Source organism: Lepidothrix coronata, unplaced genomic scaffold (genome assembly GCF_001604755.1).
Source record: "Lepidothrix coronata isolate B3197 unplaced genomic scaffold, Lepidothrix_coronata-1.0 Scaffold34, whole genome shotgun sequence".
Classification (NCBI taxonomy): domain Eukaryota; kingdom Metazoa; phylum Chordata; class Aves; order Passeriformes; family Pipridae; genus Lepidothrix; species Lepidothrix coronata.
The window spans coordinates 377,833-505,998 of NW_016690214.1; the positions used below are offsets into that span (position 1 = coordinate 377,833).

Genomic DNA, 128,166 nt, shown 5'->3' on the forward strand with positions numbered 1-128,166 from the left:
AGGTGGTGGCAGTGGGACCTGATTCTGCCCCTCCTGTCACCCCCCCCCCGTGAGTCCAGCTGGTCCTTCCCAGGCAGGAGCTGGGCAGGGGGATGCAGCCCCCAAAGGTGCCCCCAGCCCCTGGGCAGCACCCCGGCAGCTCTGCCCCGACGCTTCCCCGAGCTCAGCAACGTGAGGCAAAATCCCATCATGCCAATTATGCAAATCACATAAACTATTCCTGTTATTCAGAAGGATCCCCAGAGAGCTCCTTAGCGCTGTAATTCAGCATTACTCACTCGTGAAACAGGCGCTGGGGCAGGTGAGGAGGGAGAGGGGCTCCAGGATGTGTCCCAGCCTGGGAGCGAGGGGGAACCGCTGATCCCAGCACATTTTGGGGCTCTCCCAGAACACACAGCGCTTCTCCCCCAGCTCCCAGCGTGGCATGGCAGAGGTTGGGTTTGCTGTGGAGCTGAGATTTCTCCCTTCCAAGCCTCCCCAGTCCCCAAGGATGGCAGCATGGATCTGTCCAGCTGTCCCACAGCCGGTGCCAGCCCTGCTGCCCCTTCCCCTCCTCCAGCAGCCGTGGCCTCCTGCCATAGCCCCAGTGCCTCCATCTTCCCAGTCCCCACCACAGCTCTCACATCCGCAGCGCTTTTGTTCTCCCACTCACTCCCTGTTTCCTCCGTCATTCCGGCTCCTCCCTGTGCCTGCTTTCCCCAGGAGCCTCCCGGGAGAGCCGAGGCTCCTCCAGGCCTCTGCAGACGTGCTCTGGGCAGCCCAGCCCGTGGAGCTGGGCAGGGCACGGGGTCTGCAGGGGTCACAAGGAAGGTCAAGAGGTGGGAGCCAGGGGCTGCCAGGGCCGAGCTCCAGGAACGCTGCTTGGACCCACCTGGGCAGCAAAAGACACCTTCCAACAAACCTCTGCCTTCTGCATCCCACTCCATAGAAATGGGAGAGGGAGTGGATGCAATCCTGGGGTCCTGGGGTCCCTCCCTGGGGTCAGTGCTTATTTTATTGCCATTGGTGATGCCAGGGATAGACCCAGGCCCGGGCTCTGTGTGGCAGGCGGGGGGTTGGTGCCGGCAGAGCCACATTCCAATGCTCAGCTCCGCTCATCCCGGTGTGTTCCCTCACCATGGGCAGGGCCACGTGCTCCGAGGCAGAGCACGATGCAGGTGCCACCTCAGGGAGCAGAACAGTTCCCAGTCCACAAATACCTGGAAACAGCAGCTTGCCCTGCTGGGAATCTTGCTCAGAGCCCTGCTGGGGAAGATGGAGAGCCAGGAGCTCGGCCATGCCTCAGTTTCCCCCTTGGTGAAATCATCCCATCCCACTTGAGTCCTGTGTGACAGAGCACGAGGTGGGAGCTGGGAATCCCTGGATCCAGCACTGTGGCTCCCATCCTGCAGAATAAGTGCCTGAATTGTTCATCCTCGGCTAATCCCCAATAAATGGCTTTGCTCAGTTTGCTGGTGGTGCTCGGAGGGATTTAACCACTGAGAGCTGCTGACACATGTGGGGCATCTCCAACAGGGAGACACCTTCTAAGTCCCGACCCTATGAAGGTGTAAACTCACGTGTGTCTCGAGCAGCACAGGAGCAGCACACTCGATGCTGCACTCCAGGTGTCACACTCAGGGATGTGGTGCCCATGGTGATGGAGGGACCAGCTCCCACCAGCACCAACAGTGACAGAATCATGGAATGATTTGGGCTGGAAGGGAGAGACCAGGTTGCTCCAAGCCTTGTCCAACGTGCCCTTGGACACTTCCAGGGATGGGGCAGCCATGGTTTCTCTGGGCAACCTGTGCCAGGGCCCCATCACCCTCACAGGGAGGAATTTCTTCCTAATATTTAATCTAAACCTACTCACTATCAGTTTGGAGCCATTGAAGGGGACCCTTGAGGCACCACAGATGCTCCTGCTGGAATCCTGGTGAGCGACTGCAAAGGGGAGACTGGAGCTGAGTTGGGGTGGGTGCTCCAGGACCCGGGTGCTGGTGTGGGGTTTGCTGTCCCAGCTCCTTAATGAGGTGCTCAAAAAGAAGTGGGGGCACAGCCCGGCATTGAGGAGGGGCCCCCCCGAACCAGGGAGGGGCCCCCCCAGGCTGAGCCAGATGGGATGGTTTGGCTCAAACCCACCAGGCTGATTCCCCAGTGACCCCCAGATGTCAGGAAAATCACGTTTAGATTATTTTAGAAATAAAAACTTCCTGACCCAGCACAGGGAGGGTTCACAGTGATGTCAGGGCTCCGATGGAGAAGCCATCTGCCCCAGCCCCACAGGGCAGACAGTTCCTGGGAATCTCATTAACACCGTGACACTCAGGTGCACACCTGCCCCATGCCAGGCTGTGCCGGTCACCAAGGGGTGGGTGGGCTCAGCTTCCCCTTCAGCACGGACCAAAAAGGAGGAAAAGAGAGAGAAGGTCACTGGGGGGGTGCAAGGGAGCCCCTGTCCCTCCCTGTGGGGCCATGTGGACAAACAGGTGAAATGAAGATGGAGGCGGCTTCTTCAGTCTGTTCCGGTTCCCTGCCCGGTCCCTCCTGCTCGGACAGAGTCCATCTTCTTTGGCAGCACCAGGAGCACACAGCAACCCCCCTGAGCAGCTGGTGTTGGACCTTTCTTAGGAAACTCTGAGCATGTCCTCAGGGACTGTGGCAAAAACCAACTCTGGTACCTCTCTGAGCTGGTCGGTGACACATCACACTCAAACGCACAAGGGATTATAACCCACATTTATTTTTCCTCTCTCCATGTCACCAAAGGCTTCCCGAGGCACTGAGGATGTGGCAGCTCCCAGTGACCCCGTGCAGTGCCGTGTTCCCCTCCCTGGGCAGCTATGCTGCCCTGCAGCTCCTCCCTCCTGGTCCTTTCCCGCAGCCACCACACCCACCGTGGGTATTTTGGGGAGCAGGGAGTGTGTCCCCTGCGCTGGGGACACAGAGGGGCTGGGGCTGAAACTGTTCCTTGGTGCAGCTGCTGCCCTTGCCCATCACTGCCCTTGGCCACCACTGCCCTTGGCCACCACTGCCCTTGGCCACCACTGCCCCAGCCATCGCTGCCCTTGGCCACCACTGCCCTTGGCCACCACTGCCCCAGCCATCGCTGCCCCAGCCATCGCTGCCCCAGCCACCACTGCCCCAGCCATCGCTGCCCCAGCCATCGCTGCCCCAGCCATCGCTGCCCCAAGCCCTCCCTGGCCCGGCCGTCGCTGCCCCATCCCCACACTCTCTCCCTGTCCCAGCCCGGCCGGGAGCACTGGCGTGATGCCACGCTGGTAATTAAGAAGGAACCTAATGAAACTTCGAAAATAGCACAATTTCCTCCCCACACCTGCAGCCGAGCGGGGTGGATTACATAAGTTATTGTTGCCACAGCAACTTCACTCCACCCGGGGCTGGAGGTGGCCGGTGCCGCGTGTGCCGATGCATCGTCACCCCGGGGAGGGATTGCTCCCGGGATGGGGAGGGATCGCTCCCGGGATGGGGAGGGATCGCTCCCGGGATGGGGAGGGATCGCCCCCGGGATGGGGAGGGATCGCTCCCGGGGAGGGGAGGGATCGCTCCCGGGATGGGGACGGTGCCAGCCCCGGGGCTGCCGCCAGTTCGTCCCACTGCTGTTCGCAGTCTGGCGTGGTGGTTTCCCACGTTGCACCCACGGGGTTTTGCCCCCGCGGCGGACGGTCCCACCTTCCCAAAGGGCACGTGGAGAAGGCCGGGAGGAGCCGCAGGGATTTGGGTAACCCGCGAGGGACTCTGGCACCATGGTTACCCTGGGCACGCTCCAGCTGCCGCCGAGCCCCGGGGAGTGAATCACCCTGACAAAGAGGCAGCGAGCAACAACCAGGAAAAAAAAATAAAAGGCAATCAAAGCAAATGTTACGGCACGAGGCAACGGCAGGTTTTTCCTGCTGAGAATTCCCAGGGTGCTCTGGGCAGCTGCGGGGCGGCAGCGCTGCCTTGGGGCCGGGCACAGCTCCTGGGTCATGGCACACGGGCAGCCCCGGGGGGCCAGTGCCAGTCAAGAGGTGGCAAGGTGGTAAGGTGGCAAGGTGGCAAGGTGGCAAGGATAATTTGCTCAGTGTGGCTCTGAGTGTGGGGATACAAACTCCCTGGCTGCTTCCAGCTGCGGAGCCACTCTGGAAGCAGTGGGGTATGAGGGAGAAAGGTTTTCAGCCCTCAAATCTCCTGGGGATAAGGAGAAGCAGAGGATGGGAAGAAAGTGGAGCGGCTGTCTGTGAGCAGGCCTAGATGCGAGAGACTCTCTGAGGGTCGTCCCAAAAGGCCTCTTTTATTATCAGAAATTACAAATCCTTTTATCTTCCTCACCAGAGGAACAGCTTGTTTGAATTGCTGGGCTGTCACATTGGAATTAGATGCAAGAACCCCCCACATCCATGACGTAGCGAAGGACTTACATAACATAACTAAAAATAAGGTGATGGAGAAGCAGGGAGAGGCTCTCTCCTCCTGGACTCTTGATCCAGAATCCTTGGCCAACACTGGGAATTCAGCGGGGTGCTGGTGGCTGAGGCAGTGGCATCCCAACAGAGCCAACCGCAGTCCAGCTGCTCGGGGTGGGGCAGGTGGAAGGGACAGGGGCACCACGAGGTCCTGGCAGCGATGCAGGTAGCCAGGCATCCCCCTGGGAATGTGTCCCTGGGCAGCCTTGTTCTCAGTCCCCCCAGTCCCATGGCTGCTCCCACTCCTCAGCCCCAGGGGGAAAGGGTTAACCAGGCGCTCCAGAAACATGAGAAAAACCCTTCTCAGGGATTGTAAATTCCTTCCTGTGCTTTGGAGTGTGGAACCTCTGAGAGGGAAGAAGCCAAAATGGGACCCAAATGTGACCAGAGTGAGCAGCTGCTGTCGGTGCCTCCCCTGCTCCTCAGCAGGGCTGGGAGGGGGAGCGGGAAGGGGAATTGCAGTGGGAGGTTTGGGGCCAAGGTATCGACCTGGGCTCCTTGTTCTCGGAATTGATGGAGACAATGGAAAATAACATGCTCAGCTGCTTAACTGTTTCACCACTTTTCACAGCAGACAGGAGGGGGAGGAGGGAGAAGAAGGCTTGGCCCAAGGGCCAGGGCAAGGCAGCCGGGGGTGGTTTGTGCCCAGTGCCCCCAGATGTGCCCCCTCTGAACAGCCACAGGCCCGTGGGGGACAGCCCGGCCATGAGGCTCCGTTTCCCCATGGATCACCCTGCGGACAGCAGCAGTCCCGGCGGGAAGGGCTCTCAGGCAGGGGAACAGGGATTGGGACGCTGGCTCCAGGCCATGGTCCAACTCCTCATGTCCCTCGGGATCTGGGCAAAAGTCACTGCTGCTGGTCTGAGGGATGAGAAAGACAATGAGCCATGGCTTCACTGTCCCACAGGGACTTAACAGCCCGGAGTGCTGGCAGGAGCCTCCCAAGGGAATCCCAGTTCTCCTGGCTGGCTGGGTGGTGGGACAGCCTGGGGACAGCAAAGTGACAGGCAGGGGCTGCCTCTTCTCCTGCCTGGGGTGGTCAGCCTTGGGTGTCCCAAACCACACCATGGTGATTGCACATCCCATCTCTGCTCTCCTGGCCCAACTGGACCCTGTTCCAAACACCCCACAAACCACCAGCTCCTCTTCCCTTTCCAGTTGCTCCTCACCCATCCACACCCCACTGAGCAGTTCAGGATGGAGCACGACCCCAGGCACGTGGGGTACAGCGAGGGGGGATCGCAGCTGGGGCTGGAGTGTGGGACAACTTAGGGATGTGGGGTGCAGCAAGAGCTATGGGATAGGGTAAATTAGGGGGATAGTGTGGGGTATCGTGGGCTATGGGGTGGGGTGTGGCTGAGGTATAGGGTGGGTTGTGGGGTGTAGCAGGGCATGTGGGCTGGGGAATGGGTTAGGGCATGGGGAATGGAGCATGGGATGGGATACGGGACGGGGAACGGGATGGAGAATGGAGTATGGGATGGGGCCTGGGGGACACAGGGGTTGAGGGCACAGCGTGGTGCAACCCTCCTGTCCCCCAGCCCCGCACCGCTGGGACGCGGAGCGGGGGCCGGCCCGGCCCGGTGCGGCTCCTCCCCGCGGGGCGGTGCGGGGCGGTGCGGGGCGGTGCGGGGCGGTGCGGGGCGGGCTGGGGAGGGCGCGGCCGCCGGCAGCTCATAAAAAGCGCCGCGGCCGCCGCTCGGCGCTTTCCCCTCGCCCGCGCCCGGCCCCGAGCGCCGCCCGTCCCGCAGCGCCCCGCACCCCGCCCGCCGCCCATGGTGCTGCCCGGCCCGCCCGGCATGGCCCGCTCCGAGGAGGTGCATCGCCTCACCGAGAATGTCTACAAGGTGAGTCCGCAACAGGTGCCCGGCGCCGCGTCTCGGGGTTCTGCTGCAGTCGGAGTTATTTCAGTTGTTTAATCTCCCCCTCCATCGCTCCCTCCCCGGGCGCGGGGCGCGGGCGGGGCCGCCCCCGGGATGTGCCCGGAGCCGGCGGGGCGGCAGCGGGTGCCGGGGCTGGGCCGGGACAGGGGGCGAGGGGCACTCCCGGAATCCCACCCGGTTACCCCCGACCCTTCCCCGGGCACCCCCCGGGAGGATCCGCGGGGACCGGGAATGTCCGATCCCACGGTGGGCAGCGCTGTCCCCGCATCACCCCGTGCGGGGACAGCCCCGCGTCCCCGTCGCCCGCTGCTTTGCCACAACCATGAGCCGCAAGAGCTTTCCCCGTCTCTCCGAGTTCGGTAATATCTCTGTTTTCCCCTTCTGCTTTGCTCCCCGTGTTCTGAGAAAAATCCAATAATTTATGTGGCTTAATTTCCCCCCGAAGGAAGCAGTTTCTGCTCCGCTGGGTCTTGAGACCGAGACTAATAAAACTGCTGTAGCCTAACGTGTAACGCAGGATGTCGTTTGTTAAACTGGGAAGCTTGCACGATTTCCTGCGATTTAAGGGGTTGGATTGAGTTACCTGGGAGCCCAAAGCAGGAAAAAAAGAAAAGAGATAGAAGAATGTAGTACAAAAAACACCGAGGGGATGAAGTTCTGAAGTCTTGGTTTTGGAGATCCTGGTGTGTAACAGCTGTTCAGACAGGGCTGTGGCACCCAAAATCTTGGCCACACTGAGTCTTGGTGACTGTTGTCTGAGGTCTCTGGGGCTCCCTCCCACCCTCTGTGTGCAGTTGATGTACCCCAGCTTGGCCCCGTGCAGGCTGCCCTTGGTTTGGGCAGAGCTGGCACTGCGGGGTGTTCCCAGGTCAGGCCCCTGCACGATCCGTCCCCTCCCGGGTGTTTGTGCTCGGCCCCGGGGCCGCCTGGGCAAACAGGGCCAGAGCTGCCGGGGCTCAGGCTGGGGACGGCGGCTGGGAGCAGCTTCAGCGCGTGACTCAGTTGTTGTTGGAGCTGTGTTGTCCTCGAAGAACGGGGCTAATGACAGGCTTGGGGAGCAGGTCACCATCTCCCCGGGCACAGCCCTGTCAGGGGCGCATGGCGCGGTTTGTGCCATCCCAACAACTGTGCTTGAGAGAAGCTTGTGCTCCTGTGAGGGGTGAAGGGCAAGTGCTGCCAAGGCTCTTCTCTTGCCTCATCTCTCCTGTGCTGTGTGAGCTGTGGGTCAGAGCCGGAGCAGAGCCCTGGGCCCGGAGCGAGCGACACCCGGCTGAGCCGAGGGCAGAGGGTGCACAGGGGGCCTTGGCTCTGAGGGCCAGAGGTGCACTCAGGAGGAGGCTGAAGATCTCCATCAGTTCACGAACACCTCAGTTTCTCAGGGTTTCAGTGGGAGCAGCCAGGTGTAGGGCATGAGAACATGGAGCTGGTGGAGATCTCATGCTTTTACCCAAAATCAGTGTCTCAGCGCTGGGAGGTGTAGGAGGGTGGTCCTGACACCGTTTGTGTTCCCTGCAGTGAACAAGGAGTCACCTCCGAAGCCAACAATGCTTTTCTTGGCCTCTGGAGATGTGTGGCATGTGGTGCATGCAGGAACCTGTTGTCTTCCTGTTTCATGGAGGACTTTGGCCACCCCAGAGCCCAGCATGAGGGCTGGTGGCTCAGGGACTGTGGGGTCTCTCTGTATCTCCTCAACCTTTGGAGTCTTCGAGTCCAAAACCAGCCCTGGTGCTTCACATCCCCATTAGCCCAGTGGTTTTTTTGCCCTGTGCTTTCCTGGCCTGTGCAGGAGCCTGAACACCACAGTGGGCAGGCGGAGAGGACCCTGAGAAGGGGGGTGATGCCCCCAAACCCGGGTCTGGGGGGGCCTCCATCCGTAGCCGCCGTCTTGCCGGGGTTTTGGCGGCAGCAGGACCAGGGGTTGAGTGTGTTCCCCACGAGGTCTGGAGCAGGAGCCAGGAGCAGGCAGCTCCCTGCCACGCTCCCCATGCCAGGCACCCTCTCCCGCGCAGGCTTTCCCGAGGTATTCTGCTCGGGAAGCCCATTGTCATCCCTCTCCAGAACCAGCTCTCACCCTCGGAGTGACTGTGCTAATGAGATGGTGGAGGAGCTGTCAGCCGCCCCCGAGCCGATGCTGCCACTACAGGCAGCTGCCTACACACGGGGAGTAATTACAGAGGGAGACGGAGGCTGCTGGCACCTTCCGCCAACGTAATCCCACCTTCCCTGGCGCTGATTCACTCCCAGGACCCCGGCGTAGCGGCACAGCTGCCGGGCTGGGCTCTGCTGTGAGCCCCAGGGCTGGGGGTGCAGCGTTGGGTGGTGGTGAAGGGCAGCTCCCCATCCCTGCTCTCCATTCCCCCCTCGTCCCTTGCTCCAGATTGTCCGTTTGCAGAAAGCAGGGACTGGCAATTCTTCCTTCCCCCCAAAGACAGATCTGTCTCCTCCTGCCAGATGAGATTACTGCCGTTTACAGCCCAACCTCCATTTCATTTTAAAGCCATTTTTGCGTGTGGAAGATCGTTCTGCAATGGTGTACGAGTAGCTCTGTGTTTGAAGAGGTGTTTGCTTAACAACACCCCAAAGTCGAAGCCGAATTGTCTGGCACGGACATGGACAGAATCCCTGATGGTCTGTTGCTCCCCATCAGCTGTAATTGATATTACTGTGGTATCACAGCCTCTGCCTCCTTATCTCCAGGCCCAGAGGGACGAGAGCGATTCTTCCTCAAGTGATTCAGGAGGGAAATTGTGGGTGGTTTGGTGTGTTTGGCAGCGGAGGGATGATGTGGTGTGGCAGAGGAGGAAGGAGCCAGCCCGTGCTACCCTGAATTCCGTGCCCTGTGCTCCCTGCTGTCTGCTCCCTGCCTTGGGGCTTCCTGCACCCCAGTTGTGGGAAATCTGTTGGCTGGACCTCGGGGCTCTGAGCTGCCTGGTGCATCCCATGGTCGGTGTCACCGCTCCGAGGGATGGGAGCACCCCATGGGCAGTGGGTGCCATGTGCTGGTGCCGCAGGGAGCGGGTCAAGCACTGGGAAATTCCTTCCCCAGCAGTAGCTGGAGGGTGGCAGGTGAGGGCTGGGCTCTCACTCTGTGGTGAGCAGGGCCCGGGGCTGTGGTGTTTTTACAGGGCAACACCTTTTTGCCAGAGTTACACCTTCACAGGGGCCTTGGCTCTGCAGCTGGGTCTGTTTGGAGTGAGGGTCCGCACTGGGCTCGGCTCCGGCGCTGCCAAGTGGCTCTTGAGGTGGGAATGCTGCTCCATCCCCTCTGCCTGCGGACTGGGAGAGCATTCCTGACCTCTGCTGACGTGGGACACCTCCACACTGTGAAGCTCGAGGATTACAAGGTGTTATAAAGCAGGTAGCTCCTGCCTTGCTGGAGGTACCCCAGACCTCTTCCCATGCTGCCTGCAGATCCCGCAGGAGATGGATGCTGCTCCCTGGGATGGAGGCAGCCCCTGGCTTTGCCTTCAGTGCTTTGTTGTGCAGAGTCTGCTCGTGGCTAAGGTTTCACTGGTGCTGCTCGTGTTGCAGGGCAGGGCAGAGCACAGGGCAAGCAGCTCCTGCACTGAGCAGCTCCTGCTGGAGCCTTTGGCCGAGTTGAGCCCCTCAGTGCTGGGGCTGTGGGACCCTCCTGGCTCTGCAGCAGAGATCCCAACCCCAAGGGCTTGTGGATGGCTCTGCCTTGCAGGGGTGACCACTGGTGAGCACTGACAAGGTGCTCTGAGTACTGTGCAGATCCCCATCCCAGTTCCCTTCAAGCCCAGACCCTGATTACAGAGACATTCAGAGCTCTTGCCCTGGAACTTGGGTCCCCTCATCCTCTGACACGACAGCTAAGAGAAACTAAATGCCTTTAGATGAGGAACACTGGGGTTTTTCCCTGATTTTCCCTGTCTACCTGGGCTCCTTCTTGACAGAAACTTGGCTCCTAAAATCCCTGGGGCTGCTCCTGATGGCACCAGGCAGGACAAGCTGTGATGGAGGAGGCAGCGCTGGGCTTTGCTGGTCATTAAATATTGATACTGAAATGATGGTGTTCCTGGAGCAGGGCTGACCCATTTAGAGGCAAAAGTTCCTTAGAGCTGAGTTGCTTCTGCAGTGTGACTGTGGTGTAGTGGAGTCCCACTGTACTGCCCCTCCAACCTGCTCGTCATGGTCACCCAATGACCTGCTGTCACCCAATGACCTGCTGTCACCATGAATCACCCGGGAAAGTCCTGGGTCCCAGGCTGAGCCCAGGCCCCTGTGCAGTGTCAGCCTTGACAGGAGCCATAAAATCATTAAAAAGGTTGGAAAGTCCCTCTGAGACCATCAGGTCCAACCATTCCTCCAGCACTGCCAAGGCCACCACTAACCCGTGTCCCCATGTGCTACATCCACATCTTTTGAGCACTTCCAGGGATGTGTTCAAAACATTGCACCCTACTGCTGCATAGGGGCCTCAAAAATGGCATTAGGAAACCAGAGAAGGTGGTTTTAGCTCAAAGTCCGTCCGTTGTGGTCACTGAGGTGTTGGGACATGCCCTGTGGAGGGTGGCTGGGAGCGGAGCCCAGGACATGGCACACGTGGGGATGCTCGTCCCTTCATCGAACCCAGGAGCCTCCTCGCCCTGATCCCGGTTGTTCAGCCCTTTGCAGTGTGGAGGGGGGCCGGGATGTGAGGTCTGGCTCTAGTGGCAGTGCTGTACTCGGGGCAGGGTGGGCACTGCTGGCACAGTCAGCTGGTCCTGCCCTGGCCAGGGCTGCTGACCTGGGTGCCCACAGACCGTGGCCACTGACCACCTCCTGCCCTGGCCAAGCCAAGCAGCCCCTGCTTTTCATTTCTCTCTCTGTTTGGTTTTAGGAGCTGCCTGAGAGGCTGCAGGGATGGACCTGGGAGAGCTGTGTAACCTTAAATTTTATTAAAAGTTGTTCAGGTATTGTGCAGGACTTTCCTGCGCAGGAGAAACCTGAGCTGGCTCCATTTCCAGCTTGGAGAGGACTTAAACTTAGGATTTAGGAGCTGGACTTTGATTCTCGTGGGTTCCTTCCAACTCAGGATACTTTATTCTGTTCCATGATTCTCAACTTTTCCTGATGGGCTGACCCTTACAGGATTGGGGCATCCTGGCTGCAGTGGGGAGGGTGCTCAGAGGGGAGAGTGGGGACCTTGTTTTCTGTTGCCTCTTCCCCCCCTGAACTGAGCAGGGTCGTGTCCTGGAGACCTTGTGCTTTGCATTAGTTTCATTTTTGGCAGCTGAATAAAGCTGTGCCAATCCCGGAGAGCTGAGTGGTATTACCCAGGGAATTCAGCGCAGTGGAACAAAGCAAAGCCCTTTCAACCCTTGGCTGCCAGGTTTTGTGTCTGTGTTTTTCTGAACTCTGCCCAGGCAGCCCGTGGAAGACAAACAACTTGTGGGTGCTGCTGAGGGGGCAAAATCTGGGGGAGAGTGAGATTTGCTTTCATTACCACACTGCTGCTGAATATTGGCTTTGCTGTGGTGTCCTGCAAACCTGGACCCACCTCTCCTGTGGGGGGACAGCCCTGTCACTTGTCCCCACAGGGGTGGGGGGATGCACCCCTGGTGTCACGGGAGCAGCTCCAGCACATCACCGTGCAGGGAGTGATGCTGTTGAGTCATTCCATGCCATAAATCTGTTTATTTTCCACTATTTCACCTTGGCAGATCTCAGCCTGTCACCTAGAGGGGGGTGCAAAGGTGTGTTGGCTCCGGAGTCACCTTCCCTTCCCACCCTGGGAGTGAGAGGAAGGCTTGGAAAAGGCTATTTTTATCTCTGGAGTGAGGAGCCCTTTTCACCGCCCTCATCCTGCCGGGCTGTTTTTGTTGGAGGCTCGAGACAATGTTTTAAAAACATTCACTTTCAGCAAACTTCCTCCTGAGGGTTGGTGGATTGTATTTGGCCAGCAGAGTCACCTCCCCCCGCTTTAGCTGGTTCTCAGACCTTTTGGGGGGCTTTTATCTCTTTATTTATAGGTTTAAAATGGCTGTTATGGGTCAGTGGGGAGCAGTGCCAGGACTGGGTTGTGCCTTGATTCCCTCTGGTTTTAGGGAAGATGTGCTGAATTTTGCTTTGTCTGTGGATCCCGTTCCATCATTTATTCCCTCAGTTTCATGCTCAGGACAACGTGTTTACACAGCACTGCTGAGAAAATCACATTATTTACATATCCCTGTGTACATACCCGTACACAAACACTCCGCCGAACCTGCAAACTGCCGAAAAATCGCCTCCCCACAGAAATTCTGCCAGGGTTTCTGCTGCTTAAATATTATTCAGTCTCAGAGTGCTCAGGCTGAGCTGAGTGTGGTTGAGGCTGTAGCTGTGCCTCTGCCGGAGGTGAGGATGTGTCTGTGTCCCCACCCCTGCCGTGGGAAGGGGGGAATTGTCCCTGAGCAGTGATCCCACACCTCCAACCGCTTTGTGGGGTAACAAAAGTAGATTTTTGACCAAAGCTAAAGGCGACATGGGCAGGATGGAGCAATCCTCGTCAGTGTTAATTAACTGGCATGCAATTGTCTCCTACACCTCGGAGTACACCTCGTTCTGTGGCTTGTTGCTACAGGTTAATTTTCTCCCTTCAAGCTGAGCACGCTCACCAGACTGCTCTGTGCTGCCCCAAAACAGTTTCCAGGGGACCCGGGTCATCGGCAGCCTTAATTAGCAGGGCAGCGCCTCGTTAGCCTCCTGCAATCATCGCCGGTGCTTGGCAGGTTGTGGATGGTGCTGGGGGATGGACCGGGAGCTGCGGGGGTGGGGGGAGGCTTTGGGGGCATCCTCCCCTTCTGCTCCCACTGCTGCTCCTGGGAGGATTGACTGGATTTGCCCTGGCATACCAGCACCGGTATTCCCTCCGAGCTGGTGCCCCACAGAGGCTCCTGCCCGTCGAAGCCCCAAAATGGTTGTTTTTGAGCCGAGGAGGCACCGGCCGAGCCCCGCACACGTGCCCGCGGGAGAAAATTAAACTGTCAGACGGCGAGGGCCGGGCAGCAGGAACTGGGGATAAAAATGCCTCAGGCAGAAAATGAGCTTTATAGTGTTGGCCAGCCTCGGATGAGGTGACAGATGCTTAATCAGCTTATTTGCTGTAAGTGTCTGCCTGTCGTCTTCCCTCCCCTTCCCGGGGTGGGGACGCTGCCAGCAGCGTGCTGGGGGTGCAGAGCCCCCTCCTCCCGGGGGATGCCCGTGGATCCCTGCTGGGGGATGTTTGGGCATTGAACTCTGTGTTCTGGTGGCACCCTTGGCAGGAGGGTGTCCCCGAGGTGGGGCAGGGGATGGGGGCTGGCTCTGGGGCTGCAGCCAGGCTGGATCCAGAACGGAGGCTGTGCCTCTGCCAGGGCTGGGCTGGGATCGGGTTTGGCGATGCCGTCGGTGCCGGGGTGAGCGGCCCTGAGGCTCCGGTGCCAAGTGCACAAAGAGCCCTTCTTCTCCCTGATCCGATTATTCCTTCCCCCATCTTAAATAAGGCCCTTGGAGCGAGGGAGGAAAAGCTCAGACAGTGCTGCTGGTGTTCACCCCCACCCAAAATCAGGCCCTTACGGGCAGGTGTCACCTGCCTGTAGTGACACCGAGTGCTCTGAGACCCGGGTGTAATTCCTGGCACGTGCCTTGGGCCGAGGCTGGCACGGCTCAGGGGGATGCTGGTGACTTCAGTCTGCTTCATTCCTGGGTGGATGTTTGGAATGCTGTTCTTCAGCCCTTCCTGCTTGTCCTGGATGGACAGAGCTGCTGCTGCTCCCTGGGGCCATCCTGGGAGTGGGACATCACCTGCCATCATCTCCCAGAGCTTGGGTCACCTCTGTGGTTGGTGTGAGGGTCACTGCTGCCTCAAACAGCCACTTAACAGTCATTACTATGGTCATTTTTGCCTTATCTGATAATTTTCTGGTTGGGGCATTCGCTTACCTCTCACAGTGATGCACCTGAACAAGGTGTCTTGTGCTGGGGCACTGCAGAGCCACCTTCTTATTGTTCCTTGTGGTCTTCAAACCCAGCTTGGTCTTCCTCAAGCTGTGAGATGAAGGGGAAGATCCTGGAACGTCTTCCAGGGAGGGGGAAGGACTTTTTTTCTCTCTCTTTTTGTGTTTATCAGCATTGAGTTGAGCATGGAGCTGTTCTGTCCAGCTCCAGTCATCCCTGCTAATCCCAGTGATGTTCTTTTCCCTTTAGACGATCATGGAGCAGTTCAATCCCAGCCTCAGGAATTTCATTTCTATGGGGAAGACCTATGAAAAAGCCTTAGCAAGTAAGTGACCCTGCACTGCTGGTGTGGATATTGCTGGAATGCTGGGGGCTGCCAGGCTGGAGAGGGTCTGGCTGGGCAGCCCAGCCTCAGGAGGGGGGAAAGCTGGAAAACCAGCTCGAGAAGCTCTTTGTTCCCATGATGGGGGAACTGGGAGGATGGTTCTTGGACCTTGATGCAAAGCTTATGTCGCTGGGATGTGCAAGGGGCCGTGGATGTGGGAAGGATTCAAGGGATGAAACGTTGGGAGGCAGCAGGATAACAAACACATCTCCAAACAGTTCATCTTTGAATGTTTAAAATACTGAGAATTAAGATTTTAAGTTCTGCTTAAAGAGGTGTTACTGAAATGTTTAAATTGCCCAGAAGAATAAAGAGAAGGAAAAAGCCTAAAAGTATTGATGGCAGCTCTTGATTGGGAATGCAGGATCCTATTGGGAGCCATTAGGGAGGCGTAGATTTAAATGATCAAAAGGAAGCTATGAATTGATTAAACCCCAAAATGGAGGGTGTGGACTCAAACTGGCTTTGTGCACTGCCTGGGCCCTCCTCAGCTGGGTTTTAAGGAGGTTTAAGGCTTTTCTCAACCCAGAGCTGTGTTTTTCCAGGGAGGGCTCTGCTCCCTTCAGAGCCACACGTGTCTCCTGGATTTTATTTTTCTAATATCCCGGTGAAAATGCCTGTGAGGGAAGAGGCTGTCATCATCTCCAGCCAGTGGGGGAGAAAATGCTTGGGCATCTCATGTTCTTAAGCGCCGGTGTTTGCGATCCCACCTTCGGGAAGGATCCCTGCCCCTGCTTCCTGCCCGGAGCACATTTTCTTTCCTGCAAGTCAGATGAGGCTCCTGGGTATTTCCATGGGGATCCTTTAAGATGCAGCCTTCCCCCTGTTCTCAGGTACCAGCACTGCCCCTACTCCAGTGCTCAGCACTGGTTTTAACTGGGTTTTAATGGATCAACCAGCCATGACGTGGGAAGAGCCCGTCCATCCCGGTCCACTGCACAGGGGCTGTGGACTCTGACCCCCAGGGGTGGGATACAGCACCCTTATGAGCAGCAGCATTTCCCAGCTATTCCTAGGGATGCTAACCGGGCAGGGGTTCACAATTTGGGGGTGCTTTTCCCTGCTGATTCCCTCCTGGCAGCAGGGAAGGGAGGAGAGGTAGGGGCTGTGTTTTTATTTATTCCTCTGAAATGTTGTCCTGATAACTCAGCTTTTAATTACCTGGGAGGTGGATCCGTTTATCCCGAGCTGTTCTATCCCAGCTGAAGCCACACACACACTAACCCTGGCATTTGGGGAAAACCAGCCTGGTCACTGGGTTTGTATTTTTCCCACATCCCTACTGTGAAAGCGCTTTGAAGCCAAAGATCTTCCTGTAATTTTAACTTGTCTTGGGTCATCCTTTCCTTGATCCCTGAGCTGGGGGAGCAGCTGAAGGAAGGGCCCAAACCTGGAGCCAGGCAGAGGCTGCAGCCCAGCGTTGGAAGGTGCTGAGCTGGGGCTGTACAACATGTTCTGTGATTAGAGGAAACCCCCTGCTTATCTGATTAAAGTCAAGTGTGTAGCTGGAATGTCAACAAACAAGGCTGAACTATAATGAAAGTCTGTGATATTCAATTATTCCGCAGTGATTTCTCAGAGCAGAATTAGCAGCCTGATGGTTACACTGGAATGAAAACCACCGAGGTCCTGCACGTACCTTTTCTCTCCTGAATTGCCCTATAATCTCGCTGCTCCAGCCTTCCTTGCTCACTTTTCTTCTGTTTGTTGTTTAGTCCCTCCCTGTGGCGTTTAAGCCCTTTGAAGTAATATCTATTTTAGTGTCTAGCATCTCCTCAGTGCCCCAGCAGTTCTAATAACCATTAAGGAGACTATAACTTGCATTTTTGATGCTTTTTAGGTATGACATACGCAGCAAAAGGGTACTTTGATGCTCTGGTGAAGATGGGAGAGTTGGCCAGTGAAAGCCAAGGGTCGAAAGAATTGGGTAAGTCACCAATTTGCTGCTAAATGGAGTTGCAGACTGAGCACAGGGATGAAACTAGATTTTGGTGTTGCTGGGGAGAACAAGCTCAGTGTAGAGCTGATCTGAATAGTAGAAGTGTCTCTATATTTACTGTTCATGTAGCTTGGGAAAGAAACCTGATGTCCTTAGTGTCAGGGTTTTGTGACCCCATCAGCTCATGGTGTTTTTGGAGAGCAGCTTCATGGTGGTTTTGTCTTGCTCTACAAAGGAGAGAAGCAGCAGGTTTTGGCCCAGCAGCTGGAGCAGTGCTGCCCATTTTGGGCCTCTGGAGAGGGAAAGTGTGGGGAGAGGGAGAAATCTGGGGAAGGGGCAGGGTGGCTGTGCTGGAGCAGTGGTGGATCTGGTGGAGGTCACCTGGCACTTGGGCTGTGTGTGACAGGGCTGGGTGTGTGCCCTGAGTGCAGCAGATCTGCCCAGGATCTGCCCTGCCTGCAGGTTCCCTGTGCCCCAACACCACAGACTTGTGTTTGCTCCATCACTGGCAGCTGTACAGACATCATGAGTGTGATGCTCGGTGCCTCCTTCCCCCTTCTTACGCTCACTTCTCTGATCAATCCTTTGGGAGCTGCTTTCCCACTCTCCCCATTGCTCAGACATGGCTCCTGAGTTCTCCCTCCTTGCAGCTGTGGTTTGAGGTGACCCTCCCAGCTCCCCTCGTGGTTCAAGGTGACTCTCCCAGCTCCCCCTGGGGTGCTGCAGCCTTGTCAAGGCTCTCATGGAGCTGCGATGGGTTCTGGTCTCATTGCCTGTGCAGTCCCAGGTGAACTCCTCCTCCTCCTCCTCCTCCTCCTCCCGGTCCCTCCCTCAGCTCTGGCTCACACTGTGCAGGGCGATGGCAAACTGCTCATTAAAGCATCTCTCCGGGGCAGTCAATTAACAGAGAGGTTGGGCTGAAACGACTCCAAAGGACTCTGAAGGACCCGGGGAGCAGCCCCTGGGCTGTGCTCGGTGTCAGACCCTGCCCCCCCAGCCCCGCTGCTCCAGCTCGCTGCTGCTCGCAATTGTGCTGGGGAAGCAGTTAAGTGTCTATGGAAACCGAGTCGTGGATTAAAGCTGCCTGGAGCAATCTGCTTCTGTTTAATAAATAAAACAAAGAGCCTTGTGTGCGACGCTGCGGCTGCGAGGGCCGAGCAGACCCTGCGAGGGGCTGCCCTGGGCTGACACACACCCCAGCTCTGTCCTCCCCAGGGGGAAGTTTGGGTGGGAGCTTGGGGACCCCACACCCTGCCTGACCCTCAGAGCAGCTCCGGGTTTGCTCACGCTTAAAACCTGGGTTTGGTGGCTTCTGGTGGCCCTGGTTCCTCCCCAGGGATGCCACTGTGATGTCCTTAGTGCCCTCCCACCGTCTCCGGGCGTGCATTTTGTGTGTGGCTCGAGTATTTTGGGGTTTAAAATGTTTCCAAATCACTGCTCCTTCCCCTCTTGGTGTGAACATGTCCAAGGGAGGCTCCTGGCAGCTCCGGCTGCCCCTCGGCCCCGTGCTCTGTTGAGCCTGCTGGTATTTACTGTGGCAGCTGCTCCGAGCAGGAGAAAGTCGAGATAAAATTTCTGGCTGCAGCTCAGTGGAGCTGATAAAAGCTGGGACACAACCCTCTCCCAGCAGATGTGTAAACAGGGGCTGAGAAATGTTCTGGGTTGGGGCTGTGCTCGCCGAAGGTAGGGCTCTTCCTGGGAACACCTTTTACCTTATCGCTCCCTGGGAATGCCGACAGTGCCGGAAAGGAGCGCTGGGCTCTGGGTTCTTTCATAGGGTCACAGACTGGTTTGGGCTGGAAGGGACCTTAAAGATCATCCAGTCCCAACCCCTGCCATGGGCAGGGACACCTTCCACTAGCCCAGGTTACTCCGAGTCTCATCCAGCCTGGCCTTGGACACTTCCAGGGATGGGGAACTCATTTCAGAGCAGCGAAAGGGGATGCTCTTAATTGCTGCTTCCATTAATGTCGTGCCCCCCAACTCCCTCCCTGACTGGGAATTTTCCTCCAAGAGTTATAGGGAAAACTGCTTCACGATGTCAGGCAGGATCCTATTGGGACCACAGCTCACGTTTCCACCCTCCATTGAAAAAAATCTGAGATTTTTTTTTTTCCCCTCCATAACCCTTTCTTTTCTGAACCTGGATGCTTTTCTGATGTCCTTCTTGGGACAGGAGGTGTCAAACCCTGCAGCAACGCAGCAGGTTCATCTCTGAAAACGCAGAGCCCTCCAGAGACTGCTCCAGTCTCGGGTCCCAGCTCCCCGTGGGGCTGCTTAGCACTGTGCATTGTTTCTAAATTCTCCATCAGATTTTAGGAACTGTGTGTAGACAGGATAATCCCATGTGGGAATGGAAAAACTGGCAATAATAACACCCTTGAGCTGTAATCGGCTCTGGGGGCTGAGTTTTCGGGTGCAAGTGTCTGGTGGGGCCGTACCTGTCTGAACCCTGCTGGGGTTTGGGGTGTGTAACTCAAGTGATGCTCTGAGCAGGTCCAGGGTGTAGCTGTCAGTTGTCCCTGAGCAGCAGAAGAGGCACTTTGCTCTGTGCAATTCCCTGGAGCCCAGTCCTTGGCATTTGGGGTTAGATTCGTGCCCACAGTTCCCCTGGGAAGGGGCTCCTTGGGCTGTTCCACACATCCTCAGTGGCTGCTGCGGGGGCTTTTGGGAAGCTGCAGAGCTGGTGTGAAGGGCACGTGTGTGTGATCAGTGGAGGTTTGCTCCAGGCTGGATCCTGGAATGGTTTGTAGCCCCTTCTGATGAGCTCCAGTCTCATGCACAAGTCCTCAGGTGACTTTGGCCCTTTTCCAGCTCCTAAGGTCCCTTGGATGCAACTCAAATTGTCATTTCTTTTGACCTTCTTGAAAACTAGGCCATGACAAAGTCATGGAAGGGAGTTTTCTTCTCCTGGTGAGTGGAGCTGGAGACATTTCCACTGGGATGCTGGGGCTGAGCAGCACCTGCAGGAAACACCTTTGGGGCTGGAGGTGGATTTTGCTCAGCAACTGGATTTCCCAAAGGTCCCTTGAATGAGTGAAGCTGCTCTGGGTGGCACAGGGCTGTGAAAGGGCAGCACATGCAATAATTAGTCAAACATTGTTGAGCTGAAATGAGCCCCTGGTAAATAAGGGCTTTTCATTTGCACAATAAAATCAGGACTGGTGGCACCTTTATGGCTTGGGCTGGAAGGGACCTTAAAACTCATCCAGTTCCACCCCCTGCCGTGGGCAGGGACACATTCCACTAGACAAGGTTTCTCTAAGCCTCATCCAACCTGGCCTTGAACACTTCCAGGGACAGGGCATCCCAGAGTTCAGCCTCTCCAGCAGCTCTGGGGTCTGGCCCAGCTCTTGGAGGCTTTGTGCTGCACCAGATCCGCTGGGAACATTAATCTGTTAATTGGATTTGTGGTTGTTTTGGGTAGGTGCTTCCTGCAGCAGCAGAGATGCAGATATAGATCCTGAGGGTGTCAAAGGTCACGGTGGTGCTCTGTGTGGGATCAGGGACTGCTGGAGCTGGCAGTGGCTGTGGTGCCTGGTGTCCACTGGGGGTGACAGCTCAGTGCTGGTGGAAGAAAGGATGCTCTGGACCTGCATTTCCACCTGTGATTCTGTTAAAAGACCTGAGAAACTGTTCCAGAAATCCAAGGCTCTGCCTCCAAGGTGTGTGGGGAGGGAAGGAAGCTGCAGTAATGGGCTTGCTAAAGGTGCAGAAAGGCAAGAAAGACCTCTCAAATCCTTCTGCTGCCTCAGGACGGGGCTCCTCCACTGCCTGAGTCACCTTTCCGCTGCCTTCCTCCCTCTGATGAGGAGCAGACAGCCAAGGCAGTAGCTTGTTCCCACCACCCTGTGTTTGGTACGTGGTGGTGGAGGGTTGTAAATGAGCATCTGTGATGGCCACGTGGCCTGGCTGGAGTTGCCAAGGTGTAGCAGCTGGGTAAGGTTTGGGTTTCACCTTCTGTGGTGACAGTGACACCTTCCAGGGCTGCCCAGCTGCTGTGTGCCCCTGCTCCGTGCCTGGGATGGGCTCCTGCAGGGATGCTCCGACCTTCTGGGGGGATGAGGGACCCTGTGTGTGTCCATGGGCTGGTTCCTGCCATCCGTCAGTGATGGGCTGAGCAGGTTTCAGAGGGGTTTGGGTTGGTGTGTGGCCAGCTCCAGGACCTGGAGGTGTTTGCTTCCCTGTGGGACTGCCAGTGTGCAGGATGGATTGGATTGTGTGGGCCAGGCTGGTGAATGTGAGGTGGTGTTCTCATGTGCTGATTAATCCAGTACCACCAGTATAGCAGCTGCCAGAGCAGTTGGGCATCAGGGACTCGCTGGTCTGTACATCTTGGTACAGATACAGGATTGGTGCCCATCCAGGGGGCTGTGGGGGGCACAGAACGTCCCAGGTCACCCCAGTCTCTAATCTGTGCCTGCTAACAGTGTCAATGGCAACTGCTCAGCCTGAGGGAGCCAGTTACTGGGACTGTGTTGTCGAGTCAGGATGCCTTGGGAAGCTTTTGCTTTTCCCTTCACCTTGTCTCTCAATAAACAAACAGCAAATGCCTGGAGCTGTGCCAGGCGGGGCTGGAGCAGGGGCTGGAGCAGCGCTGAGCGTTGTAACACTGACAGTCACTGATGTATTATCAACACATCGCCCAGTCCTCTGGGGCTGGGAGAAGTGAAACCCTTCTGAAGAGGAAAGGGGTGAGTCAGCGTGGAGAAGCTGATTGTTTCCCCACACTCATCTCCTTCCCCCTCCCCGCACACGCACGGACCTTCCCCGGCTGTGGCGAGGGAACGCTGGTGCTGATGGAGCCAGAGCCTCTCCCCGGGGAGCTGTTGGGCTGGAAGTGCTGCTCCCCAGGCCTTGGGAGGTGGTCTGTGCCGTGTGCTGGGTCTGTGAGCCTGGATCACGATACACTGATAGGAGGGAAGTGATTCTCTTGGTTGCGGAAGTTTTCGGAAGAATCGTTTTGGTTGGAAAAGCCCAAATGTTAACCCAGCACTGCCAAGGCCACCACTAAAACATGTCCCCAAGTGCTGCACCTAAATGGTTCTGCCTTAAATCTGGCTGGATCAGATCTTCAGCACCGAGGTGCTGTGTGAGCAGAGTTATTGCTGGTCTGTGTTTATGGGATGTGCCTGAGCCCTGACCAGGAGAGCTGGTCAATGATGGTCCCCTGGCCACCATCTGCCACTGCCCTTGCAGGATAGGCTGGGCTGCTCCAGCCCTGCACAAGCATCAACATGTTCTGTCTTGGGGTAATTTGGCTCCCTCATTAGTGAATTGTTGGTATTTTTATTAAAAATTACTTGTATCTTGCTTGACAGGGGGGAAAAAACCATAATCTTTAGTTTCTGACAAGTCCAAAGCAAACCCCGGAGAGCTGGGATCCCACTGCTTCACCTTCTGGAGGGGCAGCTGGCTCCTGCCGTGCCAGTAGCAATGGGAGGGATGTGGAACAACCTGTTTGCCTGTTGTGGGCTGGGTGTGGAAGGGAAGGGCCCACAATAGCTCCTATAGTTCTTCTCCCAGAGCGATACTGTGAGTCAGCCATAAACAGCAGCTCCTCCTTCCCTGTGCTCTGAGCCTGTGGGGAGGTGTGTGAGCGGGTGAAACCCTCTGCGTTTTCACGGCTGGGTGTTGGTGAGATGCTTCACCCGGAGGTTCCTCAGCTGCAGGATGTGTGTTTTGGCAGCAAGGCGATGGTGCTTGAGCTTGGCACAACTCACCTGTGACCTGAGCTCTTGTCCTGCTGCGCAGTGGGAGTTCAGCTGTTTAACTTACAAATACCTGTGGCAGGTGATGCATAACGCCCGTGGCGTGGGTGGCTGTGCTGGTGCCAGGGCGTGTGCCCTGTGCCGTGGTCCCAGCCCTGCCACTGAGGTCTGGGAATGCTGTGGGGTGGTCTCCTCATCACCCAGGTGGTCCCCCCGTCATTTCACGGTGTCACCCCCGACACAGTGCCACAGATCCTCTTCTGAGCCAGATTTTGAAATACTGAGGCTTTCCAGCTACTGTGGTATCTCTTAGTCACAGTTTCACTTCATCCCTGTTCTGATTTGTTTTTGGGGTGACATGTCTGTTAATGTCTCACACAGTCTGTAGGTTTTTGTGGTGGTGAAGCAGCTCACGGTGTGGAGGTATCGGGGTGTCAGAGGTGCCATGTGGGAATTCACACCACGCTGCTGCTATTTTTAGGGGATTTAGTTCAAATCCTGCTGCCCGGTGTGGGCTCCCAGCGATGGCAGAGGCCACGGGAAGCCTGGAGCTGGTTCCTTCGGAGCTGGCTGGGGAGAGGCTCCGGAGGAAGCTCGTGTGGTTCTGGGCAGGCATCCAGCCCTTCCTGCGCTGCGCCAGCCACAGCACAGGGCTCACCTCGAGCTGTGGGAGCTGGGCTGAGCGTGGGGGGCACAGGGGGCACGGCAAGTGTCCCCTCCCAGGCTGGGACACAGGGATGGAGAGCTGCTGGGAAAGGCTCTGTGCCACTGCTCACTTTGATGTGGGGCTGGAACGCCCCGATAAGAGCTGAGGGGGTGGTGGTGGAGGAGAAAGTCAACCCAAAAGATGTGTATCTGTGCTGAGAGAAGCACCACGCGCCGCCCTGGCTGCTGGGAACAGACAATTCCCTGGGTGAGGAACGTGGGGAGCGGGGCAGAGCCCTCTTGCCCCAGTGCAGGGGTACCCAGAGCTGGGTTTGGGGATGTGGATGTTATTTCTGAGTGCCCTGGACCCCGCTCTCGGGTGGCTTGGGAGCTCAGCGTTGGTGGCCAGAGCCCTCAGCCAGCCCTGCTCTCAGGGTTTCCACTCTGGCCAAAGGGGAAGCAAGAGGGAGAGGGGGTGGTGCAAGCTTTGGGAATAATGAGCATTGATACTCTCCTGACAAAGCCACCTCAGCGTGACGTCAGTGCCTCCTTGCAGTGGGAATTCGTGCACTTCCCATCATTGAGCTGTCACAGCCCGAGCAGGAGTGATTTCCTGATGGTCCCGTGGTGGTGACCCCTTGCCCAGACCTCCCTGCTCGTGTGTGAGGCTCCTCACTGCAGACATGTGTGGTGGCCGGGTGTGAGTGCTCCGCTTGGCTCGGCACCTGGAGAACCAGCTGGAAAAGTCACAGCCGGCTCAGTGGCCGGGGAGATCTTGGCACACAGTTTCCTCCTGGTGAAGGAGTGGAGCTGCAGCCCTGCCATCTGGTCACCTCTTGCTCTGTGGGGTGCTCTGGGCATCGCTGCTCTCTCAGGGGGCACAGGGGGAGGGTGACTCTGGCAGCAGCCGGTTCTGTCACTGCACTGACCCGCAGCGGAGGGGCCAGTGCCTGCCAAGGGATCGGATTTTAATGTTTGCAGAACAGCGTGAGACACGGTGTATGGTGCAAAGTACGAATTGCTCCAGCCAGGAGAGCAAAGAAATGTTGGGGCAGGTTGTTCCTGGTCGGCTGGGGGTGTTGACACTCGGCTGGAGCGGGGCCCACGTGCCCAGGGATGTGGAGGGACGGGGAAGGGCTGGGCTGGGCTGGCGTGCACCATCTGTGCTGGATGAGGGTCCCAGTCGTTCCCTTGCACGGTGAGGAGCTGGTTTGGCTCATCCCAGCCTCCCTGAGGTTTGTCCCAGGGCTCTGGGGCTGGTGTCCCCTTCCCATTGCATTTCCCATCCCTGGGGTTGGGTTCTGTTTTTTGAAACTCCGTGTATGTATTTATGGGCTGTATCTTTGTCACAGGTTGTCACTTTGTCTTTGAGTTGTCACAGGTGCTGCTCTGCTTTTCTGGGATGGAATGTGGGATGCTACTCCCCTTTGGAGAGCTCCAGTGGGTGTCAGGGATCCCCCAGCCCTGCTTGGGACCTGCCAGGGCCAAGTCCTGAGGCAGGAGCAGCTCAGAGACATGGCTCATGGCTTTCCATTTTCAGACAGCTCCATGGAGGTTGGGAGCCTTGTGGGAAGCTGCAACCCACTGTGCTGGAAGGCAAAGCTTCCAAACTCAGCCCTGAATGGAGCTGACAGAGCTGGGCTCTCCCCAAGGCTCGCTCTGATCCAGAGACAGGATCGGGGCTTTCAGTCGAGCGGTAGCGCTGGCTCTGCTCCTGAAGGATCCTCCGTGTGTGTGTCTGGCTCCAACCACTCTGGGGCTTCTGCTGAGACAGGACACTGCCCTTCCTCCAGGAACAGCACTGGGTGTGGGGCTGGAATCCTGCATTGGAAAAGAAAAATGAAAGGAAGTGACAGAGCAGAGCTGGGACTGCTTGGCCACATTGCGGATGCCCTGGGCAGCAGCTGCAGCCCTGGCTCTGCCCTTGAGGCTGAACAAATCAGTGGTTTTGAGGCAAATACCAGCCCAGGGCTTAGCCCCATGTCCTGTGACCTGCACTGAGTGCCAGGGCCGTGTTTGCCCGCTGTGGGTGCCCTGTGCTTGGCCTGGGGGAGAAGGGCTGCCCCGGGTGCTGGGATCCCACTGCTGCTTGTCCTTGTTTCCCTTCCTGCTACACAAGGTTTGCCTGTTTGCCCCTCCCTGCAGCTCCCCAAAGATGGGCACAGGGGCATTCCAGTAGCACCCCTGGGTCTGGATGCAGATCCCTCTTTGCTAGCAGAGCACTGCCTGCCCCAACCTTAGGGTGTCCCCCTGAGCTTGGTGCCTCAAACACCCTCCCTTCATCTTCTCTTTGCAGGGGACGTGCTCTTCCAGATGGCAGAAGTCCACAGGCAGATCCAGAACCAGCTGGAGGAGATGGTGAGTGCCCAGCCCGGCGTGCCGGGGTCTCTGCCTGGCCAGGGGCTCTGCTGGTGCAAAGTGCCTTGTCTGAGTGACAGCAGCCCCTCTGACATGGATTTGTTGAGCTCCAAAGGGTTTGCTCTGCTTGGGCATCTGTTTCTGCCCTGCTGGGCCCCCTCTGAGTGTCCCTGTCCCTCGCTGCCATCAGCCTGTGCTCTGTCTGTACAGCCCTGCTCACCTGCCATCCCCGGTGCCACCTGATGCCCCCAGGCCCCCACATTTTGCCAGCCCTCCCCAAGAACCATGTGTTTTCTTTCTCCCTGCAGCTCAAGTCCTTCCACAACGAGCTCCTGACGCAGCTGGAGCAGAAGGTGGAGCTGGACTCCCGGTACCTGAGTGTGAGTTACGGGCGCGTGTCCAGCAGCACAACCCTTGGCTCGGGTGTCCCCACATCCCCCCCGTCACCCACTCCCGGCTCAGGGATGTTGTCCCCTGCCACAGCTCCTGCCCCTGTTTACAGAAGGGTCCCCAGTGTCACACGTGCACAGAACAGTGCTGTCCCCAGTGTCAGGCTGTTGCAGTCCCTGTTTGCTCTCCGGGCCATGGGGATCCCACTTTTCGGGGGGGGGGAGGTGTCTCTGCTTATTGCTGTCACCCCTTGGCAGCAGGAGCTGTGGCTGAGGCTGAGCTTTCTCTTGTGATATCCAGGCTGCACTGAAAAAATACCAGACAGAGCAGAGGAGCAAGGGGGACTCACTTGACAAGTGCCAGGCAGAGCTGAAGAAACTTCGGAAGAAGAGCCAAGGCAGCAAGAACCCCCAGAAGTACTCGGACAAGGAACTGCAGGTAGGGCCCTGGGCGGGGGGACACGAGAATCTCGGGTGGGGGGACACAGGCATTGTCCCTGGGCTGGCGGCAGGTGCTTGGTGCTGCACGGTGGAGGTGGCCAAGGTCTTGCGAGTGCTTAGATAAGGACTTGCTGCTCTCTTTAGAGGAAGGGCCCAGCAGAATTCGGGGTTCTGGTGGGGTGTGGGAGGTGTGGATAGGGAGGGGGTGGCAGCCAGCAGTGGAACAGGCTGTTCTCATGGCCACGGTGCAGAGTGGGGGCTGCGAGCTCCCCTCGGCAGATGTGCCGGGCGTGTGCCAAGGCCTAACCCAGCCCGCTGCTCCCGGTGCTTCTCGCCTTTTTGCTTCGTGAGTGACGCCCGAAAGACCATTGATTTCTGTTGTGCCCAAGCCATCGTCCTCTGGGTGTTTTCCTGCCGGGTGCCCCTTCCCCCCGCGGCGGGGGCGGCCGTGCTGAGTCACCGCGGTGTGACGGCGCGTGGGCTCCGTGGGCTCCGTGGGCTCCGTGGGCTCCGCGCCCACCGCACGCTCCTCGGGGGGCCGGGGTCCCTCACAGCATCTCGGGGGGCTGTGCTGCGGGGTGAGGCATTGGGGTTCCCTGCAGAGGGGGAGTGGGGTTCGGGGTCTCGCTGAGGAGCATCCAAAGCACATCGTGGCAGTGCCAGGACGTGCCAAGGGACGGAGGCACTCGGGTCTCTGGTGGGTTCACAGCAGGAGTTCGTGTCTCCTGCACTCTGCAGCCTTCAGGTTGAGCTTTGCCCAGAGCATGGCTGGTCCTGGCAAACTTTAAGGGATAATTGATGTACCTCCGTGCCCTGGCTGCCAGCCGGGTGCTGCTGGGAGTTGAGGCTGTAAGTGATGGCAGCACGAGTAGTGCTTGGAAAGGGGAAGATGAAGCCAGAATCCAGGAATTACCCAGTCCTGTCTCGAGGCGTGGGAGTGTGTGTTGTGTTGGGACCAGAGCCTGTTTCTTCAGGTGCCACGGGCAGTGACATGTCAGTGATCCCTGTTTGCTGAAGGGGATCTGAATATCAGTGGCACTTTGCTCGTGGGGCTGAATTTAATGTCATTTGGTGGCATTTAGCCACCAGCAGAGAGTTACGGGGAGGGCTGTGCTGGGAAAGTGACGTTCCTAATTGCACTGAAATTTGGGAAACGGTGGTGTGAATCAGAACAAGCACTGGAGGAGGAAAACGTACCCGCCATCGTCACTTGGGGTGTGGGTCCTGTGTGGAGCCACAGAACTGGAAGGTGCTGAGGCAGCACAGTGGGCTGGAATGGGGCTGGAAGGTGCTGGAATGGGGCTGGAAGGTGCTGGAATGGGGCTGGAAGGTGCTGGAATGGGGCTGGAAAGTGCTGAGGTGGCACAGCCAGCTGGAAGGTGCTGGAGTGGGGCTGGAAGGTGCTGGCACAGCATAGGTCTGTACCAGCCCGCTGAGGGGGGGTCTGGTGTGTTCTCCAGAGCTGAGCAGCTCAAACCACTTCTGAGCGTGGTGACTCCACAAGCCCTGGCTCCGAAATTCCTGCTGAGCGAGAAAAGCACTGTCAGGCACCAAGCTCAGCGTGGGGGACACAAGGATCAAACCTCTGTTACCCTCCACTTGCTGGTGGGACCAACAGAGCAAAAGTGCTGCCAGAGCCAGCCCTCTCCTGCCAAACCCACAGGGATCCCCATCCCACACCCGGAGGAGGAGGAGGAGGGAATCCATCCAGGGCTGGGCTGTGTGCAGCTGGAGAGGAGGGGTGGGCTGAGCCTCCCGCTGTGATGTGGCAGGGATGGGATAGTCCTGTTAGCACAGCTCTTTGGGCAGGGAAACAGGATCAGGCACTCATTCCCTTTAATCTTCCAGCAGTAAGTATTTAGGAAGCGCTTATCTCTGAAAAAGCCTTATGATGGCTTTTGAGCTTAGAGAGCTATGAGACCCTTCCAACTCAGAATATTCTGTGATTTTTGTGACTGCCCAGCTGCGCACGGCGGGGGTTTGCTTTGCTTTAGATCAAAATACAAAGTTAAAATTGCTGGATTCAGACAAGAGGGCAGTCCCCCTCTGCTCTCCACTGCCTGCAGAGCTGGTGTTTCCTTAACAGAAAAAGAGACTGTTTTGGGCCACCCTTGATGCTGCTCTTACCTTTGCCTGGGCATCAGAGAGCAGAGGGATTGCAGCAAGAGGGGTCCAGTGGGCACTGGCCCGAGGAGGGAGCCTTGTGTGGGGCTTTGTGGAGTTAGAACTGGGCTTTGTGGAGTTGGAACTGGGCTCTGAGTGGATCAGGAGCATCTGCAAAACTTTGTTGGGCTTTGCTCCACAAAAGTCTTTCTCAGGCTGGTTAAAGCAGAGCCCCAGGCAGCTCCCCCTCTGCGTGGTGCTCAGTCTGTTGGGCTGGCCTGAAGCCACCCCTGTGGCCACTTGCCAAACCCCTGGTGTCGTCCTCAAAGCTGCTGGAGGCACCTTGTGACGCTTTTGGGATGCTGATGGCTGCACCACAGGCGGATCAGCCACGGCTGGATGGAGCTCTCCTGGTGGGCTGGGGCTGGTTACTTGTCTCGTCGTGGGAGAAGCTGCTGTTGATGGAAACGTCCTGGTAGCTGCATCAGTCACCTCCTTCAGTACAGCAATAACATCTTGCTCTTCTGAGGGCTCATGCACATAAGCTGCTCCAGCAGCCGGGAGTCTGATGCTCTGTCATCATCTTTCTTCATATTTAATGCTCCGGGAAGCAGAATTGCTCCTTTCTGCCTCTTCACCACTTGTTGAGTGACCACATCCTGTCATCGCCTGGCAGCGAGACGGGTGGGTGAGACACGTGTGGGGGAGCAGCAGTGGCAGTGCTGTCCTGCAGGGAGCTCCAGGGCCTGGTTTATGTAACATCCCTCAAGGTGAGAGGAGATTTGGGGCCATCCAGGCTCTGCTTTGCTGAGTGGCAGAGGACACCCCTTGTCTGGGCTGGGACACCAGTGTGGCTCTGGTTCCACATTCTGCTGGATCAATCACAGAACCAAGTGAAACGGCCCAAATGTCTCCCCTCTTACTCTTTAATTCAGATTTCCCCCTTTATAAAGAAATGAGTGCTGAAGTTCAGCAGGAACTGCACATAACGAATTATCTCATGGCTGGTGAGCAGTAGCTTTGGAGCAGGGGGGGTGAGGAGGTGTGATACTCAGGGACACTTGCAGGAGGCTTCTCCTGAGCTGCCCCAGCCCCTCGTTGCGTGGGGAGAGCTGATCCAGGCTTGCCTGCATGTCCCACACCATCCAGCCCCTCCCTTGCGCTGATTTTTGGAGTTTCATAGATGAGGACGAGTGTTGCAGCATTAAATGGTTGAGGAGTTAAAACACCTCGTGGTTTGCAGTGCAGACAGCTCACGTAGCTCTAAAGCAGCTCCAAGTGCCATTAGGCTGCAGGAGTGATTTTCCAGCTCCACAGCCCTGTCTGCCGTGGTGGGGAGCGATGCTGTGGTTGTGGGTTGCTGCTGCTGAGCGTTGTGTTAAGCCAGGCTTTTGTTCCTCATGAATCAGTGCCGAGCTGCTGCTCCACGCGAGGGCTGAGGGCTGAGGCAGCGCCTGCCTCGCATGGCTCATCTTCCTCCAGGAGTGACTGAGATGGGGCTTTGACCTGTGCTGGAAACCGGGAGAACAAACCAATTCCATTCACTTCACGTGTTTGGTGAAGAAGAATGAAAACAATATTAAGATTAAACAGTCACCGAGGAAGCTCAAGTGCTGTAATTTCATTAAAGGCTGGTTTGTGATCAAGCCATGAAATCAAGGTCATGATGGGTTTGGGACCTGGATTGAATCAGCAGCTCAGCAATGAAGTTATGTTGGTTCAAATTATTTATCAAATCTTATTAGTGCTGTGAGCAATTGGATTTCTGCACTGTCCTGAGACAAACTGGCTGTAATTCAGCCTAAACAGCAAAGCTGAGGCCGGGTGTTTGTGGTGAAAAGCTGTACCTGACCTGGGTGACAGGGGGTGACCCTGGGTGGGCTGTGGGGACTGAGCTCAGCCTCTGCCCGGATCTCTCTTTTGCCCACACCTGTCCTTGCTCCTGTGGGAATATTTTAAGCATTAAATACTACTGTACCAAATAACTGGGGGGTTTTATAAACTTCTGTCATTGAAACCTCATTTGGATATTCCCATCAGGAGAAGTAATTTTAGGTGTAGGTCAGGAAGCTCTAACTGACACAAAGTTTGCACAAACCAGGTTATGAGGTTTATGTGAAAGTCAAATGGAGAAGGACTCTGAAAGCTCTGCGGCTCCAGGTGATTCTCTGCAGGTTGGATTAGGATTTAGGCTGAGGGAGGATGTGCCCAAACCCAGCAAGAGAAGAGAAGGCTCTGAGGAAACCTCAGAGCCCCTTCAGTGCCTAAAGGGGCTCCAAGAGAGCTGGAGAGGGACTTGGGACAAGGGCCTGGAGTGACAGGACAAGGGGGAATGGCTTCCCACTGACACAGGGCAGGGTTAGATGGGATACTGGGGAGAAATTCTTCCCTGTGAGGTTGGTGAGAGGCCCTGGCACAGGTTGCCCAGAGAAGCTGTGGCTGCCCCATCCCTGGAAGTGTTCCCTGGAAGTGCCTGTGCAGCTCAGGGCTGTGTCTGATGAGCATTTTGGTACCAAACCTTGTGCCCGGAGCCGCTGCTCGGGGGTGTCCCTGTGTCGAGGGAAGGTTTTAAGCAGCTGCTGGTGAAGCCCCCGCAGAGCCGGCTGGAGCCAGCGCTTCCCTGCTGCTCTGCTCTCTGAATTTTATGTAATGTCACATGTGTGCGTGGCTGGTGCTGAGCAGGGAAGGGATGTGGCTGGTGCCCAGTGAGCAGATGTGTGAGACAGGGACCGTAACGAGGGGAGACAGGGAGTGTAACGAGGGGAGACAGCCCTTCTCGGGGGAGGGAGGCTGGCTGGTGTCCTTGGAGCACAGGGACTCCTGGGGTTGGCTCCCCAGGATCCGCTCTGCGTTCCACATCACCTTGGATAACCATCAGCAGCAGTGTCCGGGCGCAGGCTGTGGCTGGAGCTGGAGCTGGAGCAGGGAGGCAGCCGGGCAGCACGTCAGGGGCAGTGTGTGGAGATGTGCCTGGGCAGGGCAGGGGGAGGTTGTCCTCTCCCTGGCAAAGGTTCAGGGCTCCAGGGTGCCCATGTGGTTCTGGGGGGTCTGCCAGCTTCCATGCAAGGAGCAATTTCTGGGAATGAGGGAAAGCTGTCGGGGCTGAGCATCCCTGGCTGCTGGTTCTCCTCACCTCGGCTCTGTGCCATGGGAGGGTTTCGGCTCTTTTGCCTTGAGACTGTTCCTCAGCTTAGATGCTCTTGCCCTGCTAATCAGCCTAACTTCTTTTTTATTTTATCCCATTACTTTCTAGCTATTCTCCCTCGTGGTTCCCTAAATAAATCCTCCCTTCTCTTCGTGTTTACTCCTTCCAGGTATTTCAGCCTGCTGCATTGATCCAGCACAGCTGAGTCCTCTTGCTTCCCTGACCTTTTCTTTGTCTTTTTCCACTGCTTTGTGCCACTGGTCCTGAGCAATCCCTCCTTAGGGTCACCAGCTGGAGCTGGTGCTGTGGCACAGTCCCTTCCCTGCTCTGCATCCCTCTTGGTGCAGGATAGAAGCATGTCCACCATGTGTTCCCCTTGGATTTCAGGCCAGTGCTGTGGTGTCCTGGCAGCCCAAGCTGTGGTGTGCTGGTGACCCCAAGGCAGCTTCTTCCTGCTCGTTCCTGGGCCCAGTCCTTCTCTCAGCCTGATCAGTGCCAGATGCACCCGATCACCAAGAAGGGTCTGTAGTGATGATTGCTGTGGTGGGGCTCAGCGTTGCCCTTGGCTCACATTCCCAACCAGTTTGCACGTTCCTGGCTGGGATGGAACAGTTTGAACTAATTTCCCAGTGAGGACGTGGTTGTCAAAGGCTCGGCAGGAGCGCGGTGAGGATGGTGCTGCTCTACCTGCTCTGACAGCAGCGTGTGCTTGAAAGGAACTCGGGTCTTGACACTTCCCAGCTGCTCTTTGATCTTCACACCCCTGGATGTGTCGCTGTGGTGTTGGGAAGGTGTCAGCAGCACGCCAGGGCTGTGTGTGCCCTGCCTTTCCGTGCCGGGGCCGACAGCGGCCGCTCGAGCTGGGGCTTGGCAGCAGCTTGTTCCCTTCCCACCTTCTCACGTTCCCAATTCTCTGTCTAACCGTGGGGGTGACCTGGTTGGGCTGCAGGGTGGAGGTTGCCCAGCGTGGCCAAGCGTCGCTCTGGCATCGCTCGTGTGCCCGGGCACTGGGGGGGTCCCTGGCTGAGCCCCCACGGCTGGGGGTCCACCCCAGCACCAGGCAGGGGCCCTGGCTCTGCCAGACCTGTGTTGTGGCAGCTTCTTGTGCCAGAGCCTCTGCCCAGCCCCGCCACGTGCTGACATTGCTAATTAGGTCAGCGGCTCCCGTGAATTGGAAGTGGATGCAGGAGGCAGGGGGGGGACGGGGGAGTTATTTGAGGCCTCTCCAACCTAGAAACCCAGAAAAGATTTTCTGGGGCTGTTGGGTGGCTCCAGTGTTTGCTCTGGCCTTGGGCACAGCCATGACCACTGCTGTGGCTGGTTCTCTGCCTGCTCAGGTCATAAATTGGGAGGTTTTCCTCCTTTAAGCTGGATATTCTATTTAGACAATGCCTAAAATGTGAATTTGAAGCTGACAACCTAAATCAAGGTCTCAATTTGCAATGCAGCACTCAAGTGGTCGGGGGGTTCTTGGAGAGGCTGCTGCAGAGCCTGAGTGCACCAAGGCTGGGGTGAAGCACCTTCCCCCAGCCCTTACAGGGGGTATCACATCATGCCAAGCTGAGAAAGGTGTTTGGCTCCCAAGGACTGTACTCCTGAGGTTTTTACACTGTGCTTTGTGTGTTACTTTTTCCCTGTGCATCTGTGTGTTACTTTTTCCCTGTGCATCTGGCACATCTAGCAGGGTTTTTATTTAAATTTGCCTTTCTAGGCGTTATCTGAAAGCTCACTGTCGTTTCGAGCAAACCCAAACTGAAAAGCACCTCGTGAACAAGGAGCGTCGCTCGCCATTTTGTGATGGAACAACGTGTAAAATCAAGGCTCTGGGTAAATCAATGGCACACGGAGCATATTTACATAAAGTATATAAAGCTCTGAGTACTAAGTTTAGAGCGTGGGCTCTGTGCTCGCGAAGCGGCGTGTTCCGACTGGCTGAGCCGTTGAGACAAGCCTTTCCTCAGCTGAGGAATCAGCAGGATCCTTGCAAAACCAGCCTGCAAGCAGGGGTGTAAATAAAGCTTGTACCTGCATATTTAAATCATGGTTAGAACTGAAGCTCTCACGTTGCTGAGATAAGGGTTTCTCCCTGAGTTGTGGTGTGTTTGGGCTGGAGCTGTGCCCGCCCGCCGTGCTGGGGCATGGCAGTGGCTGACCTGGGGATGGTGATCCTACAGGGAACCGTGGCGGGATGGTCCTTGTGCTGCTGAACCAAATTAGCTGGAGCTGGACTCATTTCAGTCCTCACCTTCTCGTTCTCAATGGCCCAGTTAGTAAATTAGGCAGGATGAGTTTTGGGGGTCGGGGTCTGTGTGTGCTCCCACGCTCCTGCTATTTCAGGTGCTGTCAGGATTGTGCTGTGCTGCCTTCCAGAAATGGGGCTCTGCAGGAGTGGGAGCATTGTCCTGGTGCTTCCCCTGGGACAGAAACTTTCTGGGGAGTTGTGTGTGGGGATAGCAATGCTCGATCCATCCCAGGTGTAGCAGAGCTGCCATAGAGGAGCTGGGGCACCGTGGGGGAGCCAGGGGCTCTCCGGGTTGGCACTGAGGGCATCCATCCCCCTGGTTCCCATCACCACTGCCGTGCTGACGCCTCTGGGCTCTGTCCCTGTGCTGTTCCCGGCTAATAATACCCGGGAGGAGGCGGCGTGCTGCTGTCCCAAGCCCACAGCAGGAGCGATGCCTTCCCCGAGCACATCCTCCCACGGCCGCCTGCTCCCGCCCCCCGTGTCCGGGGCTGCTGCCGCCTCCTCCCCGTGCCCTGCCGGCCCCGGTGCCGCTGTGCCGGCACAGCCCGGCTGCCACCGGCCTTCCATACCTCTGCTTGGGGCTGACGCCAAAACCTCCACCACTTCCACTTCTGCGCCCGGTGGCATCAGCTCAGTTCTCTTCACTTATTTCTGTTCCTGACTGCGGGCATTTGCACTGGTTTTTCTAATTTTGGGGGGGGGAACCTCTCCTTGAAACAGGGTTGTTGGTTGCAGACTGGGTTTTTAACCCATTTCCCCCACCTGTGTTGGTGCTTGTGGGGAGACCTAAAACCTGCTTGGTCTGCCACGAGCCGTGCACAGGGTTTGCTCTTGGAGGGATGCTCAGAGCAGGGTGGGAACAGGACCAGGTCCAGCCCCGAAATAAGACCCCTTTGAAGTCTGGGATGTCACTGAATCTCATTGCTTTTGTTGGTTTGCTCCATTTTATGTCTGCTAATAAATATTGTAGCATGCTAAAAATAACTGACAACCGTGAAGAAAGCAGCAAAGCTGCTCCGGGCCCTGAATTTCCAGTTTGATTCCTGTCTTGGAGAAGTTCGGGCTGCCTGAAGTAGGTCCAGCCCTGCCTGGGCTGGGGGTGGTTGTGGCTTTCCAGCTTGGTGCTGCTATCCCAGGGAAGAGCCGGTGACAAGGAGGTGTCACAGGGCAGGACAGTGATGGGTGGGTGACAGATGCTGCTCTCCTGGTGCCACATCACAGGTGGGAGCTCTGCAGTGGAGCTGGGGGCATCCAAAGGGATGGAGGGAGGAGAAAGTGGGCAGGCTGGGGAGCTGGGGACACCTCGTGTGCTCCGTGCTCAGGGGTGCTGGTGGTGCTCTGCAGTCCCTGGAGTCCCCTGTGTTCCCCCAGCCCCGTGTGCCAGTGCTGGCACAGCTTGGTGTGGCATAGCCGTGCTGGCACCTGGCACGCAGGGAGAGCAGGAGCCAGTGGAGGAGCCTCTGGCTGCCACATTTGTGGAATCTCTGTCTGGCACTGGCAGGGCCACAGCGTCTGCCAGCCCTGGGGTGCAGCCCCCGGGAACAGCCACCCCGACAGTCCTCACCATGGGGTCCTGTGCCAGCGTGTGGCACTGCCTGGCACTGTCCTTGCGTCCCAGTGGCTGACTGGCTAACACAGATTGAAGACACTGGTGGTAGTTTTAGCATCGCTGCTGGTTGTGTGTGTTGGAGGGGCCCACGTGCCATCCCGCTGCCGCCCCCCCTCCCGGCGCACAGCCCTGCCCATCCGGCGATGGACACCAGCAGGGATTGGGTGCAGGCAGCGGCAGCAGGGGAGGTGCCGGGGGCGTTCAGCCCGGGCCGGAGCCGCGGCGGTTTGTGCGCTGGCAGGGACGAGCCGGGGGCTGCGGGGGCCGCTGCCAGGGCCGGGCCATCGGGGCAGCCCCCCCGGCCCCCGCAGGCGCCTCCGAGCCCGGGTGGTGAGCGGGCGGCCGCGGGTACAGCTCGTCCCGGCAGCCCACGAGCTGAGTCAGCGCCTCTGCGTGGGGGGCTCCGATGAGTAAGGGCGGGTTGGAGGGGCTGTGCAGGCACATGTGTGCTGGGGGGGCTCCCTGCCTGCTGCCCCCACCACTGGCCCCTCTCCGAGGATGCTGCAGCACCCCCTGCCCCGCGCTCAGTGCTGACGGCAGCTCCTCTCCCTGTTCTAGTACATCGAAGCCATCAGCAACAAGCAAGGGGAGCTGGAAAACTACGTGTCTGATGGCTACAAGACAGCTCTGACGGAAGAGAGGAGACGGTTCTGCTTCCTGGTGGAGAAGCAGTGCGCGGTGGCCAAGAGTGCCATCACCTACCACGCCAAGGTGAGTCGCACCCACCGGAGCCGGTCCCGGCTGCCCCGTCACCGGGGGGATGCTCCCGTCTCAAGCTACTGCCTGTGGAACAGCCTGATATTCCAAAAGGCAAAACTGGTGGGGCTCCTGCAGCTCAAGGGACAGAGGGGGATGCCCCAGCAGGAACAGCTGCTCCTAATCCCTCTTGCCTGTGGCAGCCCCACATCCCTCTTGCCCGTGTTGATATGACATCCCATATTGGCCCAGAGCAGAATCCATCCGGATGAGGGCTGGGAACGCCGGTGCTGCTCCTGCAGCCTCGTGCTCCCGTTCTGGTTGTTCCCCAGCACCACCCTCCGTGGCTCACAGCAGCCATCTGTCACTGCCACGCTTGGCTCCGGGAGCAGGAGAGGGAGTTGGGATTAGTCAGCGCTGTCCTCGCGCTGCGCCGCGGGATGGATCCACGCTTGGCATGGCAAGCGCAGTGCAGGAGGGAAAAACATCCCCCCAGGGCTGGGGGTCAGCAGGCATGAGCCAAAAACTTGTTGCTGCAGCAGCACACGGAGGGTGATTTTGCAGGAGGGACTTTGCAGGTGGCTTGTCCAGAGTGTGGTGGGTGTCCAGGTAAAAACTCCATCCCACTGTTGCCTGCAGCTCCTGGAGGGTCCCAAGGCTGGAGCTGCTGGGGAAATGTACTGGGACTTCGAAATTAGCTTAGTGGGGTTTTGATACACGGGGACCAAGTTGTCTCCAGGTGAAGTCAGGCAAAAGTGTAGGGTCACCCTCTGCTGTAGCGGGGGAGTGACCTCAGGGGGTTTTGGACATTTTCCCCCCTTGGCTTGGAGCGTGGCAGCAGGTGGCTGCTGGTCCTTCCACGGGCAGGGAGCAGCGGAGTCTGGATGCAGTGAGGGGAGCTGGAGGCTGTCAGGGCTGAGCACCCAAAAGATGCTGCTCATCCCTCGGGATGTGGGGCCAGCACGGAGCATGGGCTGTGCCCTGCCAAGCCTTTGGGCAGGCTTTATTCCTCTGTTCCACACAGAGCCCAGTGCCCTGCCCAGCTCCCTGCAGCCCGCAGATGCTGCACACAGGATGCCTCAGAATAAGTCAGGGAGATGGATTACCTTTTCCTTCCCTCCTTCCCATTTTTCATGACACTGCCCTGACTCAGCTGCCATCAGAGCCTGGAAGCAGGACATCCCTCTGTGTTATCTTGCCTGGAAGCAGGACATCCCTGTGTGTTACCATGCCCATGCCACGCACAGAGCTGTTGATCAATCCCGGATCAGCTCAGCCCTGGATCCATGTGGAGCTGCCCGGGGAGCAGGACAGAGCTGGGGCATTTTTCCATACCCTGTGCCCTCACACCTTGTTTTCCTCTTGCAGGGGAAGGAGATGCTGACACAGAAGCTGCCGCTGTGGCAGCAATCCTGCTCGGATCCCAACAAGATCCCGGACCGCGCCATACAGCTGATGCAGCAGATGGCTGCCAGCAGCAATGGCACCATTATGCCCAGCCCTCTGTCCACATCCAAGTCCAACCTCATCATCTCTGACCCCATCCCTGGTGCCAAACCTCTCCCTGTCCCCCCGGAGCTGGCACCTTTTGTAGGAGTAAGTATCTCCGTGGTGGAAGCTGTGCTGCCCTTCTGAGCAAAGCCGGAGGGACGAGCCCGGGCCGGTGTCACCGCTGTCCTCGGCAAGTGGCCTTTGGATGGGCTGTCACTGATCCACAGGGACGGGCAGTTCCATGCATGTGCCATCCTGGGATGTGGGAAGGAGCCTGGCATGGGAACAGGCAGTCTGTCCCATCCCATCCCACCGGGGTCACTGAACTGTGGAGGGACAGGGGCTCCTGGGGGTGGTTTGGGGAACCCACAAGCTGGACTTGTCTGGCCGGGCTGGTCCCCATTAGGCTGGTCCCAGAGCTGTGGAACTGAACCCAGGTACCCCAGTAACTGTGGGAGAAAGCCCCTGAAGTGACCCCTTTGGAAGAGGGTCTCCCCTGTGATGTGGGGTCACGAGCCGAGCAGCAGAGCTCAGGAGGTGCAAGGCAGCTCAGAGCAGTAAAATACCAGAGAGGTGACCCCACTGCTCCCCCCAGAGCAGTGTGTTCTGGCTGGGGAACTAAACCAAACAGGCTGAAGCTCTGATCTGCCCCCTCCCCCAAACTGAGCTGGGATGCCTAACGAGGACATTCCCCTGTTCCCCTCCCCTCCTCTCTCGTAGCGCATGTCGGCGCAGGAGGCCATGCCGGTGATGAACGGAGTCTCAGGCCCAGACAGCGACGGGTACAACCACTGGTCTGAGATGAAGCCAGCACAGCCCAAATCTTTATCTCCTCCCCAGCCTCAGAAGCAGCTGAGTGACTCTTACTCCAACACACTCCCAGTTCGCAAAAACGTGCCACCGAAAAACAGCTACGCCTCAGGTGAGGCCCCGTCCTCCCCTCGGGGGGCTGCTGGGGGGGCCTGGGTCTGCCTGTGCCAGCTGATGCTCAAGGAGAGGTCGGCAGGGACCACCTGCAGCCACGGTGGGGACGGTTATTGGGGATGCTGGTGGTGACGGGGCAGTGGCCAACAGCACCCCCTTGGTGTCAAGGGCTGCCCGTCCCTCTTGACCTGGGGCTTAGGAGGTGATGGAGCTGGGCTCTGCCATGGGGATTCACAGGGTTTCCAGGAGGAAAATCTTGTGGAATCTGGTGCAGGGAGGCTTCTCCCTTTGCTGCAGCTGGTGGGTGATGCCAAGAGTCTGAACCTGTTTGTTCAGGGGGAAGGTGTGAGTCACACTGAAGGCTTTGTTGGCACCTGGGACAAACTAAGGAAGGGTAGGGGCCTGTCCTGTGCCTGGGTATGGCCAGGGGGTCAAGGACTTGGGGCACTCACTAGTCTCTGTCCCCTGCAGCTGAAAACAAGACACTGCCACGCTCCAGCTCCATGGCTGCCGGGCTCGAGAGGAACGGCAGGACGAGGGTTCAGGCCATTTTCTCTCATGCTGCTGGGGACAACAGCACCCTCCTGAGCTTCAAGGAGGGCGACCTCATCACGCTGCTGGTCCCAGAGGCCCGGGACGGCTGGCACTACGGAGAGAGCGAGAAAACCAAAATGTGAGTGTGGGGGCTGTCCTTGAAAGCAGCCTCATCTGGATACTCCATGGATAAACCTTTGGATTCACCCCTGCCTTTGCTTTTCAGGAGGGGCTGGTTTCCTTTCTCCTACACACGGGTCCTCGACAACGATGGCAGCGAGCGGGTCCACACCAGGTAGGAGCATTGTGCCAGGGGCTCCCTGTGCCACTTCCAGGATGGCCTTGTGGACTTGGGATGAGGGTTAGGAATTATTTAAGAATTCTTGTTAGAAATAACTCCCAGCACAGGCAGGTGGTCACTGGGCTGGGTTGACTTTTGCCGTGGGGTCCTGCCATGGGTGGGCGAGTGGCCCGGGGGTCTCTGCACGGTGTGGGCTGGTGCTGATGCCTCTGCTCTGGATCCCCCTCAGCCTGCAGCAAGGGAAGAGCAGCAGCACCGGCAACCTCCTGGACAAGGACGACATCGCCATCCCGCCCCCCGACTACGGCATGGCCTCCCAGGCCTTCCCGGCGCAGGGCGGCAGCACCTTCAAGCAGCGGCCGTACAGCGTGGCCGTGCCCGCCTTCTCCCAGGTGAGCCCGCGCCGCCGGGGCTGCTCCCACGCCGGGGGACGTTTTAGGAATGGGGGATGCTGGAGCAAATCCTTGGGCATGGTCCCTGGCCATGGTGGCTGGGGGTCTGTGGCTTCCCCGTTCCGCCTGGGCGGGATGTGCGGGAGCGTGTTCCCGGTCCCGGCGTGGTCGGATGCGTGGGGGTGCCGGAGGGCGGCTCTCCAACCTCTGTTCGTTGTTTTAGGACTACCTAATGCCCTATGGGTGTGCAATTAAAGACTATTCCAGTGGCCTCTGCCAAGCACCCTCCGCTCACTACAAGCCTTACACTAGGTCGACAGCTGTAAGTCCAACGCACGCAATGTTTCCCTTGGGATTTACGGCAGTTTGGCTGGTTTTTGCCTGGTGACCCACGTGCTTTGCCTGAGGCCCTGCTCCTACCTCCCCCCCTCTCCTGGGGAGAAGGGACGAGGGCTGCAGGGAGGCAGCAGGAGAGGAGAGCTGTGGATGAGGGGGAACAGGCAAGGCACAGGGGGCAATGGCACAAAACAGCCCCGTAAACCCCCAAAGGACAACACTTGCTGACTCCATGGGAGTCTCCCACCAGAAACAGGCTGCTCACAGGCAGCTGGAAGCGTTTTCTCTGGCGCATGCCAATTCAAGCCGGTGACAGTCCCACGGTGGGGCTGGGGCAGACCCCAGCCAGGGCTCTGGAAGGGGTCTAAAGAGAGCTCAGGGCTTCTCAGATAGCTGGGGAGGATGCACGTGTAGATGGGATCAGCCTAACCCAGGAGCCACTGGTGTAGTGGAGCTGTCCCACCAAATGAGCATATGGGATGAGCCACATTGGCATCACATGCCAGCAGGTGGGGAGAGCATGAGGAGGGGGAGAGGTGGCCACTCAGCACCCAACCCTTCAGCAGGGTGCTCTAGCTGGGATCTGCTCCTCTCTGCAGGGAGTGGGGTGGAAGGACAGCCCCACTTCTTGCTGTTTGCTGCGTTTTCCCAGCAAGATTTGCTGCTGGAAGTGGGTTTTGTTACTGGGAGCATTCCTGGGACAGTGGGAAGGTGGGTCTCTGATCCCTGGTGTGTGGCCAGTTCAGAGGTCAGTGACTCTTTCCTGCAGTGGTCCTGTGTTTGTAATGGGGAGCAGAGCTGCTCCATGACCATATCCCACGGCAGGCCCTCACTCAGGAGGGATGTCCTTAAGGGATGTTCTCCAAGCTCAGTCCCCATCTGCCCCTCAGTCCCTCCCCACTGCAAAGCCCATCCAGTACCGGCTGAAGGAGAAAATGGTCCAAAACCCTGTGGGTTTCTGGTGGGAGTTAATACAGACAAACCCTCTTTCCACAGAACATTTCACTGGTCTCTCAAACTTGTTCAGTCCTCTTCCAAGTGTTTGGCATCTCAGAAGCAGATCGAGCTCAGTTTCATGGAAGGGCTGGGCAGAGCAGAGCAGGACTCTCCCAGCTCTCTTTTTCCTGTGTCTGGTCAGATAAATTCTGCAGAGAGTGGTGCAACTTCACTCCCTGCTGTCTGAATTTCACTCCAGCCATCTCCATCTCTCCCTTTCCTCTCCAAATGCATCGGCTCTCGGCCCTGCCATCCCTGGGTCCTGATGCACTTTGGTCTGTTTGTGACCCTCTGGTGGCACCTGAACAGGCACAGCCCACATCCCCCCTCACTGTGCTTCCTCCCTCCTCTCTGCAGGGTCTCGATGACTACGGGACGAGGTCCGTCAGCAGGTAAGATGTCACCTTCCTGTCACATTCCCTGTGAACTGTTGGTGTTGGCTGTGGGTGAAGCCGTGGTGCCGTGTCCCCATGGGGGTCCCTGCACAGGCTCCCCAGGGCACTGGCAGTGGCTGGGATGGGGCCAGCGGTGGGGGACACAGTGCAGGTGTCATCTGTGAGCGCGGAGGGACCCGGGGAGGGCAGGTCCCAGGGCCAGCCCTGGTGTCCCCAGCCTTGTGCTCCTCCAGAGAGTCCCGTCTCCCCAACCTGCTCCGGGCTTGCCCCTGGATTGCGAGGCCATGGAGAGCACACGCTCTCAGGGTCTTTCCCTGGCACCTTCCCCGTCCCCTCTGCCTTGGTGCTGCCCCGTCTCGCTCTCGGGGTTGAGCCCACAGCCGTGGCTGGGGAGGAGCTCTCCGTGGCGGGTCCCGTCTGGGAGCTGGGCTCCCGGCACGGTGCAGCCTCGCGGCGCTCCCGGCCACTCTGGCATCTCTGTGCTTTGTTCCGCAGCGGCAGTGGCAGTTTGGTATCAACGGTGTGAGGACACCCGGGCTCGCGGCGGCCCCTTGCTGCTTGGAAGAGCTTTCTGCTTCTTTCCCCCCCTTTTTTTTTTTTCCTTCCCTCTCGTTTCTCTTTCTCTACTTCTTTTGGATTCGAAACTCTTGTGATCTTCAAGGAAACCATGGTGCTTCTCACCCCTCCCCGGTGTTCACAGTGCCCTTGTTTCTGAAGCCTTTTCGAAGCAGAAACTGCCTGTGCTCGCAGCCCGAGCGCAGCTGACACTTAGTGGGACCCGTGTTTGTCCTCCCGTGTGATGTTAGCGATGCACTGTCCCCCCGGGGCCGCGCCGGCCGCCCCGCACGAGCCTGGACCAAACTCCCAGACTGGAACACATATGCATGGCCTCTGGTGTCCGTACTGTTACTGAGCATCCGGGATGCCCGCGCCCGGGATGCCGTTCCCGGAGGGGGGGCAGCGTCCCTGCGCCTCCCCCTCAGCCTGATCCGCTTCCATCCCACCACGGTGGCTTTGGGAGAAGCGGATGGCACAGACCCCCCGCCCCGGGGAAAGGGCTGCTTCTGGGCTGGGGTCCCGCCGGCCGTGGGAACCCCTCCCGGAAGGGTTACTCCTGGTTGTTTTATAAATATATATATATATTTTTTGTAGCAAGGTATTGTTACCTCACGTTAGGGCTGGGGGTCCGGGGACACACTCGCATCCCTAAACCGGGCTTGGGCGAGGCAGCCCCCACGCTGTGCCCCACGGTGGGCTCGGCAGTGCCCAGGGGGGCTCCCACCTGGCACTGGGGTCCTGCTCCTGCACTCGCCCGTAGCCCTCCCAGTGCCCGTGGCCGTCTCCACTGCAAAGCTGTTCACGCTTTTTTCTGATGTGATTTTTAAGACCTCTGACATTGCCTGTTTACTGGGACATTGCTGGCAATAGACTCCCCCCGGACCAGTTTTTGGGTTATCTCCTCGCCTACAGGCACGTTGTTCCGAGCCCTTCCTGCATCGATGTCCGAATTTTGCTAAAGATTTTTAACCCAGGATATTTCACGCTGAATGACAGAGAGTAGGGGAGGGGGAAAAAAACCACAAACCCAGCCTAGCAAAGCCTGTGTGGAGATTGTAAAGTGGTGAAAAACCTTTTTTTAAAAGCCAGAGAGAATTGTGCCCTGTACTGAGTTATTGTTCGAATAAAAGTTTTATTTATTGCATTGAGCTGGGCCTCGGTGTCTTTTTCGGCTGCCGTGCCTGTGTGCTGCCCTCATAGCCTGCATCACCCGCCGCACATTCCCATGCCATGTTTTTGTTCCTTGCTCCATCCCTCGGCGCAGGGCAGCCGTGGGGGGCTCTGGCTGCTGCCCGTGCACGCCCGGCCCCGCTGGCATTAAACAGCTTCGCTGAGCGGGAGCAGCGACAACTGTTTAAGAGCCGGGTCCCCCCTCTGTGAGCACCTGAGGGGGTGATGCTGCTGCTGCTGCTCCCGCATGCCAAGGCTCCGGCTGCGCTTTCCCGGCGCTGGGAAAGCGGGGATGGCTGGCACGGGGGAAGGAAGCCCCCCCTCCCTTCCGCAGCCCCGCCATGCCCGACCCCTGCGCTCCCCAGGTGGCTCCCGGCTGGCCGTGCCCTTCCTTCCCCTCCTCGCAGCACCAGCGACTCAATAAACACGACTTTTCCTCCTTTTTCTTCTTTTTCCTCCTGTTTCCTCTGCCTGACGTGCTGTGTGCGGGGTGGCCGGCGGGCTCTGGGGCCGCCTGCCCGGAGCCTTAAGTCTCTCCTTAACCATGACCTTCTGTTCCCATCAAGCGTCCCGGTGTCCTCCAACGTGCCTTCTGTTTCCCTTGCAGCCCCGATGTTGAAGTGGCCAGGTTTTGAGGTGCCCCTGCCCGTAGTTAGTAAGTTGACGGTGTTGGGGGGCCGAGCCCTGGGTGCGCTGGGCAGCGGGTGAGGCCGCGGGGCTGCGCGGGGACGGTGCCACCGCTCTGCTTCCCCCTGCCCCCGTCCCCTCCATCGGTCACCGCTTGTCCCCGGCCCGGTGGCAGGAGCTCTGGGTCTCACCGCGCTGCCTCTGCACGGCCACTCGCTCCGCTGCCGTGGCTGCGCTTCCCGGGATGCTGAGCTGCTCCTGCGCTTCCCGCTGCCCCTAACCAGCCTCTTCGGTTGTAGGTCTCTGGTGCCCATCGCCAGCCCCAGCCCACTCTCCGGCGGGGCAGGGAACGTCCGCACTAACCTCGAGTTTTTTGAGCAGCTTTTTTGTTGTAGACTTGTCCCAGGAGGTTCCTTGTCCTGGGAGCCTCCTCATCCTGGCCCCTGGGATGGGATGGAGGAGCTTCCCCAGGAGCCGACACCCACCTCAGCACTGCAGAGCCTGGAGAGCCCTCTTCCCGTTTCTGTTTGATCCATGAGCTGTATTCCCTGGAGTTGCAGGCTCCACCCCAATGGCTCTTCTCTGCCGGCACAGAAATAGTTAAATGAGAGCCCCGGGTGATTCATCAAAGCAAGTTTTCCTCTCCCTCCAGTCCTGAGAATCTATTTTGGCATCCTGGGGGGGAAAGTGATCTAAGCATCTGCATTAATTAGGTGGGAAATTAATTACCCTATTTTTAAGCGAAAGCCATTTATCTTCTAAGGAGAGAAAAAGTGCACGTGGAGAGGTGAGGGATGGCAAGGAGGGGGCCTGGGGCAGACAGTGAGTGCCCGTCCCAGGGGGGTTGGGGGTCCCAGCCTCCTCCTTCTGCTCTGGGGACATTCCAAAGCTTCTGGGGACATCCCAAAGCTGTTCAGTCCAGTTGCAGATGGTAACCACGGCACTTTACATGCACCCACATCTGGTGCCTCCATGGTGGGGAACTGGCCAGTGGCCCAGCTGCGGGACCCATGTGTGTGGTGTGCCATGGCCATAGCTTCCACTGGGGAAAGGAGAGGGATTGTGTGGCTCCCTGGGGAGGGCTGGGGGCGCTGGGCAGGTGAGACAGGGAGGATGGGTAGGGAGCTGCTTGGTGGCTCCCTGCCCAGTGCAGGTTTGGACCCCATGACCCCAGGCACCCCTGACAGTCAGTGGAACCCCCAGAGCTGCCCACACCTCTGGGGAGTTAACTCCTGCTGGGAGAGCACAGAGACCTCCTGGGGTGGGGTAAGGATGCTCCCCATGCCAAGGCAGCCCCTGTATCCTGTCCTGGCCAAGTGATGGTGGCCAAGTGACAGGACAGTGTAGGGGACACCCCAGGTAGGTGAAACCCCAGGTCAGGCTGGCTGGGCTGGACTTGGTTTCTTGGCTCTGCCAAGTCCATCCAGGTGTTCTTTATCTCCCACACTCTTGGATATTAACTTCTCCAGAGGCAGCACAAGGCCTCTGTAGGGAGCTGCCAGCTCTGCCCTTGGCTGGGAGGTCAGGCCATAACCTGGAGCAGGGTAGTGCAGAGCCAGGTGATCTTGTGGTGCTCCCATCTGTGGGAACTGTGTGAGTCCAGCCTGGAGGGGACTGGAGCAGCTTCTCCAGCCCTGGTCCCCCATGGCATCTCCTGCTTTAGGCTGATGGAGAGTGAGGTAGAACATCCCACATGGAGCTGCCCTCGGCTCATCTCTGACACCTACCAGGGCTTTAGCTGGGAGAGGAGCTGAGGAGTGGGGGCAGCTCAGCTGGGGGCTCCACAGGGCAGAGCCTTTCCAGTTAACCCCTTCCCAAAGCTGCTGTCCTGGGGTCTTGCCAGTGCCCGCTCGCTGTGCCGGTGCCCCGTCCTCACCAGCCCCGCTGCTGCCGTCCCCCCCGTTAACTCTTCCTTCCTCTTCCTCCGCAGAAACCCCTTTGCCAACGTCCAGCTGAAGCCAACGGTGACGAACGACCGCTCAGCTCCGCTCATCAGCTGATCGGGGAGCGCTGGCACCTGCGGCACTCGCCACCTCCTCGTCCTCCTCATCCTCACCACTGCATGTCCGGCTTCCCAGGACTTCATTTTTAGGCGGAATTTATTTAATCCTGCTGCTTTGAAAGCCAAAGGCTCAAGCTAGTGCCCTAGTTCTCTCTTCTCTAGACCCAGCTTGTCCCCCTCGGTGGCAGAGGGTCACACCGCGGTCGTGTCACCTGTCCTGCCTGCACCAAGGAGTGTGGTGGCAGCACATCCCGGAGCTGGAGCAGCACGTCCTGGGGCTGGGATGGTTCCCAGGCTGAGCAGTAGTTTGCCATGGGTGGGAAAATGGGCTCAGCTGGAGAAGGGGCTCCAGGGGCTCACAGTGCTCCGGTGGGGTGGCAGTGGCAGAGGGGACACGGTCCCCCTGCTCTCCCCTGCCCAGACAGGAGGGACCCCTAGGAAAGGTGGGATAGCCCAGATACCCCGTGCAAGCCAAGGGAAGGTGAGAGCTGTAGGCAGCTCCCAGGCTCCCACTAGACCCTGGATGCCCACCCCATCCTCCAGGCTGGCACACCAGCAGCAGGGTGGTGGGACTGCAGCCCCTGCTGGGACAGGGCCGGCTCTGGCCCCAGAGCTCCTGCAGTGCCAGGGCTCAGGATATTGTAGGGAATTACGGTACTGCTGTAAAATATAAGCTAGCAAAAAACACTTGTGGAGGCGAGGGCAGTGTGGAAGCCTTGGGGTGCCTGGGGCAGCTGGGGGGCCCTGCTCCCCACAGACAGAAGCTCCCTCCAGACCTCTTGCTTGGCTGTTTGCTCTTCCTCTATTCCTAGGGCTGCATGAGAGAGAGAAATAGATAGAGATAAATATATATAAATATATATATACACACACTTGCTAAGCTTATTGCTGGGAGTGCCCACGAGTGAGGTGGCTCCCGGGCCCTTCCACAGTTCCAGGGAGCCGACACAGGAGTCTTGTCCTTGCTCTGAAAACAGGGAGAAGGGGGTTTCCAGGCAGCAATTGTGTCTCCCGTGGGTGAGTGGTTGATGCCGAACAGAGTTTTTGCTTTTTCCGTTGTATTTCTCATTTTGCACTTCCTGATCACTAGTGCAGCTTGTCCTGGTCACCACAGTCCGGGCAGTGGGCGCTTGGCCGGGCATAGAGTGGTGCCAGCACGGGGCTCAGTCCCAGTGGGAGGTGGTGGTTCATTTCTCCCATGTCCTCTCCGACGGATTTTCCAGCTCCGCTGCAGGAAAAGAGCTTCTCCTGCGACCGTCCAGGCTCCAGCTGTACACGAGGGTTCCCTGCTCCATGATGTGCCTCCTCTTCTTCTCCTGTGCCTCCTCTTCTCCCAGAGCTGGAGCAGATGGGTGGGGGACCACACGGGGCAGGGGTGAGGGGAAGGGCTCCACTGGCGCACGGTGCAGTGGGTGGGAGAGGGCTGGTGGTCACAGCCCTGGGTGGGGACAGGCCTGGGGTGCCCTCAGCCACAGCGTTGTCCTCTTCCACCCCTGTGCCAGGGGCTGCCCCCCCGGGACCCCTGAGCAGCCACCCTGGCTCCAACCAGCCCCCGGGGGCTTCGCTGCACCTCCTGGCTCGGTGGCACCTGCAAGACGTAACCTGAAATAATTTTTTATGAGAAAAAGTAATTTATGAGCAATTAAATCCCTCACACCCCTCCCTCCTGCAGCATTTCCCCTGGCCAGAGGCACGGCCTGGCCCCGGGTCCATCCCGAGCTGGCTCCATCCTGTGTGCCGGGCAATGATCGGGGCAGGAAACGGCTTAAGATATTTTAAAAACTTTATTATTGGCCCGATGAGATTTGACACACATGCTGGGAGCTGTATGGAAATCAGCACTGATAAAAAATACAGCAATTATGACCCGTATTGAGAAAATAGACGATGTAAGAAGAGCCTTTCTATTAAAAAAGTTACCCAAGCCACAGCTCTGTCCTCATCCACCCTCTGGAGCCGGGACCTGCGGCACCATAGACCAAACCCAGGGTGGGGTGGGGGGCTGGACCAGCACCCCTGGGTGCAAGGGGCTTGGGGGGCAAGCACCTGTGGTGCTGGTGGTGTGCAGGGAAGGGGAGGCAGGGGGGGCAGGAGGGTGGATGCTGCGGGAAGGGAATCCCAGGAGCATCCCACTCTTGCATGGGCAGCACCCATGGGTGCTGCACCCCAGGTCAGTGCAGGGGGTGGCCCCCCAGTTGCAAAGGGTAAGGGAAGAGCTTGGGAGAACTGAGGGGGGGGTGGGTTACAGGACAGGTGGGGACTTAAATAAAACACTTAAATAAAGCATTAATTGCTTAGTGGTAGGGAGGAACCAGCAATGGGGGGTACGGGGTGGCACAGCCACCCTGGGGCTGAAGTTGGGGTCCCCTGGGACCCTGGCTGTGCCCTGGGGCACAGCCCCTCACCCCCACAACAGCCTTCTGAGCACTGAGGGGGCTCCAGCTGAGATACAGCTCCAGGGTGGGCTGAAACATGCTGGATGGGTGGGAGGAGGGTGGGCGAGTATGGGAACATCTGGCTGGAACCCAAGTGGCATCACAGTGCCAGGCTGGGGATGGGCTCATCCCACAGGGTCCTGGTGCCAGAGCTGTGCCCAGCCCAGGATGGGATCATCCCATGGCATGGAGCAGAACCCCTGGCACCAGCCCCATCCCACGTGAGTGCACATGTCTGTGCACAGGGGCATCCGTGTGCCCTCACCACCTGCACACGGGGTGCCAGAAGCCAGGACATGGGGCGGGGGGCGCTCACAGGGGACATTTCTCACCTCAGGGTTTGGTCTATAGACCCCAAAAGGAACCAGCCCTGATTTCAAGGTTTCGTTCAGCTCCGCTTACTTCTATTTCCTTCCGGAAGCTGGAATTGCACAATTATCCTAAGCCTCGAATGAATTAAAAAAAAAACAAAAACGAAGAAACCCAAAAAAAAAAAAAAAAAAGTAACAAAGAACTGCAAGCACCCCTTGCCCCCCTCCCCCCGACTCGATACGTCTCTTTGGCAGCAATAACTTAAAATCGCGTCAATGTGGGTTCAGTCAACAGCGAGTTTTGGTTCTGGGGTGGGTTTGGGGTTGGGTTTTTCTAATCCTTTTCTTTAAATACAAAAATAGTCAGGTTGGCAGGTCCCGGGGGGGGGCGTTCCCCCCCTAACCAGCCCTCCACGTGTCGTTCCCTGCCACAGTGGGACACGGTTCCACCAGCCCTCAGGATCCCCCTGCTGGGACTGCTCCCTGAAAGCAAAGGGAGGGGAGCCCCCCCAAGCCCCAAAAGCCATGGTGCCCCCCCTGGAGAGACAGTGGCACCCCTGGCACAGGGAGTGACATCAATGGTGGCAGCAGCCAGTGGCTCCTCACTCGGGAATGTCGTGGGGTGCCCATGAAGCAGCCCTGGGGCAGCCGTGAGGTGGCCGTGGGGTGGCTGTGGGGCAGCCGTGGGGCAGCTGTAGGGTGACTGTGGGGCAGCCCTGGGGCAGCCAAGCTGCCGCAAGGTGCAAGACCAAGCACACAGCACGGGGAGGGGACAGCACAGGAGGTGTGGGGACAAACACCACCTCGGGGAGCACGCATGGGCAAGAAGCCAAAAGGGGGGAACTTCACTAGGGGGACACTCTGCAAATGTTAGCAAGGTCAGGGCACTACCCTTTAAACGCTATAATTTATATATATATATGTATATATATATATATAAGTGTGTATTCTGCACGCACGCACACAGCCACCCGCACACACACGCACGGCTGTCACCGTCACCCACCGCCTGGCCCCGCGGGGGGCACGGCCCCACTCCCACTCGCAGCAGCAAACGAGTTCCTTCCGAGAAAATCTGCCTAAAAAATCCAGAGCGGGGTCTGGGAGCCCACGGGCGGCCCCTGTGCCCGGCCCCGCCGTCCTGCGCCTGCCCGGTGCCGGGGCGATGCCGGCTGTGTCCCGGCGGGCTCACTCCCGGTCACCGTCCTCGCTGCTGCCTGCAACGAGCAGAGAGGGGCCGTGAGAGGGTCCCGCCCTCCGCGGGACACCCGGCCCTTCGCGGGGAGTGACCGTCCCCGCGGGCACAAGGCCAGGGTGTCCCGTGGCTCACAGTGCCATTGGCGCTGACGGCAGCCCCCGGCAGGGATAGGGGTCCTGGTCACCCACAGAGCAGCATCACGGGGGGGACTCACCTCCTATGGAGTCCATGTCCGAGTCGGAGACGTGGGTGATGGAGAACCGGGACACCGGGGCAGGCGAGACCGTGAACCGGGAGAACTGGATGGGCAGCACCTGTTTCTGTGCCGGCACCAGGGCGGGCAGGGCGGGCACGGCCGCGGGGGGCTCTGCTGGTGTCCCCGGCAGCGAGGCCACCAGGGGCGGCTTCACCGGCACCAGCGGGAAGTCATCGTCCCACTCGAAGCCACCGCCTGCGATAGGGAGTGAGGGGGTTGAGCCCATCTCAGGGTCCCCACCATAACCGCTGCCCCCCATCACCCCATAACTGCTCCCCCATCACCCCATAATTGCCCCCATCATCCCATAATTGCTGCCCCCCATCACCCCATAAGCACCAGCCCCACAACCCCCTGGTCTCTTACTCTCTTCCGAGGCATTGCCATCTGAGGAGTCGTCCGAGGCTCCGAGCTTGTCCGTGGGGCTGGGGGGGCTGCCACTGGCAGGGAGCTGCCCCGAAGGCAGGGGGGGCTGCCCCGAAGGCAGGGGGGGCTCTGGGAAGCCCTGCTCAGCCAGCTCCCGCGTGGGGCTTTCCTGAGGATGGAGAAACAGCAGGAAGGAACCTCACTGGGGGCACGGCTGGGGATGGCTCCCACCGCCAGAATGCTGTGGGACCATGACCAGCGCCCGGCACTGCCCCCTAGGGCACCCACCTGGTCGAAGAGGTAGATGGTCACATCGTCGTAGAAGGAGACGGCCTTCTTCTTGCGCTCCAGGTCCTCGCAGAAGGACTCGGAGAGCAGGCTGGGCATCTTGAGGAGGCTGCGCAGGTTCCGGCCACTCTGGCTCTCGGCCACCACGATGGGCACAGCCACCGGCTCCTCCTCGCTCTCCTCGCTCTGCTCCTGGATGTTGTAGCAGCGCAGCTCCTCGTCCGACTCGTCGCTGTCCTCCGTGTCCTCATCCTCCTCCTCCGGCTCCTCGCGGCGCTCAGGGGCCGACGGGAGCGGGGAGAGGCCCGGGGCTGGCTCAGCCCTCGGCAGCAGCGTGCTGGGACCCCCCGGAGCATCACCCACCCCCGTCCCCTCCGGGGGCAGCCCCAGGTCCCCAGGCCCCAGCCCGGGGGGCACAGTCTGTTTATCCCCTGCCACAGCTCCTCCAACTCCAGGGACACCCTCAGGCACGTGGGCCACTCCGACAGCCAGTGGCTCCCCAGGGCTCACTGGCACGGGGGTCAAGAGGAAAGTCTTGGGGGTCACAGAGCCCGGGGGACAGATGTCAGTGTCGGGGCGTGGGGGGCTGCCCGGCACCAGCCCCGTGCCAGCGGGGCACTGCTCCGTGCCAGGCGCCTGCTCCGTGGGGCCGGACGGTGTGCTCCTGTCCTCAGCCCCCTCCCAGTCCCCCTCCAAAACCCCCGCCACCGGCGTGGGCACTGCCACCGTGACACCAGGCGCTGCTGGGGGGCTGCCAGGTGCCCCCGGGGGGTGCAGCGGATCCTCCCCTCGTCCTACGTCCTGCTCAGGGGAGCGGGGACCCTCCTCTGCCTCCGGGGTGCGGGATCCATCACTGTCCCCCTCGTCCTTGGGGCCACGCTCAGCCTCGGCGTCGCAGTCGGAGAAGTAGGCAGAGTCACGGTAGGGGCTCTTCTCGGCCAGGCTGTGCAGCTCGGCCCCCAGGGCACTGGGCAGCCGCGTTTCAGGGGCCGGACCCTCGCCCTCGCCCCCTGGCAGCCCCGGGGGCGGCTTCGCCAGTTGGCTGAAGGGCTCCGGCTCTCGGGGCTCGTGGGGCTCCTTGAGGACAAACTCGGGGGACTCGTTGTTCTCAGTGTCGTAGCCGCTGTCCAGGGCGCGGGCTTGGCCAGCGGGCACAAAGGCACCGGGGCTGAGCACCTCGCAGGAACTGGCCGTGGAGGGGATGTCCAGTGACTCCAGCGAGTCCGGTGTCCCCACCTGCTTCTGCAGGGACCTGAGTGCTGGGGCCGCCTCCGTCCGCTCCGTGTAGTCCCCGGAGAAGTCGGTGAAGACGCCGGAGGTCAGCTCCGCCGTGTCCTCATCGCTGCCTTCGTCCACGCTGGGGAAGCTGCCGCTGGAGAAGGTCTTGTCCGGTGTCCGGTCGGCATCGCTGGTGGCACAGGCGCCGCTCTCAGCCATGGCCTCCGTGGGCATCGGTGCGGGCGCCTCGGCGGGCTCTGGCGTGGGCTGGGCACTGTCTGTGCCAGGCTCAACGGGCAGGCCAGGGTTTGGGGTGGTGGTGCCAGCCATGGGGGCGGCCTCCCCCAGCCCCACTGCGGCGTGGGGCAGTGGGCTGCAGGCAGGGCTGCCCCCCACTGCGCTCTCGTCCGGGTGGGCATCACGAGGGGCCCCTGGCGCAGGTGTCGGGGCCGCGTCGGGGCCCCACGGCGTGGCGGGGCTGCCCGCCAGCGTGACTGCCTGTGCGCGGCCGCAGGGTGATGAGTCACGGCCGTGCCAGGCCTGGAGCCGCGGGGAGGGCGAGCGGCACGGGGAGGAGGAGCCGCCGGCCATGGCGGGGGGCTGATCCTGCCGCGGGCGGAGGAAGTCGTGTCCCGGCGGGGACCCCCCGAGCTGGGGCTGGCCGCGGGGCACCGTGCCCAGCGGCTTGGCCATGAGCCCGCGGAAGGTGATCATGCGGCGGTAGCACCAGCTGTCGCCGGCCGGGGGCTCACGGGGGCTGCCGCTGCCGATGTTGTTGTTGGAGGAGCTGTTGGAGGCCCAGGGAAGGCGCTGAGGCGGGGGGCTGGCACCTGGCGGGTGGGGGGCACTCGGGGGGCTGTCCTCGCCCAGCTCCAGTGCCACACAGTCCGGCGGGGCCCCGCTCTGCCCCCGTGTCGCCCCATACCCCCGGGGGCTGTAAGTGCAGTTCCCCGGCGGCGAGACGCCCAGCGGGTCAGTGAACATGCTGGGCTGGAAGCTGGGGACGGGCCAGTCCTGGCTGCCTGGCTGGGGCTGCTCCTCCTCCAGCAGGTACCCCTCGGCCCCGTGGCTGGGGGACGGTTCGTAGCCCCGCGGCTCCTGCCCGGGGCAGGGGTAGGGGTAGTACTCGGCGCACTCCCAGGAGGCCTCTCCCGCCGGCACGTGGCCCAGCAGCGGCTCCATGCTGAGGGACACGGTGGGGCTGCCGTCGGAGTCGTAGGCGCCGCTGCTCCGGCCGCCCTGGGCTCTCCAGCAGGATGGGGGGCGCAGGGGCCCCCGCTCGCCCGCCGGGCTGTAGGTGCACATGGCATAGTCCAGCTCGGCGCTGCCCTCCCCGGGGCCCTCGATGCGGATGTAGTACTCACTGCCCAGCGAGGGGCTGTGGGCACCCAGGATGGGCACCACGCCAGGCGCCGGCACCCCAGGGCAGCTCCCCGCCTTGCACTCGTAGCAGGAGGGGGAGACCCCCAGGCTGAGCCCTGCCGTCGTGGCAGGGTAGTAGAGGTCGTGGTAGCGGGCGGCACTGGTGGGGCTCAGGGACCCCAGGGGGGCCTGGAAGTGCTCGGTCTTGGTGTGCTCCCACTTGTACTCGAAGTTGAGGCCGTGGCTGGTCTCCATGACGGTGAGGATGTCGTCCCCGTCTGAGGGGAAGCCGTCAGCTGAGAACTGCTCCAGCAGTGGGAAGGAGGAGAGCTCAGGGCCGTGGTGGCTGCCACCGGCGCTGCCGTTGGGCTTCATGGAGTTCCAGCGCTTCTCGAAGTCCTCCTCGGCCTCCGTGGCCCCTTTGGCACACAGGTAGGACAGCAGCAGGTGCACCTCCTCAGCTGTTGGACGCTGCTCAGGCTGCAGCCAGCAGAACTGCATCACCTCGTACCTGTGGTGAGGGGCCAGGGTCAGCCTGGCCCCCCGCCCACCGCGGGGTGGGGCAGGGCAGGGGGCAGGACGGGCTCCTCACCAGCGCTCCGACAGCGAGAGCTTCAGCTGCGGCTTGGGCAGCTTCAGCTGCTGCTCCTTGATGGCATAGGCCAGCACTTGCCGGTCCGAGTAGTGGTCGTAGGGTTGGCTGCCCAGCTCAAACAGCTCCCAGATGGTGACGCCCAGCGACCTGCGGGCACGGTGGGATGCTGGGGGTGCAGGGAGACCCCCACCCCGCTACCGGCCAGCTATCCTGAAAACAACCCACCCCTGCAGCCCCCTGCCCCCCCCAGACCCGCTCACCAGACGTTGCTGGCCTTGGTCTGGTCCACCACGAGCAGGTTGCCGTGCACCTCGTCGATGAGCTCGGGCGCGATCCAGCGCAGCGGCACCCACAGCTGGTCGGCCGTCACGAAGTAGTCATCCTGCCAAGTGTGCAGGGTCAGTACGAGAAGAGAACGTCAATCCATGGCGTCAGGGACCGGCCACGCCGCGGCACCCTCCACCCCCTGCCCTGCCCCCCGCCCAGCACGATCCCCCCCGGCTCTGCCCCCAGCCTGCCCTTCGCTCCTCCTGGCACCCACTGCCCCTCCTCCCCCCCTCTGCCTGCTGCCCCTCTGAGCTCCTCCAGCCCCCCAGCCCAGCGATCCCAGCCCTGCCAGGAGCCATGGGCAGCCCAGAGCAGGACAGACAGACATATGGACAGGGGGACAACCCCAGGCTGTGCTGGCAGCTGCCTGCAGGAACCTGTTGCTGGCAGAGGGGCGCGTCCGGGCCAGCCCAGGCAGCGCTGGGGAGCCCACGCTCCATGGCACCCCTCTGGGCAGGGGGCCAGGGTGCTGGGAGAGGGAAAAATCCCCCCTTAATGCTCATGAGGACAAACTGGGGGGAAGCGAGTCCCTCACAGGGTGGTCTGCACCCCCCTGCACTCCAGAAAACCCAGGGAGTGCCCCGGCACTGCTGGGGAGCAGGAATGTGTGCGGGTGTGGGGCGGGGAAGGCTCAGCACAATATGTGCCAGGGTGGTGTACGTGTGGGTGCCCTGGGGGTCCCGGTGCGCAGCCCCCAGCCCCTCCTCCCTCCAACCAGCCTTACTTTGTACTTGCAGTGCGAGAGCCCGTAGTCCCCGATCTTGACGGTGAGGTCGGCGGTGAGGAGGCAGTTCCGCAGGGCCAGGTCGCTGCCAAGCAAACCGGGAGCTGTCACCGCTGCCGGGGGTCCGGGGGGCACCCACCACCACCGAGGGGTCGGGGGACACCCACCAGGGACCCCGCGGGGGCGGCGGGATGGGCGAGCGGCGGCGGGGCCCCGTCCCCGCGTCCCTGTGCCCAGCGCCGGGCGTGCCGATAACGCGGCAGCCAGTGCACAGCAGGAATGCCTGCGCAGCCCCAGCTGCGCCGCTGTCCGTCCGTCCATCCGTCACGCGCCGAGCCAAGCAGAAAGCGGGTGTTCCCGGGCAACGTGAGCCCTGGCACGGGGCCGGGCTCCCGGGCGGCTGCTCCAGCCCCAGGGCGGGTCATGCACACGGGGTACACGCGAGACCCCCACTGCACCAGGGCCCACCAAAGCTGGGCTGCCCATAGGGGAGTCCCTCTCCAGCAGCACAGTTGGGGACCCCATATCCCCCCACCACAGCTCGGGCACCCTCGTGGGGACCCACCTGCAGAGCAGGGCTCAGGTGGGGACACTCCGGTGGCCCCTGATGGCAGTGCATCCCCTCCTCAACAAAATCACTGATGCTGGAGTCTCCGTCTGCAACTCACTCAGCACCAGGATATTGTTGGGCAGGAGGAGCAGTGGTGGGGCAGGAACGCTGGCATCCTGGGAACCGCCCCCATCCACACCCCGAATTTCCCCCTGCCCCCCCCAAGCCCCAGGCCAGCCTACCTGTGGATGTAGTTGTTCCTGTGCAGGTGCAGGACACCGCAGGCCACCTCACATGCCATCCTCTGCAGAGTCAGCAGGTCCGGGGTCATGGCCTCGGCCCCCCGGCAGCTCCGCAGGTACCCCTTCAGGTCACCCTGTGGGCAGTGCCACTGTCACCCTCCACGGCGCTCGGCTGCAGGGGCTCGGCCATGCCCGGCACCCACGGGGGCACCGCGGGGAGTGGGAGGGGCACGGGGGGCACACGGACTCACCAGCGGGCAGAACTCCATCACCAGCAGGTACGGCGTGACCTCGGCACACTGGGCCAGGCACTGCAGCAGGTTGGTGTGCTGGAGGGCTCTGTGTGGGCAGAGCAACGGGGGCACATGGGCACCGTGCCAGGGGGGTGGGGGGCTGCTCCCACCACCTCATTGCCCTGGCTGTGCTTGGGGTGACAGTGGCAACCCCTCAGGAACCACTGCCCTGCGTGTGCTGGGGCTGGGGTGAGGGGGTGGCGGGAGCCCCCCGGGAACCGTCACCCTCCCTGTACCGGGATGGGCGGGGGCTGCCGGGAGCGCCGGAGCGGGTACCAGCACGTCCCAGCACCCCAGGCACACCACAAAGGGACATTTGTTCAGCTGTGCCCAAGCAGGAGCAGCCCCGTGCCCCGCCTCGGCCCCGCTCTGCCCATGACCTCACCGCTGCCCCTCGCCATGGCCAGTGGCTCCGCACAGCCCCGGTCCTGCCGCAGTGAGCGCCGGGCAGACGGGCTGGGATGGAGCTGAGCTGCTGGAGAGCTCAGCTGGCACCTCCATGGGACAGCCACGGCTCTGCCTGGCAGCCAAAGGTGCCATGGAAGGGACCTGCCACCATCCCACAGCATCCCCGCTCCCGGCACCGCGGAGTGACCCCAGAGGTACCTGTAGGGCTGCGCTTCCTCCAGGAACTGCATCTGGTCCTGCACGCTGGCACTCGCCTTCAGCTCCTTCACCACCACCTGGGTGCTGCTGATGCCCGAGTTCACTTCCCCCAGGAACACCTGGGGCGAGGGACAGGCTCGTCCCTCCATCCACACCCCGAACCCTCCTGGCACAGCCGGGGCCCCGGGTCCCACAGGGGTGGGGTGTCGGGGGCTCCCTGCCCCTGGGCTCACCTTGCCGAACCAGCCATGCCCGATCTCCTTCAGGTACAGGAGGCTCTGCCGCCCCAGGTCTGCCGACTTGAGGAGCTGCACTGTAACAGAGCACACCCAGCTGCCCGCGTGTCCCCCGACCATGTGTCCCCCCTGCCAGTGTCCCTCTGCCCCCCTGCCCACATTCCCCAGTAGTCCCGGCCAAGCCCTGACATCCCCACCGTGTCACCCGGTGCCAGGGCGTCTGCCATGCCGGGATGCTCCGGAGAATCCGTCCCCAGGCACCCTGCATCCCAGGCATCTTCCTCTCCAGGCATCCTCCCACGGCGGTGAGACGTGGGGTACTGGTGTCCCCAAACCGAGTGGCGGCAGAGCTGGATCCCTGTCCCTTCTCCTCTGCAGGGCAGGCGGAGCCGAGCCCAGCGCAGGGCTGGCATTTAGCCCCTTCCCAGCCCCCCGGCACAGTCCTGCCCCTCGGGTGCCCGTGCCAAGGGCAGGCAGCAATGGGACCATTGTTGGCCCTCGCTGGTCACCCCCCCATGGTCATTCTTTGGGCGGGGAACGGCGCAGGGCAGGAGGGGGCACAGCCAAGCGCCCCCCACATTCCTCTCCCACTCATGGGCTTGTTTACATGGGACCAGAGCTTGTGGGTGCCACCATTTGGGGTGTCCATGTCCCGTTCCACCCTGGCAGGGTGGGACACGCACAGGGTTGGGGACAAGGACAAGGGACCTTCGCACAGGGGAATCCTTGCAGCACTCCCCAGGGAACTTGGCTGCCTGTCCCCTGCTCAGAGCTATGCTGGAGCCATCCGTCCTCAGCAGGGGAGACCCCCCATTCCCAGCTCACCCTGCTGCTCAGTGCTGCAGGACACCCCAGCCATGGCTCTCAGGGGTCCTGCCCCCTCCCCAGCTTACCTGAGCGCCCTGGCTGCTTGGCCATGGGCAGGGACACCTTGGTGAGGGGCAGCACATAGACCTCGGGGCCATGCTGGGGGGCAGGCGAGCCCTGGGCCGACAGCTCCGTCACGTAGTCGTCCCCCTCGGCGTTCTCAAACTCCTGCTCCAGGGGCATGAGGGGAGGGGGACACATCGAGCAGAGATAACTGACCCCAAGGGTTCCCCACTGCCAGCAGTGCCCCACAGACCCCTCTGCCCCAACGGGCTCCCCCACACCCCCAGGCACGGGGACCCCCAAATCCCACCCTCCCGGCACACAACCCTACCCCCTCCACGGGGACGGCACCACCCACCCCACTACCTGGCGGTGCCACCCCGGCACACCCCGGCTCCTGAAAGCCGCCCGGGCAAGCAGGTAGGCCACGGTGAGCATCTCGCCCTGCCCAGCTCTGCCTCATGGCACTGCCACCGCGCCGTGTGCCATGTGCCGCCGCGTGCCACGCACCGTGTCCCGCCGGACACCGGCCCGGCCGCGCGCCCCTTTATACCCAGTGCGGGGGCCGCGGGGGTCACTGTCCCCCCCGGCACGGAGAGGTGCTCCGGCGGTGTGGGACCTTACACAGCACCCAGCGTGTCCCCCCCAGCCTGACCCCCTCCCGCCGCGGGCGCCTCAAGCCTCCACAAAAATCCCAGCAATTAGGGAAAAAGCGTTTTCTCGGCACATTCTGTGCCTGTGAGGTCAGGGTGCCTCCCACCCTCGGGGGCGTGCGGGTGGGACTGCCGGGCCCTTAACCATGGCGTGGCCTGGCCCTGCGCGGAGCCGGGAGCACAGCTGGGTCAGGATATGACCCCCAGTGATCCTGAGCCCCACAGCATCCACGCTCTGTGGAGCTGGGAGCCAGGATGAGTCAGGATACGACCCCCAGTGATGCTGAGTCCCACAGCCCCTGGCAGGCACTGAGGGTCCGAACCCTCTCTTTGAGTACTGTTCTCCTAAACCAGGACACACCCAGCCCTGGTGCTGGGGCAGGGGATCCTGCACTGGGAACCTCTGAACACCTCCATCCCTTCCTGGGGTCCCTGGGGAGATCCCCCCTCCCAGCCTGGGGACCCCCCAGTGCCCCCAGCTCACCTTGAAGCCGATGTCCCCCTTCTTGCAGCACAGACAGGCCAACATGAGGAAGATGAAGGTGAAGAGCCCCGAGAAGGAAACAGCCACGACAGCCAGCGAGGAGGACCAGGAGAGCTCACTAAGGGGGGTGCCGTCTGTGGGGACACGAGGGGGTCAAGGCAGGGGGCTGGGGCAGGGAGAGAGGTCCTGCCCAGGTGGGGGTCATGGGATGTGGGGGCTCATCAGGGCTCACAGGGGAGCACTCGGGGGGGACAGGGGGCTCAGTGCCACTGTGCTCCCTTTGAGGACAGGAGGAGTCGGGAGCCAAGGGGGGACATGCATGGGGGAGACAGGGACACAGCACCCGTGGATGCAGGGTGGCAATGACACCCTGTGGAGAGGGACTGTGCTGGCTCAGAGGTCCCAGGCACCCTCACCCAGCCAAGCCCCAGCCCTTGGATTTGCCCTCCAGTGGGTTTGGCCCCAGCACAAGTCACATCCCAAAGCTGGCCAGACACTGCAGCTGTGGGAGCTGGAAGGACAGGAATTTGGTTCCATGAGCCCCCACACCAGGCACAGGGATGGGACAGGGCTGCTCAGCTGGGCACTGCATCCTCTGGCCACCAGCACGCCCCAAATCCCAGCACCCACCACCCCACTGCAGCCAGTGCCATGTCGCTCAGGGTGGCAGGGGGCACGGTGGCCGTGGTGGCAGCGGTGGTGGCCATGTCCCAGCTGCTGTCCCCAGCAGGCCCCGCTGCCAGCTGCAGCTGCCACATTACTATTCCACCCAGAGCCTGCCCAAACAACCGGCACCGTTGTGGTGGGAGGCAGCCGGAAGGTCGCGGTGCTGCCAACAGAGCTGGTCATCAGGGACCCCCCACAGCCCTGCAGCGCCCAGCACAGTGCCCTCCTGCAGGACAACAGGGCTGGGACAGGTGCCCCTGTGCTCAGCTGTGCCCCCGGCACAGACCCCCACCAGCACTGCAGCCCCTCCCCAGGTCACCGAACCTGTGCTGAGCCCTTTGGGGACACTCATGGCACACACGTGGCTCCAGCACACGGACCATGGAGCATCCCTGTCCCTGTGCCCTGACCACATTGTCCTATGCCAGGACTGCCACCAACTCCCATGTGTCCTTGAGACCAGCACCTGAAGGGCACTGGGGGTCTGGGGAAGGTCCCGCTGCCCTGGGGGGCACCGGCAGTTCCTGGCTGCTCCCCGGCACCGCGCGGCACAGCCACGGGCACCCCAGCTCCCAGCCAGGCAGTGAGCAGGCACATGGCCCCGTGGGCCTTGGCACAGCCCAGCCACGCCAAGGAGTGTGAAAGGAGCTCCAGAGCCATCTTCTGAGGCTTGGGATGCAAAGCCGAACCTGGGAGGAGCGGGGGGCGGCGTGCCCCCCCTTGCTGCTGGTTTCCATGGTGAACACACTTTGTACCGCCAACGTCACCATTTTCCCTGGATAGTGGGACAGCAGAAGAGAAAATGACTCACTGAAAAGAGCCTTTGAACGGCGACAGGGAGCAGAGCACAGGGACAGGAGCCCCTCTGAGGGGACCGTCAGCTGAGCCACCCCTCGGCTGGGGAACTGGGGCTTCCCAAATGAGCCAACGGGCCAGTGAGACCCGGCTCGTCCTGTCTCAGTTTCCTCACCTGAACAACCAGCTACCTGGGAAGAGTGACCAGCCCAGACTGGGCACCACCACTGCCATGACCCACTGGCACCATCCAGTTGCTCTCCCTGTACCCACAGCACCAGTGCTGGGTGATGGGAAATGCAGCATCATCTCAGAGGCCAAGTTCTCCCAAAACCAGGTCAGATGCACCTGCAGTGGTGGCTGCTGGAGCACCAGGGTGCAGGGGGCACCAGGACATGGCAGGCACCAGGACACAAGGAACACCAGGGCACAGGGAGCACCAGGGCACAGGGCTGGCTGTGTGCAGCGTGAAGGGCCCTCACCACATCCTGCCCCACATCCTCAGGTTCTGCCTTCCGCTTTCCCAGAAGGAACAGGGTCCCCTGGCACCAGTGCCATGCCCTCCCGTGGCCTCGGCACTTGGCCTTGCCACAGAGGTCAGGCTGAGAACGGCAAGCTCAGTGCATCCCCCAGAACTGCTGCAGCACTCGCAGCCCCAGCACCCAGGACCACCCAGCACCCAGGACCACCCAGCACCCAGCGACCCCAGCAGCAGAGCCAGTGTGTCCCGGCGGCTGTGTGCCAAGCCAGGGATCACCCACCCTCACCTGGCCAGCCTGGCAGGTGAGAACAGGTGGGGGGCTGGTGGCAGCAGTGAGGCCACAGCTCCAGCCCCAGGAGCTCCTGCCCCAGCCTCACAGCCAGCTCTGGGAAACGGGAGCAGAACTCTGATGGAGGGAGAAGGGGATGCCGGATGCAGTGGGATGCACTGGGATGCAATGGGGTGAAGTGGTGTATAGTGGGGTGCAGTGGGACGTAGCAGGATGAAATGGGGTGCAGTGGAATGCAGTGGGGTGCAGCGGGATGCAGTGGGGTGTCGTGGGGTACAGTGGGGTGCAGAGGGGTGCAGTGGGATGCAGCGGGGTGCAATGGGATGCAGTGAGAGACAATAAGGCAGACGCTGCCCTCCCGCCCCACAGATGCCGCCCCGCAGCTGGCACAGCCCGGCCCGCGCTGCTGCCCCCCCCCAGCCTGTTGCATCGCCCACCCAGCGCGGGTCGCAGCTCCCACCGCCGGCTCCAGGCAGGGACGGGAAGAGGCCGGAGGGTCCCTCCGGGGTCCCGGTCCCGCCGGCGCTGCCCGGAGCAGGGCCGTGCCCGCCGCCGGTGCTGACTCACGTTCCCGGGGCGGCTGCGGCCGCCCGGCCGTGCCCCGCTGGCTCCGGCGGCCGGCGGGGCGATGCTGCGGCCGCTCGGCTCCCCCGGCGGCGCGGGCGGCGGGCGCGGCTGACGTGTGCGGAAGGGCCGAGCCGGGGCTCCCGCAGCGCCCGCGGCAGCTCCGCGCTCACGGCCCGGCGGCCCCCGGCCCCTGCCCACCCCCGAACCGGCGCAGCACGGGCCGTGCAGAACGGGGAGGAAAGCTGCGGGCACGGGGCACAGAACACCGAGACCTCCCCCCGCCCTGCTCCGCATGGCCCTTCACTGCAGGACCCGCTATAAAACACAGCCCGTGCCTCAGTTTCCCCACTGGTAATTCCCAGCTGCCCTGGGGCACAGAGGGGCTGCCCTGGTGGGGTGCGGGCTCGTAGGGTCATCCAGCAGCTGACGGGTGATCTGGGTACCTTGGGAGCATGGTCTGCACATCCCCCCCAGTCCCCTCGTCCACCGTGGATCCCACCCCTGGAACATGCTGGGTCCTGTACCATGCTACCCCCCTGCTGGGGCAGCACCTTGCAGCAGTGCCCATCTAGAAGAGGCTGGATTTGGGAAGGAAGAAGAGCAGGATTCGGGCAGGGAGCAACACAAGATTAGGGCAGGGAATGGGGCAGGATTTGGGCAGGGAATGGGGCAGGATTTGGGCAGGCAGCAGGGCAGGATTGGGGAAGGAAGCAGGGCAGGATTGGGGCAGGATTTGGGCAGGGAGCAGGGCAGGATTCAAGCAGGATTTGGATGGGATTTGGGCAGGATCAAACACGCATGCCCCGTGGCCCCTCTGGCCACGGGCTCCTCACTCCCAGCCCCATCCACTCACTCTCCTGGTGCAGGCACAGCCCTGGCATCATGTTAATCCCCGTGTCCATGGGCAGCTTCCAGGGAAGCAATTTCACAGCCCGCAGGACGCGCGCTCTGCTCACCCACACGCATCCAGGCGGCACGAAACCATCCGCTGCCATTTAGCGTGCGGGCACACAGCTGTGCCCGGCGGCCGTGCAGCTCCCGGGAAACTGAGGCACCAGCACGGCCCCCCCAAGCTGCACCCCTGAGCCCGGATCCCCCCTGCCATGGGAACAGCCCATGGAGCAGGGCTGGGGCTGGTGCTACCCACTGGTGCCAGCCGGGAGCCTGGCACAGAGCTGGTACCCTCAGCATCCTCCACTAGGATGCCACGGGGTCCAGGCAGCATTCCCAGGGGTACCCAGATCATCCTCCACCAGGATGCAATAGGATTCAGGCATCCCCTCGCCAAAAGCGGGGTTCAGAGAGCAGCACCCTTTATCCCCATCCCTGGAGACCTTCTCCCAGCACTGGAGCAGCTGCTCCGGTGATTAACAGATCAGTTAATTGTGAACGCCAGGCACGCCTCACTAATCCCTTCTCCTTCTGTATCTTCTAATGTGGCTTATTTAACCAAAAGGATTGATTCAGCCCCTTATTTCTGGTTTTACCATCTTGGGCTGAAACAGCAGCAAAAAAACCATAAATAGACGGAAAATAAACTAAAATCATCCATCATTTTCTGAGGCAATGAAATAAAAACAAGGACTGCACGAGGGAAAGGCCGAGCCCCAGCGCTGCTGCACACACACCACGCGTGTCAGCCTGATTAGGGACAAAAAATCAAGTTCCTCCATCAAAGCAAGCCCTGATGCAGAGCCAGGAACCGCCAGCTCCCTCCATTTCCAGGGAAAATATTAATATAATTATTATAATGATAATATAAGTATTATAAGTATTATAATGTAATTCTAATAACGCTATATATTATAATAATATATAGTAATAATAATATACTATTATTGTATATAGTATTAGTATTATATATGGAATTATACACAGAATTATATATAGAATTACATATACTGTATTTTTATACATAATTATATAGTCTATTTGGACCACAGAATATTAGAGTTATAATGATATATTGTAATAAAAAAAGAATAATAGACAAGCAAAGCAAGATCAAATTGACTGTTTAAACCAAATTCTCGTGCTTGGTGTTTTAAATGAGCTCTGCGTGGGGGTGGTGAGGCCCAGCCCACGCCAGCCAGGCATGTTCTGGTGGCATCCCAGCAAACCCGCTGTCCCGAGGGACAGGGAGTGACCTCAGCCCCTGGTGCCTGGGAGGAGCACCCAGCCCTCTCCTGTCAGGGCCCCAGGTAGGGATCCCTCCATGGACCCCAGGAATGCCGTGCCGGGGGCAGTGCCACGCCGGGAGCGGTGCCGGGCACATGGCACCGCGGTCCCGCCGCCGGCAGCGCGTGGCACCGGCCACGCCGAGGCTCCACAGCCGGCACGGCAGCGTTTACGTAACCGCGGGAGCGGCAGCGCGAGCGGGGCAGCCTATTTATATCCAAAATGCTCGGCGGTGTTATGAAACCAGAGCTCTGGCTCCGGAGAGGGGCCGTGCAGGAGCAGGGCCCGCGCACGAGGCGGCCCAGGGGATGCTCCATGGGGCGGGCAGGAACCCGGGCACGGGGTCCACCTCTGCCCCCCACCGCAGCCCCGAAAAGCTGGCACAGCCCAGACCCCGCTGCCCCAGCGCCTGCCACCACAGGGAGCAGGAGGATGCTGGGCACCAGCTGCCCTGCCACCCTCCTGCTCTCAGCCGGTCCGCGGTGCCCAAATCACCCACGGGCACAGGTACATACAGACTGGGGAGACTGGAAAATTCCTCCTTTGCCATAGGAATTGTAGAAGGGGTGGCGAGGGTGGACACAGGGAGCCTGGAAAATCCCTTTGCCGCAGGGATGGCAGCAGGGAAGGCCGAGGGTGGGCACGGGGCACAGGTGAGGAGCACACAACCACACGGGTATTTCGGAAAGATGAAGAGCCATGGGGTCCGACATGGTGGCCCGGCAGTGGGACAGCCTGGCACAGCTGGGACAGGAGCCTGGGAGCCCACGGGTACCCTGCCCAGCCAGGCGGGCAGTGCTGCTCCACTTACTGCATTTGCCTACGCTGGAATTTTCCTTCGCTCCAGTAATTAAAACAAGCGGTGTTAACCCAGCTGCTGGCACCAGGCTGCAGGGAGGACGTGGACATGGCTGGCAGGGGGGAAGGGAGAGGAATTGGGACCCCCCTGACACTCCTGCCTTCAGCCCAGGCTGTGGGACGGTGGCTCTGTGGGAAGTCCTTGACCTGCTCTGCTTCCTCTGGTGCTGAGCCCTCCCAAACCCACCAGCCCCACATCCTCACTATCCCTTGGTCGGTTCCACCCTCCACCACAAGCCCTGTGCCAGCTCTGGGACATCCCGAGGTGCTCCATGTCCCCCATCAGCAGAGCTGGAACAGCTGATGGCAAACGGTACGATGGCAGTGGGTGCCCTGAGACGGCTGCGACGCACTCCAACGGCACTTCCTGGGCTGTCAGGGGGATTAATGCCCACAGAAGATTTATTTTCCTGCCAGTGGGTATGCTGACTCAGCACAGAGCGGCTCCTCTCCTCATCAGCCCATCACTTCCAGCCCCACATCCCATCCCCGCGGGATCCCTCTGGCTCAGCTCCGTGAGCGAATTCCCCCTGGGGATGTGTCAGGGTGTTTGCTGGGGCAGGAGAGCAGACGGAGCCAAGTCGAGCCCTGGGGGAGCAGCAGCACACGGCCAGACCATCATTCCTCCATCCCACCGCCCCTCCATCCCATCGTCCCAGGCACTGGGTCCCAGCATCTCTACGCTTGCCGGGTTGGCGTGGCACAGGGTGGGAACAGGCTGAGCCACAGCACCAGAGCGGCCCAACCGCCCCTTTGACCCAGACCCTGGGATTTTCCAGCCCAGGGAATCAGCCTGGCACATGGCAGGTGGTGTCACACCAACGAGGCAAAACCTGGGATGCGTGTGTCACCTGGTCACAGGACCAGGCCCCAGCTAAACACACACTCCCAGCTGGATGCAGAACCCCTGGCTTAACCCACACTGGGCACCACGCTGGCAGTGCCATTCCTGCCCTACTTCTCACGGTGTCACCAGGGTGCCAAGGCCAGGCCTGAGGCTCATGGCAGGGTGGGCACCAGAGCCCTGCTCTGGCTGGGAGGACGCAGTGCTGGGGGCGGGCAGAGCCACGGGCTGCCCTGGCACGGGGTGTCCCAGGGAGGGCTGGGAGTGCCGGGCAGGGAGCCCGTGAGTCACAGCCCGGTCCCGCCGGCAGCGCAGGGTCCTTTCAACCCTGGCAAATTAATTTCTCCTAATTGGTTTTGACAGGATCGGTGTCACCGTCCAGAACATGCCCGCCCGTGGGGGGGGGTAGGAGGGAGGGAGGGGAGAAGGGGGAGCACCCCTGGGGAAAAGGATCCTGGCTCTGTTCCCTTGTTGAGCCGAGCAGGGCCCAGCTGCCCTGCTGTGCAGTGCCAACATCATTCCCTGAGCAGGACAGGGGGCTCACCACATGCCCCCCCACCTCTGCCCACACCTGGCATCCTTGTGGCACTGGGATTCACCCCCTGCCCATGTGCCCAGCTCCTGCTGCCCGTCAGCCCGGACAGACAGACGGCACCTCCTGCACCTCCCACACACTGAGCCCCCATGGGAAGCACGTGGCAAGACAGGAAACCAGTCAGGGTGCTGCCATCCCTGTCACCTCCCCTCCAGGAGCTCCTACCACCCCCAAGCCCCCCTCTGTGTCCAGTCCCAACAACACCTTCCCCTTGTCCTTCCGCAGTATTGCCAGCAGCCAACAGCCTGGTTGGTGCCAGGGTGGGAGCACGGGCGTGCCCGGCCCCCATCTGGGCTGCCGGGGTTCTTCTGGCTGCAACAGCCCCTTTGCCACCACGGTTCCCCAAGTCCTTTCCCATCCTCATGCCAGGAGTAGATGGTGGTGCTGGACACGGAGCACCAGCACTCACAGAGCTGTTGTCCATGTGAGGCCTGGGACAGTAGGTGGGTGGCAGTGGGTTCCAGCCAGGTCCGAAAACACAGGGCTAGGGGGACACCCCCAACTCTCCCTTGGCCTTGATTCCCCCTTCCCCCCCCCCAGCTCCTCGAGCCCTGGCTGACCCCCAACACTTGTGCCTGGTGCCTCCCAGCACTGTCTGCTCAGCCGGGCTGTGGCAGGTCATGGCACTTCCAGGTCAGGGAGTGGGCACTCAGTTCCCACGGGAAGCCCAGGAGATCTGGGATACATGTTGGGGCAGGCAGCACAGCAGTGCCTCTTGCTGACAGGGTGGTTGTGCTCCACAGGTGGCTCCGTGCAGGAGTATCTCCAGGCCCAGCCTGTGGATGAGCAAAACAAGATGGGAACCACGAGGCTGCTGGGCTGGGACCCTTTCCCAGAGCCCCAGGCACTGAGAGGGAATGAATCCCTGACACAGCTGGCTCAGCCTGACACAGGTCCATCGGACAGAGGAGCCAAAAGCGGCAGGTGAGGCCAGAGCACAGGTCAGCACATCCCTGTGGCACCTCTGCCCCGGGTGACACCACTGTCACCATTCCATGCCAGCAGGCCATCTATGGCCCAGTCCTGGCAGCAGTGGCTTCCAACCACCCCTTTCCAGGGAATGTGGGCCCAGGAGGAGATGCTCCCCTCTGCAGAACCAGCGCCCCTAAGCCTCTCCCGTCCTGTCCCAGCTGTGGTGCCACCGTGCCCTACAAATCGCTTCCTGCTCCTCCTAACCAACCCCAGGCACAAGCCAGCCCCAGGGAGCCAGGCTGGCACAGGCGGTCTCGATGCCACACAGGCAGGAGCTGCTGCCACACAGACCAAATCCACAAAGCCATGAAATCCAGAATATGGTTTGTTCCTCTCTTTAATTCCCCTCCTGGTGCTGGTGGGTGGCAGCTGCACAGCAGCGCCGAGCTCTGGGCCTGGCAGCACCATGATGGGCAGCGATGGAAACCGTGCTGAAGGGCTTTTAAACCAAACATGCCTTGAGAATCCCCAGCCTGGCAGGATTCACACGGAGTCGAAGCCTCACCAAAACCCGGAGCAAAATCCCCCCGGGGCTGAGCCCGACAATCGGCTCCGTCCCCGCGCTGCCGCATTTTAGGTGCAAATGACGTTTTAGAAACAAATAACGAGCGGTCGGGGACAAAGTCCCCGTTCGACGAGTCCTGATGCGGCTCATTTCCAAATCCCCCCACGGATTCCGACCGCGCGCAGCCGGGGGAGCGGGAGCAGCGGAGGAAAGAGGGAGCGGGAAGGCGGCGGGGAGGGATGCGGGAGCCCGGCACCGACAGCCGGAGCCTCCGGCACCCCGCGCCCGGCACGGGCACCGCTTCGCCGCCTTCGCGGTGCCGGAGGAGGCGCCGGGAGCGGCGGGAGCCGCGGCACCACCGCTCGGTGCCGGACCCGACACGCGTTATCCCGGGCTGGTAAACAAAGGGCCGGAGCCGAGCGCCCGCCGGACGATCCCACGAGGGGTCCCGGTGCCCGCGCAGAGCCGGCCCCGCACCGGAGGGACACGAGGCGGCTGCGAGGGGCGGGAGGCGGCGGTGAGGGGCGGCTGCGGCGGCTGCAGCCCCAAACACGCACCCGCAGTCGCCAGCCCCGCGCTGCTCCGCGGCTGCAGCATCTTCCTGCAGCTGCGCCGCGGCCGGGACACGGCGCTTACATAACGCCTGCGCCCCAAAACGCCGGTGCCCTGCCCCGGCACCCCCCCAGCTCCGCCGGCACCCCCAGCCCGGGTGGGCACCCCCAGCCCCCGGCTCCCCGGCCGGCGGCTGTCCCAGGCGGTGGGGGCTCAGCCCCGGCTCCGTCTTCCTCCCTCTCACCATCACCATCCTCCCTGTCGTTATTATTCCGTTTCAATCCCGGAGATGCCTTCAGAGGCAACGCAGCCCCCGGATTCCTCCGCGCTCCAGCCCGGGAAACAAAATGCCGCCCGGCTGCGGCAGCGATCCCACCGCCCCGCTGCCACACCGGGGGGTCCCACCGCCACACCGGGATGTGCCACCGCCGCACCGCGATGTCCCGGCACCACAGCGGGGTGTCCCACGGTGGCCAAGCACGGCGGGTCGGGAGCCCGTCCAGTGACATTCCCGGGGATGAGGGCGAGGGGATGCTCGTTCCCGGTGCACCGGGCGGGCAGCCGGTGCGGGGCTGAGCGAGCCGAGCGCGGTACCGCGGGGGGCTGCCCGGGGGAGGCTCGGCGCGGGGCAGGGGGTGCGGGTCCGGCGGCCCCGGGGCTGCGGCACTTACCGGGGTCGAAGTGGGAGCTGAAGGCGAGGCTGGGGCTCAGGAAGGCGGCCGCCATGGCAGCGGCGGCGGCGGGGAAGCGGCCCATGGCGCGGCGGCGGCGGGAGCCCCACGGCCGCCGGCTGCCGCTGGCCCCGCGCTGGGCACGGCGGCGGCGGCGGCGGCGGCGGCGGCTCCTCCTCCATGGCGGCCCCGCGGCCCCGCGCCCCGTGCCCCGGGGAGGGGCCGCGCCGCCGCCGAGCGGCGGGACCGGGCGGGCGGGGGCGGCAGGTGGAGGAGCCGCAGCCCCGGGACCGCACCGGGACCCGCGTCCTCCCCTCCGGGATGCGCCGCCGCCGCCCCCGCGCGGTCCCGCCGGGATGGAGGGAGCCCGTGGGGACCCCCCGAAAGGGGACGGGACCCCCGAGGAGCAGCCGCCACCCCGGAGCGAGACGGGGACCCCCCGAGAACAGAGCCAGGTCCCCCCCAAGCAGGGCTGGGACACTGCAGGGGCAGCCACCCACCCACACCCCCCCCCAGAGTGGGGATGGAACCCCCGGGAGCAGGACTGGGACCCCGAGTAGTGGGGCTGGGACCTGCCTGGAGCAGGGCCAGGAGCCCCCCGGGCAGAGAACTGCTCCCGTGCTCACCCATCCTGGGCACCACTGGCTTCCTGGGACCAGCAATGGGACATGGGACAGGACCAGGGATGGGACATGGGACAGGACAGGCAGTTCTGACCCCCAGCCAGCCCCTTGGCCCCCAGCCAGCCCCTCCTCACATACATCCCCTGGTTCCCATCTCTGCCCCAGCATCCCATCAGAGCCTCACCCTGCAGGCCCCCAGCCCCATCCCGAGGGGGGAGCGGAGCCCCCCAGCAGCTCCCAGCCATGGCACGGGGTCCCCTTTGTGCTGTGGGGCTGCCCCATGAGGGGCCACATGGCTCGGCCTCGTCTGCTCGACACCACAGCCCTGGCACATGGGAGTGTGCCCTGGAAACACAGGATGCTCCAAAACCTGACAGATTCCTATGGCAGGGAACATCCACAGCTTCACACACAGCCCACAGCAGCTCTCAGCCAGACCCTGGCAAAGCTGCACCACAGCTGGTCACCAAACCCACCCAGGACCCAGGCTGGACTTTCCTCCAGGGTCATGGTGGGACAGTCCTGTCCCATCCTGTCCCAACCCTTTCCCAGGAACCCCCGTCCAGGCCCTCTGCCCACCCCTTGGCAGGCTCAGCTTTGAGCACGGGGCTCACACATCCCCACCGTTGGTTTGAATATTTAAAGCCAAATTTTGCGTACACGATTAATTTTTTACAAGCTTCAAGCCCGCACAGAACAGCACCACGCTGCACATGTCACGTTGCCACAAATAGATACAGGCCTGGAAAAATTACCGGCTGCTGAGAGAACAAACATGCTGGAGCCAGCTTCTCCCTTCTCCTGCACCTCTGCATTTCTCTGCTATGGAGCAGCTCTGACCCACATGACCCTCAGGCCCCTCTGCCAGGGGTAGCAGGGGACTGCTGGACCCCCCATCACTCATTTTGGTGATCTTCAGTTGGAGGGCTGGCACGGGCACCCCAGTGCCCCCCACCAGCCCCCCACTGGGTCCCTGATCCCTTCTGGATGTGCAAAGGGCCATGTCCCCACTTGTGGGACCCCCTGAGCTCCACCACATGCCTTCCCTGGCCCCAGAGCAGCCAAGCCAATGTGGCACCACCCCAGCACGGTGCCCAGCACCCCGGGTGGGGGGATTTGGGCTCTCTTAGGGCTGTGGTGCCATTGGCACCCACTGGAGTGGCCACAGTCCTGTGGGAGTGGGTGGCCATGTGCCACGGGGGCAGATTGCACAGCCAGCCCTGCCCCACGTGTGGCTGAGCTGGCACTGGCTGAGTCACATCCAGGTGGGATGCAGGGGGGTGGCTGTGCTGAGCACACACCAGGCACCCACCCCCCCAGGGACCCACCCACCCCAGCTGCCCCCAGCATTCTGAGCACACTGGCCAGTCCCAGTGTGGGTGAGAGGAGGGATGAGCTCAAGGCCTTCCCAACACCAGGAAGGGACAGCAGGGGCTTCGGAAAGCAGGAGGGGGTGAAATCACCTGGCTGTTGTGTTGGGGGTGACAGCCCTGGTACCCAGTGTCCCTTCCTGCCCATGTCTGAGACAAGTTGGGATGGGATAGGGATGAAGACGGGGATGGGGATGAGGATGAAGATCAGGGTGGAAAGGAGGTGAGGATGGAAGGGGGAAGAGGACATGGAGAGGAGTGGAATGGGGATGGCACTGCGATAAGGATGGGATAGGGATAAGGGGATGAGGATGGAGCGTGTGCCTACCCAGCTCTGCTGTGCCACCCTGCCCTCCTTGGGAAGGCCCAGGACCCTCAGCCAAGATGGGACCCTGAGCACAGCAGCCCCATGCCTGGGAACCCTCCTTGCCCAGGTGACACCCCCTGTAGCTCCATTTGACACATTCATGAGCAGCCTTGAGCCGTGTCAGGGTCATCCAGATGCACTTGACATCCACCTCCCAGACCGGGCAGTGCCACTGCCATTGCCCTAATTAGCAGGAGAGATTACAGATCCTTCCCAAGGGAAGATTACCCTGCTCGGATCCTGCCACTTGCTCCAGCTTCCTGGCTGATTTGTCTGGGGCTGTAGCTAATCCCCTCCGGGGCAGACACCAGATTGAGCCGCGATCCCTGCGCGGCGGCTGCCAAAAGCCCCCTGTGCTCCTGACCTCCTTCCCAGCCCAGCGGCTGCACGGCAGCCAACGGGCTCCCTCATCCCTCCTAACCCGGGGGACCAGGGGGGGAAAGGGGCTCCTTAACTGGGGATCTTTGGCAGAGCCTGCAGTGGCCACACAGTCACCGCCAGCCTGGCTGAGCACCCGCCGTGCCACGGGCGGGCAGGGACAGGGACACAGCTCGTGCCATGTGGCCAATGGTCCCGCGGGACCCCCGAGGGGCGGGAGGTGGGCGCCGGCGCAGGCACAGGCAGCCATCCGGTGAAAATCCGCATCCCTGTTATGCAACGGCGCTGATTTATTCATGCCTGAACCGGGCACTGGCCTAGAAATTAGCCCGGGCGATGCCGGGGAGGGGCCGGGCCAGGGAGGTGCCGGAGCACACGGAGCACCAGGGTGGTGGCAGGAGCAGGGCCGGGCACACGGGACACCCCGGGGACTGTTCACCCCACAGTGGCGAAGCCGGACAGGGCTCCAGGTCCTACACAGGGTCCACAGCCCCCTGGATGAGCAGGGAAGGGGCTGAGGCCCCTTCTCCCACACCAAATTTCCCAGAGCAGGAGCTGCCGGCACAGGCTCAGGATGGCCCATGTGGAGGCTGTGCAGGGTCAGAAGGGGAGCTCAGGAAACTCCTTGGAAAAGCAACAACAGCGGGAAGAAGCGCTGTGCCCAGCCTTTCGCGGGATGAGTGTTCCAGCCTGACCCAACAGGGAGAGGGGGACAGAGACTGGCATTGCCATGGCTCTGCTGAACAGGACCCAGGCACCCACTGCCACTCGTGGCCCCAGACACCCATGTCAAGGGAGCAGGGATAAGGGGTTTCCATGGGCTGCCTTGGGATCACACCGCCCCCAGGAGCTGCAGCCAGGAGCCCACACCAGGACATAGTGCCGGGAAGTGGCCGAGCTCCTCTGCAGCTTCCTGTGGTAACAAAGGGTCCCCCTGTAGCTCCATGTGACCGTGGGGGCTCTGGCAGCACTGCTGTGGGGCAGGGGGAGGCCCCAGCCAAGCACAGGGACAGATGGGAAACATCCCAGGACTCTGCTGAGCAAACATCTGCCAGCCTACAGCTCCGAGCCCCAGCTCTGGGCAGGGACCAGGACCAGGACCAGGACTAGGCTATGGTTGAGAGGCTGCACATTCCCAGGGAGGAAACAGATGCCACCGGCCCAGCCCAGGCATTTCCCAGCCCTGTCAGGGGGTGCTGAGAGATTTGCAGGTAGCAGAGGCTGTGGGATCACATCCTGGCCCTGGCTCTGCCTTCCTGCATCCTCCAGAAATTTCAGTTTAGAAGGGGAAGCAGGGTGCAGAGCAGGGAGCCAGGAACCCTTGGAGCAAGGGATGGTCTCGGGATGCAGGAGTGGGGTAGGGAGGGTGGGAGTGGGCACAGACCTTGCAGAAGAGCCAGCGCTGGCACTGACATACAGTTACAGAACCAGCTGTAGAAACCAGCAGAGATTTATTGTCAGAACAAAACTCCTGAACATCTAAAGGCCACCAAGTGTCCTGGCATGGCCACAGCACCAGGACTGGGCTGTGGAGAACAAGGGCTGAGCAAGGGGAGAGCCTGACCCCGACCCCAGCCCCAGCAGCACCCCGGAGCACCCCGGCCCCGCTCCCTGCCCGGCAGGACGGTCACTCCGTGGCCAGCTGCCGCTGCTGCTCCAGGAGGGATTCCAGCAGGTTGGCTCTCTGCACGGCCGCCTGCAAGGGAGCACAAGGGGGAGCTCGTGGTGCCCGGCAGGGCCGGAGCCAGGGCCAGGGCCACCCCACTCACCTCGTACTGCTTCCGCAGGCTGCTCACGCTCTCCTCCTTCCTCTGCACCGCCGACTTCACCCTGCATGGACACAGGGATGAGGACCCCGGAGCCCAGCCCCAAACACCGGGCTGGGCCCTGCCCAGGGGGGTGACTTCAGCCCTGGGGAGTTCAGTCCCTCTCCCCCATCACAGGTCTCCAATGTGAGCCATGGCAGAGCCCTCAGGAGCTGACAGTGATCCTGGCCAGGGCTCCCGCCAGGGAGGAATACAGATGGAGCTGCACTCCTGTGGCCCTGCTCCTGCACCACCCGGGCTCCCTCACCTCCTGTGAACCTCCTCCAGCTCCCGGTCCTTCTCCCACACCAGCCTGTCCAGCTCCAGGCGCTGCCGGGCCCTCAGCTCTGCCATCTCCGCCTTCAGCTGCGTGTTCTCCTCCTCCATCCCCACCAGCTTGTCCACGAATTCCTGCAGGATCCCCTCAGTCAGGCCGCTGTGCTCCTGGGCCAGCTGGTCCTGCACCGCCATCCAGGCACAGGGCACCCCGGCTCTGCTCCTCGCCCACCTTCCGGATCTCCTCCACCTCCTGCTCCTTGTGCTTCAGCAGGCCCTGCAGACGGATGCTCTCCCCTTCCAGCTCGGCCAGCCGCCCCTTCAGCTCGTTGCAGCGCTCCTGCAGCTTCCGCTCGGACCGCTCCAGCTCCTGCAGCTCCACCTCGTACTTGTCCCGGATCCTCTTGATCCTGTTGGGAGGAAGGACAGCCAGTCTGCATCATCCCAGTGCTGCAGGGGTCATCCCAGCCCTAATGTGCTGCAGGAGGGACTAGGGCACAGCAGCACATCTGCCCCATGGGAGGTTCAGGGCTGTTTCCTCAGGTAAGAGGCAAACTTCATCCCTGCAATCCACTCCTTTCTCTCCAGCTGCTCCAGAGCTCGCTGGAGAGATGTGCAGGGGGCAGGGAAAGGGGACCAGCCTGCTGAGGACCCGGCACCTCCCTCCTCCCTCTCCCCCTCACCTGTTCTCCGCTGCCCTCTCACACTCCTCCTTGGCCAAGGATGTGTCGGCCTCCAGACGCTGGATCACCAGCTCGATCTCTTTGTCCCTCTCCTTCCTCATCTCCTCCCGCAGCTCCCGCTCCCGGGAGAGCAGCCAGGCTTCCTGGGGATAGAGATGGAAAACGTGGCCTCAATCCCTCTCAGAGCCCACAGGTGGCACCTTTGGACAAGCACAGCTCTTGCCATTACCTCCTTCTTCATGTAGTTGGCCTCCCAGGCCTGCTTCTCCATCTCCAGCTGGTCCTTCAGCACCTTCAGTTCTGCCTGTAAGAAGACAGGAAAACAACAGCTCAGCCCTGGCAGCATCCCACACCAGCTGGGAGCAGCCCCTGGCACTGCAGCACAGGGCTCCATGGTACCAACACACACGGGGGATGAGGCTTGGTAGGATGGTGCCAGCACCCAAAACCAGCCACTTGGAGCCCAGAGGTGAGGGGAAACCAGACCTGGTGCCGCCTCTCCTGCTCCTCCCTGTCCTTGGTGCTCTCCTCGCGCAGTGCCCGGCTGAGGGCCGAGTTGTTGGCCTCCAGCTGCCGCCGCAGCTCCTCCACCTCCGCACGCTGCCTGCACAGACACAGCTCCCAGAGTCCACACCAGCACTGGCCCTCTTGCCATGGGAGCCTGACCCAGGGAGCCCATCCCCACAGCTCTAGGGGTGCCCCAGCCCGCTGACCTGGCCGCTTGCTGGCTCAGCCGCTCCTTCTCCTCGGCCACCTCGGCATAGAGCCGGCGCCGCTGCTGCTCCAGAGCCTGCTCCTCCTGCTCCAGCTGCTGCTCACACCTGCGGGGCAGAGGCACCTCAGGGATGTGCCTTGGGGCCACCTCTCCACCCTGCCCCATCCCACCCCCTCCATGATGCCAGAGGATGCTCCCGGCTCGGTGCCATCTCCCACCTTGGGCTGGTGGGAAGGGGCTGCTCCCCATGGAGTTGCAAATATTGGGAACCCACCATCAGATCGGTGCTGGACACCGCCCCAGAGCTGTGCCCCCCGACCCACCGCTGCCGGACCCGCTCCCGCTCCCGCTGGCTCTGCTCCTCGTTCTGCCGCTCCAGCAGCCCCCGCAGCTCCTCCGCCTGCCGCCCGTAGCGCTGGGCCGCCCGCTCGTCCGACTGCAGCAGCTCGGCCTCGTGCAGCAGCTTCAGCTTCCGGATGTCCTCACGGTGCTTGGCCATGAGCTTCTGGATCTCCGGCTCCAGCCCTGGGACAGCGGGAAGGACGGTCACGGCTCGGCCCTGGGGCTGCCTGGATCCCAGCCCCAGGGGCTGCGGGCACATGGACTCAGCAAGGGGCTGGTGGGAAAGGGGGATGAGCATAGAGGGGTGCTCTTGCCCTCTGGCACCTGCTCTACCAAAACCAGGGAGCAGAGACTGCCCACACTGAGGAACTCTTCCCAAACTCTCCAGAACCAGCCGGACCTGACCCCAGCGCCATCCCAGCTCCAGCCGCTGCCGAGGGAACCTGCCCCTACCTTTCACAGTGATTTCTTTGATCTTCTTGGTTTTCTCCTCGATCCACTTCTCCCGTCGGACTTTCTCGGTTGCACTCATCAGTTCCTTCAGTTTCTTAATCTCCTGTTTGGAAGCAAACGGGAAAAGTTCAGAGAGAAGCTGGGAGAGAAAACCCCCAGGAGCCTGGAAGCCGGGCTGTTGGGAAGGAAGCTGCAGGGAAGAGCAGAGGGCCAGGGCTGCACATGGACAATCACACAGCCCCGGCCAGGTGCCTTCATCCAGCCCAGAGAACCGGCCACACACTCTCACAGTGCATTCCCCTGTCTCCAGTGGGATGGTGGGAAGAGTAAAACCCTTGGGAAAACGCTCACTGGCCAAGACATGAGAGCAGGAAATGGAGAGGAGAGGGGAGCTGGGGGCTGCCGAGGGTCTCTGCATGCAGGGCAGCCCATCTGTCCCTGTGTGGTTGTGCTTTCCTCTCCAGCCTTCCCTCTCCCTGCCATGGAAGGACCTCTGGCAAGGGCTGGAGCAGGTCAGGGCACGAGAGCAGAGGGCAAGGCACAGAACAGAGCAAAGACCACATTTACCTCACAAAAGGGGCCCAAAGTGCGCCAGACCTGGGGAGAAAGAAAGGAGGGGATGGAGAGAGAAGGGGAATTGTGGGGGAGAGGAGAGAGGCAAATCCACACTGCCGTGTCTGTGGAATCCACGGGCAGGGCAGAGGTGGGCAGGGGTCTGTGGGAGTGAGGGGAGGCACAGCCCAACGGGCAGGGCGGGGGACAGCCCTGTCTGGGTATTTTTGGGTGCTGGGCAGGGCAACAGCCCAGAGAAATCCACACAGAGCTCTTACTGTTGCTCATACACCTCATGTTCCATTCTAGTCCTATTCCATTGAGCTCCAAGAGCACCCCTGCTCCTGCCAGGGTGGCTGGAAGGCACTCAGATCCAGAGGATACAGGTACAAATTCCTCCATGACAATAGGTTTGTACCAGTGCTGGTTTTAACCAAAAAGGGCTGGAGAATCCTTACACAGCCAAAGCACAACCCACTGGTCACCCCCAGTCTGGGAGAGCTCTGCCCACAGCAGGATCATGGAAATCACAGAATGGTTTGGGTTGGAAGGGACCTTAAAGTTCATTCAGTGCCACCCCCTGCCATGGGCAGGGACACCCTCTACTATCCCAGATTGCTCAGAGCTTCATCCAGCCTGGTCTTGGACACTTCCAGGGATGGAAGTGCCCAGCTTCTCTGGGCAACCTGTGCCAGATGTGTGGGAAGGGTCTCTCCAGGCAAAGCCTGGGAGTGAATGCTGTCCCTTGGTCAGTGCCACGCTCCTGGCTCTGGGCAGCAGAGGACAGGAGCCTCCTGGGGAGCCAGGGCAAAGCTCTGTGGTGACAGGGACCTTCTGTGCACAGGAAAGGGCTCCTTGGAGTGACCAGGCCCCACCAAGGTGACAGAGATCGAATTGCTCTGGGCAGAGTCCCCGTTTGAGCCAAACCAACCAGCTCTCCCACAGCACCGGGACACACATGTCCCCCCACCTTCCCTGTCCCCTCACCAGCTCGTGCTGCTCCTGCATCTGGCTGATCTTCTGGCCATACTTGTGGTCCACTTGTTTCAGCTCCACCACCACGGCCTCACACTTCTCACTCAGCACCTTCTTGTCATCGAGGAGCTGGGCAGGGCGAGGACAGGGCATCAGGCAGGTACAGCCACCTCAGCCTCTGCCTTCAGAAGCGGGGCTGAGGCATTACCTGGTCGATGAAGGCTAGGTGCCTCTGGATAGCTGCCTCATACTGCTCCCTCTGCAGCCTGAGCTGGTGGCTGAGCTCCTGCTCGGTCTGTTTGACGTGTCGGTCCGTCAGTTCCCGCTGCTGAGTCTGTGGAGGGCAGGGAGGAAACAGCCACCAGACATTAGAGGGAGGAGTGACACCATTCCCAGCACATGTACAGGGAATAACTGCTGGATATGGAGGCACTGACAGGCCAGGGCAAGGAGGGACAGAGGCAAACAAACCCCTGGTGCTCACACCTCCCACCCCTATCAGCAGCAACATCCAGACCCCTGTGGGACAGAGGAGAAGGGAGTTCAGTCCAGGTCCTGACTAGAAGATCTTTAAGGTCCCTTCCAACCCAAACCACTCCATGATTCTACGAAATCAAGGGACAGTCCTGCTCAGAGCCCTGATCACATGCTTCAAAGCCCCAGTCCCAAGAACCCCCTGTGAGGCTCCTGGCCCAGGCTGCCCAGCAGGCTGACGCACCAGGGCTGTCTGCAGCAGGCTGATGGCTCGCTTCTTCTCCTCCACTTCCAGCTTCAGCCTCATCATGGAGCTCGTCACCTCCGTGGCAACAGCCGACACCTGCTCCACGTGAGCCAGCTCCTCTTCCAAGAGGAAACTCTGCCACAGCAGAAAAAACATGATTAATGGGCAGTGGAACCACCTTGAATGAGGACAGGGAGATGGGGGATGACTCCCACCAGGGTCCCACCACCTCCCCAGCACAAGGACTCACCTCCCGGTGTGTGGCCGAGGCAGCCGACCTGGGCCTCTCCTGCTCCGACCTCTCCATCTCGTCCAGGAAGCTGATGATGCTTTGGAGTTTGGCCTCCGAGAGCAGGGCCCCGTCCTCGGGGACCCCGGGCGAGTGGTTCAGCTTCCCAAACTTCTCCAGGTTATCAGCAGTCAGGGAATTGGAGCTGGGCTCCTGCTGGGAATTCACCACGGTGAATGAGCACCTAGAGGAAAGCTCAGAGAAGGGGTGCTGGCTCTTCTCCATGGCTGGAGCCCAGTCCTCCCACTGGGCCCCAGTAACCAGCCTCAGCCTCGGCTAACCCTGCTCCCACCACAGCCCTTGCTGCTCCTTGTGGATTCCCAAGCCCTGACTGCACCAAACAAATCCTCCACCTTCAGACTCAGTCCTTCACCTCCAAACTCCTCCATCAGCCCTTCTAAGCTCCCCCACCACCCTCTCCAGCGGTGACCCAGCTGTTTCTCACCAGGCAGCTGTTGCTGTCCGAGGTTGGACACACCACCCTCCTCCCATAGCTCACCCTGTCCGTCCAGGCGTGTCTGTCCTTCTTGAGGAGCTTGGGTGGGGGCAGCAGCTCCGACTCCTCCTCCAGCAGCCGGAGCGTGTCCAGCAGCTCATTGAGCGTGGCCTTGGATGGGGCCCTGCTGCCAGCAGTCACCGCTGTCTCCAGGTCCTCATTACCTGTCTCTCTGGAGCTCACATCCTATGGGAGAACACACACCTTGCAGTGAGAGTTTTCCAGGTCTCCCCAAAAGCCAGTGAAGGCTCCAAAGCCACCCTGGAAGAGCAGCTGGTGCCAGGAGCCCCAGGGGGCACAGCCAGACCCACCTGCAGCTTGTCCTCTGCCCCAGGGTCCTGCGAGGGCACGGAGCCGAGGGCTGCGAGGCTGCTTCCTTCCAGATCCACAGCTGCCAGGTGGGAATTGGGCTCTGCAGGACCAGGCTGTTCTTAGGCACTCACCACAACCAGCCCCTGGGAAGCAGCTCCCTGGAGCAAACAGCTCCTTCCCCCCACTCCCAAAGCCTTGGGGATGTGCCAGAGGGACTCACCGGCGTTGTTGGCTTTGGTGAGGCTGCCGGCCGGGCTGACGTTCCTGGCCGAGGCAGGTTTGGCACCAGGCTTCTTCTTGGCCACCCTCCTGCTCTCCTTCACCAGCACCAGCTCTTCTTCTGCCAAGCACTTTGTCTCCAAGGCCTTTTGGGCCCTTTTCTGGTGCAGCTCCTGCAGGACAGAGGAGCCATGGGTGTCCTGAAGATTTGGGAAGGCACAAGCATGTGTTTGCAAGGCTGTGGCAGCGTTTTGCCATCCTCCAGCTGCTCACTGTTGTGTCTCCCCCAATACCCCCCCTCGGTGGAACATGATTCCAATTAAGGCAAAGAGAATTTGGGGTTTAAAACATCTCCAGCTCTACTGCCAGCTCCCTGCAGCCTGTGCCAGCCCCATCTGCACCACCAGCTGCAAGAACAGGGTGACAATGACGTATTGCTTCCTGCCAAGGGGCACGGAGGGGAGCCTGGCTCCTGAGGAGGGTCCTGTTCCCAAGGCATGCAAGTCCTTGGCCACTCCAAGGAGGTTGAAGTCTCTCTGTCTCAACATGGTCACCATTTTCCTGAGAACTAGATGGAAACCAGCACTGCCTTCACAAGCTCGGGATGAGCTGCCAAGGCTTGGCAGGAGCACAGCAGGAAACTGCTCTATGGCACCTCTGTCTCCGGAGGGAGCATTCCACTTCCAGGGCTGGCTCTGATCCTGCCTCATGCCAAGGCCCTGGAGATGCACAGAGGCCTCGCCAGATGTTGCCAACAAACACAGGCACACAGGCCACGACGGGCTCGCCCTGTGCCCACCTGGATGGCCGCGCGCCGGGCCAGGCGCGCCTTCTCCTCTCGGATCTTCCGCCGTTCCTCATCCTTCCTCTCCTGCAAATCCAGGATATTCCCCTCCTCCATCCGCTGCTGCCTTTCCTTCCAGAGAGGAGGGTCGAAAATGTTAGGGAGAGCTCTCCACCACTCACCACTGAGAAGCAGGAGAGGGCACCCACCCCTGAGGTCACCCTATATCCAGGTTTTGCATCCTCCCAACCTGCCCTCTGCACAGGTGAGGAGCCCTCAGAACAGCTCTGCTTTGGAGCAGCTCATTTTCTTTAGATACTCAGTGCAATTATTATTATTATATCATCTGGGTCTGCAACCACCAAGGAGATGAGGCTTAAAAATAGACTCTCACACGCCAGAGCGACGGCGCTTTTCGTTATCGGGATAAATAATTGAACAAAGAAACACAAATAGCTGCAGTGCCGTGTCAGTCTAATGAGCCACCTCGTTAGGGATTCATTAGGATGAGCTGAGATGGGGCATTCCTGGTCCAGAGCATCGGAATTCAGGGAGATTTCTGCTGCTCCTGCCAGCACCTGCCTGATCCCACAGAGGGGGCTGGGGGAACAGAGCTATGTGGTGCTGAGCCCCTGGGCCTGAGTTCCTGCTGGAAGCAAAGCCAGGCTCTCCCTGGACACAGCCAGCACAGCCCTGTGGGGACAGGACCCTCCCCGGCTCTCTGGACCATGAGGGACTGGCTGGATGCAAAGCCAGACCCCCCCTTGACTCCCACAGCCCTGGTCAGGTCACTGAAGGGACCCAAATCCCCACTGACATGACGAGTGAGACAGGAGTGTTAGAGGGGTCTGGGCTACAGGGCAGAGGACAGGATTGACTTCCCTTTTGGAAGCCACCAGAACATGACCAACCTCCCTTCTGGAAGCCATCAGGACAGGACCAACCTCCCTCTTGGCAGCCATCAGGCGCCCCAGAGCCGCTGCTGCCGTCCTGTGCCGCTGCGAGTGCCGGCGGTACCAGCGCTGGATGGTGACAGCAGCCAGGTTCACCTGCTGGATGAACCTGTGGGGACAGGGAGGGAGGGTCAGCACGGCCCCAGGACCTCCTTGGGCAGCACCAACCCCTCTGGCCACAGCACCAGGACTTCTGTCTCCTCACCCCCCAAACCAACAAGGCCTTTGTTCCCAGACTGACTTTTGGGGTGGAAGGAACTGTGCCTTTGATGACACCCCAAAGCACAGAGCCAAGCCACAGGGAGGGTGAATCAGTTGCTAAGGGGGGCCCTCCCCCAATCTGAAGCCCCACTGGACAGGAACGAGCTCTGCTGGAGCTCCTCACACCGCCTGGCACCGTCCTCCTGCCTCTCCCCTCACCTCTCAGCCTCCTCCTCGGTCACCTCCCTCCTCCTGGGAGCGCTGCTGCTGCTGCTGTTGTTGTTGCGGGTCACAATGTTGTTGCTGGAGAAATTCTTCTGAGACTTCGCGAAGCTGCCGCCGCCTTCCCCGTCCTCGTTCGAGGTCGCTTTCACAACGTTGCTGGGACAGAAGGTGAAGCTGCTCAGCCCCATCCTGTGCCACATGGACACAGGACCGTGGGGCCAGCCTGGCACTGAGCCAGGACCCCACCACGCTCACTTGAGGGAACTGGGAGCCTGGTTGGAGCTCTTGGGCGTGGGGCCCTTCTCGGCCGTGGAGTAGTTGTTGTGCACCATGGTGGTGACGCAGTTGCCCATCGCGCCCTTGTTGCTCCTTGCGTGGAGAGAAGAGAACAGGAGTGTCAGCACCAGCACCCTCCCCTCTCCAGGTGCTTTCCTAGTGCAGTTCCTCCCACCCCCAGCCCCAGCAGCCCCTCTCCCACCTGTTGTTGGCGGTGAAGTTGGCAGCCAGCAGCACAGTGGCCTCCTTCCTCCTCATGCCCGGGGGTGGCTCCAGGCCGTGGGAGCCAGAGGGGCCTGGGAATGCCCGGGGCTGGTCATCCTGCCACAGAGTCAGCAGGAATAAGTGCCAGCAAGCACCAAACCCACCTCCTCAAACACCCCCAGGAGCACAGAGCCAACCCAGCCCACCCACCCCTGAGTCCACTGTCCTCACCAGGATGTTCCACGTGGTTTTCTTTTCCGGGGAAGTTTTGCTCAGACTTGCCAGTTTCTTTCTTCCTCCTGCACCACTCTCAAAGAAGGCCAGGAAGTCTCCTGTCTGCTCCGAGCTTTAGCCAGACCCAGGGAAGGCACAGAGGAGAGAACAGGGGTTCTGGGATAACTCACAGCCACAGACTGACCGTGCAGGGCATTTGGATATACTCCAGTGTAACATAGGGGAGAAAAAGGGCTGGAGAATCTTTACACAGCCAAAAATATCTATGAACGACTCATTTTTACACAGAGCTTTGGGTTCCAGGGTGGTGTGTAGTGATAGGGATGAGCACAGACCAACAGGAGAACAGAAAATCCCAATTTGGAGCGCACTGGGGAGAGAGGGAGAACTTTTGTCTCCTCACGCAGCCCAGGCACAGGCTGGAGAATCCATGAGGGGCTGTTGGAATAGAGCAGCCCTGTCCCTTGGAATTAATGGAGTGGGTTTTGTGACAGCCACAGAAATACACTTCATTTCCCAAAATCCTTCTCTGTGAGGGTGGGGAGGCCCTGGTACAGGTTGCCCAGAGAAGCTGTGGCTGTCCCATCCCTGGAAGTGTCCAAGGCCAGGCTGGACGGGGCTTGGAGCAACCTGGGATAGTGGGAGGTGACTGTGCCCATGGCAGGAGGTGGGACTGGGTGAGCTTTAAGGTCCCTTCCAACCCAAACCATTCCATGATTCTATGAAATCCTAAACAAAGGAGCTCCCTTCCAAAAAACCAACCAAATAAAGCCCAGACCTTGGTTTTCCAAGGCCAGGTTTTTACACCTGATGTGCATGATGGAGCTCAATGCATGTTTTGGAATGGCTCTGGTTCCCCCACAGGCCCAGGGAGGTTGGACACACCCCAGGACAGAACAGACACGAGTCCCTGGCTGGGCTGTACCTGTGTGCACTGTTCACCCGCTGGTTCACCTGGGTGGTGCTGTTGGACCTGCGCAGGTTGTTCATTGCCCGGGGTCCCGCATCCTCCTGCGGAGCACAGGGATCAATCCAGCAGCCATGCTCAGGAGGAGCACAGGCAGGTTCCCTGGCAAGTCAGGCAGCCCAAAATAGGCAGTGGTGTCCCCCTCACCCCCCTCACACAGCCCGGACACGGAGTTCCTGCTCTCCCAGAGCTGCCAAGCTCTCCTTGAGGAGCGGGCAATGACACCTCGCTCCGGCGCTGCTGAGCCAGCAGGAACACGTTCCTTAGCACGAGCTCCCAGGAACGAGGGCACGGGAATGCTGCCAAGGGATTACTCAGCACGGAGCACAGACTCCTCACTGCTGGATCCCCACAGAGCCCAGCAAGTACCTGGGGCTCATTCCCTCTGTGGAACCCCCACTCAGCGAGACCCCAGCACAGCAGGAACAGGGTGCTCAGCGAGGGGCAGGGTGAGCCTGAAATCCCAGCAGGAGATTGCAGGAAATCAGGAGTTTCCAGGTGGAAACTGGTGCAGGGAGGCAAAGGGAAGGGAAAACAGGGAAGCCTGAAGCTCCCTGGTTGCTTTTCTGCCCACCTGAAAGCCCCGGGCACAGACCCACGAGCAGCGATCTTGCAGGTGGTGCCGCGCCAGAGCCGGGCAGGTGGTGGGGGAACCACAGAGAGGGATGTGGGTGTGCAGGGAGACATCCCACATCCCAGGCACACCCTCCCTGCATGGCAGGGATGAAGCACTGGGGCTCACCAGAGCATTCCTCTTGGGTTTGCCGTCGGCGGTGACGGACACGGAGCGTGCCACGAGCCTGGCGGGGGAGGCGCTGCCGGGGCGGCGGGACAGCGGCGCTGGGAGCCCTGTCAGCACCAGGTCGGCGACGCCGGAGCCCTGCACGGAGGAGCAGCTGCGGGTGCTCTTCATGCTGGAGCACAACAGAGGGGCCCTGCAAGCACAGAGCAGAGAATGAAGGCACAGAGCGTCCGGGGGCTCCAGCTCCTGCAAGCACCGGCACAGAGCTGGAACCGCTCCCACACGGGACAGGACACCTTCCCCCGTGTTTCCACTGCCAAACAACACCCAGCACAGGCCTGGAGAGGCTCCAGGTGAACTCCTCAGTGCCTTCGTCCCATTCTCCCACCGTCCCATGTCCGCCTGATCCATTTATGGGACAGGATCCCAGCACAGGACCACAGGAGAGGAGAAGAGCCCTGCTCCCCTTCCACCCTACACAGACTGTGGCTGCCAGGGGAGCACGTGGGGAGGTTCAGCTCAACCTGCATCAGGCACAGACACTGAGGAACCACCTGCACAGCTCCCAGGGATCCTCCCTGCACCGAGTGCTCCCAATCCCTGCCAAGCAGCCCTTCAGCTAGAGGGGCAGCACACCTCCCCCTCTTCATCCCCCATCCCCAGTGCTGAGCCAGAAGCTGCTACTGTTCCAGGCAAACACCACATCACTTTATTTCTTTGTATTTATTACCCAAACTGCCCCCAAATCCTAAACCCCCTCCCTCTGCAGCCCTGGATTCCAACCCCCCCGGGCTCCACCACAGCCTTTGGCAATGCCTCGGGCTCCACAACGCAGGGAAACAAACGGCTCTCATGGAAACCACCGGGCTCACAGCGGGAAAACAGGGCTCAGGCCCAGAGCCCAGGCCCAGCACACCCACCCAGAGCCCCCCGGGCCCCCAGCCCAGAACCCCAAGCCCCTGAGGCCCAGATCCCCTAGGCCTGAAGACCCAGGCCCAACACGGCCCCCCTCAGGACCCAGGTGCAAGCCCTGGTCCCTAAGTTTCCAAATCCCTGATCCCCTCAGGATCACGTTGGTCCCAAGCCCCAGCCTCTAAGCTCCCATAACCCTGAACCCCCCAGGATTCCCCCACTCCCAAGGCCCAGGACCCCCCAGGACCCCATCCTAGGTCACAAAGTTCGAGCCCAAGCCTCCAATAGGTCCAAACCCTCTGGGACCCCCGAGGCTCAGACCCCTCCCCGGGACCCCAGAACACCCAGCCCCAGACCCCCATGACCCACTCTTCCCTATCCTCAGATCCCCAAGGCCCAGACCCCCCAGCTCCAAAGCCCCAGGCCCCCAAGGCCCAGATCCCTCCCAGGAGCCCCCAGGACAAGCAGCCCCGAAGCCCCAGATCACCAAGAGATCCCCAAATTCCACGTCCCCAAACCCCAAGCCCCCGCAAGCCCCAGACCCTTCCAGTACCCTCCAATTCCCAAACCCCAGACCCCAGCCCAGACCCGCACCCCTCCAAGCCCCCAAACCCCCAAGCCCCCCATCCCCACACGCCCACAGCGATGGGCTACACGCACCCACAAGCGAACGAACCCCCCCGGGGCGGACGCGGAGGGTGAGACAAGGGGTCAGGGCCGGGGCGAACGCCTCACCCGAGGCCGTGACCGTGTCCCTGTCCCGGCCCCCCCGGACCCTCCCGGCCGCCATTAACCCCCCAAGCCCCTCACCTACGGCCGAGTCCGGCCACGCCCACGGGGCGGGGCCTGCGGCCGGCGGCCAATGTGGAGGGAGTGCGGGAGCGAAGAGAGACGGGATTGGCTGAGGCGGGGAAGGGGGAGGGAGAATGAAGGCGGGCGGGGCTTGGGGAAAGGAGCCAATAAGGTGAGAGAAGGGCGGGGCTACGGGAGAAGGGGCGGGGCCTTGAGAGGGCGGGGTTTGATTCATGTGGGCGGGGGGACAGTGATGGGGTTATTGGGGGGGAAAATGGGGCTTTTGGGCTATTAGGGGGCTGTGGGGCAGGAGGAGACCTGTGGGGCTACTGGGGGGCTGTGGGGCAAGGGGGGACTGTGGCCCTGGGGCAGGGGAGAACCATGGGGCTGTTGGGGTTTGTGGGGGGCTGTGGGGCAAGGAGGGCCCTTGCGGAGGGGAGAGCCACGGGCAGGGCTCCAGCAGTGGCGCAGGAAGAAGTCACACATTCCCAGACCCGAGGAGGGGTTTATTGGTGGGTCACAGCCCCACGGGGACGGCACCTTCTCCCACCTCGGCCCCACAGAGCCTGGGCCGGAGCTGGGGCCGGGCAGGGGCACCCCATGGCTGCACCAGGGTCCCCAGAACACCCTCAGCTCAGCCCCAGAGGGTCCTGGGCTCCCCTCCAGCCCAGAGGAGAGGTGCCATGGCCAAGCCCCTCTGCCCACCCTGAACACCAGGGACAGGGCCATTGTCACCTGATGGAAGCCACATGTCCCCCCTAGGGACCCTTTCACACCCCATGTCCCCCTGAGGGACCGGGACACCACAGGCCCCGCAGGGAGGGGGGCACAGCCCCCGCAGCCCCCGGGACCCCACAGCAGCTACATGTTGAGGAAGGCGAAGGCTGAGGGCTGCCGGGGGCCCTCCGTGTCCGTCCCCATGTCTGTGCCTGTGTCCTGGGGCTGGGGCAGTGTCTGTGGCTGTGCTGATGGCGACTCTGGCCGGATTACGGCACCAGGACGGGCCACCAGCTCCATCCCAGCGAACAGGGACAGCCCAGGGGCTGCCATGTCCCCCCCAAGCCCGATCCCCCCACCCTGCTGGCAGGGACACGGCGGCACCGTGGCCCCAGGGGGCTCCGCTCCCGCGCCCAGCTCCTCACCAGGGGCTGGGGGGGCCGGGCTCAGTGGGGTCAGGATGCTCTCGCCGGCCAGGGCCGGGATGTCCATCAGCAGGTCCCCGGCCGAGCCTGCCGGGGGGGCTGGGGGTAGGCGCGGGGCCTTCGGGGAGGGCTGGGCCCGGCACAGGGCCTCGAACTGCCGCAGCATCTGCGGGAGGAGCGGGAGGGGCCAGGGTGAGAGCGGCACCAGGACAGGGGCCCAACCACCCTGTTCCCAGGCAGAGGGACTGTCCCCAGTGTCCCCTTGCAGGGCTCAGAGGGAGCAGCACCCCGCCTGGGCTCCCTGCTCCCAGGAGAGGCTGCCAATCCCACCACTCTGGGACATGCACAGAGCCATCCCCAAGAGCTATGTGTCCCCAAGGACTGGGAAGTTGGTCCTGGGATCCCCCACCCTGGGATTGGGCACAGGCATGTCCCCAGAGGCACCTTGGTTGCCCGGTTGGCCACAGGCCCAGGGCTGCCTTGGCTGAGCTGCTGCAGGTGCTGCCGGGTCACGGCGAAGATCTGCTCCGGGGAGAGAAGGTCGGAGCAGCCGAGGGCGGAGAGAGCGGACATGGATCTCTGCAGAAAAGGGGATCATGGCTGAGCTGAGCACCCCCCAGACCCCGCAGCCCCCCTGGGGGGGACACCCTGTGCTCACCATGCGGACGCTGTCGCTGGGATCCTCCAGAGCCCGGCCCAGCAGCTCCAGCACCACCTCACAGTTCAGGAGCCCACACCTGGATAGGGAGGGGGGTCACAGTTGCTCGCAGCCCCTCCCCACCATGGGGGACCAGGCCCAGACAGGGGGGTGGAAAGGGCTCAGGTTGCCCCCAGTTCCAACACTTACTCCTTGAGGAAGTGCTGAGCCTCCTCCCTGGTGAGGAAGACCCTGGCCCCGCGCGTCAGCCCTGACACCAGGCTCACCTCCCGCCGGCAGTCACCGGGGCTGTCGGCGTCTACCCTGCTGGGGACATGCCTGCTGGGCACAGGGGACGCCTGCTTCCCCCTTCTGGGGTCTGGCACAGACCCAGCACCCCCCAGGGGCCAGGGACCCCCCCACCTCCAAGCAGCTCTGCCCACCCAGGGCTGTGAGGCCAAACATCCCAGGAGGAACAGCTGGCAGCACCAGGGCAGCGTTCCTGGGGATGCCCCTTGGACAGTGCCAGGGGCAGGGCAGCCCCCCGGGATGACCCTGGGGACCCAGGAGCCCCCGGGGCCCCTCTCACCTGTCAGTGCCGTGGCTCAGCTCCCGGCTGGCCCCAGAACGGCTGTCACTGCCGGATTTGCTGCCTGAGTCCGAGGCGCGGCTCCGCTCGTGTCCCTGCGAGGATTCCCGGGAGCTGTGCCCGCTGTCCACCTCCTCCCAGCCGCCCCCAGCCAGCCCTGGCTGGTGGCTCACTGCAGGGACAGCAGTGCTGAGCTGGGGTCCCCAAACCCACTGGGGTGGGTGGGGACCCACCAGCCCCCCGGCAGGACCCACCTCGGGCCCCGCGGGGGACAGAGGGCAGCGGGGCCGGTGGGGCCGGGCTGCCAGCAGGGGAGGGAGCTCGGACAGGCTCGTAGGTGTCGTCGGGGAGGTCCCCCTGAGGCTGCCGGGGTCCCCCCGGCGCTGGGAGCACGGCCTGGGCCACGGCTTCGGCCGCTCGCTGCAGGCTGCTCAGCAGGGCCTCCCCGGTGGAAGCTGCGGAGAGGTTGGGATGTGAGAGAATCCCGGGCTCCCAGGCTGAGGAATAGGGGTGAGGGAACCCTGGGAGCTCTGGGGACACAGCACAAAGTGCCCCCCAGGGCCCTGTCACAGCTCCAGGCAGGGAAGGGCCCAGACAGGACTCACCAGGGCCGCTTCTGTCACCGCTGAAGCCGAATCCCTGCAGGGACCCGCAGGGGCTGGGACTGGAGCCCATCCCTGGGGACACACAGGGAACACTCAGCACTCGGGGTCCCCCTTGGCTGCAGTTCCTCCCCCTGGGGGTGCTGGGGGGCTGCACTCACCGGCGGGGGCCGGGGGCCGGGCAGGCAGTGCCAGGGATTGTGGCAGCGGCACATCCGAGAAGAGAACACTGGCCAGGTCCTGGGGGATTGGAGAGGGAGGAAGGAGTGTGGGCAGCGCTGGGAACCCCCAGGGTGGGGTTGGGAGCTGCCGTGGCCGCCCAGCACCCACCTGTGCAGCCGCCCGCACCTTCTGGTTCAGGCTGTTGCCGTGCAGGGGGTCGGGGGGCCCGGAGAACACTGTGGACACAGGGGGGGAAGGATGGGGGATGCTCTTGGGCAGGGCAGGACCTTGCTGCTGGTGTAGCCCCTGCAGCAGGAGCCTGTCAGGGTCTCCAGCCCTGTGTGAGGCCGTGCCCCCTGCCCGGAGCCCCCCAGCCCAGCCCGTTACCCGCAGCCTCGCGGATGAAGCCCGCGTTCCTCTTCAGCTGCAGCACGAACTGGGGGGAGCCCTGGGAGCAGGTGTGCAGCAGGATCTTCAGCACCTGGCCCGGGGCACAAGGCCAGGTCAGAGGTGCTCCCCCAGCCCCCTGGAGCAGGGGGGGTCCAGCCCATCACCAGCCAGTGCCCCTGGCACGGACCCACCTTCAGCTTGACGTGGCAGGAGCTGCTCTGCAGCCGCGTGAGGAGGTGCTCCAGCAGGCACTGGCTGCTCCCGGGGGACTCGTGGGAGATCTCTGGGGGGATGTTAGGGATCCTGCGCCCCCCAGCTGGGATCAGGGGGCACCAGCAGCCCCCTGGGATGCCAGGAATACGCCCCCTCCATGGAATCCCAGCCAGGGCCCGCGGCACTGTGGCTGCCCCTACCCAGCCCCACAGGCCTCCTGTGCCCACCACGGCCTGAGGCAGCCCCGGGAACCCCCCCAGTGCCCAAGGACTCCCCACCTGCCCCGGGGATCCCCCTCCCACCACGGAAGCAGCCCCAGGCCTCTGAAGGATACTGGCAATCTCCTCGAACAGGTACCCGGGGCACGGGGTGTCGTCGTCGGCCGTGCCCCGCAGCAGCACCGGCAGCTGCGGACGGAGGGGCCGAAGTGAGAGGGGCCAGGACCGACACTGGGGAGGGCTGGACCCCGACCCCGGCTGAGGCTCCGGGGCAGGCCCGGCCCCGCCAGGGCTGTGTGAGGCCGCTGTAGAAGCGAGGTGGGGGTGCGCGGCGATGACATCACGCGTGTGGAGTGACGTCACGGCCCGGGCAGCCCCCTCGACCCCCAAATCCCCCCGTTCTTACCCGGCTCAGGAAACTCAGCCGGTCCCGCAGCGGCGCCGCCATGACACTGCCCGCACCGCCCTGCCCGGCCCCGCGGTGGCGTCATGACCCCGCCTCCCGGAAGCTTCCGCACACCAATGAGAGGAAGAAACGCTGCCGCTTCACCAATCACCAGCTGGGAAGGGCGGAGCTCCGCGCGGAAGGGGAGAACAGGGCTGACGCCAGCGGGAGACGGGAAATAAACAACGGGCGCCTCCACCAATCAGAGGGAACAATCTCCACAGGGACGAATCAGAAGGGGCTGGGATGGGGACGATACGGCCCAATAGGAGAGCGCGGTGGTTTGACGGGCGGGGCGGACGGCCAATGGCGGGCGGCCTGTCATGGCGGCGCCCATGCGGTGAGCGATGTCGGGGCGCGGTGTGTGGCTGCGGGCGCGGGCGCGGCTGCGGCGCTTCCCGGCGGCGCTGGCCGCGTGCGGGGACCAGGTGGGGCCGAGGGGCACACGCGGGGACATGGGGGGCGGCTGCGGGGCCGGGGGGTCCCGGAGGCCTCCGCTCCCGTCCCCTGTGGTTCCCGCAGGCCGCGGCCTACGGGCGGTGCGTGGCGGCGGCGGCGGCCGGGCCGGCGGAGCTGCGGCGGGATACGTGCCTGGAGGAGTTCCAGGCACTGCGGGAATGCTTTGCCCGGGCGGTACGTCACGGTCCCGGTCCCCATCCCGGTCCTGGTTCCAACCCCGACCCCTCGGCCCGGCCTGACCGCAGCTCTTTGCAGGCGAAGGCGACACCGAAGTGACCCCAAAGCTGCTCCCCCCCCGAGATGCTCCAGAGGAATCAAACCCTCAAACGCACCGGTTTGCCCTCAAATGATGGAACACCCCCCACCCTGCTCGCGAGGCTCCTGGAGGAGGCACAGCCCCGGGCTGGGTGAGGGTCTCAGATCTATATTTATTTAAAAAAAAAAAAAGAATTCTGATCAAAATGCTTCAGCTTATTTTATTGATGGGCTCGGCCCGCGCTCTGGGCTCTCTCCCCATGTTCCACCTGCCCCGGGGGAGCTGTTCCTGGCAGGAGGAAGCAGCTCCCACAGGCTTCCAGCCCAGCTTGGGGTGCCCACACCATTCCCAGCAGGAGGAATGTCAGGAGGATCTTTGGTCCTTTGTGTTCACACGGAGAACAACAAACAGGCGGGTCTGACCTGGCAGCAAAGGGGGTGAAGGAGCCGACCCGGGTCTGGCTCCCTCTTGCTTCAGGAAGGCTGGTCGGTGCCACAGGGACACAGCCCGGATCCATGTCCCAAGGCAGAGCTGGAGCCGTGCTCCAGAACCCATCCCTGCCCAGATCTATGTCCCAGGGCAGAGCTGGAGCTGTGCTCCAGAGCCCATCCCTGTCCTTGGAGCAGCTCTGGGGCTCCCGGCGCTTGTGCTTGACGACAGCATTAATGGAGAAGCTCGTTGGGATGTGGGGGGTCCTGAGGGTTTAAGGCCATGGCATTCCAGGGGGTCTTCCCAAAGGACTCCCGTGGGTCTGGGCTGTGACATCCCGGGAGCACCAGGCAGGCAGGGTCCCACCCCATCCCGGCTCCGCGGGTCCCATCGGCCACGGACTCGAGGTCCCCAAAGACACTTGGAGAGAGGGATATAAAACCCACCACAGTGATGAGGTCTGAGGGCTCCAGGCTGGGAATTCTCAGCCGGTCTAGGGAGAGCTTTGGGGTTGGATTCTGTACATTCGCAGGTCAGGATGTAAAAACACAAAAACCCAAAACACTCCCAAAACTGGGAGCCTGAAACCACCCAGGGCTCTCAGGAAGCTCTTCCCTTCCTCACTCATCAAAAGCATTTCCAGGGCTGGAGCAGGGATCTCTCTGGATGCAGAACAGGCCTGGGGTGTTGGGAAGAGCACATGGAACATGGGCAGAGGTAGGTGTGCGTGAGCCGAGGCCCCGGATCTGCCCGGCTTGTTCCCAAATTAATCATCTCCAGCAGAAAAACCAAGCTGGACCAGGAAGGGGTGGGGGGAATTGAGCTTCTTAATGCACTTTGGAGAGGGGAAGTGGAGCTGGAGAGCACAGAGAGCTCCCGGGGAGGGCAGCGGGAACGCAGCTCCTGTGACTCCAGTGTGTGGCCAAGGAATCCCATCCCTGGGACAGAGGCAGCACAACGGCAGGAGTTGTGCCCGGTTAAGGCAGCATTTCTACTAAATGAGGTTCCCAAACCACAACTGTCTCCAAACACACAGGGCTCCACTCCTCATCCAACTCTGGCACTGTTGGCTCTGCTGGTCCTCAGCTCACGGCTCCTCTGGGATAAAGCCCTTCCCGAGGTGTGGAAGCTGGGTCCCCTCAGCACAGCCCCTTCCCGGTGGAGCCCCTTCCTGGTTCGGAGAGGAGTTGGGAGATGGCTGGAGAAGGCAATTCGATATGAATGAGATGCTGAAAAAGGTCCTTGGAGCAGCAGCTTGGCAGGAAGCCGAGGCAGGGGGAGCTCTGGAAGGCAAGGGCAGCAGGAATGTCGCTTCCAGCGTCACCATCACCTCAGCTGCCCACAGGCACATGCTGGGGCTGCCGCTGCAGGAGCCCTTGGGGTGGTGCTCCTGGATCCAAGGGGATCCCGCGGATCTGAGTGCTGTGCCCAGCAAAGCGCCGCTGGCTCAGACCTCCCTGTGCCTGAGCACGACCCTAAATCCCCGTCACGGGCCCCTGTCCTGTGTCACCTGCTGGATGTGGCGGCTGCGCACCAGGTGCTGGGCGCCCTCGGCCACCCCGCTCAGCCGCGTGTCCAGTGCGCTCCGCAGGTCATTCACCTTCACGTCAGGAACGGGATCCAGGCCGATCAGGACCCCCCCGGCCCCCCGTGCATCCTCTTCCTCCTCCTCCTCCTCCTCCTCTTCCTGGTCGGGAGGCAGCAGGTCCCGTCTCCTCCGGCGCAGGTCCAGGCCCACCTGCAGCTTCAGGTCCCGGTTGGGTTTGACGTCGCGCTCCGGCTGCGGATCCTGGGGAGCGACCGCTCCGTTCTCGGCCTTCGGGGCCGGAGCATCCTCGGGGCCGGGTTTCCTGTCGGCGCCGTTAGAGGGACCCCCGCCCCCACCGCCCTGTTGGCCCCGCGGCTCCTCCCGGGGATCCTCCTCCTTCCCGTGCCCGTGGCCGGGCGGGTCCCGCTGCTGCCCGAGCGCCCCCGCAGCTCCCTCAGCCTCCGCCCCTCTCCGCTGCTCCCGGGGGTGCTGCTCCCTTGCTGCCACATTCCTGTTACTGGAAGAGTCCGGCGCCACTGCCAGGTCCTTGGGCTCCACCTGACTCACAGCTTTGGCTTTAAGGTCTATTCCTGAGTCTCTTTCCAAACTCCTTCCTGCTACTCCCTGAACTTTGGCAGCCCTCGGCTGTTCTCTTTGGATGGGAGCTGTTGCTGCTTCCACGGGTTTCAGGAAATTCTTCTTCTCGTGGACGTCTCTTCCAGCTTTGGCTTCATGATCTCCTCCCAAATCCTCCGCCAAGGGCTTCTTCTCCAGGTGGTTTCTGGCTGCTGGAAGGCGCTGGGCATCCCCATGGACGGGATCCCGGTTCTCCGCGGGATTCCTAACAGCTCTGTCATTCTCCTGCGGCAGCACCTTCCGCTCCTTGGGAGGAGCCCCAGGAATGTCCCGCCTGTGCCCAGGCTCCTCCAGCCTCCCCACAGTGTCCCTGTGCTGCTCAGTGGCCCCAGGGGGTTGCCGGCCTGGGCGCTGCTCTGGCTGCTCCGGCAGCTCCTTGCTCAGCAGCTTCCCGGCCGTGTCTCCCTTGGCTCCCAGGCCCTCGTCCTCCCTGCTCCTGGAGAGGGGCACAGCAGGATCTGGCTGAGCTTCCACTGTGGGACAAAACCAACATGGAAAAGGGTTTTCTTAGAAGATTCCCTGCTCCTGACAGCACATTCTGTATGACAGGAGACGAGGCCACACCACCCATGGCCACACGGGAGGATGAGGAGAGCCCTGGGGTGTTATCTCTGTGCTCAGGGATGCCTTGGAGGCCAGGAATGGCTTTGCAGTGGACTCTGCCATGTGCCAAAGGGACTTGGATCTCTCCCAGCCTGACTTTAGAGCTGCTCTGAGCAGTGAGCACCCTGGGGAGGGGGTCCTGCTCCCTGGCCATGTCCTTACCTGGCTTTGGCTTCTCCTCTGCCCCCTCCTCCTGCCGCTGCTGGTGGATCTCCTTGTGCTGCTCCTCAATCACTGCCAGCAGCTTTGCCTGCTGGTCCAGGAGCTGCTTGTGCTGCACCTGCTGCTCCTTGATCACCTGCAGCAGCACGTTGTGGTCCAGCAGTTTTGCTGGTCCGGCTTCTGGAAAAGGGGAAAGAGAGGAAATAAAACCTCAGTGACCCAAAGCCCTCAGAAATCGCTCGAGGGGCTGTGGGGGCTCTCCTCGCAGGAAGATCCGACCCCACAAACCCAGGAGGGCGGGAAGGAAGCTGGAGGAGGATGGGATGAGGGGGAGCACGTGAGTCTGAGCTCAGACTCCAAGCACCCTTGCTAGGCAGAGGTCAAAGGGAGGAGCTCAGCCTGAGGAAGGGTTTGCTGCTCCAGCTCCGAGGCTCCAGGACGGAGCAGCTGAGGTCTGGGGGGGACTGTGGCCTTAAGACACCATCCTGCTGCAGAGAGGGATCCCGGGGAATCCTGGCTGTGCCCCCTCCCCACATGCCTGGGGACACACACTCACCCCCCAGCTTGCTCTCCACATTCTCCTGTTTCTCCTCGGTGTTCCGGTTCTCCAGCAGATCTGCTCTGTCCGGGAGGGGCAGCTCCTGCTTTTCACCTGCAAAGGACGGCAGAGCTTTGCTGTCAGTGCAGATGTTCCCCAAATCTCCTCCGTGTCCCTCCCCGCCCACCCGGCACCGTTCGGATCCAGCGCGGCGGCTGCGAGGGAAGTAATAAACCCAATATTTAACAACCTCCTGGCTGGTGGCAGCGAGCCAGCACTAACTACCTCGGCCAATTAACATGCAGGAACAGCTCTAACTGGCTTTTAGACGGGCACTTGGCAATGTGTTCCCTGTCAGGATCTCCCGGCTCCGTGTCCCCGGTGATTTGGGAGCCGTGCAGGAACAGCACGGCACCTGACATTTTGGCGGGTAGCGAACAACTGTTTGACAGCTCTTACAGTAGCTGTCAAAGCCACCAGATTCCTCCTTTCCCACAGCAGCTGCCGGAGGGGCTGTGCACGCTCACGTGCTCGTCTCGTGGAATTAAAAGGAAACACTGGGACGGAGCTGGGAATGACCAAATTGTCCCGTCCCCCAGGGGATAACGGGCCCAGAGGAGTGCGCTCAGATGAGCCGCTGTGGAAGGAGCTTACCAGGCTCTGCTTCCTTCTCCACAGGCTTCCTGGCCTCCTCTGCTCTCCTGGGGAGCTGGAGCTGGGCCTTGTCCCGGTCACCCGCGGCCTCAGCAGTGTCACCATCCGGCACAGCAGCCTGTTCCTTGGCTTCCAGCACTGCCTTCCCTGGCTCCAGCTCCTTGTAGGGCGGCCTGCCATCCCCACCATCCCGCTGCACCACTGCCTCCAGGACCTTCTCCGGCTTCTGGACGGGCCCAGCAGTCCCTCCCCGCTGTTGGTTCTCAGCAACCGCTTCCTTCCCTTGTTTTGGGCCCGGTGCCTCCTTCTGGGGGTTCAGCCTGGCTGGCTCCTCCAGCAGGCGGCCGTTGGCTCCTCCGGGAGCAGCCTTGTTCTCGCTGGATTCCTCCCGCTCCCGCCCCAAGTCCACGACCACCTCGTCGTGCGGGACCGGGGGCTCGTGGCGATGAGCCTCCCCCACGGGCAGGGCAATCCCTGGGGGGACAGGCAGGGTTAGGGGCTGCAGAGCAAGAGGCACCAGGCTCCCAGTACACCCAGTCCACCCAGCTCCCTGCTGCCCTTGCTCATTCCTGTCGTTCCTCCCTGTCCAGAGGCTGCGTACCCAACGAGCCTCCAGAGCACCAAACACTAAATCACCTTCAGCCCACAAAGTCCACCGTGAATGTGGGGTGAAGAGAGGAAAGAGCAGAGACAGGATCTATATCTGAAATAGTCCTAAAACACACACCCCCAGCTCCCAGCCCGGGTCCCTTTCCCAGGCTCCCCATTACCTTGATCGGGACGGTCCAGCTGCACTTTCTCCTCCACTTTTCCTCTCTCCTCCTCCCTCTTGGGCACCTGCATGGGCACCTTGATCTGTGGCTGCTCCATCTCCTCCTTCTCCTCCAGCAGTTTGGGTTTATCGCGGTCATCCTCGGGCTCCTCCACTGCCGGGTTCTGCTCTGCAAACATGGGATGGGGACAGGGATGAGGTGTGGGATCCCGGGAACCGCCGTGTCTGTCCCAACCCCCTCACCCGCCCAGCCCAGCTGCTGGTTTCCCTCCAGATTTAGCGCAGTGGGGAGGTGACAGGGGGGGCTTTTGTTCCGGGGTCGCCCGGTTGTTTTCCCTGCAGTGGGTTTTTATGGAGCTGCTGGCAGGGAAGCATGGCCGGGATGGAGCCGGGATGGAGCCGGGATGGAGCCGGGATGGAGCCGGCTGCCGCTGCGAGCCAGTGCCACCAGATGGTAGCATCCCCACGGCTCCCTGCCCTGGACCTCCGGCACCGGGAGAGACCGAGCTGGGATCCAGCCTTGGACAGACACCCCCAACACCAGAACCTGAGCTGGGATCCAGCCTCAGACCTCCAGCTCCCAGAGAAGCCAAGCTGGGGGCCAACCCCAGCCCCCCCACACACTGCTGTTTTCTGCAAAACACCTTAAAACCTCTTATTTTGATTTTTCTCCCCTACTTTTTCTCCCTTTTTTAGCAGCCTTTCTGATGCCACTCAGAGGAGGGGTGGGAGGGAGGGGAGGTTTCCTTTTCCCACAGAAGTTTTGACGAGTGGGATTAAACAGGGATTAATTAGGGGAAACTCCTGAGGGAGATGGGGGACTCCCCCTTCTCTCCTTCAAAGAAATGGGAAGACACAACCCAGTCAAACCAGTTACTGGTTCAGTGCCAGTGTGACCAGCGTATTCCACACGGAATCCATGGCACATCCCATGGGATGGGAAGGGTCCTTTCCTCCCCCAGCGTGGCAGAAAACCCACACAGGGAGTGAACTCTTCCTTCACAGAGCAGCCAAGGAGGAAATCAAATTGTTTCCCAGCACTGAAGTTGTTCTGCAGATTTTTTTCCATCCAACAAACTTAAAAAAAAAAAAAAAAAAAGTATCTTCTGTAACAAAAAAAAATTCCCAACTCTTTCCCCCTTCGCCCTCCCCCGTGCAATTTCCTTTGGGGAATTAATTCTATAAACATCTTTCCATTTTCTCCTCCCCCTCCGCAGGGCTGGTGCGATTTATTACGAGATGAACTCATGGGAAAGATGGGATTGCCACAACTTCAGCTGCGTGGGCCTTGCCCAAGCTGGGGGGGGGAAAACAACAAAAATTCCCCCAAAATTAAGTACAAACTCCTGGCCCAGAGGGATCCATGCCAGCAGGACCTTGAGCCTCTCCAGAAACCCAGACTGCGGCCCGGAGCTCCACACCCAGCCGAGGGACGTGCGTGGGGCTGGCTGGCTTTCCACGTTCCTTTGCTTCAGGAATGATGGTGGGAGGGGAAAAGGGCTTGGATTTTCTGAGAAATTCGAGTCTAGTACCCAAGGGTCCCCCCTCTCCATTGAGGGACTTCCCAGGGTTCAGCAAGTCAGGGCAGGACACTCCTCCTTTTCAGGAAAAACTGGGCTGCAGGAACCAGTGCCCAGCCCTGGCCGGGGGCCCTGGGAAGCGGGAGGCCGAGGCCGGGGAGGGGAGCGCTCGGCACGGCTGCGGATGTTCCCAGCTCAGGCCTGGCCTGGCCTCGGCGCAAGAAACTATTTACTCTGTTGGAGGAAAGTTTGTCGTTAATTGGTTCATGGAGGCGGGAGATGGCTCCGGTTGGAGAGGACCAGAGGATCCAGAGAAACCCGACATGGACACGGGCCGTTCCCATGGCAGAGGGAATGAGGAGCCGAGGCAGCAAGATGATGTTCAAGGGGGAAATAAACAGGAAGGAGAGGGAAACAAATAGGGAGAGGGGAAGAAATAAGAAGGAAAAAGGCAGGAAGTTTTCCATGCAAGCAGGAAACAGAGGAGTTAATCCCAGCACTCCCCTTTGCCCAGAGGACCCCGCAGTGGGTGAACCTTCCGTGGGCCCAGGGCAGCCCGAGGGGCCCGGGGAGGCCCCGCTCAGCTCTGGGAGTGTCCCTGACAGCTCCCATCGTAAATCAAGCAGAGGCACGTTCCCTGCTCTGCAAACAATGCAGGAAAAGCCCAAAACACAAACAAAACACAAACCCAAAAGTCTCCACTCCGCAATAAGGCCAAGCTGCCTCTAAGCCGTCATTTGCTCAGTGGGAAACAAAATTAAGTTCATCATCAGGGCGTGAATTAACGACCTCTCAGGCTGCCTGGAAATCCATCCAGGGCTCCGGGTGGTTTGCAGGGAACAGTTTTGCTCGGGATGTGCAATAATGGCTCTGCCTGTCTCGTCGCCCTCCCGGTCCCTCCGGAGCGTCTTCCAGTAACACTGCACCTCGTCATGTTTTATGAGCAGCCTTGGACTTTACAGGGAAGGGCTGAGAGGCTGTAAAAGCCTTTTGGCTCCCAAGGAGAGGCCGGGGCGCGAGGCAGCAGCGGGAGGCTCCGCTCTGACCCCCCGGCTCTCTGGCAGCTCCGCTCACACGAGGGGAAGCCGGGGCGTCCTGCAGCTGATTTGTGCGTGTGCGTGTCTGGGTGTGTTGTGGTTTGCCAGCAGCCTCTCCAGGCTGCCATAAAATTTCATGATTAGCAACCTAAAAGCTTCCCTTCTCCCCCAGCTCCCGGTTCAGATCGCAGCAACAGTCCCAGGCAGGCACTAAATCCCTCCTCACATGTTTCTTCAGCCTCTCGTCCGCTGCAGCAACGGCCAGAGCTGAAATGTGTGTCCACAGCCCCTGTCCTGGGCAGAGTCAGCGGGATGGGCCCTGCTGTGCTCCCCCCAGTCCAAGGGGACCTGCCCAAAGGAGTGGAGGAGCCTTAGGGACAGCACAGGGAGCTTGGGGACACACCACTCGCTCCAGAGCATCAGCCAAGGGCTGACCAGGGACACGGGGTGCAGGACCTGCTCGTGCCAGCCCAGCTCCGGGCCCGCTTAAATTCCTTCACCGCAGTGTCATGGAGCAAGGTCCAGGGGCTCGTGCCAAGGAAAATGAAGCAGAACAAGCAGGGCAGAGGGACGGGGGCAAACGCTGCCCTCGGACGTGCCGAGCGCCCGGAGCAGGGCAGGGACGAGCCCTCCCTGGGGAGCCCCCGGCCCAGCTGCGCCTCCAGGAGCCCTCCCTCCCCCCAAACGGGTACAGATTTCACAAGGTTATGGAATGGCATCCCTGAAATTAGTTCACAGTTGTCTCCTGACGCACCAGCAGTAAAAACCAACCCAAATTACCAGAGGCTGCTGGTTCCTTTTCTGTGTCACAGGCACTATTAAAAGCTCTCTTGCACAAAGCACCAGGGAGAGCCGCCACGGAGCCAAGCTGTTCCTGCAGCTACCAGGATGCAGGATCCACGTTCCACACATCTCCGGGGCTGCTCCGGCTGGGAATGCCAGCGGGGACACAGCCTGGGTCGGGCAGATTGGTTTTTCGTGGGCAAACACACGGATGCAGGGGTGGAGGAGCCCTCAGCATCGCCAAGCCAAACACAGCCCCCAGTTTTACCCAAACCCAGGTAACACAGCCCTCCCCATCCCACAGGACGCCAGGATGGCCCGAGCAGGGTGCCCAGAGCACCGGGGAAAGGGCTCTTGCACAAGGAGCCTGAATCAGGGCTTTGTTACCCAACATTGCACAACGCCAGGGAGAAGATGAAGCAGCAACGACCAAGTAAGGAGCTGAAAAATATTACAAAATCTTAATCCCCCCCGAGACCCTCGAGGGTGCTTTAAATACGGAGAGAAATTGCCTAATTAGCTCTTCTTTTTTTTTTTTTTTAAATGGATAATTGCCTTCCTGAGCTTTCAGAGGCAGCTTAGCAACCTTTTAGCAGAGGCGCAGCCGCGGCAGGACGGGGCTGGAAGGGGTTTTATCCCTTTCCCGAAGAGCTGCTGACAGTAAAACCTCCAGCACCACAGGCTGGGGCTGTAATGGGCACTTGGGTGTCGTTAGGAAAAACACGATTCCGAGGCCGCTGGTCAATACGTGTTCACATAAAAGGCCAATGTTCTAATATTCATAATCCCCGGGCCCACGGGGCAGGGCTTTAATGAAAGTCTCTCCAGTTCTGGGCTCCACAACATCAAAGAGGCCAATAAAACTCCTCTCACACGCTGACAGGCGGGAGGCAGGCGGGGAAGGCAGCGCTGGGGAAAGGCCCCGAGGCTTGCCTGGGATGGGGCGGCGCTGGGAAGGGGCACGAGGCATCCTGTGCCCTGGGGAAGGGGCACGAGGCACCCTCCACCTTGGGAAGGGGCCTGGAGCACCCACCACTGGTGCCCAGGGAGAGGCCGTGTGATCCCGCTGAACCCCCGGGTGCGGAACGGGGCCCATCCGGAGAGCACCCAGGTGCCGGGGGCGGCCCAGCCCGGATCCTGCGCCCCTGGAACGACAGGATGCAGCTGCTGCGGCGCGTTCCAGGCGGCAGCTCCTGCTCTGCAAAACAAGGCGGGCGAGGACGAGGGGGAGCCGAGGGGGGGATGAAGGGCACCATTTAACGCCTCTCATTGCTAGTCAAGCCGACATCCTGCAGAGCCACAGGGAGGCACAGATCCAAGGAATCGCAGCGGCGGCTCTCCCGGGGCAGGCCCATGTCCACCCTGCAGCTCCTTGATCCCCTTCCTCTGCCCAGCCCCATCTCCCCCCTCGTCCTCATCCCAGGGGATGGAGCCCTTCAGTCCCCCACTGCCAAAGGGACCGCGGGGGCAGCCGAGCTTTCCCTCCTCAGCGCATTCGGAGCCGCACAGCTCCTCCCTGGGAAGTTTATGACCCGGGAGCACCGAACCCGCCTCCCTCCCCGGTGGGATTATTTAATCCAGCAGCACTAAGAGCCGATGCCGGCGGGCTCCGGGATCACTCGGATGATCAGAGCCTGGCATCCCGCTCCGCCGCCCCGGCTCACACCGAGAAGGGGGGAAGACTCAGCAAACTCCTGCGGACACCGTGTTTTATGGGATTTTTTATTTTCCCAGTCAGAACACGTGTCATTAGCGATTCCTCCTGAAAGGAGCAGCTGTTCTTTGGCCATTACTGCTCCAAAATTAACCAAGACGGAAGAATTCAATCGCATCCCTCCTCCCGGCCCTGCTGAGGGCTCCATTAAGGGATTGGGAGCTTCTTTTGCTTAGAGTTCACCAGCACCCACGTGCCTGGGAAGGCACACGCGGCCTTGAGCAAGCCACGAGCAAACCACAAGTAAACTCCACCGCAGAGCAACCCCGGAGTGAATGTTATCGGCGGCAGCACCGGTGTGGGAGACACTCCAAGCTGCCGGGCAGGAACCCAGCCAAGAACCAGGAGGGAGGATAATCTCCCGAAGAGCCGGCCCCTTTCTCCCTTCCGCTCTCAATCTCCGCGAGGATATTTCAAGGCCTCCAAAGAACAAAAAAAAAAAAAAGAGCCCCACAGGAGCAGGAGGAAACAAAACTGAGGCGAAGGAACAGGACGCGGCGGGGCCGAGGGGCAGCGCGGGGTCAGGCGGCACCTGCGCGGCCTCGCTCCGGAGCAGCTGGGAAAGGGAGGAGCGGCCGTAATTCCATCAGCGGCCCCAGCAAACAAATAATAAATAACAGGAACCAGTAAACAAAGCTGAGGCATAATCACAGCCTTTGTCAGGGCGAAAGCGAAGTCCAAATTTATATTCCTCGGCACCGAAAAAAAAAGGCAGTTCCCATAAATTCCCGTACCTTCGAGGGTGATGGATGGCTGGTTCCTGGGCTGGCAGAGGGGGGAAGGCAGCCCCCTTTGGCCACGAGCCCCCCAGCCAGGTGGGCACTGTGCTCACAGAGCCACTGGGATCATCCCAAACAGGGATCTCTGCTCTGTCCCCACGGAGGATCCCAGCCCCTGCACCCCACCTTTCCCTTTCCGAAAAAACAACTCCCAGAAGGTACCATTGGAGGTCACAGCGGGCTTTTCCAGCAGTCAGAACTGCAGCTTTTCTTGGGAAAAGGCCCCAGGAAGCTGGGAAGATGCAAAGAGATGCCTGGAAATGACCCTGCTTCTGCCACACTTAAAAAGACAACTATTTTCCCTCTTTTTAAGAAGTGGAGCTGGGAGCAGGTCTGGGAAACCCAACTCCAGAAGACACATACCTGGGATTTTGACCGAATCCTGGTCGATTCTGCTCTCCTCTCTGTCCAGGTGCTCCAAGCCCACTGCTTCTGTCCTCATAGGGGTGTCCTCGGTGGCAGACAGGGTGGTGTATGTGCTGATCACCAGCATTCCCAGCCCAATCCACAGGATGATCTGCACAAAGTGCCAGAGGGACAGTTAGCACAGTAAAACCACCAAACAATTCCCAGCTCAGTGCAATGACATGTGTCAGTAAGAGGGAGAGGAGAGAAATTTAGGAGGAAAACAGGGAAACCAGTAGCTTTTGTCTGAGGTTTGTATTTGGGTGCAGAGCCATGGGAATGGGAATTTGGGATGCTGGAAGCTGTTGGAAAGGCAACTCCTGCATTGGAAGGGCTCAAAAGCGAGCGGAGAGGATGTAGGGAGAGGAAAATGCATGTGGCAGACATGAGTCCAGCTGCAAAGGCTCATTCCCTGGTATTTCCAGTATGAGAACTCCATGAAATCAGGTCTGGCTGAGCAGAGAGGTGCCCAGCCTGGTTATGGACTCCAAATGTTCCACGGAGCTGCTCAGAAATCCTTGGTTTGGAAAGGCAGAGTAAAATGTCCACACACGAGTGCTGGTGGCCAGAGCTCAAGAAGCTGCTGAGAAGTGACTCCCTCATTTCCAGAAAGCTGGGATCAAGCAGGATAAAAATAGAAGGATGGAATCTGGATCCTGTGGAGAGAAGGGCTCTAGGAATTTCTCTACCTCAAAAAGGAGAAAGTGATGGGCAGCAAAAGGAATTTCTACAGCTTGTTATCTGATGACAAATTGATCTACAAGGATCTAATTCCACATGACTCCTAAGAAGTGTAGGATGGGGCTCAGAGCAACCTGCTCTAGTGGAAGGTGTCCCTGCCCATGGAAGGGATGGAACTGGATGAGCTTTAAAGTCCCTCCAGCCCAAACCATTCCACGATTCCATGACTCATCCTCTTCCCCCCAAATCCTTGCCCTGCAGCATCTACATCCCAACTCACAAAAAGCACAACAAAAAGATGCTTCTCAGCGTGAGGAAAACCAGGAACAGCCACAGGGAGCCTTTCTAGCACTGGAAGCTGCCAGAAAACTGAAAATCAAGGGGAGAGGTGAAATTGGAAGGAGAAATTAAAACACTGGCACTTCCAGAGGGGGAGGAGAGGCTGATGCTTTCCTCACCCGCCTCGTGTTGAGGGAGGTCGCCCAGAAACATGGGTCAGCGTGGTCAGAGTCGGGCCCAGGAGACCCCAGAGAGCCCGTTCCCAGCACACCCCGCAGACAGACGGACGCCTTCGGAAGGAAAAGGCTGGCGGGATGTGGAGCAGCTCTGGATCAGGGGCAGCGTGGCCAGGGAGCAGAGGCCAGACCTTCGAGCCACTGCAGAGGAAACAGGAGCAGAATGTGCTGCCTGCCTTGCCCGGGGGTGCACAAAGAGCAGAAATCCTGCCATCCACCCCTCGGGCCAAACGCCGAGTCAGCAGGTCCTGCTCTGCTGCCCTGGGCTGGAGCTGCTCCACTTCCTCCCCTCACACAATCCACAGCCCCGGCACAAATGCATTTTGTGCCTGGGAGGCTGTTCTGGCACCTTCCAGAAACAACAGCAGAGAGGAAGAGCGTTTCCACAAAGAGGATCTATTCTGGTGCCACAGGAACCAGGAGCAACGTGGGAGAGAAGGGAACTGTAGGAAACGGCTGAAAACATTAAATGCTTTAAAAGGATTTTTGTTGTTTCTTATCTTAGTGGGGAACCAGGGCCTCGAATGCCTCGGATTGAAGCCCCTTTGATTGTTCCACATTTGGAGTTCAGCTGTGAGCTCCCGGAGCAGCGGGTACGGGCACACGTGGCAGTCAGAGACAGGCTGGGCTGTCCCTGAGCCATCCCAGCTCCCCCCAGCAGCCCCCTCCTCCTCCTCACCTACCCCCTCTCCAACTGAAGACCAGAATAAAGAGGTCCATGATTTGGCTTAATTCCATGGAGATGCTTATGACATGGAAAAGCAGGCGGTTTGTGCTCAGGAGACCACCAAGGCAATGGAAGGAACGGGAGTGAGGGCTGCAAGGACTCGGGGCTCAAGGAATCATGGACCCCCACTTATCCAGAGATCCTGGAGCAAGGGGAAGGACAGCACTGCAGAGCAGTTTTGATCTAGTGTCCATGGGAAGGATGTCCCCCAGACCCAGAGATCCCACCAAGAGCAGAGACCCTCCTCCAGAAGCCCCTGTCAGCATGGACACAGGAGGCAGTGGCTGCCCCTGGGGCTGCAGCCTGTTCCACCAGGCAGGTCAGCAGGGCCAGGGCCTGTCTCCCGGGAGCCTCGGATGGGAATTCAGGAGAGGAAGTTTACGCGGCCGTTTCCTCGGCCGGTCGCGCTCCCCCCGCCGTCCTTCCTCCCAGAAGATAACTCCAGCTCTGCACAGCAGAGCCATTAGCTCAGCCCTTGTCCTCCAGCAAACACTGCATTTGTGTGGTGTGACACCATCCATGGACATGGAGCGTTCCGAGGGATGGAGTCATGGTGAAGGAATGCAGAGCCCCGGTCACGGCCGGGTCCCTCCACAGCCACGCTGTGTTTGGGGGGCTGGACCCCTCAGTGTGTTGGTGGGGAAGGAGTGCTGGCCCCTGCACTGCCAGGGGAGGGCACAGGGAATCTCTTTTCCACCCACTCAGGAGCAAGCCTGAGGAGTCACTTCCTGACCTCTGGCAGCTCCTCTTCCCCAACTGGGACAACTCTGGCCTCCCTAGGAGGGGCCTCTCAGACACGCTTGTGTCAACACTGAGAAGGCAACACCTTCCTGTTGGCAGTTCCACACTCTGTTCACAGACCCCCACGCGCCCTTCAGCAGCCTCAGCCAAACCCAGGGCCCCCGGGGGGCAGCGGGACCGGACCTTTACAGGAACAGATGCTTAACCACAAGAAAGGGAACACTCTCCCTGCTTCACTCACAGGCTTTTTAACTGCTCTGGGACCTGCCTTTCCGACCCAACCCTTCCAACCAGGACACTTCCAGCCCAACCCAGCCAGGCAGCAGCTCTGATAATTCACAGTTCCCTGGCAGAAGCTCTTTGCTGGCCAGCAAACATCTGGGACTGCCCATATCCCTCCTCCCGGAATCCTCTTCTCTACTTTTAGTACAACATCCCCATTTCGTAGCCTCAGTTTGCACCATCTCCTGAAAAAACCTGCCCTCCCATGTCACCACCCTGTAGCCTCCTGACACCAGGCTGGATGCCAAAGGTGGCTCGATAAAAGCAGCCGGTTCTCAGCACCACAAGAGCCAAGATAACCCAGACAAGTGTAAAAGCTGGCGTTGAGAAGGTCTGCTGCTCTGAAGGGAGCTAAAGACGGTGGAGGGAAGGAGGGAAAACATTGTTTGGAGAGGGAGGGACAGCTGTGCCCAGGGCTGGCTCCTCTCCCCCCCCAACAGCCACCTTCCTCAGGAGCAGACTTTGATGGAGTGGAGCACCTGATCAAAGAAAAGCAGGAATGAAGGAGGAGACCAAAGACAGAGCTCCAGGGAAAGAATAAATGAGCCTTTGCAAAGACCTGGAGGAAGGAGGAGAGGGTAGGCTCCAAATTGGGCTGTGGAGGTGGGGAGGTGCTGAGCAGGTGTGTCCTTGCTCAGAGCAGGAATGCAAACCTGACAGGCAATGGATCACTCAGGGAAGGTTGGACAGCCCCTCGAGAGGTAACCCGGGGCCTGATGCTTTAGATAAGCCCTTCCTTTGTGAGGATTTTTGCAGGACAAACATCTCCCTCAGCCTCGTGACCAGCATTTGGGGTCAGGCTTTGTGAGGGCCCCAGTGTCCCACCCCAGGGCTGAGAGCTCAGCCTGTCCTGAGTGCAGCCTCGAGGCACTGCAGAGAAACACTCTGGCTCAGCCGGAATAGAAAGCAATTCTTGAAAGTGCTCTTTGTTTCCCTGAAAAACCCAGGCTGGCATTCAGACTCCTGCTCGGGGTTTCACTCAAAGAACTTCGGAGCTAAGTGTCAGAATTCAGAGTGAAAGCTGGAAAGTTGGACTATTTCCTTGTGTCAGGGAAAGCACGGGGAAGAAAAAAAAAACACACCCTGCTTAAAAACTTCACGTAGGTTTGCAAAGCCACAAGTCATTAAGCACAGAACAAGCCACCAGTTCTGTGGGCCCCACAAAAACGTGCTGCTCTCCCTTGCTGACTCCGCACTTTGCCCAAAACCTTGGGCAGCCCAGCACTGTCCTCTCTGGGAACGCTGGGACAGAGGCCTGCAAAAAGCGAGTGGATTAAATTATTGTTAGGGAAAAAAAAACCCAAAATCTGTTAATTTCAGCCCACAGTATTTGCAGGAGCAGAGAGATCAAGCCCAGCAAAAAGCCACTTTGTTTTGGTCCCCGAGGAGGCCAATTCAAACCGGAGCAAAAGGAAAAGTTAAACTTCTAACAGCCTCTGAACAACCCCAGTCCCTCAGAAAATCAATTCCTGAAGCAACACCTCTATGTGTGTGTTCCTTTTTATTATTACTTTGGTTGAAAGCAGAAGGCTGAGGGTCGGCAGCGGGAACCGCATCGCAGAGAAGTCCTGTTTGTTTTACCCAGCCCGGGCAGGTCGGCATGTGAGGCTTTAAGGTTTTACAGCCTGCCTGGATTTCCTGTTCTGAGGATCCAGAACCTGAATCTCACCAGAAGGAGGACTAGAAGCAGCATTTTATGCACCAAATCAATGTTTCACTTGCTGCTGGAGGAAGAAAAAGAGCTGGTGTTCCAAGCCATGCACTGGGCCACCACCTCTGTCCAAGCCATGCACTGGGCCACCACCTCTGCCGCTGTCCGTGCTCCCTAAGTGACAGACACCCGACCAGAACAGCTCCCACCTGTACTGGGCAGACTGGAGGGGGAGGCTGCAGGAGGTGTTGAGCAGTTTCCCTGCTGCAGCCAAAAGAACCATGTTCCCAGGCTCTGCAGAGGGCTTAGGGGGATGTCAAGCAGCATCAGCACTGACCTGTGAACAAAGCGCATTCTTGTGGATCTTCTTGTAAATAAGAGCCGGGCAGATGAAACAAATGAGGCTTCCCATGGTCGCACCTGTCAGGCCCAGGACTGTCTCCACTGGGAAAGAAGAGGAGAAGTCAGCAGAGGTCTCTTCCAGAAGTGCCAGAGCAGCAGGACGGGGTGGCTGTCGGAGCCCTGGGGCAGGACGGGCTGTGAGCCCGGTCACCCCAGCCAGGAAAGCAAATAAGAGGGAGCAAAGAAAACAGCCAGCCCTGGTCCCCAGCTGCTCACTCACCATTTGGGATCATGATGCCTCCAACCATGGTTCCAAACACTACAGCCAGCGTCAGGGCTTTGAACCGGAGCGGGGGCATGTAACCCCCAGCAGCAAAGGTGCCATCCTTCTGCTGGGAGAGAAGGGTGGGAGGCAGTTAGGGAAGGGGGGAGTTCAGCTCCTGCATCACAGCCCCCAGCAATTCCCCAGCTCCTGAGCAATTCCCCCACTTCCTCAGCAATCCCTCAGCAGACTCCAGAGCTCCATCACCCCCACACTCCGCCCTCCACAGAGGTGAATGCTGGAGGCAGTCAGACACGGCTGAGCAGTTCTGAGGTGCATTTGAACCTCTAAACCAGGGCAGGGGACATGGGGCCACAGCTGCCATTTCCAGCACACCCCAAATGTGACCCCACACAGCTGTGCCCCAGTCCCTGTGCAGGGACTCGGAGAGCAGCCAAGGCCAAGAGCAGAAGGAGGGAGCACAGGGAGCAGCAAGAGGGAGAACAGTCACAGGGGGAAGAGCTCTGGCTTTGCTAGGGAGAGGTGTCTCCCAACACCTGGGGGAGCAGGGCCATTCCCAACAGGAACAGCCCCTCAACTGGGAGGAGGACACCCCAGGGAGACAGCAGGAAAGGATGAGTGCTGCTGGAGGGCTTCCAGATGCCCTCTGCTTCCCACCCCATCCCATCCCCACACTCCAAGTGGGAGGTGTGGAAGGCAGAGGCCCCAGCGTGCCCTGCAGACCCAGTCGGTCCCAGCTCTGCTGCTGCACAGATGGAGAGGAAGGCAAAGTGACACCTTCAAGCCTAAAGAGCCACGAGCTGAGCCCAGGCGAGATCCAAAGTGTTCCCAAGTGTTTCCAGCGCTTCCTCCCCTGCACCCGCTGGCTCTCACCAACTGTCTGCCCCCATCCTCGGGCCCTCCCGACGTGAGAAAAGAGCTGGGGGCTTCTCACAGGCAGAAGTGGCAGGATTTAGAGCTATAAATTGCTCAAGTTTTATTTCCTGCCCTAAGAGGTTTCTATTTATGCGGATACACAAAGGCCTCAGAACATTCCCACAATCTCTTACTGTATTTGCTGAATCCCATCGGCGCGTTCCGCGCCGCACAATGCACAGAGGAGAACACGCCACCGCCACAAGGGACTCACAGTCTCCAGCAGACAGACCAGCTACAGTCACAAAGGCTGGCTGAGGAGCTGGCCCTGGGAAAGGTGGAATGTGTGGGAGAGGGCTGTATCCCATATCCCACTGCCCGCCTCCGCACTGGGCCGGCACCGCAGCCCAGGAGGCGCTGGAGGAAGGGAACATCCGAACCCGGAGGGGACAGGGCTGCTGACAAAGGTGCTGGGTGAGAATAATGGAGCAGGAATGAGCAGGCACACATGGAAGCAACAAGAAATGGGGCTGGGCTGGGCTCTGAGGCCGGGAACAGGAGCTGGAGCTCAATGCAAAGTGAGTTGGCCAGCAAAAGGACGGCAGCTGGAGCAGCAGGAAATGAGGAGGCTCCACTGCTTCCAAAAGCACATTTCTCCCTCTTTCTGAGGGGGGGAACCACTTTGGCTCTGAGCTGTGTAACACGTCTGTGCCAGAGCTGGAATCCCCAGCAGAGCAGGGAGCAGCAGCCATGGGATGTGGACTTCAGCCTGGGAACTCCAGCCCTTCTGCCCATGGAATTCCTCTGAGGAGAGGACATGAACCTCTAAGTCCCAGGGATTAACCATTCTGCAGAGCAGGATTTAGAGATGGCCACAGGCCCCTGCTGCACTGTCACCACACGCAGGGCACTGAGGATTTCATGGGAGCTGGGGGTTTGTCCCATTGGATAGCAAGTGCCTGCCCCACGCCACTGTCACCAGAGTCTCACAGAACCAAGAGAGGTTTGGGACCCACTCAGAGCACAAGGGTCACAAAGAACCTTTCAAAAAGCAAGTTTCACATTGAGGCAGCCCTGGCCATGCAGGGATCTTACCTGCTGCTCAAAGAGCAGGGTGTTCAGTGCCTGTCTGCAGGGCAGGATCATCATCGGGAACCCCACCGCCACCGACATCATGAATCCCACTCGGATCATTTCCGTCACCAGGTTGGAAGGGAAATTCATGAGGACATTCCCAGCAATGGCTTCGGTGTAACTCACATAGCCAAAGAAGCCCACCTGGGGAGGGGAGAGGGTGGGCTGGACTCCACAGCACTTCACACGTGCTCCTTATGGAAGTGGGGAGGACGGTGACCTCCCATTGGAGCAGCCAGGTGGGAGCACGGAGTCTCCTCCATAGGAAACCTGCCAGCAGCCCCAGCACCCCCAAAAGCTGGGACAGGTAGTTAATGAACAGTGGCACCTGCCTAAAAGCAAGTTTCTCACCAAACACAGGGGGTTTCCTGGAGGACACACTCTCCTTGCTGCCAGGCCCATGGATTGTCCCTCTCCAATGGAGGGGCTGTCATGATTCCCTGCAGCAGCCTGGCTCATGGGCCAGAGCTCTCCTCAAGAATAATTAACCCACTTTTATTAATTGCTGCCTTATGAGGCATAACTTCCTTCACAACAGGCTGAAAAAAGCTCTCCCAAACTCTGGGAAGCATCCCCAGCTCCAGGCTGGGCCTGGCAAGAGCTGGGCCTCCACTCTGCCTCCACCCAAGGAAAATGTGCCATGCTGAAAATCTGGACCCTCCCAAAGGCCCCTGTGCTGTTGGGTTCATCACCTCCCAGATAACTCTGCTTTCAGCACGACGACTTATCTGTCAGAATAAATACAGATAAGCAGAAACCAGCCCTGGCTGTAGATAAATCCTCGTCCCTCTGGCCCCTCCAGATTTCTGGCAAGGGAAGAGAAGGGGAAGTTCCTACCGTGATGTAAAAGGTGGTGACCACGTTTAGGGAAGAAGCAAATATGGAGCTCATGATTTTGACAGACGGTTCATCCAAACTGTCATAGGTAGGCAAGACCTGACTGTAGAAAAGGGTAAATTATTTAAGGAAACCTGCAGAAAAAGAGAGAAAACCCTCATTTCCAGCCTGTTCCCTGCCTCAGCCCAGCAGCAACGAATCCCTGACACCTTCCCGCTCTGGAGCATAAACACCCACTGCTATTCCACAATTTATACTGCTAATGCCAAGAGATTTCAGAACACTCATAACTTTTAAGTGTTGCAAAAATATTCCTGCTCTCCCCACCCCACCACGTGGAGCGAAACGTGTGATGTAAACATTGGGGTTCGGAGAGGGCTGCAAAATGAATGACCGTTTGTTCCCGGGAACGCGGGTGGCTCCGGGCCAGCCCCAGCGCCGGAGATTATTGTTCTTGGAGCTCTCCGTGCTGATAATTAAAGCAACACAGTGTTTACAGAGGAAAAGCGGGAAGAAGGTTGGAGCATCCCCCTGTCTAAAGGCAAAGTTAAACAAACAGAACGGAACGCAGCGCCTGTCCTACTTCAGCTCCGTTCACAGAGAGCCAGGAGCGCTGATTCCCCGGGATTTGGGGTATTTACAGCCTTGGAAAGCCTGAGGAATGTCCTTTTCTGACATCAGGTGCATATTTTAGCAACTCATTAACCTCTTGTTACTTTAATTCAAGTGGCTACATCCTGGCTTCGTGTTACTGAAGGAACTCTAGGGAGAAGCGAGGGGAGCCTACTGGGAGATGGGAAGGGGTATCCCCGGCTCCAGTGGGCAGGAAGCCATTCCCAGAGAAGTGTGTCAGGGTGAGGACAAGCAGAAGGATCCTTAACCCTTAATCCCTGAACATCAAATGGGTCTGCACAAAGGAGGCCGAGCATGTCAGCTCCAGGACCCACAGGGGCTGCAGTTACCGGCTGGGATCAAGGATGGCTTTCCCGGGAGTCTCTCCATTTGGGATTCCTCCCTGCCCTCACCACAGCCATTACATTAACTGACTACATCCCAAACTTCTGCCCCCCCGAGGGGAAGGGTCCAGCCAAACATCCAGGCTGGAAGCATGGAGGCTCTGCAGCGGGTGGGATGGTTAAAAAGATGATTCAGATGTTAGCCAAATTAAATCTACATAGCTGAGAATACACAGACAGATAAAATATATATAAAGACAGAAATAAAATATATATATGTGGATAGAATATATAAAGAAATAAAACATATATGTATATATACATACATATATGAAATATTGCCTGGGCTGGGGACAGTGTATTTTCCTGATGCTTGCTAAAAACCACCCAGCTTTAGGTTGGGTTTGCCACATAAGTGCTGCCACGGAGCCTTTATTTAGGTCCACACACACTGGTCCAGACCAAACCATTTCCCTGCATTTCCAGCTCCCAGGAAAATTCTGCTGGGTACTACTGCGTGGATACCATAAGGGAAAAAAAAAAAAAAAGAGATTTGTTAACAAGGTAGAGCTGCAGGAGAACACAATTCTCTTTGCCAGTTGTGATGGAGACATTAAACAGCAAGCCTGGAGCCGGGGTAGAATCCGAGCTGCCAAGAGAGCCAGTAAGTGGAAAATGATGATTTGGATCTTGCAGTGGGTGTAAACACAGCAGCCTGAGCAAATTTTATCTGTCACATTCATTTACTGTTGGCATGAGACTCGTTTGCTGGAACTACAGGGGGGAAGCCCAGTTCTGCCAGGCTTCCAAAGGAGGATGGTCCTCCCAAAGGAGGCCAATCCTTCCTGTGTCCAGGGCTGGATTTACACCGTTTGGAGCTGTCACAATTCTGGCCAGGCATGTAGTGCTCACATGCCATTTCGGTGCAGGAGGGAATGCTGCTGGAAACATGGAATAGCCTGGTCTGTCCCCACCTTCTTCCACTTGTCAGCACAAACCCTGCTAAAAACAGGGAACTGGAAATAGCCTGGTCTGCTCTCACCTCCTTCCACGTGCCACTAAAAACAGGGAACTGGAAATGCAGGAACAACCCTCCAAAGCCAACAACTGTGCCATCTTCTGAGTGTTCTCCAAGGAATTTGAGGCAGCAGAGAAGCCCCCAGTGTTCACTGCCCTGGGGGGGACCCTGCAGCCATGGGGTGACACTGCTGCCTTTCCTGGTGCTACATTGCTCCCTTCAAGAACCGGGGGAATTTCATCCCTCGTGCAGCTGCACCAGAAGCCCCGTGTGTCACACTGAGGAGCTGTTTGTCCCAAGCAGTCTCCTGTTGCTCAGCTACAATAACTCCCAGGTGAAATGTAACTCCCTCCCCATCTCGGTAACAAAAGGGTCACGACTGAATGAGAGCCTGAACTTCAGTGGGCTGTAAAATACTCTGATGAAAATAAAACACCAAACCAGATGGTATCTATCCCTTGCAGATCCTCCTGACCCTCTGCCCTCACAGAAACTCACTGCAGGAACAACTGCCAGGGGTGGGAATGGCAGGTACTTACGACTGACAGGCAAAAGACATTCCAAAGATGGGGATGCAGCGGAAAATGCCCTCCCAGCGCGTGTAACTCACTCGCTGCAGCCACTGCCCGCTGAAGAGCCCGTGCTTGAAGGACGACAGCACAATCTGCAGCCAAGGGAGAGAGCAGGGGTGAGGGTCCAGCCCCAAACAGCTCCATGGCAGCAGGAATGCTGGGGCTGGGATAAGAGGCAGCGTGTGGCAGCTCTGCCAGGAGCAGCCCCACAGCCCCAGCTCCCATCCCACCTACTGAGCTCCAAGGGCCACCAAGGATCCCAGGGAGGATTTTAAAGGATCTGTGACATTCCCCCTTCTTTGACGCCATCAGACATCACAGCACACATCAGAGTGGGACAATTTCCACTGACACATTTAACTGTGAGAATTATTGTTCAAAGTAGCCTCTTCTGCACGTTTTCTAATGTGTTTTTAAATCCAAACGGGAAGCGACAGTGGCCTTGGAGGATCCTGCTCAGCAGAGACAAAGGATCCCAAAACAGGATCCCACTTGCTTCTCCAGAGGCATTTAACAACACCAGCTCACCAAAGAGAAGGATAAACTTCATGGAAAAGGGGAGAGCTGAGGCCAGGGAGCTCCTTTGTCACAGACACAGGAATTGGCAGGGGTTGGGTTGCACAGGAAGCAGAAGGTAAATATGTCTGAATGCCTGTTTATAATATCCCTTGATGGGGGTTCTAATCCCCAGAGATGATGTTTTGGTGCAGCCAACTCTCATGAATGTTGTGGCTTTCTTAAAGGCACAGCTCCTGGAATGTTCCACACCTCCCTGTGGAAGCAGGCTCCGAGGTGTGACCCTGCACAACATACTAGAAAAGCTGCATGGAAAGAATTTCTACACCTCCCTTTCCTTCCAGCTCTTCCAGTCCTGAAATTTGGGTGAGACAGGGCTGGGGCTCCACGAGCAAATCACAGGAGCATCCAGGAGGTGAAACTGGTCACAAAAAAGCACAATTCAGTTTTCACCTCTGAGGAAACGGGGCTTGGCAGAGCCAAACGGGCCAGTTTGGGCATCATTCCACTCCCCCTATGGCATCAAAATGGTCAAGAGTCTGTCCAGCTCAGGGAAGAAATAAAAATACATATTTTCTAGAAACCTCTAAGAACAAGTTCACACCAAGTGCCAAAACAGAGTTTATGGAGCTGAAGAAACAGAACTGCTGGTGTCCAACAAGCAAACCTCTCCAATTCCACCAGTTCAGGAGCACAGGCACCCAGATGCCCAGTTATTCCCAGCACTAATTATCAGGAAGGACATTCTAAACTCAAGGCTTGCCCCTGCAGGGAACACCTGAGTTAAAACTGTAGGAAAACAGGATCCTCAGTGTCCATACCCACCACAAACATGAACACAGTGTAGAAGATGAGAGCCATGGCACTGAAGGACTGGATGGAGGCCATCATGTTCCTCTGGAGGCTCAGGGGGAGGACGATGCACAGGGAGACAGCGAAGAGCAGGACTATCCGGAAACTGCCCGACACCTGGAAAAGGGACCTGCATAAAGACCTGGAGCAGGGAAGACACCCAAAACATCCACCAAACGAGCAAACCCTGACGTGGTTCATTTTCCCAGAGTGAGAAACAGCTATAAAGTGTGAAATTCTGTGACTGCAGGTGTTTAAAGATCCGATGCTGCAAAGTCAACGTTCCTTGGGCTCCGTCTGTGATGAGCTGAGACAGTCACTGGGTGCCACTGTTGCTCTGCAGTGTGTGACAGGTCCGAGGCAGAAGAATTTGGGGGGTGGGAGGGGGGTTAAATGCTAATCCAGCACAAGCTATTTAGGTATTTTCATGCAATTAAATAAAAACTAAACTTACTCGGGGAAACGAGAGATTGAAGTCTTGGAAACTCTGATCCAGAAAATTAATCAAAGCCTCACACTGGTATTTATTAAAGCAGAACACTTGGAAATATTTAATACCTAATTTGGCTGTGGCCTCAACACATCTTTTCTAACTTCACAGCCCCTTAATCTGAGCTTAGGAGCATCAGGCAGCGCAGATAACAGCTCCACCAAAAACCCTTTTGCTTCCCAAATGTCCTTTTGCTTCCCTGCACGGCTCTTGTACCAGCTTCCAGCCATGCCCACGAGGAGCACCTCTTGCCTCTGAGCATCCTGAGCCAGCACCAGGCTCATCACACGGCTGAGGAGGCAGGAACACAATGACTTTGGCCACCAAAACAGCCAGGGACAGGACAAAAACCCCTCCTGAACTGAGAGGGGAGAACTCAGGCAGAGGAATTGCCTGTCACTACCCACTGGGGCTGGAATTAAGGCAGGAAGCATCATCTCCCCAAGGAATCTGCTCCAGAATTAATAAGGGAACAAGTTAAAAAGAATTCCTTTGATGGAAATGCCTTACTGGAGTTTTACAGCTGATTGTTCACCATATGTCTGGGCTTCCAGGACTTCCCAGAGCCGAAGGCTCCGTGCTCCAGGCATCCCGCAAAGCTCTCCATGAGGGGACCCCAGTGGAGTGCTGAGCACACTCCAAGGCAGGAGCTGTGCTGTATCCAAGGAACACACAGCTCAGTGGAAGATCTGGGAGCACTGTGTGCATGGTAGGTGGGATTAATTCACCTGGAATCCGAGCAGCCGCGCAAAGAAGTTGGAGCCCAAGTCGCCGATGACGACGTAGAAAGCGATGCAGGTGCCCAACATCAGCCCAATCATGCTGCAAACAGAAACAGGGACAGGTTAGAAGGACCTTGTAAGAAGAACCCTTCTGCACTCAATCCCAGTAAAACAACCATCAGAGAACCCCCATCCACACTAATTGCCTTGGAGATGTAACTCTGCTAACGGACCATGCACTGGTTTAACTGCTGTTTGGAGCCATGGGTAAAAAAACCAAACTCCAAAAACCAATCTTGGAGATGGCAAGAACTCCTTCAGTTCCTGGAAAAACCTCTAAAATAATCAGCATAAGGCTCTTGGAGCCCACACCCCACAGCAGAGCCGTGCCATGAATCTCGATATCCAGTGGGCTCTCCAATGTCTCTCCACACAATGGACCAAACTTTAATGAAAAGATTGTCCATGAACTGCTTCTCCTCCCACTCTTGGACCACTTTCCTTCCCAGTTCCAATTATAGAACATCTCTGTGGCAATTACAGCCACTGCTTGCACGGACAAGTAACATCTGAGGAATATTCTGTGTATTTTTAGTGCTGTGCAGCAGTTTGCAGCTGGGGTGAGGGAAGGAGCCACCACCACTGCCTGGCCTGGGCTCAAGATGCCTGGAAAAGAATCCCTGCTGGAAAAAGCAGGGCTGTGAGGATGTCCCATCACCTGAGATCTGCAGGGAGCTTCTACTGCACTGGGGTCATGGGAGGAAGCAGAGTCCGTCCCAAAATGAAGACAGGATTCTCCCTCCCTCAAAGCATCTCACAGCAGGGATGAGCAGGACCAGAGCAGATCCATGGAACCAAACGCTCCCCCTCCCACTCATTCACAGCACTCTCAGCAGGGATGTCACCCCTGGAGAACAGCCACAAGTGACACGCCTGGGATTTCACAGCAGAGCAGGAGATGAGCTCTCTCCCACTTTCTGTGCTCCCACCGCCTGGGAACGGGCGGGATATGCTGGAGGTGACACCTGTGAGCTGGGCTTAGGGATCTCACTTAGGCTCCTGCTACATTCCAGGAGGCAGGAGGGCTGTGGGGACCAGGGGAGGCAGGAGGGGAAGGAAGGAGGACAAGGCTCAGAGCAGGAGTTTTCCCCAAACAAACCCAAACTGTTCACGCTTTGAACAAGCAGCAGATTTACCTTGTTTCCACCAACATTTTTCCTGCTTTTCCATAGGCATGAAATGCTGGCATAAAACGGAAAAAAAAAAGTGGAAGTTAGTCAAAGAAAGGCTCAGAATAGGGCAGAGGCCAGTTCAAAGTTGCACATTAACAGTGACACAGGGCAGTGCAGCAGGGCCCCACTGCTGGTGTTTGGGGGCTGTTTGCCTCACCCTCCCACTTTCTTTTTCAGCCATTCCCTCTGGGAACTGAAAACCACATAAGACAGGAACAAAGATGAGGAAAAGCCAGCGAGCAGGTTCTTTTTTTTCTACTTAAAACCAGAAGTGGTGTGAAGCAGCAGCCACACATGGCAGCCATTAAAGGCAATGGGAGAGAAAATATTCCTGTACAAGATTCTGTGTGGCAAAAGTTGAAGTGGTGCAGAATTCCAATCCAACTCCCCTCTTTATTTTTATCTTCCCCCTCGAACTGGGCCGCCTGACATGGCTGGCTGGGAGAGCTGAGCTGGTGCCCAGAACGTTCAATCCCATTCCCAGAATACCCAGTGCTCCCAACCCACACCAAAGGGCTGCTGCCAAGGCTTTGCTTTTCCCCCCCTCCCATCCTTGGGCTGGAGCAGAAAATGCTCAGTAGTCCTTAAATCATTGGGTTTTCTCTCAAAAAAAACAATGCCAAGAAAACTCCACTTCTATTTTTAGACCCTACTGGGCAGAATGGGAACGGAGAGCTCCAAACCCAGACCACAGTGCCCAAATCTGTCCAAAATGAACCCACCACCCCGGAGTCCCCTCTGCCTTCCCTCAAGGCACAGCCCAACATTCCTGGAACCCGCCAGCACACAAACTCGGATCCTTTCTGGAAGCTTCTTCTGCTATTTTAAATATTAACTTCAACTCTTGATTCCCTTGGACTCTGCTTTGAGCTAAAAATTCAGGAAACGAGATGTTCTCCCACAAAATGAGCAAAAGGCACGGCAGGGACCCACAGCCTGGAGCGGGGACGTGGGGGAGCACCCGAAATAGCTGCTGGCTCGGTGCCAGGGCGGTGGGACAGCCGCCACCAGGCACAGCGCCCGGGCACCGGGAACGGCCGCCCCGGCCTCCTCTGGGAATCCACAGCCATGGGGGAAAAGGCAACAGCCCTGGGGGGGCCAGTCCCACACAAAGAGGGCCTGGGAGGAGGGAGAGGAGTGAGTAAGAGGAAAATATCCCTCCTGGAGATGGGTATTAACAGGCTGAGCTCCAGGAGGATCCAACGGCGCTCCATCCTTCCGGCACAGCCAGGTGCCCCTGGGCATGGACACAGCCACTGGTGGGGCTGGAACCAGCCCATGTCCTCCACTGTTTGGAATTGATGTTCAATGAGAACATGCCTCCTAACGCTACACCTGATGTCCCCACCTGGGGACACTGGAAAAATTGGATCCTTTATCTTCTCCAGGAGGTGAAGACTGTAAAAGAAATGGTACAGTGGAATCCTTGGAATGGGACCTCTGGATGCCCAGGCTGGGCAGAGCTGAGCCTGTTCAGGAATCAGAGAAGCCTTTTAAACCCAAGGTGGTTCCCCAGCCCCCCTGTGGGGCCGAGCTGCCCCAGGGCCAGCACAGCCCCTGCACAGCCAGAAGGGAGGGATTCACCCATCTCCTGGTTAAAATCCATCTGGGAACTCCATCTTGCTTCCCTCCTCGCCCACACACCTGCCCGAGGCCCTTCCCCTCCCTGCAGCATTGGTGGCCCACCCCCAGCCCCAGCCTGGGCCAGCCCCTCCTTTGTGCCGCCGTCCCTCCGGGAGGCAGCGCCTGCCCGAAGGGAATGTGCACAACTCTCCTCCCTGGCTCAGCGCTGCCAAATCCTCCCACGGCATCGGCCCCGGGGCTGCCAGGAGTGCCCGCAGATGTCCCCGAGCCCGGCCCACGGGGACAAAGGGGGTCTGTGTGGAGCTGCCCGATCCCGGAGCATTGGGATGCGGCGCGGGAGCGCTCCCGGGGCTGTCCCTGCCCGTGGCTCCTCTCCCAGGGCACAGGGAGCGGGCACAGCACGGCTGCCAGCCCCCTCGTGCCAGGAGGAAGCTGGGAAGCATTACTGGCCCTCTGTATATTCCAGCCCCTTGGCTTGGGAGCGTGCAGAGGATCCCTTTTCCCGGGACACGCTCCAAGGTGGAGGGGACTCTGTGTACTGCGGGAAGCAGCACACAAAGGCGTGTGGAGGGGGCCAGGGGGCGGCACTGGCAGCTGGAATGGGGGCTCCCCCTTCTCTCCGGCATCACAACAACCCCCAGACCACGGAGCTGCTCCAGCTTTCCCGTTCCTAGCAGCCAGAATGTACTTCCCGGGAGAAGCACCCCGGGCACCCGGAGGGAGGAGCAAACCCATCTGTCAGCGCCCTTGTACCAGGGCAGCGCCAGCCAGCGCCCTCCTCCCACGGGAAAATAACGGAAAACAAGGAAAAGGTGGCTTTTCCTGCTGTTTCACGTGCAATGGAGAGCACTGGAACCCCCCCACCTCCTCCTGCCCCCCAGGTCAGTCAGGATTCCAAGAGAGGCCACGGGCTCCTGGCACCAGCACCGTGCTCCGAGGGCGGCCAGGCCCTGCCAAAACCCACCCAGGGACCTTCCAGATGTTTCTGGTTTCTCAGGCCCTTGGAAGCTCGCGCTGTTTCCTCTCTGCTGAGCCATAAAGGAGCTCCCAGCTCGGCTCCAGGCAGCCCAGCTCCATGCCAGGCTGGCAGCACCCGCTGTCCCGGCAGCACCAGGCGGGGAACTCGTGCCCAGATCCACAATTAATTCATCCCAGACCCACAATTAATTCATCCCAGATGCCTCCGGGGAGCTGGGGTTTGGATCGGGCAGTGCTGCATCTCCTCCCCTGCCCTGGGGAGCCAAAACAACTCAGCACCATTAGCTGGGCTGTCGGGGGCAGGATCAGACCCCGGCACTGCCCCCGGGGGAGAACGGGAACTGCAGCAGGAAAACATCGGCTGTTCCAGCAGCACCAGTGGGAAAATGGAAATCGGGAGGCCCAGGTCACGCTGCAGGTGTAAGAGCCAGCAGGGAGGGCTGGGGAGCAGCCCTGGGGCAGGGGTCTCACCCAGGCCGGGGTAGGTCCTGCGCTTGCTCAGGTTGGCCGACTTCACCAGGAACATGCAGGACTGGTGGGTCATCCACGAGCAGAAGATCAGCAGCACAGCCCCCAGGATGATCCCACACTGGAACAGAGCACAGGGGGAAGAAACCAGTGGGAGGTGAGGGGTCAGGCCCTCCCTCAGCACCCCCGGGTAATTCCAGCCACGCTTTTCCCTGTTTCACAAAATTCCCTCCCTTCCCCATCAGCTCCATATCACTCTCTCCACAGTCCAAGGCCACAGGGAACACACTCGTGTTTCCCACAGCCCTCAGCTGCACCAGTCAAAGTTCCCAGGAGTGAACTGGGAGTGAGTTGTGGAGCAGAACTTCCCCCCTGGCTCATCCCCCAGCAGGTCCAGGGAGCACAGACAGACCCCAAGGTTCCACCCCTGCTGTAGCTTGATAAATTAACCACTCCTTGGTATCCCAAACCCCTCACCCAGCTCCTCTCCTGCCTCCCTGTCTGCACAGGGTGGGAACCACAGGTCACTTTTCAAGCAGGTGACTTGGCACATGCCCAAATCCTGATCCCAGCTGCCCTTTTCCCACTGTTTTGAGGCAGGGGGGCCCTGGGGATGGGGCAGATCCTGGGGTTGAGGCTTGGGGGCACAGCAGGCATTTGCAAACGCCTCCAAATCGACTCGTGCTTGTCACATGGACAAATCCTTCGATTTAGTTTTTCCTGCTCCTCACAAGAAGGGCAGGAATGATCAGCTGGAGACCCCAGGGAAGGGGAAAATACAGAGTTTGGTTTAGAGATGACGAGCTGGAGACCCCACCACAAAGAAAAACGCATTGTTTGGTTCAAGGGAGGCCTGATCTGAGTCTTCAGCGTTTCCTTTGCTGACTTTCCTCTGCCGACCCCTGAACCACCCCCCAAATTCGGACCAGGGGGGCAAACGTGGCCTCTGCCTGCCCTCCTCCCGGGTACCCCGGAGTGGGGCAGCACCCGCACGGGGGCTTTTGGCTGACCAGGGCAGGCCCCGGCACAGCCGCCCCAGCCTGGGGGCCACCGGCGGGATCATCCTCCCCACCGGGCGGCCCCGGGGAGCCCCCCCAGCGCCGGGGGGGGGTGCGGAGCGGGTGCTTACCTGTCGGAAGCAGAAGGGCACGGTGAGCACGCTCACGCCCACGATGCTGTTCACCACGTTCATGATCAGACCCCAGTTGGATCCCGCCGCCACCGCCGCCGCCATGGCCCGCGGCGGGGGGTCCCCGCGGCGAGGGGAGAGGCCCGGTTTGTGGCCGCTCCCCGCGCCCCCCGGCCGGCTTGGAGCCCTTCGATCCTCCTGGAGCCCCCCGGTGCCCCCGGCCCCCTCAGCCGCCCGTGCCCGCCATGGCCCCGCCAGGCCCACCCCGACCCGGCACCGGCCACAGCGGCACTTCCGTCTTCCGCCGCCGCTCCCGGAAGTCACGTGGTTCGCGCCGCTGAGTGGGGACGCTCCTACCGCCTTGGAGGACCGTTCTCGCTGGTCCTGGGAGGCCAGGAGGGATAACGGGGGGTCCCCGCTGTTGGGGGCACCCTCGGGGAGCTCAGTGCGGCCAGGGGCGTGCGGGAGTGCACAAACACACACGCACATGCATGGAAAGCACATGGCTGTGCGCATGGCTTCACATTGCATGCATGTGCATGCATGCACATGACCACAGCACTGGCATCCGGGCAGGAGTCCCCGGGACGATGGGGGGATCCCGAACGGCCCCTCGAGGGCAGCACATCCCCCCGGGAACCCCCTCCTGGGTGCACATCTGGGCACGCATCCAGCTGTGCACAGACAACGCATCTGCTCCCCATCCCAACCGGAGCGATCCCAAAGCCCACCGTAGACGGACCCCCCAGGATCCTGCAGGACAAGGCAGAAAACCCAAGGAGAATAGCAGGAAAGCTGCGGGGGGCTGTGGCAGGGTCCCCCGAGGCCATGCACAGCAGCAGGTCAGCGCAGCACACGCGCTCCCGTCGGAGCAAAACACGCGGCGCTCGTATAATTTGCAGCAATTGCGACTGGAAACCGCAGGAATTCGCTCTACAAAAGGTTTGCAGGGAGGTGAACAGGCGGCCTAATTCCCTCCAGGTGTGGCGCGGGATCAGTAGCTCCGGCGGCGCTTTCCTGGCTCCTGTGCCAGAGCAGGGGCCGTGGCCGTGTGTGTCCTCGGGCTGGGCCGAGGGATCCCCTCGGGGTGTCACGGAGCAGCTTTGGGGGTGCCCCCAGCATGTTCTGCCTCAGCACTGCCAGGAAAAGAGCTCCAGTGGCTTCTCCATGTGTGAGTGGGAGCCTGGGAAGCATCCAGAGCCAGCTGGGAATTCCTGTGGGATGGAGATACCAAGGGAGAAGGCCCCGCTCTGCCACCTCCCCTTGGGATCTCCATGCCCATCCCGAGGGATGGGGGTTTTCTGCAGTTCCAAACACTCCAGGGCCAAATCTTGCCTCCAGCAGGAGCCGGGTTCTGTCCCAGCACTGCCTGTGTCCCTCCCCAGCAGCGCCGGGGCAGATTCCCATTGCGGACCTGCTGATAGCAAGGGAGAATTCCCTGGAAAGTCCCAACTCCCTGCATGGCCAGGCACCTGCATGAGGAGCTGCCAGCTGGGATAGGGACCCCCCTGTGCCAGCACAGGACACTGGGAGCCGGCAAAGGGCCCTTTTGGATTTGGCAGCCGTTGGCAGCATTCCCACCACAGATCCACCGGGAAGCCTGGGCGGCTCAGAGCCCTTCCCAGTCCTGCCCCATGGCCCAGATTCCTCCCGCCTGGATTTGGAGCCCTGGAGAACAATCGGCCCCAGAGGATGCCAGAGCCACAATTACTGTAATTAGAAATGGGGGCTCAGGGCCGGCTGATCCCGCGGGGATTCCGCGCTGCTTTATGGAAGTACAAATCCCTTGGGAGCTCCAGGCGCCGCTGCTGTGTCGGATGTGACAGCTCCATGTGTGTGCACACCCCAGCCTCAGCTGAGCCAGATTCCCAGCTCCCACCGGTGATGCTGTCCCGGGAAAAGGGCTGGGCCCACCCCTCCTCAATGAAATGCAGGCACAGGGGCTCCCACCCCTATCTCAGCCTTGCTCACGGAGATTTTTCTTCAGGAATTCACCTCGGTGGCAGCTCCGGGTTGGGGGGGCTCCCATGAACCTTCCCATGGCACAGGGATGCTCTTCCCTGGAACCGTGAGAGCACCTTGGGAACATCCCTGCCCTCCCTTCCTAGGGGACACAGCACATGGTCCAGGGGGAATGGGAAGGAATGGGAACCTCCTCTCCAGACCTGGGGCAGAGGCCACCCATGCCATGGTGCCCCTGAGGGTCTGCGCCCACCCACCACCCCGTGTCCCCCCTTCTCACAGGGACCAGCATCCACTACCCCGCTCCCCACAGCCAGCTCCAGTGACAGACTCCTGGCAGATCCCAGGAACCGCCCGGCAAGGATGGAAAAACATAAATTAAAACAAATTGCGGTTTTATATTGCAAATAAGGGCAGTTTGATGGGTTTTATTGCGGAACAACCATTAATGAAGTGCAGTTTCAGGCACCTTAATTGCTCGGGGACCAAAGTTCAGTCCACGTCTCCGGCGTGGGCCGGGAGTGGCCGCGTGTCCCGTGAGGGGCTGGCAGGGTGAGACCGGGATTGGGAATCAATTTATGGGCATGATGAGGGAGATGGAGGCAAGGGGGCTGATCTGTGTGTGTGTGGGGGGGTATAGCAGCACAGTGGGATACACAGCACAGCCCGTTTTGGGGGGAGGTGAGAGGCAGTAGTGACCCCCCACATGGTGTCACCCCAGGGGCAGCTGTGGGGTGGGTTTTGGGATGGGGGTCCCCAGGCTGTGGGGTCTGATGGTGGTGTCCGTGGGCACCGCAGGGCCGGGCTGGGACGATGCAGAGCCGCGATCGTGGGGGGCTCCGGGAAACGCCCCTCACCTCCCAGCACAACAAACGCGCGGGGGAGGGGGGCGGACACGCGTGGGTGTGGAAGGCACAGAGCAGGGTGCGTGTGGACGCGGCAGCGCCGGTGACATGCAGGGACACACACAGGCAGGACACGCATCGCGCGCGCCCTGGCACCGTCACACCCGCGAGTGGACACGCTCCCCACCCGCACGTACCCACGCGCGGCAATGGCCCCGAGGCGTAGGGGGCCGTACGGAGCCTTACCGAGCCGTGCGGAGCATTACGGGGCCGTACCGAGCCGTGCGGGGCCCTCTGCGCGCGCCCATTCATTCGCCCGCCCGCGCCGTGGGAACGCGCCGCGCGCGGGAAGCGCGGCCCCCGCGCTGGCCCCGCCCCTCCCCTGCGCGCATGAATGGACACGCCCCGCCCCTCTCCTTGTTAGGGCACCCGGCGTGACTCGGGGGGCGGGGCCTGCCCGGGCCCGCCCCGCCCCCTCCGCCCCGCCAATCAGCGCCGCGCGTCGGGCCCCCCGCTGGGCACCGGCCTTTGTTTGTGGAGGGCGCCGGGGCCAATGGGAGCGCGGGACGGGGGGCGCTGGGCCAATGGGAGCGCGGGACGGGGGGCGCCGGGGCCAATGGGAGCGCGGGACGGGGGGCCCTGGGCCAATGGGGGCGCGGGGCGGGGCCCGGGGCCCGGCCCGGCCCGGCCACGTGCGCGCGGAGCCGGGAGCGGGGACAGCGAGGGGACCGCGAGGGGACCGGGGAAGGACCCGGCCCTGCCGCGCCCGGAACGGCCCCGGGCCACCGGGGTGTGTCCCCAGAGCGGTCCCGTGTCCCCAGGGGGTGTCCCATCCCCAGCATCCCAAGGACACCTGCCCAACCGTGCACCGTCAGTGCCGGATCCCGTGTGGCAGCATCAGCGCGGCACCTTCCTGCCCCGGCAGACCGCGGGGGACACCCTGGACGGGTCCCTCGGCTGCTGTCCCGGGTGTGTTGTGGGTCAGGGAGCCCAAGGTGGCAGCAGGGTTATGCTGTGCTGGGGTGCCTGTGGCCCCACTCGCCCATCAGAACCAGGACTGGGGGTGGGTGGCATCATACTGGAGGGCTCTGGGCAACAAATCCCAACTGCTGCAGCCCCCCATGCAGGCAGAGCTGTGCCATACATGGACCCCCAGGGTGGGGATACAGCCGCGTGCCAATCCCTGTACTGGGACACAGAACACTCACTGCACAGAGGGGACAGCACCTGGCAGGAGCCTCCTGGGGGAGCCTGGAAAGGGCCAACAGAAATCCCAGCCTATGCCTGGGTTGTGTCTGGGTTCTGCTGTCCCCTCCTTGGCCCTGAAAAATTTCCTCCTTCCCAACCAGCCCCAGTGCCAGGTCAGCTGGGTTCCTGTGCCACAGGGCCACCCTCTGCCAGCCACACTCACAGCAAAGCCGGGGCCTTCAGTCACTCCCAGCCCAGGGAACAAGCCCTTTGCTGGAGAGGTGAAGGTCATGGTCATTTTCTCCGTCACAGGCAGCTCTCAGCTCCATGTTTGCCCCTTCCTGTCCCTTCCAGCAGCTCTGGGACACTGTCATGGTGCAGCTCAGCCTCACGCTGCCCATGGCACTGACATGGGAGCTGCAGTGGTGGCCGCTGATGGCAAGGCCAGGGGTTGATGCTTCTACTGATGGTTTGCTCCTCACCCCCCTCCCTGTGCCCCCCACCACCAGCCCACAGCTCCAGATCCACCCACCCACCCATCCACCCATCCAGGCCTGCCCATGGCACTGCCCAAACCACGGCAGCAGCACCGGGGCAGGGGCACGGCACCGGTGTCACCTGATGGCCGGGACACCGGCCAGCGCCTCCCGGCAGGCGGGGAAGCCCCGGTGCATCTCCCCGGGCTCGGGCAGAGAACAAAGGAGGGCAGCTGCGGGGAGGGAGCGGCGCTGCTGGGTGTGCTGCAGCGCGGCTAATCCGCCCCGGCACAGACCCGGGAGCTCCGGCACCTCCAGAACGTGGAGCGGCTGCTCGACCCGAGCACCAGGACCCTGTAAGGCCGGGGAGGGGGCTCCTCCCGGCCCCCCCCAGCCCCACCCCACACCCTCGCACCGTGCCCCATCCCATCCCGTGGCAGCCCCTGCTCGCCCCGGCTGATGCTGCTGCCATGAAGGGAACGTCTTGCATTAACGACTTTTGTCACCAAAGTCATTAACATAATAGGGCTTCCACATCAAAATTGAATATTAATGCTCCGCCGGCTGCGGAGGGAGGCGGATAATTGCTCTAATACATTTTCCAGTCGGATTTTCGCATCGCGGCAGCAATTGCATTAGCAAACCCGATTATTCCCACGGCCAGTACAATGGGATGGTTAATGGGAGTTAAGTTCCTTCCTTTTTCCTCAGACCCCCGCGGCTGTGGCTCCGTGGCCCCCGCTGCCCACCAGCCCTGGGGAGCGCAGGGCAGGGGGCGAGGGCCCTGAGCTGGGAGCAGAGGGGACAGTGGTGCTGAGCCACCTCATCCCTCTGCACCACAAACACGACCCTTGGACGCAGACGGCCTTGAGACGCGTCGGGAATGCCACAGCCAGCTGGAAAACTGCCTGTCCTGGGAGCCATACCTGCTGTTCCGTGCCATGCAGAGCCCTGGGATGAGCCTTGGAGGACGGCAGTGGGTCACACCAGCCGGGGGTCCCGCTGCAGCAGTGCTGGGGATCCAGGCAGAGCCAGGGGTTGCTCCAGATCCCACCCAAGGGGTGTTGGGGGATCCTCCAGCCTCCTCTTTCTTCCGAGGGGGCTTGGCAGCTCCCAGGAGGATGAAGCTCGGGAGAACAGCTGAGGAGGGGGGACACTGCTGGGGCTGCAGCCTCCTTGCTGCACGCCCAAACACATCCCAGCCAGTCCCCAGGGCAGGGACAGGCTTTGGCCTCGGCCACCACCCCCCATCCTCAGGGTCCCCTCCTGCCCCCCCCAGGGGTGACACCGTGCTCAGGGGCTCTGCAGTGGCACAGGCCCAGTGGGGGGGGTGGGACAGACACCGTGTGTGCAGCAGCAGCAGCAGCAGCGGACAAAGGCAGCTGCAGGGCTGGGGGGTGGATGTGGGGGGGTCCTCATTAAATTGACTTTAATTGCACTCATTTGGGCTCACTTCACTGATCAACCTCGGCCCAGTGGAGTTGTACCCCCGGGCTGGGGGAGCTGCTCGTGTGGGATGTACAGCCACAGCAGGGGGTCTGCCTACCCACTGGGGGCCTGCTCAGAGGGAATGCACCCCCAAGAGTGGGTCTGCCCACAGGCAGAGGGGGCTGTGCCTATGGGGATGCCAACTCACAGAGGGCGGTCTGCCCAGGGAGGGAGGCTGCCCACAGCAGGGGGTTTGCCATGGGGGGAGTGTTCCCCCTGGGGGTCTGCCCACCATGCCCAGGGACATGGGCTTGGTGCTCCACATTCCCCTGACTCAGCCCCTTCCCACACCCAGCACGGGAGGTTCCCCCGGATCCTTCCCCCTCCTGCTGCCGTCACTGGGGAAGGAAGAGCCTCACAGCCGCTTTTTTTGGCTTTTTCAGTTTTCTTTTTCAGTCAAGGAACTCTTCCCCAGCGCTCCGGGACCCCTGGCAGCCAAACGCTGTGGAGCCCCAACGCTGGGATCTGCACCGTGCTCCCCTCCAGCACCGACTCCACGCACTGGGATAATCCATAACGGCTTTTTCCTGGCCTTTCCCACACGGAGAGGGATCCAACCGGCCTTCACACGGTGGCCATGGAGGAGGATAAGGAGGCTGTGCCTCCGAGCTGCCGGTGTGATCCCGTGTCCTTCGGTGTGCGTGTCAGCGTGTCCCTCGGTGTGTCCCTGGGCACGGCTCTGTGCTGCAGCTGCACGTCCCGCTGCACCAGCGCCTGTGCTGGGCCGTGCCCCGCGGTGCAGCCGCCTGTTCCCGGCTGTCCTTGTCCATCTGTCTGTCCCCGTGCCGTGTCCGTGCGTCCCAGTGTGCTCGGCTCTGTCCCTGTGGGCCCCCGGCCGCTCCCTCCTGACTCGATTGCCGTCCCGTGTGATGAATTGCCCACCGTAATCTAATCGTGGTTACGAGAGATTGCGATTTATTTCAGCCTTTTCAATCAATTACAGCCTTTTATTGCCAAAAAGGAAAAAAACCCACCCTGCAGGGCCCCAGTGGGGACCCCGGTGGGACCCTCTGCTGGGCCCCCCTCCCAGTAGCAGCCCTGGCCCCCGACACCGCTCCTGCTCCCGTTCCCACTGTGTGGTCCCCAGTCCCTCACCCTGTGAAGCCCCTCTCGTGACACAGCCCCTCAGTTTGCAGTGCCCCCTCCCACCCTGCCCCCAACACTGCACACAGTCCCCCAACATTGTACCCCCCCATTGCACAGCCCCCCCAACACTGCACCCCCAACACTGCACCCCCACTCACCTTGCACAGCAGGGCCCCCCAACACTGCACTCTCCCCACAGCATTTCAGGGTTATCTAGGACTGGACCCCCCCACACCTTGCACCACAGGGCCCCCTCACATTTCACTCTCCCCCTCCCACGTTGCACTTCTAACACTGCACAGCCCCCCCACATTGGCCCCCTGCCTTGCACTGCGTGATCCTCCCAACCCAGCAACCCCCTACATTGCACAACCCCCCTACTCTCCA

The 128,166-nt window shown here is 60.3% G+C and overlaps 7 protein-coding genes across 25 annotated transcripts; 2 read left to right on the top strand and 5 right to left on the bottom strand.

Annotated features, from left to right (window-relative positions):
- Positions 1–6,197: 6,197 nt before the first annotated feature.
- BAIAP2 (BAI1 associated protein 2) lies at positions 6,198–46,321 on the top strand. 8 transcript variants are annotated; one of them, XM_017811958.1, is made up of 16 exons: positions 6,198–6,295; positions 14,501–14,576; positions 16,477–16,563; positions 25,228–25,289; positions 25,598–25,669; positions 25,980–26,117; positions 35,780–35,932; positions 37,286–37,513; positions 38,129–38,330; positions 38,804–39,005; positions 39,093–39,161; positions 39,397–39,559; positions 39,783–39,881; positions 41,249–41,283; positions 43,622–43,669; positions 45,572–46,321. In XM_017811958.1, the coding sequence occupies exons 1-15, from the start codon at positions 6,224–6,226 to the stop codon at positions 43,647–43,649; spliced, it is 1,686 nt and encodes a 561-aa protein (XP_017667447.1). In that variant the 5' UTR covers positions 6,198–6,223; the 3' UTR covers positions 43,650–43,669; positions 45,572–46,321. The 8 variants fall into 8 exon arrangements, with proteins under 8 accessions (XP_017667447.1, XP_017667445.1, XP_017667452.1 ...); XM_017811956.1 differs by lacking the exon at positions 43,622–43,669; XM_017811963.1 differs by lacking the exon at positions 39,783–39,881.
- Positions 42,955–45,575, bottom strand: LOC108495845. The gene is made up of 2 exons (XM_017811965.1): positions 45,369–45,575; positions 42,955–44,223 (listed from the first exon to the last, which is right to left on the bottom strand). The coding sequence occupies exon 2, from the start codon at positions 43,953–43,955 to the stop codon at positions 42,981–42,983; it is 975 nt and encodes a 324-aa protein (XP_017667454.1). The 5' UTR covers positions 43,956–44,223; positions 45,369–45,575; the 3' UTR covers positions 42,955–42,980.
- A 277-nt stretch (positions 46,322–46,598) lies between the features above and the next one.
- On the bottom strand, positions 46,599–68,735 carry AATK (apoptosis associated tyrosine kinase). 3 transcript variants are annotated; one of them, XM_017811952.1, is made up of 14 exons: positions 68,631–68,735; positions 58,658–58,791; positions 57,544–57,685; positions 56,648–56,727; positions 56,415–56,533; positions 55,767–55,854; positions 55,516–55,649; positions 54,724–54,808; positions 53,933–54,054; positions 53,670–53,819; positions 50,498–53,588; positions 50,210–50,378; positions 49,802–50,038; positions 46,599–49,606 (listed from the first exon to the last, which is right to left on the bottom strand). In XM_017811952.1, the coding sequence occupies exons 1-14, from the start codon at positions 68,713–68,715 to the stop codon at positions 49,578–49,580; spliced, it is 4,665 nt and encodes a 1,554-aa protein (XP_017667441.1). In that variant the 5' UTR covers positions 68,716–68,735; the 3' UTR covers positions 46,599–49,577. The 3 variants fall into 3 exon arrangements, with proteins under 3 accessions (XP_017667441.1, XP_017667440.1, XP_017667442.1); XM_017811951.1 differs by having other exon boundaries at positions 53,933–54,072; XM_017811953.1 differs by lacking the exons at positions 57,544–57,685; positions 58,658–58,791; positions 68,631–68,735 and adding an exon at positions 56,848–57,022 and having other exon boundaries at positions 53,933–54,072.
- Positions 68,736–72,800: 4,065 nt separating this feature from the next.
- CEP131 (centrosomal protein 131) lies at positions 72,801–85,560 on the bottom strand. Of its 7 annotated transcripts, none has more exons than XM_017812180.1 (27): positions 85,515–85,560; positions 83,793–83,985; positions 83,009–83,094; positions 82,081–82,195; positions 81,848–81,966; positions 81,625–81,738; positions 81,364–81,525; positions 80,902–81,052; positions 80,006–80,122; positions 79,208–79,379; positions 78,987–79,087; positions 78,679–78,861; positions 78,141–78,335; positions 77,888–78,025; positions 77,378–77,503; positions 77,182–77,298; positions 76,210–76,239; positions 75,643–75,745; positions 75,171–75,372; positions 74,846–74,953; positions 74,619–74,736; positions 74,362–74,436; positions 74,133–74,275; positions 73,682–73,859; positions 73,442–73,584; positions 73,138–73,198; positions 72,801–73,064 (listed from the first exon to the last, which is right to left on the bottom strand). In XM_017812180.1, the coding sequence occupies exons 2-27, from the start codon at positions 83,961–83,963 to the stop codon at positions 72,996–72,998; spliced, it is 3,297 nt and encodes a 1,098-aa protein (XP_017667669.1). In that variant the 5' UTR covers positions 83,964–83,985; positions 85,515–85,560; the 3' UTR covers positions 72,801–72,995. The 7 variants fall into 7 exon arrangements, with proteins under 7 accessions (XP_017667669.1, XP_017667672.1, XP_017667670.1 ...); XM_017812183.1 differs by lacking the exon at positions 85,515–85,560 and adding an exon at positions 85,365–85,509 and having other exon boundaries at positions 80,935–81,052; XM_017812181.1 differs by lacking the exon at positions 85,515–85,560 and adding an exon at positions 85,365–85,509 and having other exon boundaries at positions 78,141–78,332.
- A 477-nt stretch (positions 85,561–86,037) lies between these two features.
- On the bottom strand, positions 86,038–89,946 carry TEPSIN (TEPSIN, adaptor related protein complex 4 accessory protein). Of its 3 annotated transcripts, XM_017812189.1 has the most exons (13): positions 89,856–89,946; positions 89,566–89,638; positions 89,210–89,301; positions 89,016–89,109; positions 88,797–88,864; positions 88,628–88,706; positions 88,470–88,541; positions 88,119–88,319; positions 87,865–88,036; positions 87,486–87,602; positions 87,297–87,375; positions 87,083–87,217; positions 86,038–86,804 (listed from the first exon to the last, which is right to left on the bottom strand). In XM_017812189.1, the coding sequence occupies exons 1-13, from the start codon at positions 89,895–89,897 to the stop codon at positions 86,358–86,360; spliced, it is 1,671 nt and encodes a 556-aa protein (XP_017667678.1). In that variant the 5' UTR covers positions 89,898–89,946; the 3' UTR covers positions 86,038–86,357. The 3 variants fall into 3 exon arrangements, with proteins under 3 accessions (XP_017667678.1, XP_017667677.1, XP_017667676.1); XM_017812188.1 differs by having other exon boundaries at positions 87,486–87,599; positions 88,119–88,541; XM_017812187.1 differs by having other exon boundaries at positions 88,119–88,541.
- A 295-nt stretch (positions 89,947–90,241) lies between these two features.
- Positions 90,242–90,815, top strand: NDUFAF8 (NADH:ubiquinone oxidoreductase complex assembly factor 8). Its single transcript, XM_017812154.1, has 3 exons — positions 90,242–90,322; positions 90,417–90,527; positions 90,609–90,815. The coding sequence occupies exons 1-3, from the start codon at positions 90,242–90,244 to the stop codon at positions 90,627–90,629; spliced, it is 213 nt and encodes a 70-aa protein (XP_017667643.1). The 3' UTR covers positions 90,630–90,815.
- Positions 90,816–90,923: 108 nt separating this feature from the next.
- Positions 90,924–120,999, bottom strand: SLC38A10 (solute carrier family 38 member 10). Of its 2 annotated transcripts, none has more exons than XM_017812153.1 (16): positions 120,735–120,999; positions 119,609–119,726; positions 116,540–116,585; positions 115,350–115,443; positions 114,105–114,248; positions 112,731–112,855; positions 110,218–110,320; positions 109,342–109,524; positions 107,389–107,497; positions 107,104–107,210; positions 102,128–102,281; positions 95,930–96,100; positions 95,160–95,633; positions 94,524–94,619; positions 93,968–94,147; positions 90,924–93,675 (listed from the first exon to the last, which is right to left on the bottom strand). In XM_017812153.1, the coding sequence occupies exons 1-16, from the start codon at positions 120,837–120,839 to the stop codon at positions 92,525–92,527; spliced, it is 3,360 nt and encodes a 1,119-aa protein (XP_017667642.1). In that variant the 5' UTR covers positions 120,840–120,999; the 3' UTR covers positions 90,924–92,524. The 2 variants fall into 2 exon arrangements, with proteins under 2 accessions (XP_017667642.1, XP_017667641.1); XM_017812152.1 differs by having other exon boundaries at positions 90,925–93,675; positions 107,389–107,500; positions 120,735–120,997.
- Between the last annotated feature and the right edge of the window lie 7,167 nt (positions 121,000–128,166).

What these genes read in the sequence shown, in the direction of transcription:
- LOC108495845 (XM_017811965.1), bottom strand. Translation starts at nt 43,955, where the DNA reads ATGGGCACCAGAGACCTACAACCGAAGAGGCTGGTTAGGGGCAGCGGG.
- BAIAP2 (XM_017811956.1), top strand. Translation starts at nt 6,224, where the DNA reads ATGGTGCTGCCCGGCCCGCCCGGCATGGCCCGCTCCGAGGAGGTGCAT. An exon ending in CCATCACCTACCACGCCAAG is followed by an intron (nt 35,933 to 37,285) that starts GTGAGTCGCACC and finishes TTCCTCTTGCAG; the next exon opens with GGGAAGGAGATGCTGACACA. An exon ending in GAAAAACAGCTACGCCTCAG is followed by an intron (nt 38,331 to 38,803) that starts GTGAGGCCCCGT and finishes TGTCCCCTGCAG; the next exon opens with CTGAAAACAAGACACTGCCA.
- CEP131 (XM_017812180.1), bottom strand. Translation starts at nt 83,963, where the DNA reads ATGAAGAGCACCCGCAGCTGCTCCTCCGTGCAGGGCTCCGGCGTCGCC. An exon ending in CGGGTGAACAGTGCACACAG is followed by an intron (nt 82,196 to 83,008) that starts GTACAGCCCAGC and finishes GTCTGGCTAAAG; the next exon opens with CTCGGAGCAGACAGGAGACT. An exon ending in CAAAGAAATCACTGTGAAAG is followed by an intron (nt 75,373 to 75,642) that starts GTAGGGGCAGGT and finishes CCGCTGTCCCAG; the next exon opens with GGCTGGAGCCGGAGATCCAG.
- TEPSIN (XM_017812187.1), bottom strand. Translation starts at nt 89,897, where the DNA reads ATGGCGGCGCCGCTGCGGGACCGGCTGAGTTTCCTGAGCCGG. An exon ending in CCTGTTCGAGGAGATTGCCA is followed by an intron (nt 89,302 to 89,565) that starts GTATCCTTCAGA and finishes ACATCCCCCCAG; the next exon opens with AGATCTCCCACGAGTCCCCC. An exon ending in AGGTGCGGGCGGCTGCACAG is followed by an intron (nt 88,707 to 88,796) that starts GTGGGTGCTGGG and finishes CCAATCCCCCAG; the next exon opens with GACCTGGCCAGTGTTCTCTT.
- AATK (XM_017811951.1), bottom strand. Translation starts at nt 68,715, where the DNA reads ATGGGCCGCTTCCCCGCCGCCGCCGCTGCCATGGCGGCCGCCTTCCTG. An exon ending in TCTCGCACTGCAAGTACAAA is followed by an intron (nt 54,073 to 54,723) that starts GTAAGGCTGGTT and finishes CTTCTCGTACTG; the next exon opens with ACCCTGCACACTTGGCAGGA. An exon ending in CCATCTACCTCTTCGACCAG is followed by an intron (nt 50,379 to 50,497) that starts GTGGGTGCCCTA and finishes CTCCATCCTCAG; the next exon opens with GAAAGCCCCACGCGGGAGCT.
- NDUFAF8 (XM_017812154.1), top strand. Translation starts at nt 90,242, where the DNA reads ATGTCGGGGCGCGGTGTGTGGCTGCGGGCGCGGGCGCGGCTGCGGCGC. An exon ending in TGGCCGCGTGCGGGGACCAG is followed by an intron (nt 90,323 to 90,416) that starts GTGGGGCCGAGG and finishes TGGTTCCCGCAG; the next exon opens with GCCGCGGCCTACGGGCGGTG. An exon ending in GGGAATGCTTTGCCCGGGCG is followed by an intron (nt 90,528 to 90,608) that starts GTACGTCACGGT and finishes AGCTCTTTGCAG; the next exon opens with GCGAAGGCGACACCGAAGTG.
- SLC38A10 (XM_017812152.1), bottom strand. Translation starts at nt 120,839, where the DNA reads ATGGCGGCGGCGGTGGCGGCGGGATCCAACTGGGGTCTGATCATGAAC. An exon ending in ATGTCTTTTGCCTGTCAGTC is followed by an intron (nt 110,321 to 112,730) that starts GTAAGTACCTGC and finishes CCTTTTCTACAG; the next exon opens with TCAGGTCTTGCCTACCTATG. An exon ending in AGAGGAGAAGCCAAAGCCAG is followed by an intron (nt 93,676 to 93,967) that starts GTAAGGACATGG and finishes TTTGTCCCACAG; the next exon opens with TGGAAGCTCAGCCAGATCCT.